Source organism: Dromaius novaehollandiae, chromosome 12 (genome assembly GCF_036370855.1).
Source record: "Dromaius novaehollandiae isolate bDroNov1 chromosome 12, bDroNov1.hap1, whole genome shotgun sequence".
Lineage (NCBI taxonomy): Eukaryota > Metazoa > Chordata > Aves > Casuariiformes > Dromaiidae > Dromaius > Dromaius novaehollandiae.
In genome coordinates, this window is record NC_088109.1 from 499,855 (window position 1) to 637,938 (window position 138,084).

General features: G+C 58.1%; 3 protein-coding genes across 5 annotated transcripts; 1 reads left to right on the forward strand and 2 right to left on the reverse strand.

The window, feature by feature from the left end:
• Positions 1-1,940: 1,940 nt before the first annotated feature.
• Positions 1,941-62,383, forward strand: GNAI2 (G protein subunit alpha i2). The gene is made up of 9 exons (XM_064518572.1): positions 1,941-2,148; positions 39,675-39,717; positions 42,006-42,147; positions 42,942-43,102; positions 56,018-56,146; positions 58,500-58,629; positions 59,261-59,414; positions 60,740-60,954; positions 61,250-62,383. The coding sequence occupies exons 1-8, from the start codon at positions 2,031-2,033 to the stop codon at positions 60,928-60,930; spliced, it is 1,068 nt and encodes a 355-aa protein (XP_064374642.1). The 5' UTR covers positions 1,941-2,030; the 3' UTR covers positions 60,931-60,954; positions 61,250-62,383.
• Positions 62,384-63,167: 784 nt separating this feature from the next.
• On the reverse strand, positions 63,168-67,150 carry GNAT1 (G protein subunit alpha transducin 1). The gene is made up of 8 exons (XM_064518522.1): positions 67,045-67,150; positions 65,338-65,380; positions 64,736-64,877; positions 64,490-64,647; positions 64,222-64,350; positions 63,934-64,063; positions 63,656-63,809; positions 63,168-63,358 (listed from the first exon to the last, which is right to left on the reverse strand). Exons 1-8 carry the CDS (start codon positions 67,148-67,150, stop codon positions 63,168-63,170), a joined length of 1,053 nt encoding a protein of 350 aa, XP_064374592.1.
• Positions 67,151-70,888: 3,738 nt separating this feature from the next.
• On the reverse strand, positions 70,889-110,233 carry LOC112989436 (semaphorin-3F). 3 transcript variants are annotated; one of them, XM_026110593.2, is made up of 19 exons: positions 110,118-110,233; positions 105,146-105,310; positions 83,631-83,791; positions 83,258-83,320; positions 82,343-82,462; positions 80,360-80,449; positions 77,224-77,317; positions 76,665-76,784; positions 75,571-75,710; positions 75,358-75,472; positions 74,975-75,044; positions 74,523-74,667; positions 74,021-74,243; positions 73,340-73,428; positions 72,973-73,014; positions 72,588-72,745; positions 72,420-72,487; positions 71,516-71,649; positions 70,889-71,410 (listed from the first exon to the last, which is right to left on the reverse strand). In XM_026110593.2, the coding sequence occupies exons 2-19, from the start codon at positions 105,255-105,257 to the stop codon at positions 70,964-70,966; spliced, it is 2,391 nt and encodes a 796-aa protein (XP_025966378.1). In that variant the 5' UTR covers positions 105,258-105,310; positions 110,118-110,233; the 3' UTR covers positions 70,889-70,963. The 3 variants fall into 3 exon arrangements, with proteins under 3 accessions (XP_025966378.1, XP_025966377.1, XP_025966380.1); XM_026110592.2 differs by lacking the exon at positions 110,118-110,233 and adding an exon at positions 109,581-109,971; XM_026110595.2 differs by lacking the exons at positions 80,360-80,449; positions 110,118-110,233 and adding an exon at positions 109,581-109,971.
• Positions 110,234-138,084: the final 27,851 nt, after the last annotated feature.

Below are 138,084 nucleotides of genomic sequence, written 5' to 3' on the forward strand. Positions count from 1 at the left end.
GCGCCGTGAGCAGGGTGCTGTTTGCGGGGGTCCCGGGCTCCCAGGCGCCCAGGGTTGCCCAAGCTGCCCTATGTGGCCCAGGGCTGGGAGCCCCGCGCACCCTGTGCCCAGCCCTGGGGCTCTCGCCCACTGCACAAGCCCCCCCAGGTCCCTGTGGCCCCGCTGCCCCTGTGGTCGGGCACCCCGGAGCCGCGCTGTGCCCAGGGGAGCAGGTGTCTGTGCTGGCCGGGGCCGGCTCCTCTCCTGGCCCAGCAACGCCCCAGATCCGGGCAGGCTTCACATTGTCTTTATTGTTATTGCCAACAGTGTCGGTGGCTGGACTCCTCTCCAGCACAGTTCTCATTTGCACGTATAATTTAAAAGTGTGGCCACCCCGGTGCCATGCAGGGCCGGGCCGGGCGCTCGGGCGGGCTCCCCACAGCTGGGGTCGGCTCCCCCACCCGCTGCCTTGGGCAGGTATATACACTATACAGAGCTACCGCGAGCAACGCGACGCGTCCCGAAAGAGCTACTCCTATGTACAGTATTTATAAAAAGCATCCCAGCCTCCACCACCCCGATAAAAAAATACTTCTCTTACTGAGCGCAATTGCCTGTGGAGCTGCCAGCCCCGCTCCCCCCTCTGCAATCTCAGCGCTGCAGAAAAGCCCCCGGGCACTGTCTGCCCTCGCCAGCCCCTTCCCTCCCCCCCCACCCCGTTTCACTGCCGCCCACCCCTGGAGGAGGCAGCAGGCAGCAGGCAGGAAGGCGCGGAGGGAGGGCAGGAGAGCTGCTCTCGGGTTTTGGCATGGCTTGCAGAAGCCCCACGGCAGGACCAGGTGGAAGAGGAGTGCAGGGCCCTGGGTGCTGGCCCTGGGCACAGGCCGGGCAGCAGCGCCCCACCAGCACTGCGTGGAGTGGGTGCGTGCCCGTCACCCTAGCATCTGGGCTCCAGGCACCAGCGGGCATCAAGGAGGGGCGCTCCAAAGCCTCCCCTGTCTGCCTGGGCCGGGAGCTGGCCCCGAGCGTGTGCTACCCCTCGGGGGGGCTCGGGCAGCCAGAATGGTCCTTGGGACCCTGGGAATAGTCCCCGGGACGCGGCTGCTGGCCGACAACTGCCCAGCGACGTCGATAGCAGCATACTGGGCACCGCGGCGGCCCTGGCACCGGCTCCCGTGCGGCCTCGATGGCAGGGCTGCGTTTCCGCGTTCACACAGGGACCAGGGTGCCCCCGAGAGACAGGGCGGGGGGGGGAGGAGCTGAGTGTCCCTGGGGCAGCAGGGGGAGAGGGCAGCGCGGTGCCCCCCGGGAGCCCTGCTGGGGGCCCAGCTCCCCGCCCGGGGAGTGCTGGTCCCCCAGACATGACCCTGCAGACGCTGGTTGTCAGAGCTCTCACTGGCATTTGGGAGGTGCTGCTTGCCCCCCCCCCAGCGCCCCCCATGACATGCGCTTGGCAGTGCCTGCTGCTGGTGGCTGGGTGCTGTGCGCAGGGACGGGGTCCAGCTCACAGAGCCCATAGCTTCCAGCTGCTACAATCCTTTTTCTCGACAAGGCACCTGGAGTCCCAGCCCAGCCCAAAGCCCAGCCGCCAGGGGACATGGCACCCGGGGCCCTGCCTGGACCAGCGCATGTCTTCCTGGGGACACAGCAGGGCTCAGGGCACGGCACCCGTGGGGCACGGCACCCCGGCACCCCGTCCAGCCCGAGGAACAGCACGGCCCAGTGGCGCGTGGCACCCCGCGGCCGGCCCGGCCCCGTGCACCGTTCCCCGGGGCACAGCAGGGCCAAGGCAGCGCCCGCCCGGCCCCCCGCGCCCGCCACAACGCCCGCGCCGAGCGCGCCTCCGCGCCCCGCCCGCCTCCGAGCGCGCCCCCGCGCCGCGCCGCGCGCGCCCCCACCCCCCACGGCCCGCGGCTCTTGGCCCCGCCCCGCGGCGGCGGACCCGCCCAGACCCCGCCCCCGCCCGGGCCCCGCCCCGCCCCGCCCGCGGCGCGCGCGGCGCAGCGCAGAGCCCGCCGGCCGCCCGCGGGGAGGGAGCCGCCGCCGCCGCCATGGGCTGCACCGTGAGCGCCGAGGACAAGGCGGCCGCCGAGCGCTCCCGCATGATCGACAAGAACCTCCGCGAGGACGGCGAGAAGGCGGCGCGCGAGGTCAAGCTCCTGCTGCTCGGTGAGCGCCGCCCCCGCCCCGGCCGAGAGCCGCCGCGCACCGGGCCCGTCCGCGGAGCCGCTCCTCGCCCGCGGGGTCCCGGCGCGGCGCCGGTTGCCGGGGTCCCTCCCCCCGCGGCCCGTCCCCATGGGGGCCGCGCGCACCTCGCAGGCGCTGCCCGCCGGGGTCCCCGTCCGGCCCCCGCGGTGGTCGGCGGGCCCGGCTGGGTGGAGCTCGGGGCCGGCCACCGCCCCGCCGCCGCGGCCTGCGCGCTGCCCCCGGGCGCCCGCCTGCCGTGCCCCGCGGCCCCGCGGCGCGGAGGGTTCGGCGCGGCGGGCGAGCTGCTGCCGCGGCCGCGCCGCTCTGCGCGGCGGATGCGCGATCCGCCCAGCGATAGCGGTTCCTCGCGCTCCCCGAAGCGCCCGGGAGATGCTGATCCGGGGCGTTCCGCGGAGCCGTTCGTTTATTTCCTTTCTTACTAACTCTCCGCTGGGCGCTCGGCTGCTCTCGCGTTTCCCCAGGCGAGCTCGGCTTCCCCGGCTGCTCGAGGCACCGCTCCCACGCGGCGGTGGGGCAGCGACGAGCGGAGGAGAAACCGCCGCTGCTGGCGTGAGGATCGCTGGTAGAACGTGTCTTTCACGCCGTCCTTTTCTGTGGGGGAAACGGAGAGCAGCAGGAAGTAATGGTGAAATCAGGCAGTGCTTTATTTATTCAAATGCTGGCTACCTTGATAAATGCGTAATTACCGCCGTAAAGCGTTCCGTTTAATAGAGCGCTGATTTTTCAGCATGCCCCTTCCCGACAAAGCAGCGACTTCTTGGTTTGCGCTGCATCGGGGACGTGCCAGCGCCGCAATTCCTGGAGGTGGGCCCACCTTTCGGGGCAGAGTTGGGGGCACCGGCAGATCCCATGGCTTTGCTCAGAGAGCAGCGCGGGCCCTTGGGAGCAGGCTCCCATGGTCTCCGCATCCTTAAAAGCGCCGGGAAGGGCAGAGCCACTGCTTCCAGGAGGGATGGCCTGCCGGCCTGAGCGTCGGTGGTGTTTGCAGGGCCGGGGCTTTGCTGGGGATGGCCGCTGACCCCGGTTGTGCAAGCAAGGCTGCGAGGAACTCGTGGGCTCTTGGAGACGGTTGTTTCCGGGGAGGGGAAGAAGCTAGTAGAGCAAAAAACCCACGTTTTTTGCAGACTCTGTTAAGTAAACACGTGGTGCCTTCTGAATATATAACAACAGCGCTGCAGAGTGAGGTGACCATGGTACTTGTAGCTGTTCAAAAAACAACTTATGCTGTGAAATTCTCCTAGATAATTTTTTTTCTTGTCTTGTATGAGTCTTGCATCTCTTGGCCTGTATATTTGGTAAAATGACTGTGCTTGCCTGTGGGTTTACTGCTGCCTAGGTGAGTCTTCTGGATAAATAAGGCAGAAAGCAGTAGTTTCATCCCTAAAGACTAAAAATAATATTCAAAAGGTGTTTGGCGCCTTGCTTCTGTGTTTATACCCGCAATGAATAGAGGCGACTGGCTTTGCGTTTCAGAGACCTGCTCCTACGACCAGCCCAGAGCGCTCGTCTGGCTTTGAGGGGCAGCTGGGCGCAGCAAGCGTGTTTTGGGGCTCGTCCCGCTGTGAATACTAGACAGGTGATGAGATGGCTGGCTGCCTCATCAGCAGTACTATGCCCCTACTTTGTCGCTGCGCGCTTCTTGATGTAGAGGCACTGGATGCCCTTGGTCGGTGGCTCCTGTTTCAGGATGGGACTCCAGTTAGTAAATGAACGTACAACTGGGAAGTGGAGTGGGGGATCACCCAAGCAGACCTAAGCTGGGCTCGTATTGGCAGGCCTGGGCTTGCGGTGAGCATCACTGCTTGGTGATTGCTCCCTGCTCACAATAAAACCAAAGGGCAGAAAACAGCTCGATGATCGGAGAGGATTAATGTGCATGCTCTGCTGGGCCATCTGGCTGGTGCTCATCTTTGGATGTCGAGGGTAGAAGGGGCAATGATATTCCTAGATTGAACCTTTGTGCTGAAGCAGAGCCAAAAAAAGGACACCTGCATTCTGTGGTGGTCAGTATTTACAAAAGGTGTTTCTTATCTTGGTGGGTTTCTAAAGCCAAAATTAGAGTGAAACAGCTCAATCTTTTTTTCTTTTTTTTTTTCCTTTTTCCTTTTTCCTAGCAGCTGTTCAAGTGTAAATAGTGCTGAAGTCTTGAGTCAGTATTGCCTCTTTTTAAGATAAGATGCGCCTGGAAAATACTTCAGCATTTGCTTTGGGTGGGTAAGAGGGAGGTTGTGCAGCTGGCCACGGCGCTGTGACTCCACCAGGCAAACCCCAGTGGTGAGCCCACCTCTTGCACAAGGCCTTTTGCTGAGGAGCTGGTGAGAGTTAGCAAAATTTTTTACGGTGGAAGCTAGGCTGGGATGAGTGGTGAAGGATGTAAGTCCCTACACTGTCCCTACCTTCATAGGTCTGCTGCTCTCCCGAAGCATCACTGTGCTGAAGCTGCCGAGATCCTGAGCAGTGCCCAGCATCTCTCCTGCCTGGATTCCCCCCACCACCACCACCTTCTTCTTTTCCCCAGTCTGAGGAAGCCCTGCTTTGAGGATGGCTCTTGATCTGCCAGCCTTATGTGAGCTGGGGCTTTGTCAGCTCCAGAGCAGGGGCGGTAAGAGGGCCTTCATTGGGACAGTTGTCTGCCTTGGAGCGGGCAGCTGCAGCCCAGGGAGAACCGAGGCCTTGTACGAGCTTGAGTTAATGTTTTTCAGCAAACACCGTGGCTTTTGTGCGCTCAGGCTGTGGGCCGGGCTGAGGTCTCCACTGATGCGCTGGCAAATCAAAGCGCTCCATTCGTGTTGCGGCAGGCTCAGTGAGCTGCGTGCCCGGCGCTGGCAGGCTGCGGAGCCTCGCGGCCCTTCCGCAGGGTCGGATGCAGTCACTCTGCATCTTGCAAGCACCCTGGGGAGGCTCTGAAATAAGGACAAAAATAGCTCTCCCCCCCCGCCAAGGTAGACGAGGCTGCCTGTTGGGCTTGGGTTTCAGTTCGGCAGTTCTCTGACTTGCTGCTCGCTTTCGCTGGGCTTTGTGAGCTGCAGCTCTTGGGATTTCTGTGGCTTAGTCCACCAGACCATAAACTACCAAGCCAACCTCCTGGCAGCTTTTCAGTCAGATGTGCTCTCTTCCAGTAAGTTTCCTCCTCCGAGGGAGAACTTCGCATCTGCCCTCTCCCATCTCCAAAATAGCCTGCCACACAAAGGGAAGAAGCCTTTTCCTAACCGTGGCAGGCATTTGTAGGCCACCCTGAACATCCCGGGAGATCTCTCCTCCCTTCGGAGGAATGTGCGTGCTCCAAAAGCATACAGGCTTTCCCTTCCTGCGCTCGGAGCTGCCGGAGTGGCTTTGAGCCGCTTTGCAAGGTGGGCTGCAAGGGCCTGGGGTGCCTGAAGGTGCCGTGTGCTGGTCTCGCTGCGCAGAGCCAGCTGCGCGCTTCAGGCTCGCAGGCTGCTTTGAACGGCTGCTCTCCCAGAGCCTGTCTCTCCCTTTGACTGTCATGCCGCTTTCCCCGTGGGGACGGGGCCTATTGTCCCGGGGTGTGCGCAGTTTTCATTTGGAGGCGCGCTTGGCTGCGGCAGGGGGAGACAGGGAGGGGACTGGCTCTCCTCGTGGCTCCTTCATCACACTTGAGGAACTTCTCACGGGTCCAGAAGGTCCCGAGGTCCCCGTGGACCGAGGACGCTGTGGAAATGTGGAAGGTTGCTTTCATTTGCTAGAGAAATTAAAGGTAGCTTTTTTTAAGGCCTTGCAATTGAGCATGTATAGAAAGCACGGGTGCAGGATGGTCTGTCTCAGCGCAAGGCTTGCGCGTGGGACCTCATCTCCCAGCCAGCGGTGCATGGGGTGGAGCAGAGCAGCAGAATTAGCACTTCAGAAGTGCAGCAGTAGTTACTCTGCTTGTAATAACAGCAGAGAGAAAAACTGGAGCCGCCAGGGTCCCTGAATTCGGCAGTTCATCAGGGCTCATTTCTGTGGTGGTACACGTGGAACAACATGCCAGATTTTGCTAGGTTTTTTTGTGAGGATAGCATAATTCCTTGGTATGTGTGCCCAGCAGGAAAATAACAATGTTACCGAGAGGGACTTTTAGTGAAGAGCCTTTTAGCAGCCCGGAGAGACCGTCAGCCCAGCTGAACAAGGCAGCGTGTGGGCAGTGAGCATCAATCCCTGGCGTGGTTGCTCTTGAGAGCACATGCTCCTGTTGAGCCGGTGCCGGGGTAGCTGCGCTGGCACCACGTCAGGCAGGAGATGCCCTGCTGAGGGGCCGTCCGCGGGCAGGACGCCAGAGGGACCTTGACACGAATGGAGGGGCCACAGCGAGTCGTGATGGCCAGCAGCTAGCCTTGACGTCTGACAGCTACGGCCACAGGATGAGATGCAGCCCGCCGGTCTGCGGCGGGAGGGCAGGGCTGTGCCGGCTGGCGGCACAGCGCTCTTAGATCAGCTCAGCCCAACTGTGAACCCACACCCGATGTTTCAGAGAGAATATTTTTTTCCATTGCAAAGCTGCCTTGGGTCAGTCACGTGTCTCCGTGTATAGCTGCAAGCCAACTTCCGCATTTCCTCCGCTGTGGCTATTGAGCAGGAGAAGGAAAAAAAACACGACTGTTTTATTGCCCCATATCATGGGGGCAAATAACATCTCCATCAGTTGCTCAGGACCACAGAAGTGGAGTCGCCACATCAGAACAGATTAGTGCAGCGTATCTGTCTCCTACTTGTAAAAAAAATGTCTCTGCCTTCCCTCCGCTGTCGTCTAATGGTAGCAGAGATTATTCTGTGCTGTTTGTTCTGCATTGCTGGCACTAGTTTTGGCAAATAAACTGCGTGCTCGACGGCTTTAACCTCTGCTCCCCCTCCAATGAGGACAGCGCGGTGTTTGCTGCTGCGGGGTGGGTTTCTCCAGGTGCAAGGTGGTGTGGCAGGGGGCAAGGCTGGAGCTGGGAGGGAGGGTGCGCGCCAGGGTGTGAGGGAGGTGGGAATGAGCAGGCCCCCATCGAGCTGATCCCTGACACCTTCCCGCGGCCCTGCCTCCCGGGCTGGCTCTCCTGCCTTTCAGTGGGGTGCTGAAGGCCTCCCGCCCGCACCCGGCTCCCCTTCCCAGTCCCAGTTTCACGTGCCGGCCTGTGCATGGATTTCACACCAATGCATGAAAAATTTTCCAGACCTGGTGTGTCCACTTGATGCAACAACTGCTTTCCAGGGTCTGCAGGCAGCTCCTGGTGCTGCATCCTACTGCTCAGCATTATAGAGGTGAAATCAAGCAGGGCTTGAGCTTTTAGCTGTTTCTGTTCAGCGTCAGGCAGAACTGAAAGTAATGATCCTGCCAAATCCACGTAGCTGCTGAAGGTCATAACTGGTATCCCGGGCTGGTTCTCACGACTCACTGGTGGGGTAAGAAGAGGCTCTCCTTTTTGCAGCAGCTGGGATCCTGCCTGGTGCTGAAGAAATGGCCCACTCCTGTCCAGCTGCTCTGAGCAAGTGGAGCTGGTGTTACAAACCCTGCTTGGGTTTGCTGCTGTTGACAGGCTATTTTCTCCTTTTTGAGGTTTTTTTTTTGGTTTTATTTTTTTTCCTTGGGTATTTTTTAACTTGGTGAAGCAGACTAGACTAGACCCAATGGCTTGTCACTGAGGGTGGGGTTTGCAGACAGCAGAGGAAAAAGTTTGGAGAAGAAGGAGGAAAAAAAGTCTAAATGCATTTGTGAGCCCGCTGTAATTGCCAGGGAAAACATGGTCTCTGGTACTGCTACAACCTACTCTGGGAGATTTTATTGGCAGACAGGTGGTAACCCATGTTTAAAGCCTCTAATTCATCATCTTCCTACTTTGGATTAAAAAAAAGGGGGAGGCGTTCTTGGTTGTCAGCCCCCCATCATCATCCCTGGTTGTAATACAGAGATGGTCTCTGGAAGTGGTGGAGGCTGCTGCAAAGAGCCTCTCTAGATGCTGCCATTAAACCCTCTCCCTTGGGTCCTTGGTGACGCAGCATCGCTCCCCGGTCTCCCCCGGATCATCGTTGCAAATGAATAAAGCTCGGGGCTGTGAACGTGAGGGTGGGCGAGGGGCTCTTGCTGCTCACCTGGGAGATGCTGTCTCCTGGCTGCTGTCTCCAAGGGCCTAAACGTGAAGTACTCTTGAAGGAAAAGAAACCAACAGCTAGATTTGAGGGCAGAAATGAGTTAGCGGGTTAGTTTTGAGCGGCGGTTGGGACTGGGCGTGCTGGTTTTTGGTGCTGTTGGCCTGAAGTTAGGTGCAAACACTTGGGTTGAGGGTGGCTCCAGACAGAGGATCTCTTGCCTGTACCGTCATCGGGTCACCTTACAGCAATGATAGAGACAGAGAGGCGTGCGGAGGGTCTGGATTAGAGATGCTGGGAGTGGGTTGCGTGTTGTGTTTTTGTTCGTAAATCAGGGAGACAGCTGACCTTTCAAAACCCTCCCTCACGCTTCTGCGAGCTGCTTGCTGGAAGGGAAGACGGCTACAGAGGCAGGGCTCGGCAGCTTTTTCTGGTTGCATAAAAATAGAGGAAGGGAGGGACCAGCTGCAACTTTCGGAGGCTTCATTTCCCGAGCGCACTTGATCGAGCTGCTGCTTGCGTGCGTGCAAGCAGCCTGTTCTGTAGCAGTTCGTCTCCTGCTTTTTTTTTTTTTTTTTTTTTCTTCTTCCCTTCTCTGCTCCCCTCCCATGAGCCGTGCTCTGCCTGATCTTTCCACCTCCTGGTGCTCCGAGCCAGCCTTTCCCAATTAAATTGAAGGCACCCAAATCTGTTCCTAATCGGCCTGAAATCTCTCCCGCCTCAACCCCCTGAGTGAAGTGAAGTAGTAGAGCTTCTCGCTGCTCCAGGAGGACCGGTGCGTGCCGAAGGCAGCCCTTCCTCCCTCTGCCGAAACTGGGGTTTGCCTGGGCGGAGGCACTTCTGCGTGAGCTTCGAAGCCGCGTTTCTGGGGGAACCGTCTGGCTTTGCAGGGTGAGCGGGGCTGGTAGCGGCTGGCTTTGGGGCTGAGCTCCTCCCGTGCCTGTGCTCCAGGCCTGGAAGGGAGGTTGTTCCCGTCTTATCCACGTATAAAGCAATAAGGCAGCCACTGAAAGGAGCAAGCGGACTTGAGGCAGTGGTGATCTGGGGTGTTGGACACAGCTAAAGGAGCAATTGCCTTGACTGGTCTATTAACCCAGTGGTGTTTCTTAAAATGGAGCCATGATCAGGGCGTGTTCTGGCTTCAGGATCGAGGTGGATTTGGGAGCAGCGGAAAGGTCCCCCGAGAAAAATTTTAGGCTTGCCAGGTCTGGGAGAAATCCTTCATCTGGAGTAGGTGGTGAAATCACGGGTGCGCGAGTCAGCTCCTGTGCTTATCTCTCCGAATGTGATAGCCTCGCTTAGGCTTGGAGGGGAGGAGGGAGCCGCGGGCTAGTGCAGGATCTTGGATTTGAGCGCTGGCAAATAAAGCAGCAGCCCTTAAATAAAAAGGAGTCGGTTGGTAAACTCAACGTCCACGTTCGTAACAGCCTTAGGTGCAGCCAGGTTTTCTCTGCTCAGAGATAAATGCTCAGGCTTTGCCTTGGAAAGGCAGCAGGCTCACTGTATCTTGCCAAAAACTCAGGTGTGTTTACCGCAGATATATATATTTACTTCACAAAAGAAAGACTCCCGTGAGCCGGAGTCGGCCTGGAGAGTTGTGCTGTCGTAGCGTGTAGCGTGCCATCGCTCCTTCTTCCCATGGCAGCTCAGGGCTGTGTGCCTGGTGCCGCGGGGGTGGCACACGGTCCCGGGGCTTGCAGCCAGGCTGGCCTATGCTCTGGGGAGCAGAGGGGACTGGAGGTGTGCTGCAGGTGTGCTGGAGGGCAGCTGTGGCTCTCCTTCCCTTTCGTCCCCACGTTTGGTGTGGGCCCAGCCATGCTGGGTCACTCCCCTGGGTGGGCTCTGTGTGCCTGGGTGAGCCAGTCTGTGCAGGAGGAGGATGCTTTGGGGACGGTGAAGCCCCCGTCGCCCCGCTCTCGAGGGGCTGGGAAGCAGGCGTGTGCAGCAGCGGCTCTGTCGTAAGCTTTAGGCCAGTGTTTCCTCTGTGTAGCCTCCAGGTTTCCTGCTCCGAGCCTGCCTTGGAGCTCTAGTTTCCGGTCTGGAGGCTGTCTGCATCACCAGACCTAAGTGGAGCTGACTAATCCTCCGCCCCAGCAAGCTGGAGCTGCCTTTTCTGGCTGAAACCCATGTGCGTAAGGCGCGTTTGCAGGGGGAGCACAGGGCACCATGCCGCATCCTGGCGGCGCAAAGCGGAGCCCGCCCTGGTTTTAGCCTCACCCACTTTGAGGCCGAGCACTGCTTGAAGCCCGAGCCACATGGGCGCAGCCCGTCCGGAGGGGTGCCCATGATGGGACAGGCGCGGGCAATCTGCCCTCGTTGTGTAGTGAAGCCTTTTTAAATGGCTTCTGTTTCCTGGGGAAAAATTGTGCCACCCTGAATCCTCAGGGAATGGAGGGGTGGACAAGCCGAAGGATCTGCCCAGGGCTCTGAAGGCTGTTTAGAGGAGAAGCCCTGCCTTGCAGGCCCAGGGAAAGAGCTCCCAAAGCCCTGCTGGGATAGCTGATTGAAGATAATGTGCCATTAGCGCCAAAGGCAGTAGCAAACCCTTTTGAAATGGCAGTCAGGCCCCAGGGATGCTGCGGCACAGAGCAGCCTTCCCTGGAGAGGGTATCCTGCCCTGAGGAGCAGTTTGATGGCATTGCTGCTGCCTCAGGGTCCTCAGGGGCTGCCCCGCTGGCCCCCTCCTCCCTCCTTGCCTGCTAGGGCTCAGCCCAGGAGAAGAGACTCAGCGCAGTGGAAGAAAGGGTGTGTTTCTTCTTGATCCGCAAGGAAGGGACTCCTACCTTGCAAGCAAACCTTGGCATTTGGGCAGGAGGAGGAGAAGGGCTTGCAGCCATCCTCAGCTGTGGCTTAGTGGCACAGCGAAGGGAGATGAAGGTGGCAGAGGTCCAGCGAAGGGGCTCTGCCACGTGGCTCGGCGCCTGCTGAATGCACTGGACTGGGGCTCTCCTATCCACCTCCTGACCAAGTTGTGCTCCTGAGTGTGCAGCCAGTGGCAAAGGACCTTCCTTGGGCTGGTTTCCTTGGCTGCTTCCTGGACTATAGGTCCTTCTTCAGCCATTTCGTGGATGCTCTTGTGTTTTGCCCCGAGTTCCCAAGCAGAGGGCAGGTGCCCTGCAGCCCTGCCTCTGTTCTGACTTCAGCAAGGAGACACTATGCGTGTAGTGTCCCGTCCTCTCGTCAAGAGGAGCCTTGGAAACAGCTGGGAGGTCTCTGGAGGGGGCCACGGGCCCAAGCGTGCCATGAAATCACCGTGCTGGAGTTTGGTGAGACGGTGCTGCTCCTGCGCCCAGGTCTGTGCGGCTTCCCAGGCGCGGACTGGCCCGCGAGAGCCATCACGAAAGCAGGCAGTCAGCCTGCTGCTGGTGTGCTGGTGCTCTGGACCATTCAGGGCCGGAGAGGAGCGGATTTTCCTCCTCCGATGCATGTGACGGGGCGTGTGTGAACCAGCTTTGCTTTTTGTCCAGACCGGCTTCTGTTCGGCAGATGTGCCACAGACGGAGTGGAGCTCGTGCCTTACCATCACGCTACCGACGCGGCTCCGTCAGGCCTGTTTGCAGGCACCCAGCATGCCCTGGAAAGCAGCTCCTTTTCCTCCGTGCTCAGAGAGCCTCTCTCCAGCGGGCAGGCTGGTGGGTCCTGCCTTGAGCGGATGCCTGTGGCTCCAAGCGTCTCTCCTGCTCTTCTCTGTGGCTGCTCACGGGTGCCGTGGAGCAGGCTGGGCTCTGCTCCAGCGCGGCAGGGTTCAAGCCCGCCAGCCTGACTGTGCCTGAGGCGAGCTGCTGCCACGAGGCCCTCATTGGCCAAGTACCTGGGGCAGCCAGCAAGGTGGTGCGCTAAGCCATGCGCTGAGTACCTTGTTCTTGCTTTGATTGAGAGAAACTGGTTTGTCTCAGACAGGATAATGATAAGCTCTCCTAATTTGCTCTTTCTGGCCCCTTTATTAGTGATAAAGTGCCGAGAAGTCTAATAACAGCTGAGGCACCTGCATCCACAAATCCCTGCAGCAGATGGAGTTTTTTATGGCTAACTGTAGAGGAGGATGGGGAGAGATGTGGTGCAGCCCACCAGCAGTTTGGTGACACTGGAGATGCAAATGGTTGGCAGGCTGCTTCTGCATCCTGGTTTCCTCCTTTCCGCAGCTGCTTTGCAATGCCTCCATGGGGCTCGGAGAGGGCTGGGAGCCTCTGCAGCCTCTCGTTTTTGATTTCCCAGGGGCCACAGCCCGGATCCTGGGCTGGAGGTCCTTGCAGGGGGTTGCCTTGCCTTCCCCTCCAACCTGGAGGGGGGACGTGGTGGTTAGCAAATTGCTGAGGACCTTGGTTAACTCTGCAGCTGCATCCCTTAAGCTGAGCCAGGCTCAGCCAGGATTAGCCGGATCACCTGAGTTTGCTTTGCTAGGTGATAGGGAAAGTGTTAGTGGCTGAGCTGGGTGCTGATGCTGTCCATTGCTTGGGAGCCTGAAGGACCTGCACCCCCAAGGGGTGTCTGGGATGGTGCCTACTCTGCAGAGGTCCTGCTGCCACGTGTGTCGTGGGAAGCCACAAGCTGAAAGTGCCCTTCGAATGCCCTCGTGGCCATCTAGGAGCATGGGGCAGTGTGGTGGGTGGGGGTTTTGTAGGTGGCCGTGAGCGCTCTCCACCCGCACTTGCAGCCCATGAGCGTAGTGGGTGCCTTTCCCAGGCAGGGAAGGCCACGTTCCTGGTTGCAGCCCTATGAGCGATGGTGGTGGCTGCCAGCAACGGATGCGTGGGCTGTGTCATCCCTCAGAGAAGGAAGGCTTTCTTCACTGTGCATTTTTGGGGCTGGAGGGAGATTGGCCCTCAAGTACAGCGACAGCTGGCTGGGGAGCTGTGCCGGAGCCAGGCTCAGCTGAGTTGCAGGTACCGAAGGCTGGGCTGCTCCAGGGCAGCTCCTGGTGTTTGTTCGTGGGCTTGGAGCACAGGGAGAACTGCAACGTCCCTGTTCCTGAGGCAGAGGCACGGATGACTTCATTCAGAAACTTCCTTTTTGAATGCCCAAGCCCAGAAATAGATGCTGACGATTCCATGTCTGTCCAGGCAGGCGGGACAGCTCACCGCAGAATGAGTTTGAGTCCAGACTTCTCCAGCTGCAAATCTGTGCTCAAATGCAAACGCAAGGCTCCTCCTGAGTGCACCCGGTGTCCAGTGCTGGGCATGGCCAGGCAGCCTGGCTGCACGTTTCCGGGGGCTTGTGCCCACGCTGCAGCCTCCCTGGCAGCGGGGACTGCTCCTTGGCAGTGTTTGTGCCAGGAGGCAAGGACAGGCACGGAGATGGCCAGCAGGAATGGAGGGTGAAAGCAGAGGGTTACTATTTGTGGTAATAGAGAGGCAGAAGTGAAGCAGAAGTTCCTTGTTTCCTGGAAAAAAAGGCACAAGAATAGCTTTGCCAGCTCGTAAACACCTGTATCTCTTGTCAGCACTGAGTGGGAAAGTGTGTGTGTGTGTGTGTGTGTGTTTGTAGCATTTCTTACACAGATGTGGTCCCCAGCCCAAAACTCTCCTCCCCCTCCTTCCCCCCAAAGGATGCATCTATGCATGTTTCTCTTTTTTCATCTTTTTTCTTTTTCTTTTCTTTTTTAAATGGCACTGCTTTTTGTCAGTTTAAGTCAGAAAGTTGTGGGATGAGCCATGTGTCCATCAGCTGCCTTGGAAGTGGGCAGCATGGTTGGGTATGACACCACTTCAGCTTGGGCCATGGGTGCTGGGGGCTGAGGCTGGGGGGAACTGCGTGCTGTCTTCAAAGCCGGTTGCAAACACAGTAGAGCAGTTCTGCCACACAGGATGTGCTTGGGGAGGTGGTGATGTTTCAAAGTACTGTTTTAACTTGTCCTCCAGTCCCTTATTCCTGGGACTGATTCTGCGCACAAGGGCTGGCCCGTGGGAAATAGGTTCTCCTGCAGTTGTGTGGTTTGGAGCGCTGTGTCCTGCTACAAGGTCAGCAATACTGTCCCCTTTGCCTGCGCTTCTGAAGCTGCTTTTCCCAAGGTGATCTTCCCTGCGTGGAGGCAGATGCACTGGACTGCCACTGCCTCTGGATCTGCAGCAGAGCACACGCAGCATAGGGCAGGGTGCGGCGAGTGTGGGTTTGGTCTTGGCCCAGCCTCTTTGCTCAGGTGGGCAAACCAAAGCAATGATGGTGACTTGCCTTCAACTTGGGTGTCAAAAACACTGATCTCTCTCCCCAGACCGCCTCAGCGCAGGTTTCTGGCACAGGCCTCCTCTCGCTGCCTTCGGGCTGGCCCCACGCACGTGCCGGCAGCAGAGCCCCCCTTGCTGCTCTGCAGGCTGCTGCCAGCCTGGGTGCCTCTTGGCTTCCCGTGGATGATGGGTGCAGAGAGATGAGTGATGCGGCTAGAAAGACCAGCTTGGCTCAGCAACTGCCTGAGCAGCAGCTCTGGCCGTTGAAGGGGTTGGGGTTTTTGCTTTCCTACTGTAGCTGATGGACCTCCTTTGGCGGTGGGGTGGTTTTCCCTTCCCTCTGGTTGCAGAACTGGCTGCTGCCGAGCCCTGTTGCAGGTGAAGGCAATGTTAGCTGGGCCTAGGCAGATGCAGAGGGTCTCTAGATCCTTTGGGCTCTTTTGAGGGCCCAGTACTCAGGAAGGACACCAGGAAGGTTAGGTTGGCTCACGTTCATGCCGGGGATATGGCACATGTGCTGTGCTTGGCAGTGACTCTGGGCTGAAATGAGCTGCTGTGCTCAGCACAGTTATCTAGGCAAAGCTCACCAGCTACCCAGCTCCGTCCTATGCATTGGGCCTGTCGCAGGCAATGAGGCCGAGGGGGCCAGGAATCTCCTCTGCTCTCCTGTATTTTGGGCTGGATCTGTTGTTGTTTGGAGGGAGACTGTTCTCTTCCAGGTGTCATAGCTGCTTTGTCTTGGTCCCGGGTGGAGAACAGCCTGTGCTGTGAACCAGAGCTCCTCCAGCCCACCATCTCGCTCCCTGAAGACCAACCGGACCGAGGTTGAGCTCGGGTGGGCTCAGTGGGGCTGAGGACAAGAAGTGCCCAAGGACTGCTCTTTCTTATTGCTCTAGGGGCTTCTTCCCTCCACTCCGTTGGCCTTGGGCAGGGCGGCTGTGCCTCCAAAACCACTGCTGTGCCAAGGGCCCCTTCCTGTACGCCAGTGTTGCACAACGCCGCGCAGAGGCCAGGCACGTGGGAGGGCTGGAAGGCCACGCGCCACTCGCCCTCCTTCTCCCTGCGACCTGCACGGTGCCCAGCTCCCAGCCTCGCACTCCAGCTCAGCAAATGGGCTGACACAGTGCTGGGAAAACCCTGCCTGCTTCTTCCAGACCTTTTCCGTTTTGGCCAGGAGCCGTCTCACTTGTGCCATCTCCGTAGCAAGCCCCGGGCGGTCTGAAGGAGTCTCGGCTGGAGTCCCAGCTCCAGAAGCAACATGAAACAGCGCTGTAGCTGTGTTCCTGAAAGCCTGCCTGTGTGCACAGAGGCAGCCTGGCTGTGGTCTTTAGTTTGGTGGTAGTCTGAAATCAGGAAACCAAGGTTGCTGTGTTCAGTATAACGCACCAACCGTCTGCAGTGCTAGTCACTCCACTAACAAACCTTGCTTGTGGATGGGAAGGAGCGATGTAGATGCATGTATTTTGGTACCACCTTGTCTTGTATGTGATGCCCAGCTTAAACTGCAGTGGATGTGTTGGAGCAGAGAGCAGGGCCCCGTTGTTTTGTAGTAAACAGACAAATGAGCGGAAAAGAGGTACACTTCTGAGCCGTGAGATCCTGCAGGATGCAAGGTGGTGGGTAAAAGTGAACCCTGGAGGCTGGGATATATTGGGGAATGAAGGAGCCGCCTGGCATTTGGCCCAGTCTGTTGGGGTTTGCTGGGCAGGAGCTTTAAAAGCTGCCCCAACTTGCAGGTCTTCCCGTGTGACATCTGCTCAGCCCTGCAAAGCAGCTCTGGGGTTGGAGCAGGGGGGTTCTCCTGCAGAGTCCTGTCCGGGGATGTCACAGGAGTACGAGGGGCAGAGAGAGAGCACGACAGTGGGTTTATTGCTCTCACTGCTGTAAAAGACGCTGGTATGCTCTTTAAACCACTGTGTTGTGGCTTCAATATCAGCTTCAGCGCTTGAATCCCCCAGGAATGGGGGTGGAGGGCTACGCTAAGGTGGACGGGGAGGCTTGCAAGCACCGCGGCTGCAAGCCAACCCCCTCGCGAGTCCCAGTGCCTGGCAGAGGTTGGCTGCAGGCCGGGGAGGATATGATGCAGCATGTTTTTACATCACCTCTGCTCGGCTTCGAGAGCAAAGAGGCTTCTGGAGGCTGCAGCTGCTGGAAGCAGAAAGGAGAAGCTTTCCGGCCCCGTGCGAGCTCTTTCGCAGACGGTTGCACAAGCCGCTGCTGCGCTCGCTGTCACCAGCTTTGGGCTCCTGTGGAGGAAAGGGGCCTGGTGTCAGCCATGACATCGGCTCCCTTTTGCCACGCGTCGCTTCGGCGTGCCATGCTTGGCAGCTAAAGCCAGCGGGACAATTCACCGTGTGCTCCCTGAGGGGCCACGGCCCCTCTGCCAGCCCCCCCGGGGCCTGCTCCAGAGTCAGTTTTGGGGTGACAGGCCCAGACACTGAGGCAGTCCAGATGCTGTCTCCAAGGAGTGGCGAAAGCTACTGGCACAGCGTTTTGTTTTGTCACTTGGGTGCTGGCTTTGTGCTGGCCCCAGGCTGTCCCATGCCGGGGCCGGGGAGGGGGCCGGGGAGGTGGCGGGGAGCGCAGGGTGCTGCCGGGAGGCAATGGGAACGCTGCCGGCAGTTCATTCATCTCCTTTAATGAATGCAAATTGTTCCCCACCCAGCATGAAAGGATTTGCGGTGGGGTAAGGGAGGGGCAAAAATCCCTTTCCTTTCCCCTGGGGAAGATTCCCTCTGTCTCAGCCGTAAAACTTGCCTTTGGAGGCTGCTATGGCTTGGCCGGGGGAGGGGGGGAGATGCCGGTCAGCGTTGCCTAAGCTACCTCCCTCCAGCAGCTCTCCAAATGCAGGCCTGTGCCCTCTGCGTGCATTACATTGCCCTTACACTGTGGGCCCATGCAGCAAAGCCCCCCGGCCTAGTGAGGCTCCCGAAATCCCGCACCGCTCTCGCAGCCGGGCACCTGCCTGCACCTCTCCGGTCAGGTTCGTTGACCGAGCGTGGCCCTGGGACATGCCGAGAGCCCCCGTCTGTCCCTCGGGCCCAGCCAAACGGCGCCCCGCGCGACGGTGGGCTTCGCGAGCCCTGGCAGAGGCGAGATCGCTGGGGCAGCCCCAGGGGCCTTCCTCCTCCGCAGCACTTCTCCTGGCCTGGCGGAGCTATGTGAGGCATTTGCCTCCCGAGATTCGGCCACGGGGAAAATATGGGCGAGAGGGGAAATAAGCTCTGGCTCCAAATGGTCGGAGCCTTTTGCCACCTGCTGTAGGAAGGCCTCCGGGCAGGGAACGGGACAGGAGACCTTCGCTGGCCTGTGTTGGAGACCAGGCAGCGACCCGCTTCCCCTCGCACAGCCGTTTCGAACAGGATTTCTCCGTGCTTACAGAGAACGACGGAGGAATGAGAAAATAACAAGCCCTTACGCAACGGCCTTGAGTAAACATGAGCCTTGCTGAGCTGCCGGCCGGCCTGCGGTGCTCTTCTGGAGCTGCCCAGCGCTGGCCGCGGGGTGCCGTGGGGCGGCGTAGCCTCCTGCCTCGCCGGAGGGTCATGTCCTGGAGCGAGGATGTGGCTTTTCAAGCTGGGGAGGTGAAGAGGGGCTGCGCCAGGGCGGTTGCAGGGTTCGGTGCACCTGGACGGTGCACGCCGTCCCCAGCGAGGCTGGGCTGGGAGAGGCAGGAACCTCTCTGGGGCTTCATCGGCCTTGCAGGGAGCACAGTAAAACGGCCAGGGATGTCTTAACTTTCCTATTGCGTTTTCGACTTGTTTTTTCTCCCTCCTTTGCTCTACATTTAGTCCAGTGCTAGCACAGAGCTCTCCCCTTGCAGCTCCTGCATGGCCTGCTCAGGGGGAGCTTCCCATGCACGGGGCGATCCTGGGGTGGGAAGGAGGGACACCCACACCCTCCTGGCTCCCTGCAAGGCAGATCCTGCCCCGAGGATGCTTTACGCGGCGGATGCGGGTGTTGCCGCTGCCTCGAATTGTGGAAGCTCCGGGAGTGGGGTCTGAGCCCGACGGCAGCCAGGGCAGAGCTGGGCCTGGCCTGGGGAGGGTGAGAGCAATCGCTCCCTCCTCTGCAGAGCTGCCGTTTGGCCGGGGAGCGATAGGACTCTGCCTGGCTTTATCCAGCGAGTGCTCAAGAAAATGCTTGGTAACTCGTGATTGTGGGGCCGGGCTCCCGGAGGGCTCCATCGCTGCTCTGAAACAGGAGCTGGAGACCTCCTGTTGCCCTGGCTGGCCGGCAAGGGTTGCGGCACCTACTCGCCAGCCCGCGGCTGGGGAGAGCGGGCTGCTAGGCTGGCGACTGACTCGTTTTGGGAAGGCCGGGTCCTCCTGGAAACCTGCCAGCTCAGCACAGCAATCAGATGGCCGCTTGTGAAGGCATCCTGTGTTGCTGTGGCTTTTTTAATGCAATTATTTTTGAGGTAATTTTCCATCTATTTTAGACAGAGAGGAAAATCTAGAGGGGAATCTCTTTCTCGAGTCTTCCCTCCACCCAGTAACTACGCTTAATGCAGAGCTTTGGAAAATTCATTTGGCAGCTGGGACCCCTTCTGCATGGAGGGAAGGGGGCTCCAAAGCCATCCATCTCTGCAGAAACGTGCAGGTTAGCTGGGGCAGGGAAGGCAATTGGTAGCCTTCGGCAGCAAACCCGGTGCGCTGCTTTTCACCCTCAGCCTGCTATCTGATGGTCCCTGGGCTTTTATGGCTGCTTGGGGTTTTCCTGCAGGGCAGGGCAAAGCTGACACGCCACCACCCCAGTTTCTGGGCTCCTATGGATGGAGCTGCATCCGTTCAAGGTTTCCCTAAATACGTGCAGGGTGAAAATGTCAGTAAATCAATACACAAAACAAATAGCTGCAGTTAGCCCGGCCAGCAAACATTATTGGCCAAGCAATTAGGGGAAAGGATGTGCCTGCTACTCAAACCCGGTCCGTTGGCCCGTGGCGCGGAGCTGCTCAGGTGTGAGACCCTCAGCTTCCCCCTTCTCCAACATCTCAACCTTTCTCCATGTAAGAAAGGGCACTTGCTGCTACAGGAATATTGAAGGCCTTCCAGGAGGGCAGGTGCCTGGGAGAGATCTCATCCATTCTTCCATTCAGCTGAAGGGGCTGTGTCCTCTGATGCTGGGTACTGTCTTCAGATCTCTTGTCTTTTCAAGTGTTTTGCATCCCAGCCTTGTGGTTTTTAAGCCACTTCAAAGACTTATTAGGTGTGAACTGTTGTTTAAAAAAAAACTTGTTAAAAAAAATCCTATCAGTACTTTCTTGTGTGATGGAAATCTATCTACCATATGCCTCTGTTACCTGATTTTAAAGGCAACTCTGGTGTGTAAAGGTCTTTTGAGAAAGGGTTGGGGGGGGTTGTTTTTTGGGGGGGTTTTGTCACAGTTGCATTTTCAGCGCAGCAATATCTGGTCCTGATTTGTTAGCAGATTAACTTCCAGTCTACTTCCAGAGTCATTCATATCTTATTCCAAGAGCAAGGACATGCCTCACCCCCCATAGCCTGATGAGACTTTAAAGGCTTCTGGGGAGACTGATCCCCTTTGCTCTGTACAAATCCAGATTCTGGCCTCTATCAACCCGCACGCTGTAACCTGGGCTGAGAGCCAATAAACAAGAAATACATTTCAGCTTTACAGTGCTTCACCTATGCTGGGATTTTCAAGGAGCACGTTGCAGGGAAAAAACGTGGCTGTGCCATGCAGCAGGTGAGAAAATCTGCTTTCCTGGTCTGCCGGCAGCTATCGTCTCCTCCATCAGAGCACCGTCAACCTGTTCTTTGCCCTGGCGTCTGGAGAGATGGGACAGTCCTCCCTCCTTTTGGAGCTCCTGAGGGCATTGCCTTTCCCTTTCGCGGCTTTGCCCCGCTGTCCCCGCGATCCAGGCTTCTTTCTGCAAGACAAAGAGGTGTTTGCAAGAGAAGGACCCTCTGGCCATGTTGGTCACAGGAATTGGAGGTGCAAGTCAATGTCACCTCAGAGGAATGGCCGGTTAGGCGGGTTAGCAGGCTCGTGCAGGTTGTGCGGGGCAATCCCCTGCATGCGAGTGTCTCCCCGAGATACAAGTGTCCTGGGACTTGTGTGGAAGCTCTTTTGGATACCCCGCCCCTGTTTCTTAGCAGATAGGCACGTCCCCGTTTTTTCAGGGACAAACTAGTGACGCACTTAGCTGCTAATTAAGCAGTGAGATAAGGTCTTTGTTTGGAGTAAGTCTTGCCTGAGTCTTGCCTGCCGTTGGAAGTGTGGTCAGCTCTTTAAATACTGCGTTAAATGTCATGGCTGTACAAAAAGAAGCAGTAAAAGCTTAAATCACAGCACCCAAAATATACAGGAATGAAATAATTTGTCTCTGACAAAGTGGTGTTAGATTTTTGGAGTCGGCATTTGCTTGCTTATTTTAAATTTTTAAAAATTGTTTTTGAAAAGGCAAAACAACCCAAGAGAGAGCTTTTTCTCCTATTTTTGAAAGATGTTGATCTGGGAACGAAAACTGTCTTGTCCCAGTGGGTGGGAACGGCCATGATCTTGGGTCAGACCCTGCTCTGGGCAAGGAAAGGGTGCGACTCGGGGAAGTGCCTACAACGAAACGACAGGCTGGGCCAGAACTTTCTCTTTTCCTGGGAGATGTGAGTTTTGTACTAGCTTAAGGTATCCTCAGGCCCAGAGCACCCCAACCACCATGTGTGCCCTGGGAAGGGATGGGAGGGAGGAAGCTGCTCCGCAGGGGAGCAAAGCCTCCCTTTCTGCAGACAGGAGGGGAGGACCCCCGCAGCGTGTCCGGCTGTGCTGGAGAGAGCATCCCGCTGTGGGCGCACGCCTGCCCGCCGCACATGCCCCTCCGCTTCCACCCTCCCTTGGGGCCATCTCTGGACGTAGCTGAAGCACTGGTCCGTGATGCACTCACCTACCAACCGTCCTTTGCCTGGGATTACATGACATGAGTTTGCTTGGTCCTCAGGGCCTGGCAGCAGGTCTCAGCTGGGCTCCCTCCTGCATTCACTTCCAATGGGAGGCTGAGCAATCGCAACCCGGGGCTGCTTGGGTGGGCATAGGGCAGGCTGCAGCCAGGTTAACTGGGCTGCGGGATCAGCTGCTCAAGTGCTTCTGCCTTTTAGCACTCTCTCTTCCCTCAATATTTTTTTGCACGGTTGTCATTAGGGTCTGAAGGGTGATGGAAGAAAAGCCATGTCCGCTTCCACATCAGAAGCTGCCCAGATGCTGCCTGAATAAGAAATCTCACACCTGTGGCTGAGGAAGAATAGACGGGGACAGGAAGGTCCATGGAAGGTGTTTTGTTCAGCGGTTTGCTCTCCTTGCAGGCTTCTGCTTTAGTAGGAAATGCCTTTTTTGCCAGTAGATTGGAAGCCGCCCTGTCTCGGGAAATGCAGGCCCTTCCCGTGCTCTGCTGGCAGTCTGCCAGGAGATTGTTTTGGGGCTGAATGGATGGCAGTGATTATTTTCCGGGGATTGGAGCAGCAGACTGGAAATTTTTCAGGTTTTCTTGGGCTCATCTGGGGAAGAGGAAAGGGAGCAGGAGGTGCCATGGCCGCAGGAGCAGGCGCTTGGGTAGGCTGGAAATGTCTCTTGTGTGGGCTGTGAGGAGAAGGACTCCCTTGGAGAGGCAATAGCCGTCATGCTGGCAGCTCCCACTTCTCACTCTGGGTGTCCAAGCGGTGACTAAAATCATTAATGAAAATTTCCTGCTTCCCTCAGCCACCACCTTCCCCTGCCCCTCGCCTGGCGGTCAAAAGCCAAAGCGTTAGTGCAGGGCAGGAGCTGCCAGCCCCTGTGACAGTCCAGTCTGGGAAGCTGGGGATGACTCAGCTCCCTGGGAATGCTGCACCCTGCCGCCTCCGGGACTTCGAACCAGCCCATTTCCCAGGCCAACGGAGGGCCACGGCCTCTGGGAATGTTTGCAGGGGGCTGGAGCGGATGTGTCGGAGCAAGCGGCTCTTTGCTGGCTCCAGGCTTGGGGCCCCAGGAGTTCCTGGCCGTGTGGGGTGTGCTGCTAGCGGGGTGCAGACGGGGAGCTCGGGAAGGTAGCAGCTTCCTGAAGCCCCATCAGGTGTCATGGTGGGAGCCTGCGGTTGGGCTTTGCATCTGGCTTTGAGCAGGACGTCTCACCTTGGTGCTGGTCCCCATGGGGAAGCAGGTTGGTCTGCTACCGTTTTGGCAGTGGTGCGGGCTGGGGGTCTGAGCTTCTGGGCATAAGGAGCTCTGCAGCGCCCTGAGCCTTGATCTGCTCTGCATGCAGCTGCACATCGACTGTGCGTGTGGCAAAGCCATAGGAGCCTCGGAGAAAAGGGAGAGCTACCACTGGGAGGATGAACGCAGATCTCAAGATAAACATCAGCTCTAAAAGTGCTTGCTCTCCCCCCTGGAACTGGCATGACGTTTGCCCCGTGCCTTCCCGGCTGAGACCTGTGTCTTCCTCATCCACGTCCTCTCGTGTCTTTGCTGTGCCCCAGCCTCCAGCCAGCCCCTCTGCCTGGTGGGATCGGCCGAGCAGCTCTGCCCCTTGCCTCCCTCCTTGGCCGCGATGCTTTTACCAGCTGTGCCCATCGTGCGGGGCAGCTGGCTGCAAAGAGGCAGGCGCCGGAGGTGGCCGGCTGCCCTAAACCTCCCCATGTTTCAGCACGCATGCAACGAAGGCTGCTGCAGTGGGGAGCAGTTTGGCAAGCAGTTGGCTGGGTCCTGGAGCCTGCGCATGACTTGGGCCTTTATCTCCACCGTGCCTTTAGTTAGCAGATAAGCCCGTCTTATCAGCCCATTATGCTCCTGTGCCCTATGGAGGTTAAATACTGATTCCCGTTTCTCCCAGCCATTTCAGGTCTCCAGCTCGCAGGTCCTCTGCCTTAGCTGGAAGAGTGCGGTAGGGATGGGGTCTGCAGACCTACAGGCTCAGCAGCTTTTTTTCGATCCAGCTGTCTGGGCAATAGCCTCCCTAACGCCTCTCTCTAGCTCAGCATGTCATTCCAGCTGCCCTGCAGCATTATCTAGCCCAAGAGACTGGAGCCATGTGAGGTCCATGCTGCCTTTGCTCACAGCCAAGCCTCGGTTTGGGGGAGGAGAGACAGTACTTTGCTCCGGGGGCTAGGTTGGTACTGTGGATTGGTGCATCACCTCCCGCCAGGTGAGTTCTGGGCAGAAAACTAACCACAAATGCTGTCATCAGCTTGGCCCAGTCGCAAAGACAAATGCTCCTCCTTAGCCTACTGCTGGCAGAGCAAGTGTTAAGCAGGAGTTATAACAGCTCAGCTGATGGGTGGCCCCACTTGAAGGCTCCAAAAATAGCCAATTGTCGGTTAACCTTGCCCAAAGGTTATGCCAGAGTCTGCAGCAGCCGGGGATCTGTTGCAGGCTCAACTGGGCACCTGCAGTGGAGTGGTCCTGCCTTGGCCTTGGGCAGGAGGTGCCCATGCTGCAGAGATGTTGCAGCATCCAGCGGCACATCAGGACCCTAATCTCTCAGATGAGGCAGGGATCGAAGCAAGCATGTTAATGTGGGACCGAAGTGCAGTGTTCTGCGCTTCTCTGTGGCTGGAGGGTAGCTGCAAGAGCAACGTGGCAGTCAAGGTGGGTCCGCCATGGGGTGCATTGGAGCCATGGCCTGTAGCAAATGTCCCCATACTCATAGCCTGGCCTGCTGAGGGAAGCACCTGCCCCATAGCCATGTGGCAGAGGGGTGAGTGGCCATGTTGCCCTGATGGATCACATAGCCCTCTGTAGCTGGGTCTTTGGTGAGGCAGGGGCTGAGCCTGGTCCGCTGCCCACTGTCTACGTGGGTGCAGGCCTCGGAGCTAGCACTGGCATGACGTTGCTCAGCATTTCCTCACTGCTAGGTAAACAGCCTCGCATCTGGCTGCTGGGAGCTGGGGATGGATTTGTGGTGGCACTAATCTATTTTGCGTCCTCTGTGCTCTTCTGCAAGATCTTTTCGTCATCCTCTGTGCCACAGTCCCGCTGTCCCTGTCAGCCTGGGGATATCGCTGTAGGAAGAAGAGTACAGCTTTCCAGGCAATTACCAGCAGTCTGCTCATTAGACAAATGAGGTGATTTGAGAGGGAAATCAAAGTGGGAGACTAATTGCAGACTGTGGCACAGCTTTCCTTCTGGGGGTTATCGCACAGGCCCTGATGGTCTGCTGTTGAAAGCAGCATTGCTGGAGCAGGTGAGGAGCTGACAGCAGGGGCCTGGCCCTGCTGAGCTAGTGCAAAAATAACCTCTGTTCCTTGTGGTCCAAATGCTCAGTGTTTAGAGCTGGATAGGAGACAAGGCGGGGAGGGAGAGCGCTGCAGTCTGCTTGAATTTGTCCAGCTTTTTATCTTGCTGTTGTTGTGGCTGCATCAAGGATGTTTGGTGGTGTTCCCCCTCATCCAAGCCTTGCACGTCGGGGTTTCAGCCTGCTTGCAACTGCTGAGGGCAGGCCAGCCCCAAGCTGGCACTGGTCTGGGGCTCTGTAGTGTAGTCCAGGGCTCTGCACTCTTCCCTGGGCTGGGGCTGAGTCCGGACTGGGTCTCCACGCTGTACCTGCTGCCAGTGTCTGGCTGGCCTTCCTCAGAGCTCATTCTGCTGAGCCGAAGCAAAACTTAGTCTCTGGGAAGAGCTTTTGCTATCAAGGAGCACAAAGGAGTGATCTGCGGTCTGCCCCGGGACTCCTCCATCTGCCGGTACTTTGGCCCGCGGCTGTGGTCTTGCAGCTGCCAAGGTGTTAGCTGTAGCCCGTCATGCATCTGGGTGAGGGAAAACCATCACTTGCTTCCCTCTCCTTTGAAGACAGATGCTTAACTTGACTAATCAGGCTGGGATTATGCTGTCAGGATTAATGAGGTACTAAAGTGCTTCTGTTAAATAAGGATTAAAAAAGAAAAAATACCTTGCCTGCAGCCAACATGACTTAATGTGTAGCTTTGAAAGCCGTTTCAAGACAAGGCTGTGAGTCTGCTTTCCCCAAGCAGGCTTTGAACAATATGGGGCGCTCGATGCGGACCGGCTGGACTCGCTGTGTGCATGGCAGGCTCAACATGGTTGTATTTGGGCATGTGGTTCCTCTTGCTGCCAGATGTCCCAGTCTTGTCCTGTCAATGGTCAGTGTTGACGAGAAAGTAGGTTGAAATCTTTGTGCGTGGAGGCACAGCTGTTATTGCATGAGCTATGGGGGAAATGCAAACCTTGGTCCCAGAAGCTCCTACAATTTGGAAACCAGAGTCCAAAGAGACGAATGGAGCCCTGGAGTTGGCTCATTTTGGGAAGAGCTGGCTCAATGTGGAACAAGCTTCTGGGGGGGAATGAGCTGAGTCTGGACTTGGAAGTCCCTTGAGAAATGGGAGAAAAATCCTGTTAAATGGTGAGGACAATCGTAGGGGAGCGATCTTATGGGATGAGAGGTGGGGTGGCCTCAGCTTGTGCTTCCTTTGGAACAGTGGTCTTTGCTCATGGGCCCTGGGGCAGTGAAGGCAATGGGAACGAGTGAGCCCCACGCCTGCCTAGCGGTGAGACTTCTTTAAGCTGTTTTCTCAGCCGGGGTGCCAGTGAGGAGTCCAGAGTTGGGGACCAGTTATGTGTCCTGTTGATTGAGCCCTGTATGGCGATGGGTAGAAGAGGCCAAAGACATGCATTGATGAGAGCAGCCTGATTTTATAGTCACCATCACCATAATTACCGCTGTCCACTGCAATGATAAGCAGATGTTTCTGTTTTTACAACTGCTGGGAGCGATCACCTTGAGCTGTTTGGATATCAGTCCTGTGGAAACAGCCTGCTGCAGGAATATCGAGCGCCTGCTTGGAGCGTTGGAGTCTGATGTACGCTCCTGCCTGGCTGGCGTCTGGCTAGCGAGACCGCTGTGTGTCTGTGAGTGCCTCTCACACAGGAAGCTTTTGGAGGCTGAGAGCATCTTGTCCCTTGCCTGTTGCATGATTTGAGTGCTGGCCTCTAACAAATGAGTGGACATTAAACTGCAGTGTGGTTTTTGCATACAGTGGAATATGGGCGCCTTCCCTTCTCACCTTCAGCCAGGGTTAGGTGCAAGTCCAGAGGCAGGGAGGGGAAAAATGCTGAGGCCGGTTTCTCTGCTTGTGCCCAGCGCGGAGTCCACAGAGCCAGGCAGGGCCATGCCTCAGGAGTATTCAAGACATGAGGTCTGCAGCACCCTGGCTCTTCCCCAGCACGCATGCTCAGAGCCCCTCAACCTCATATACTTCTGTTTCCCCAAGTGTGGATGGTGAAGTTGTGTTGGCCTACTGCTGCATCCAGGTGCGAAGGGCTGGCTCTCCTCTGCTCTCTGGAGGAGCGATGGTCTCCAGCTGGGGCTGGCGCTTGAGCTGCCTCCCCTCCCTCCCCAGCCTGCCTCAGTTTGCCGGTGCCTGAGCTGGCTTGTGGAGCTTGCGGTCCCTGAGAGCCAGCGCCAACGGGGCTTTCTCAAGACCTTTCTGTGTGCAAGGGCTAGTTGCATAGTCTAGGGTTTCTTGGGCTTTTTTGATTTGGGTTGAATGCTCTGTCTATGGTTGAGCTTTGTACTGAGTGCAGCTTGGTTTGTGGCCCTTAGCAGCCAGCTGTATTCCTGAAAGCAGCATACCCTGATTTACGAAGGGTTATTTTTTGCACAGCTCTGGTTCCCTGCAGAAAGCCTTTTCTGAAGGAGACAGCCTTTAAAACCTGGGGGAGGCTGTGAGTGGAAAGAAAGAAATCTGATCTGCATTTCCAAACCAAATGCAATTTTATTTCCTTCGGGTCAAGCCTGTAAGATTCCAGCCAAATAGTATATTTTGGGCAAAATGAAAAACACGTGTCATCCAAGGAGTCCCGTAATAGAAGAAAGATGCTACAGATGTTTACTGGGTCCTGCTGGAGGGCCTGCAGAGCGTTAGCGTACATCATATGGCCTCCTGCCTGGTGCAAGGGGGAGACCAGCAGGCAGATCCGAAGGCACAGCCCTGTAGCTATTCTGAAGGCAAAGGTACTAAACAGAGGTGCTCCAACAATCACGTAGGAACCTGTGTTTGTGTGGCTATGCTTGGAAGAGGTCATGGGAGCAGGGTGGCTCACTGGCAACACGCTGCCTGGTACCGGATGCTGGTGAACGTGGGGATCACAGGGGGGAGTGGGGACTCTGGCGAGGGTGGCCTTGCTAGGTGGATGTGGGGCTGTCTGCAGTGAGTGAAACTGCTGGAATACCTGGGTCAGCACCCGTCTCTGGGACTTGTGGTGGAGGAGAAGGAGAAAGGGCTGGGATGGCTCGGGTTTCATGGCGAGTCTGTAGGCCCAGCGAGACCAAAGGGAGGTTTAAGCACAGAGAAAGTGAAGAACCAACGGGAAGAGTTTATTACATTGAGTTGGAACCAGAGGCAGTCACGAGGGACCGCAGGGAGGAAATAAATCGTTCCCCAGGGTCCTTTCCCCAGCAGAGGTTTTAATGCCTGAAGCTTTGAGCTGTGCCTGGGAAGAAAAGGCTAAAGACCCGGCTGGTAATTTTAAACGAAGCATTTCAGTGGTAGCTTGGGACTGGGCACTCAAGAGCTCCGTTATGCCTAAGCATCTTGTTCAAGGCAGGTAACTTTCCTACTCGGTGAGTTAACAGCAAAGCTTCCTCAGGAACAGCGGGAGGTAGGATTGCTGTCATGTATCGCCCCATGAGTTGGCAGTCGTTTTGCCTACAAGGCAGTACAAACCTGGCTCTCTAATTGCCAGCTTTATAAACCTGGGCTTGCCTTTCTGCTGCAGACAGGGTGGGAATACTGGACCCCTCCAGGGCACGGCTCTGCTCTGGGTGCACAAGGCTCCTTGGCGCTGGGATGTGGGCAGGATGGAGACATGGAGGCAGCCTCTACGCTGGTACTGCATAGATCTGTGCATCTCCCGAAGCATCAGATGCTGTGGGAAGAGCGGCACGTGGGCGATCCTTGCCAGAGCAGAGGGGGATGTTCAGAGGGTTTGAGCTTACCCATAAGAACAGCTGCGTTGAACTCCTGGCGTGACGACTTGCTGCACGGGAATGGGCTGCCTTGTGCCCCAGGTAAATGAGAGCTGTTGCTCAACTCGCAGTATTGAAAGGCTCTGCAAAGGCTGTGTTTCAGTAAGAAAGGCCAAAGAGATCTGGGTGCCACGTCAGGGCATGAGCACCAGGGAGTGAGATAATGTGGGCACCAAAACGGGAGTTGCTGGCTGGGAATGAGAAGCCATCCTGCCAGCTCTTATGAAGGCCAGGGGATGTGACCCTTGCTGCTGGCACAAGTCCTTGGGGGACAGCAGAGTCGTCTCTTGGTCCATGCTTGACAGTGCAGCAAGCTCAGCTCTCCCACAAGCTGCCATTAGACTTGAAAGCTAGGAAGGAAGGAGGCAGAAGAGACTTTGTGTTCAAGGCGTTTGGTCCTGGAAACGGGCTGTAGGGCAAATCTTGATGTCTGTTTTCCAGGGGCAGCAGGAAAGGCAGCAGGATTGTGTCCAAAGGATGAATGCTGAACCACTGAATTTTGCTTTCCGGCCCAAATTGGCCTTGGTGGTTTGTTGAGCTCCTTCCCAGCCAGTATGTGACGTGTGCTGCAGTGCTGAGGATTGCATCTCCAGAGCCAGAAATACACGTCTTCCCTAAGGGGATCTTTCTTTCTGCCCTCTGCCCATTTAATTCAGGTCTGGATTTCTTTCTGGCCCTCCTGGAGAAGGAGGGAAGGTAGGAACAAGTTTCCATGCCCTGGTGTCAGGAAGGTAGAGCTCCTTCCAATGAGTCTGTGGGACCTGGCACAGCTGATGTCTTCTATGAAGATGGGAGCTGACTTTTTCCTTTGCTGGTGCTTGGAGCTGGAAGCATAGTTGTGCCCTTGCAAGAGTGGAGCCGCTGTGGGAAGGGGCAAGCAGCAATGGAGTCTCCCGTGATCGATTGTGCTCTGTGGCCCTTCCAGCATCGTAGCAAATGGGAGAGATGCTAACTTGCGGGAGGGACAGGTCTTTGGCGCTTAAAACTGCTGTGCGGAGGGTTTTTCCTGGAGCACAAAGGGGAAAAAAAACCTGTACGGAGCAACACACGTTCATTTGGCAAACTCAAGCAAATGACTCTCACAGGGGAAGCCACTAAACAGGACAGGACCCTGCAGGGGAAGTTTGCAAGGGAAATGGCCTGTCCCTGCAATTTGCTTAGAGTGCCGCCTTGCAGGTACAGGGCTGGCGGCTGCATCCCTGAGGCTCAGCCCAAGTGGGAAATGTGGAGATGAAAGTCCAGCACAAGTTGTTCCTCTTACAGGCTTCCCTTTTGGAAATGCCATCACGCAGGAGGAAACGCCTTGTGCATCTGTGTGCTTAGGGGAGAAAGATCAGACAGAGCATGAATCTGGGGCCGAGCGCCTGGTGTCCTGTCCTGGAAACAGTCGTAAGAAGGGTTTTAAATTGTCACGTGCCTCAGTTTCCCTGTCAGGGCATACAGCTGCTGCTGGAGTTTGGCTATAGTTAAGGCATACAGTCCCTGAACACTAAGCCCTTGGGAGGGTTGTAAGGAGAGGCTTTACCAGAAACTGTATGGTAATATTTAATGAAAAAACTGAAGGGATAAACTGACTCCTTCCCCCTGCCTTGCCCCAGTCCTGTGTCAGCTCTGAGCAGGAATTGCTGGCATGGACCACAAATGCCGGCCCAGCAATCCTGGATATGCATGCAGCAGGAATCTGTGGCTAATGAGATTCCACCCACCCCAGTGCCGTACAGACATTGGTTTCTGCACTCCTTAATATTTGAATTTGGGCTCATGCTTTGGTAGTGCAAAACTGCTGCTCAGACATTCTTTAGTGATTTTCTCTTTTGTTCCGCTGGCTGATGAATTTGATGGAGAGCTGCCCTGGGCTGCAGCGGCTGGTCACAAGGCAGCTGTGGGAGCAGGGCTCCAAGCTGGGGATTTTAAGGCAGTTCGGGAGAGGTGATGCTGCTCAGCTGTGAGGTTTTGTGGCTCAACCTTGGGGCACCAGGAGGAGGAGAAGAGCAAGCTTGGCCGGGGGGAGCTCTATAGTTTAACTGTTTCCACTCCCCATCAGCTCAGTGAGCTTTCTAGGAGTAATGTAGAACATGCACCAATGCATCCTGGACCAGCTCGGCTTGGTTTTGTGCTTTGATTTCATAAATCCACTCCACACACCTGTTGTAAGGGCTGAATGTGTCAACAGGAGTGATCGGCCACCCGCTTGGGACTGAAGCTTTCAAGGCTGGGCAGTGAGGGTGTGCTGTACCACCTTGGGTCTGCATGGGCATCCCAAAGCATTGCCCCACTGTGTTGCAGGCATCCCAAGGATGCCCACGTGAGGCTGGTTTCTTACAGGTGCTGGAAAGCCTCAGCCGGTCGAGGTGGTCTGTGCTGAGTACTGCCTGGTAGCTCTACCCGCTCTTTGCTCCAGCTTTTCTGCTCTCTAGTTCTGACCTGGGATGCTCTGAAATGTTAGTTGTTGTCGTCTTTGCTTTCTTGGCTCGATAACTGGCTGAGATGCTTGAAATGACCCATCACTGAGATTGGCAATGGCCTAGGCAGGGCGGGAGCCTTGCGTGGTCCTGAATGCCTCTCACTACACAACTGGCTGGCACAATCCTGTCTTCCCGGAGGGACTCTCCTGTTGTGCTGGGAGCCCTGTAGCTCCATGGCCACGCTCCAGACCAGAGCAGAACCTTTTTATTCTAGTCAGATGCTGCCTTTGGTTTCTGGGGAAACTGCCAAAGCTAAACACGAGTTTGGTCTTACACTGAGCAGGGTATTGCCGTGGCTCGGTTTGGGCTTTTTGAGGTGTTTCAGAGCTATGTGACTCCTTGAGAAACCCACCCATGGCTGCTCGATAGGTATTGCCCAGCAAAGAGGCGGTCCTATGATGCAGGGCTTTGCCTGGGGCCCAGTGAGGATGAGGTGCACTCTGAGGGGTGCAGCAGGTCACAGCTGATAGACTCTGCCACTTGCCTGGCCTCTCGTGCAGGAGCTGTGTTGGTTATGGTGGCTGTTGTTGTTAACTCATCTTGGGGTTGAGCAAAGATTCTCTTAGTGGCATATAGTGGAAACTATGCTGTGGCTGGAGCAAAGAAGTCAGCTGTAGTGATAAATGTAGACATATAGAGTCTTTATAGTCTTAATATAGTCCTAACCTCAACAGACTCTAAATACTGGGTTTGACAGAGACTGGCTCCTCTCCCTTTGGTGACAGAAAGAGGTAAAAACAGGAGCTGCGGCTGGGAAGAATTTCCTTGGCGAGCTGAGGCCTCGCGGGGCTCATTGCATCTCTGTGTTGTTTGCTTTGGGTCTAGCTTTGTGGCCAAGGTGGGCCTGGGTCTCTTAAACCCCAACTAACTTACCCAGCTTCAGTATTTCCTATCCTTTGGATGAGCAAATGGTGACTTATTTGGGAACACCAGCAATCTATGGATGGCTGCCCATACAAGAAGCCTAGCTCTTTAAAATATTAGAGGCCAAAGCGAACTGCAGGAGAGGCAACCTGTAATCTGCCAGATTCATCTTGGCTTTGCACCACTCACGAGCTTTTGCTGTCTTTGCAGGCAAGATGTCTCTTCATGCCTCCTTTCCAAAGTAGCTGTAGGCTGAGCGATGCCCTTGGTGGTTTCTATGGGTTGGGAGTCCATAAGAGGCTCACGAGCATTGCTCAGGTCGAGTTTGCGTGCCTGTCCTGCAGGCATCAGCACAAGGCGTTTGCTTGCTCCTTTCCCTGGTCCTCTAACCCCCGTTTCCTGCCATTGCCTTGGTGGCTCTCCGCTGCCTCGTTCCCTGCTGGTGTTTCGCAGCTGAAATGACGGGCTCTGTTTTTGCAGGTTAATTTTAGCATAATCTTCATTTTTGAACTCCTCTGTAATCTCTCTTCCCCCTCTGTGGCCTGAGATGGAGCAGCCCTGCCATTAGCTGCTTGGGGCCCTCTTTAAGGGCAGCTCTGAGCTTGGCTTAAACATGGGGTGTGAACCTGGCAGGGCTAACGCAGCACTGGGGCCTATCATTTGGCGCGGCTTGGGACGCAGCCGTCTGCAGCGCGGTGTGTGGGAGCGGGCAGCGAAGCTGCAGACGGTGGTGCCTCCGGGCTGGCGACACTCGCTTGGCGCGCTCGGCTCCGAGGGGGCCAGGCATGAGCAGTGCCGTCTCCCCGGGGGGCTCGGATGGGCACAGCCAGACCTTTGAGCATCCTCTGCTGGGCTTTGAGTCATCAACACTGCCCACAGAGACCTTACGGGCCCAGGGCTGCATTTGAAGCGTGGCTTCCCAAGCAGACTCCTGCCTGGCTCCAGGCTTTTCACTGCCGCAACGGATCCGTGCCAGCGGATTCTCGTGGCTGGAGCCGCTGAGAACCCAGCCTGACACCAGGGCCTCACCGTGGAGTGCCGCTGCTCTCCTGGGGCCCAGGAGAAGGCTCGCTGCCCTCTCCGTGTCTCTGCAGCTGGGTGAGCTGAGCGTTGCACCCACTTCCTGTGTGACAGTGCTCTCTCCCAAGTGCTGCTGCCAGAGGCTGGAGCAGCCTTGCGAGAGCAGTGAGCACCTGTGCTGCGTGGCATCGCTAAACCCTCGGTCCTGGCTTTTGGGAGGCAAAGGCAGCAGTGGAAGGACCCCTCAGAGTGGGGAAACTGAGTCCTGGGGCAGAAGAGGAGGTGCGCAAACTTCCTTGCAGTTAGGGCTTTGTTCAGGGGGACCTGAGGTTTTGAATCAGGGTGCGAGTCCACCCTTGTTCTGCATTTTAGTGTCCCCCCAAGAAAACCTCCAGCCTCCATTTTGGTGCACTGCAGAACTGCGTGCCAGGGCCTTCTGGGATGCCAGCTGCTCCTCCACTTTGTGCCTTGGTGTCACAAAGGCCTCGGACAAGCTTTGCCCCCAGCCCTTTCTCCCCAGATCCCAATGGCCAGAGCACCTGTGGGACCCAGCAAGGCCACTTCTTCCCTGCACGCAGCAAGCACGGATTCAGCACAACGGCAATGCCAAAGGAGCATGGAGTTGAGGGGCTGGGCTTGGTGCTGTGCCCGTCTCTGCTCTGCTTTCTGCTGAGCATTTGGTCGACAATGGGCTGGCAGAGCTAGACTGGCCTGCGTTGCTGAGGGCTTCGATTCGGGTTTCGGCTCTGGGCTGGGGGTCAAGAGCTCCTGCCCTGATGGGCATTTGGCACTGAGGCAGGAGCCCCGCTGGTCCCCAGGCGAAGATGGCTCATTGCACTGTGGGTCTGGTTGCACCCCACTCATTCCAGGGGCCGTGGGGGTTTGCTCAGCCCAGGGCAGCGACTGTCCCAGTCTATGGGCAGCACAGACAGCAAGCTCAGAGAATCTCCTTGCTTTTGGTCACAGCCCATCCCTGAAGCCTCCATGTTACGGGTGGAGGCCATGCTCGACAGCCCCTCGCACAGGGCTTTCCTCTCTTGTTGCCCCCTTCCTCGGGGCTCACACTGCAATTCTCAAAGCAGAAAGCAAACGAATGAGGTTTTAAGGCAATTATCCGCAGCACTTCTTGCCTGGAGAGGGGACACTCTGTCCCTCCCAGTTCCCCTTTAAGCTTCCCTTTTTTGCAGCCAGGATGGCTTAACCCTTTCTGCTCTTCCAGCTCAGGGAGGGAGAAATCCCCGGGGAGTGAGGGCTGTGTGTTGCCTGGCCCAGGGATGATGTCCAAATGCTTCCTGCAGCCAAGGCTTTCCCTGCTGCAGCCGAGGGAGATCTGTGTGGTGCTGCAGTCCCTATGGGGAAAGGAGTGATGCAGGGTGGTGAACATTTCTTTTGAGAAAGGAAGGCCTTAGTCCAAGTTACTGGGCATGGAGATCTGTCACAACTGTGAAGCTGTGGCATCCCGGATTTGGGCCTGGCAGCTCCTGTTCGAAGATGGCCAGCCCATAAGGAGCCTGTCCTGGAGGAAAGACTATGGGCTTTGGTCTCCTCTTGTGCCCAAGCAGAGAACGTCCCCAGGCCGTGGCAGTCATCTGGGCAGGGGACACATGAGTCCCCCTGCTGCAAAATGCACCACCAGACTTGTGGCTGCCTTTAGTGTCCCCTCTTGAAGTCCTGAGCTCTGGGTCTTGTTTCTTCCCTCTGTCAGCTGAGGGAGTCTTTTGATGCCAAGGTGCTGGCATGGGAAGGGGGCAGAAAGGGCCGGGTGTCAGTGTGGGTCCTGTGTGCCGCATGGGATGCATGGGGCCAGAGCGCTTGCACCGCGATGGGGCTGAGCTGGGGGCAGATGGTCCAGAGCTCCCTGCGGTAGCAGGGCTGCCTGGGAGGCGAAGGCGCGTGGCCAAAGCAGAAGAGCTGTGCTTCCCTCCCCAACGCGCTCCACAGCAGCAGGTGGCTGTGGTTTGACCTGCGGGAGTTATGCCGCTCGTGTTTTGGCATGCAAGGAGCCTGCTCCCGCCTTGCTGGCTTGGGAAGGGCAGTTGGGATGTTTGTGCGGGGAGAGCTCCCTCCTTGCTCCCTCAAGGCAGCGTGCAGTGTCGATGCTGGAGCTGGGGGTCGCCGAGCCCAGATGGATGTGCTGCCGCAGATCTGCTTGGAGCTGCTCAGAAAAGGGCTGGCCAGGGCTGCTGGGACCTCTCTGCAGGGGTAAAAGTTTCAGTCCTCATCTGTTCGGATGCTAACAATACCCACTGCCTTTCCCTGCAGTTGGTACCCTGTGGGGCTGGCAGCCCCCTCTGCAAGCTGTCTTGGTTTCTGGATTGCCCAGACTGGAAGTACTGGGGATCTCTGCTTGCAAATGTGGCTTCTGGGATTTGGGGGTCAGCCAAGCTGGAGAAAGAGCCCAATTCTGTGCCTAGGCACGGCTGCAGGCAGGCCAGGCTCATGAGAGAGAGTCATTAGAGCGACGGCCGCCACAGTGCTGCATCTGCTCTAGCGAAGGGGCGTCTACCCTTGTGGGCTCGAACATTTTTCAAGTGCTTGTCATTTAAAAAGAAAACTGTGGGTGGCTTATACCATAGGGAGCAATTAAAGCCATTTGAAGGAGGTGGCAGTCCTGTTCCTGAATTTCCCAGTACGCTCTGCTTCAGACTCCCTTGTGCTGGTGCGTGCAGTCTCCTGCCTGTGGCTGATGGCGTGAGCACCTCTGCATCCTTGTGGCTGCTAGCTCGAGTGCTGGGCATGGCATGGCGCGGCTTGTGTTTGCTCTCCCTGTGGCATCTGCAGGTGCTTCTCATGCCCCGCAAAGAATTCCTGCTGCAGGTTTGGTCCAGGGAGCCAGATCCTGTGCTGTCGGTGCCAGCTGCAGGGGAGTGTGGGGATCTTGGCGTGCCAGGGGAGAATAAAGGAGTGCCTGTTGCTAAGCCCTAATGAAATAGGATAAGCTGGATTCAAGGGCTTATTTGTCTAGTTGCTGGCTCCAGCTGAGGGAGCTGCAAGCCATGCAAAGGGGGCTGAGCCCTTTCCCCTGTGCGGTGATGCATTTCAGGCAAGCTGTATCCATTATTGCAACACAGGTGGAAGCCCCTGATAGCTGATGCTGCTTCCCCAAATCTCTCTTCCATCACTCATCACTGCTCCTCAAAGCTGCTGTCAGACTCACGTGCCAGTCACTGGGCAGATGGATATGGGCGAGGGCTGGAGGCCTCTCCCCTGGCAGAGGGGCCACAGTGTCTAGAGTAAGAGACTTACGCCATGGCCCTGAGCAGAGCTGCGGTCACAGTGCCATTGTCTCTAGGAATTTGGCCTGGTGGCTGCTGCTGGTAGCAGATGTTTGGGCACTGAGAGGCCAAGTTTAGTCCATATATTGTTTAGAAGCCGGCTCTGCCAATTAAGAGATTGACCTAATTATACATCCTGCTTTATCCATCGCAAATCCAGCTGTCCCAGGCCAACACAGCCAGAATTGAGTCAGCCCCATAGTCGAGCTCTTCTTTTTGGCAAGAAGCAGCTGCCTAACTGCATCTAGCCCCGGAGAGACTGCAGCCCTTGCAGCGGTGATGCAGTGGGTCTGAGTGGTTCTGCTCTTGCTTGTGGGCTCTCTGGCATTGGGGTTGACAGGTTAGAAAGCACTGGAATCGGGTATGTTGTGGCTAAGCTTGGCCTCTGCTTGAGGCCTGAGTTGCTGGTCGATAGACGGGGCTCAGCTCTCCTGTTGCTCCCCAGGCAGGGGCAGTTCTGGCTCCTGCAGCCCTTCGGCCGCTGCGTGTGGGAATGCTAATCCCCAGCAGCCAGTTCAGGCTGAAACCAGGGCTGGGAGTTGTTACAGCTGTAGTACTTTGAGGCCAAGCAGCCCTGGCCGTGGGGAAAACTGTTAGCCATTGACTCATGTCTGCGAGCATGGGGCACAGGCTGGTGGAAGGGCTTTGCTTCCTGGGCCCATAACAGATGCTGTGCACCACACATCCCTCCCGGTCCTGTGCTGCCGCGTTCCCGTAGGGACGGCTCGCCACGCATGCTTTCCTGCTCCCCCTCTCCCAGGGACGTTCTCCATCCAGTGGCGTAGTCCCGCACAACGGTGCAAGGCACGGTGCTGCTTGCCGTGCTGCAGCAAGCCATCAGTGTGGGAAGAGCTGGTTTTAAAGCAGCTCTTCTGTTTTCCAGATGTGAGGATGGGCGCATGGGGAGCACACTCTGCTTCTCTGCCGCTCGCTGACCTGTGCGGCGACATGAGAGCTGTTTCCTTTGATCGCTGGCGGGCTGCGTGCCCCAGTCACCCTCAGTCTGGGCTCGGCTGGCTTGCATTAAAAGGCTGCTCTGCTTTCTCAAAGGAAACTTCCTGGCTTACAGCCCTGCTTGGGATGGAGCAGGTATCCCGTTACCCCTCCTCTCAGGAGCTATTGCAAGATCATCCGAAAGCTTGCTCTTTCCTGTGCATTTCTTTGCTCTAATGTTCCTTGCTGGTCACACAGGAACTTGGAAAGCCTTGTCCTAGCCCTGGCAGGGGAAGGCAGGCTGGCTCTGCTCTGTCCTGCTCAAGCAGAGGCCCAGGGCTGGCGGCAGGGGAGCTGGGAATAGGTTACTGCCGTGCAGGCACCCGTGCTGAGCTGGCGTCAGTCTATAGCATCTGCTCCAGGCTGGCTGGCAGATGCTGAAATGACACCTCTTTTCAGGCAGGAGCAAATGGTTTTGTGTAAAAAATATTGCCACTCTGCTGGTTGAACTGTTCTCAAATGTGTAGCTAGCCCTGATCATCTTGAGATGGCCTTCTTTTGGTCTCTCTCCCCCCGAGTTTTGGCACCAGCTGCGGGCAGGGCCAGTGCCCAGCAGAGATGCTGCTTGTCCAGCCAAGGCATGCACTATTTCAGAGGGCTTCCCCACCCTATTCTCTCACCTGCTGTTTTGGGAAGCCTGTGGGCTTTTGCCTTTCAGACCCAGGCACAGACCAGGATTAAAAACAAAGTTGTTGCTCTGAGCAAGGGAAACCCCTTGTAAAGCAAGCTGTGGCTTTGCCTTGGTGACAACAGAGAGTTTCTGTGCCAGCTGTTGTGCTTGCTGTCTCTGGAGGGTCCCCCAGCCGTCTTGCCATGAGCGATGGTGATGTAGTTGGCTTGAGCTGATGGAGATGCATGCTTCTGGAAATAAAACACTGTGAGCAGCTGGAGAAGAGAGAAGACCTGTCTGGATTTCCTCCCTGTGCTAGGGAAGTAGGAACAGCGAATGGAAATGCATCCCAGCTCCATGCCCTGGGCTCCTGTGGCTTCTCCTATGAGCAGAGCCATGATTGCAAGCAATTTCCATACATCAGAAGAAAGCCCATCATGTGTCAGGCTTTCCAGGAAGAAGCTGGTCCCCAGTGAAACTGTGCCTTGTCTTTGGAGACTAACTTCATTAGTAACTGTTAGGCTTTTCCCCATTTCTCCCCCCGTGCCCAGGCAGAGGGCCAGCGGAGTGCCTGTGAGAGCATCTGCTGACCCTTGTCCTTTGGCAGGAGCTGAGAGCGGGCACCTCACTGGGAGGAGAGACAGTCGCTTGCTGGGAAGGGTCTGGAGCGGTGGGAGCTCACTGCTGGCCCTGGCCAGCTGGCTCGATCTGCCAAGATGACACCACCACCAGAGCAGCATCTGCACAACCCCGTCAACTCATTAAAAATCCATTCGGCCAGCGCCAGGCCTGCTCCTCCATGCTGCTGGGCACCTTGGCTCTCACCGCCTGCAGCCACCTTCTCTGCAGGCACTCCCTGGGGACCCACAGGACACCTTAGTTTGGCTGACACTGGATAATCCCCCTTCCACCTCTTCTGGCTGGATTATGGAGGCAAGGGCTTGCTAGGTATGCATGCATGCATGCCCCAGGTAGATGCTGACCAGAAGGACTTGGCCTCATTTGTTGCAGGTTTCTATAATGAGGGTGCCTGGCTATCTTAGCCTGGAGCTGGCTTGGGTGGTGGCAGCGTGCTGCTCACTATGGCTGGGTGGGAGAGGGTACTCATCCTTGCCCAGGGCTCAGAGGTCACCTTGGCTTTACCCTGAGGCAGCACTTACCGAGCTGGAAGCTCTTGTGCAACGGGTGAAGTTCCCTGTGTCTGATGGGTGTGCAGCCGCTGGGCTCGGGCATGGCTGTTTGTACAAGCTGCAAACGCCTGGGAGCCACGATGGCTCCCCGCGCTCCTGCCAGCCGGTGTTAACTGCAGTGGCTCTGAAAGCTCCATGGTCTAACAAGCCCTTTCCAGCCCTTTTCTGGCACTGAGAGGACGAAGGCCAGGTGGTGACAGGGCATGGAGAGGGTTTGGCCCATTTTTCACGTTGCCTGGCCATGAGGAGAGTTTCCTCTAATAGGAAACAGCAATGTGGTGAATTAGACCCAAGTGTTTCGGGGGTTAGTTGTGAGATAGCTGACAGCGAGCTAGTGAGGCACCGTGTGCTGCCCTCCCCTTTGTGCCTCGAGTTTCGCGGGGTAGCCCGAGGCATTTGCACAGCCTGGCACGAGCCTCTCCAGTCCATCGCTTGGCCGTCACCATCCAGCCCCCACCTTGGGCGCCAGCATAGCACCAGCTTTTGTGGCCAAGCTGAGTAAGATCCTGGGCTCACCCGCAGCCAGGAGTGGTGGCACACACAGCTCTTGGTGCCCTGGGTTTCCTCTCTCCCACTGAAGCCCTGTGGTGCTGGCTGCCCTCTGAGCGGTCCGATGGGCATTTGGACTGGGAGCATTTAGCTCTTGCGTGGCAGCTTGAAGATCATCCTGGCGTTTTCTGTTGCTGCCAAGCAGCGCCCGTCCACCCTGCTGAGATTCAGCAAGGAGGGTGGTGGTGTCTCGGCACTTAACCAGGCAGGGGTGTGTGTGTGTGTCTGTGTGTCTGTGTCTGTGGAGGGTCTGGCTGGGGGCACACGGGGGTAGCCCTGGCTTGAAGCTGCAGCTCACGGCTTGCCTCTCGTTTCTCTGCAGGTGCCGGTGAGTCCGGGAAGAGCACCATTGTCAAACAGATGAAGTAAGTAACCGCAGGCTCTCCTGCCCCTTTGCCCCCCTACAAGTTCTCTGGAAGGACACCCAGGTGTGACAGGAAAGCTGGGCAGGTTGCCATCCTGTAGAGATACGATGGAGAGCGCCCGCAGGAAAAGGCTGGTGCTGCAGGCATGGCTTCGGAAGCATGTCCACAGCAGAGCTGGAGGTGCCACGTGCTTTCCTAATCTCTTTGTTCAGGACCTGGGTGCAGCACAGTGGAGCTAGTGGGCAGGCAGGCAGAGCATTGAGCTGCCGGGGCACCCCACCCCACCCCACCGGCTTGTTCAGCCACATGAGAGGTGGCTGCATCCCCCAAAATCATTCCTGGAGAGGGCTGGCCACCTTGGGGCTGAGCTTGTGGAGGTCAAGGTTGCAGCTACTTGGGTACTGGGGCAGAGGCAGGCTTGCATCGCCCTCCTGGGCTAATGCAGTCTGGCAGCTCTTGGATTTTTGCTAAGCTTCTGCTAGAGATCCCTTGGAGAAGGGGTGAGTATTTCCAAACACTTGGTGGTACATTGCAGTTACCCATGGCCAGACAGTGTCCATGGCAGGGCCATCTTTTGGCAGAGCTGCTGTCATCCCTTCCCAGGGCAGCCACCCCTCAGCAGCTGTTCCAGGTCTCCTTGTGGCCTGCAGAGTCAAATCCCTGGGACAACATTGCCATTAGCAAACGAGGTGGCCGAGCTCTCCCCCTAGAGAGGGTGGAGCACTCCCTTTGGTGTGCTCCACGTCCCATTGACAACGGAGACGCTCTTCCCCTACAGCTTCAGGCAGCAGATGGCCAGAACACCTCTCGGTATGGCCGCTTTGCGAGCAGTGACTCCCTGCGCACGCTGTAGCAGCCTGCCGTGGAGGAGCTGAGGGGACTGTCCCATCTTGGCTGTCTCTGACCGCCGCTGTTTGCGAGCTCCAAACCCCACAGTCAGGGATGAGGAGAGGCTGGAGGTGACCGGAAAACTCCGAATCTGTGTTACTTTTGTGTGAAATGTCCCTAAGTAGCCTCGCTGCCTAATTATAGATGCTGTATTAACACAGGCTGGGAGAAGTATCCAGCCCTCAACTGCTTGGGCAAACAGGCCTTTCCAGGCAGCCTAGGGCAAACTGCTGTTTAATTGCAAGCCAATGAAATATTCAGACGCGGAAGGTGACCTCAGAGGCTCAGATGCCTGTGGTTACGTCAGCCACGGAGAGCTGCTGTGAAAGCAAATACCTAGTGCTCCGAGACGGAGCAGGAGGAACAGGCCAGCTGGGGGCTGGACTTGGCCACCTGGCGTGGGAGCATTGGTCCAGCTTTCCAGGGGCATTTGAACTCCCTGCTCTCAAGGCTAATCTGACCCAGGTCACCTCGATGAACCCTTCAGAGTGTTTTTATGTGTTGCTGACTCCCTGCTCTTACTTGACCCTGGGTTGCCTGGACCCTGCTGTGCCAGCACAGTGAGTGGGGCTGGGACAGCCCGGAGAGGCCCGCATGCCTTCTGCTAGCTCCAAGCCTATAGCTATGCTTTCCAAGCCCTTCAAGTCCCACGTGCCCTTCTGCTCTGGCTTGAGCAGGCCCAGCTGATGGTCACAGACTGGTTTCCATCCATCTGTCCCTGGCACCTCTGGAGCTGCAGGATCACTGCCCTATCCCTCTGGCTACAGCTGAGGAGGTAGCAGCTGAGGATATGCCAATGTCTAGCACAGCATCTTCCTCCTCGCAACAGAGGTGCTGAGCTGCTGGGCAGTGTTACTACTCCTCAGCCTTTTTTGGTCCCTGGCCTGACCCAGGTGCACCTGTATCAAGTTGTTGGAGCAGAGCATGCAGGTACAGGCTGGTTCTTATTGCTGCATATCCCTGGTCAGGAGGTGTGTGCAGACTGGAGGACAGACCAAGATCACCGCCTTTTTCTACCAAGGTTTACAGGATCTTGCTGCTCTGTTATTAACCTTCCCTAAAGCAAATCCCTGTAATGGGAAGGACTCAGAGCCATAGTCTTAGGCAGTGAAGGGCCACACAGGCCCCTGAAATAGTGTCTAGCTCCTGTATTAGTGTGACACTGAGCAGATCTGTGCCCTCCTGGCCACTCCCTGCCATGATGCCCACAGCCAGTGTCACTCCCCGAGCTGGCAGCAGCTGGGTGAGGATGCCCAGCCTTGGGGAAGTTGCTGGCTGCTGCATGCCACCAAGCAGAGCGTGGGCCTCTAGCAACATTGCTGCCAGCAAGGGGAGGAGCTGAAGGGGCCGAAGTGCCCTGCAGACCATTGACCTTGCCTGTGTCTGTCCCCTGCCCCCAGGATTATCCATGAAGACGGCTACTCGGAAGAGGAGTGCCGGCAGTACAAAGCTGTGGTCTACAGCAACACCATTCAGTCCATCATGGCCATCATCAAGGCCATGGGGAACCTGCAAATCGACTTCGGAGACTCCTCCAGAGCGGTGAGTGCCTCTGCACGCTCCACCTCGCTCGCTGGGTCCCAACTCCAGCATTCGGGGCGCTTCCACTGTCACCCAGCACCATCTCAGGCTGTGCCCCTGGCTTGTGGGGGTGGGGGGTGAAAGCAGACGCACGCAAAGCTGGGGCAGGGCGAAGGGCAGCCCTGCCTGAGCAGATGCTGCAAGGCCCCGCACGTTGCTGTGCATGGAGGTTTGCAGCGGCCGGAGGCAGGCGTGCCAGCCCCAGGCAAGGCTCGGAGAGGGGCCGGGTCCCCTCTTTCTCTGCTTGCCTCCAGGCTGTCTGCAGCTGGCTGCCCACCCCATCCCTGTATGCCCAGCTGGGGCCAGGCACGAGGTAAGGAGGGAGGAGAGTGATGGGTCCTGGGTTTTGACAGGTGATCTTTGCCATGCCTGCAATTTCCACTACTGGGAATGGAGCAAATCTCTGGGTTTTGTGCTCCCCTAAAGTACAGTGTGCTTCAGGGCAGGTTTGAAATGCCTTGTTCTGCTTGTGATTCTTCCTGGCATTAGGAGCTGCATGTTGAGACTAGAAGGGAAAGTTATTTGTGAACAGAAAACTCCATGCTCTGTTCAGACAAGGCCGAAGAAAATGGTTTTGGTAGCATGGAGAGGAGCAGGGCTTTGGTTTTGGAAAGCCTTTCCCTATGAGTGTTTGTGACAGGTGACTCCAAAGAGGGTAGAGGAGTTCCTGGATGTACCCCATGGGCATCCTTTGGCTCTTTGAAGGCTGCAGAGAGTGGCGGTGCTGATGCTTGTGCCCTGCTTTTTCCCTGCAGGATGATGCTCGCCAGTTGTTCGCACTCTCCTGCACAGCGGAGGAACAGGGGATCATGCCAGAGGACCTTGCCAATGTGATCCGGAGGCTGTGGGCTGACAACGGAGTCCAGGCCTGCTTTAACCGCTCCCGAGAATACCAGCTGAATGACTCTGCTGCCTAGTGAGTACCTCCCCTCCTCTGTCCTAGCCAGGGCCATGCCAAGCATCAGCGTATTTCCCCACAGTTGTGGAGCTGGATGTTTTCACTCAGGGATCTGCGTGGGGCTGCGAGAGGCAAGTTACGCTCTGGGAGATGGTAGTTGTGTTGCCTTCTTTGTCCTTCCCTGGCCAAATGATGCTGGAGTTGGAAGGATGCAGGCCTGCGACCGTCCCGTCCGAGTGGGAGCCCAGTGGCGTGCCGCACTGTGTGCAAAGGGCTTGCGCTATCTTTGTCACCGCGGGGGAGGCCACAGTTGCCTGCAGGTGCCTGTGGTCTCTGTGCTTTGTCAAACCCATGGACAGACCACCAAAGGCTTCCTGGTGAACTTGCCAGAAAGGAATCTCATTTTTTTTTATGCCTTTGGCTCACTTCTGTGGCTCCATGCTAAAAACAGAGCTCTCCTTGGATTCACTAGTCCTTCACAACACGGCCAGGGAACTGCTATACTGACTAGTAAACCACAGAGCAGTTGCACTTCCCCTAAAGTGCCTGAACTGAGGTGGATCTGTGTCCAGGGCCTGTTTCCTGGGCACAGTACCAACTGTCTTATACCTCTTTGCCCAAGCTGTGCATGCTCATGCCTAGGGTTTGTAGGGAAATCAGGCTGCAGCTCCTTCCCCCACAGCCTTGTGTGCCTGGGGCTTTGGCTCAGAGCAGGCTTTGATGGCCAAAGGGGAAAGGACAAATGGTTTTTGCCTCGTGGTGAGATCTACTGGTTGGAAAAGAGCTGTGGTGTCCAAATAGCTTTTAGTGAACAGTAGCAAAAAATACCCTAACCTATTGCTGCTGCTGTTTTCTGTTCCCATTTCTAGCTGAGCAGAGCCCAATGGGAGCGAGCCCTGTGGCCCTATACATGAGCAGTGTCTTTCCCCTTCCCAAGGCAGGAAGATCACTTCTTTTGGTGAATTTACCTCTCTGAACTGTTCATTGCTTCCTCTCTGGGAGGCTGAAGTAGGGTTAAAGCGGGTGATTGAAAGGGGGTTCCTGCCTGCTGGTGTGAGCTGCGGTTGCCCCTACCGCTTTGATCACAGTCAGCCTGCCCTGCTGCTCCCACAAAGGGCTCTAGCCTGCCTGCAGCTTTCCAGCCTGCATCTGTCCTGGCGCCTCTGGGCACGGTGCCTTTGGCAGTGCTTCCAGCTGACTCTTCTCTTTCCAGTCCCGGCACTGCTTTGCCTTCCCACAGAGAGGATCTCTCCAGTGCGCATGGGACCAACTGAAAAAGCCCCATTCTTCCTCCTTTTGCAGTCCTGCTCTCTTGGCAGCAAAGCCAGCTCCCGAGCCTGCTCTGGGACAGAGCTTGCAGACTGATCTGGTTAGGAGCCTTAGCCAAACCATGCTGACTGATCCTGTGCTTTCTGCCCCAGCGCAGAGGCGAAGGAAACTGTTTCGGGTGTGCCCCGGTTGGTGCTGGCTGACCCCCCAGGGTGGCACCTTCTCCAGTGTGCCCGTTGGATGATGTGAACGTGCCCCAGCCTGTATCTGAGATTCAGGCCGTTTTGGCCACCCTCCCGCAGATTCCCTGTCTCTGGGGCAGTGTGTTACCGTGGAGCAGGGCATTTTAGACCGGCTTTTCCCAGGGCTTTCTGCCCCAGTGGCTGCTCTCAGTGCTGCTGCCTTCCCTGCAGGCTGCTGGTGACCAGCTGCAAGGACAGGCAGAAAGTGCAGCAGCAGGGACGTGCGTCAGTGCCTTGAGCCTCCCTTTCTCACCCGCAGCTCATTTGTTGAATGAGTTTAGGACAGGCTTGTTGGCAAGGTAACCCAGAGAGAGGTAAACACCCTGCGTGCTTGCCTTTGTATAAATCTCTCCTGACCTGCTTCCTTCCCCTCCCGCTTCCGTTGAGTGGGAAGGGAGGAGATGGGACATTGTTCACGAGCTGCTCTTGGGCCCTGCCACCTTCCTGCATAGAGCCTCGCTCCAGGGGGACGCAGTCCCGGAGCACCGCAGTCCTGTGGCAGGCTGGAGGAGGGGGCCGGGGTCTCTGTCCTGTCCCCACCGCTCCGCGTGCTCTTGTGCAGAATGGTGTGGCATCCCGGACACCGGTCGGGGAGTGGTGGCATCCGGGTTGGATTTGGTTTGTTTTTGGTTTGGGGAAATGACCTTGCCTGGGTTGGACAGCAGAATGGGGCGTGGGGGAGAGGTGCACGGCGGTGACGCATGCGAGGCCAGCGCGAGCCAAGCGGGTGCTGCGACTTCCCTTTCGTTGCTTGGGCTGAGCCAGAACAGAACTGGGAAGGCGGATGTTTCAAAAGCTGTTTCCTCTTCCCGTGGGGTGCTGTGGCCCAGAGGACGGCACCGGCGGACGGGATTGGGGGATCGCAAGCCTGCTGCAGCTCCGTGCACTCTGCCCTTTCCCAGGGCAACTCTTCCCAGGCCCCATGCAGCTGGGGCTGAGTCTTACGGACCCTTGGGACCCTGATTGCTGCCCCTGTGTGAGAGGACCCAAAGGTCCTGCCTGTCCCCGTTTTCATACTCATGCTTCATGCTTAGGCCACTGGTTGTTGCTGCAAATGATGCAGCTGCTGCCAGATGTGCATAGGGGTGGCCAGCCCATTCAGCTGCTCTGGGATGCAGCATGGTTTAGAAAGCAAAGCAGCCCCTCGGCAAAGCCATGCAGCAAGAGTGTCTTCCAGAACCGGCAAGCGGCCACGTCCTCGCCTTTCTAGGGAAAACATCCTGCAGCGCTTTCCTTTGGGACCTTAATTCTCTTCTTCTGTTTCCTCCCTTATCCACTGCAACTCAGCCCTGCCTCAAAAGGATTTTGATGTAAAGAGGGAATGAAAATGGGAGGGGACTTTGTCTCTGAAGTCCCAATAAATGTTTTTAGATGAACCTGAATTTGGGGTTAGCAAGGGCCATTAAAAGTCAGAGCTGCCATTACCTTTGTGCAGGAAGGAGACGCTGCGCTTTGAGAGATCCTGCTGCTCCAGCCGCGTCTTTGAGTGTGAAACAAGATCCCGGCCGCAGGGGAGTGTTTCAGTGTGCTTTGTAGTGAACCCAAGGGTGCCCTGTAGGATCCAGCTTGTGGGGACAAGTTCTGCGCATGGCTTGTGTGCAGCAGCTCCTTCGTTTGCACAGCAGGTTTTGGTTTTCATGCAGTGAAAGTAAGAGGGGAACAGCAGGTAGCTTCAGCTCCTCGTAGAGCAGAGCCACGGTTATGTAGATGCCTGCTGCAGCTGTTGTGGTGGCTTTGGGAAAGAGAAGACTGGGGGGGGGGGGGGGGGGGGCATCAGAGCCTCCTGAGCCACCCTTGCTTATCCATGGGAGCCAGGCAAATGATTGGTGGTGACTTGCTAAGTTACCGCCCATCAGTGGAGCTTCAGTAGCTGAACATACTTTTACCTTTCTCTCCTCACACTCAGCCTGTGACCGCCACAGCCTTCCTCTCCTGGTACGACCTGCAAGGTTTGGGGCTTGGGCTGGCGTGTGCCAAGGACTAGTCATGCCCCATTGCCTGAGTCATGGTAAATTATCAAATGTGGCAGAAGAGTTGCGTTTGCACATCTGAGCTTCTTGCTGTGTGCCAGAAGACAGCGTTCCCCTTCATTGCTGAAAGGTTGAGGAAAGGAGTTTTATTTTTAAGTTAACATCTGTGATCTCCATCTGCAACTAAAGGAACCTTGGGGCACTGAGGAGGTTTTGGGGAGGCAGCTGGATGCCAGTCCCTATGGATTTATGCGCCTCATTCCCCCAGAGCTCTGTTGTGCTGTGGGCCTGGTGGAGGAAGTGTAGGTGCTGGGGAAGCGTCCCCATCTTAGAGGGACTGAGGTGCTTTCAACACAGCTTGGGCTTTCATACATCAGCTTGTGCAAACACAAGCTCGCCCTTGCGGCTGTGTTCTGCTACAGCCATGCCTAACGTGCTGGTGCTGCCTAGATTTGGGCTTCCTGGTGTGTTCAATATATCAGCAGGCAAACATCAGCAAGTATATTTGGCAGGTTGTTTCTGGTTCCTGCCTGTAGCTGGGATTTGAGGGGAGGTGTGTGTGGGGGGGGGAGGAATGCAATTTTTGTCCTGCCTTCTCAAAGTCAGCTTTTTTTCTGATGCTGGGTACCCCCTGCCCTGGGGTTGGGTCTCTGCTTGCCAGCAAGTAGCCCCAAACCAGGCTCTCACCCCAGCAGGCAGCATCTACCACTCCTAGGTCTTCTCTCAATGGCCCTCCATCCCTCTGGGAGAGGGGTCAGGGCTTTACTCGACCTGCCGTGTGGCCCACAGTCACCTGTATCGCTAACAATGCTGTCCTAAGCCTCCCTGCATGCCAGGATGCTCTCTTGCCTGGGAGCTCCACGGTCAGCTGCTCTCCCTGGCAGGTGCTCGTGAGCCCCTGAATTGCTCCAGCATCTCAGCTCCCCAAGTGAGGATCGTCCTTGCTGCAAAGATCAGTTCCCTGCTCTCTCTCTGTGCCGGGTGCAGTTTTTCTTCATGCAGCTGGTATTTCCACGCATTGTCTGGTCTGTGCTAGTGGAGCCTTGAAAGGAGGCAGTTAAAGCTGAAGCTCTTCCCGGTTGAGACTGCTTGTGTTTTTTTTTTTTTTTTCCTCATGATGGTTATTTAAATGAAAAGGCGTTTGCCCATCATAAGGTGTGGTTTGGCCACATAGTGGACAGCTGTGCACAGGGGAAGTCCTGACTGCTGAGGATGGGGATCTCCAGCCTTGCCGTGGCCATTGCAGCACTTGCAGTAGCTGTGCTGCTGTGCCCAGCTGGAGCTGTCAGCCTCAAGCTTTTGCACTGAGAGGTATGATGGGAGGCAGACATGGGCATTGCTTTTGGCTAGCCGGCCCCAGGTTTCTGCTCAGGTGTGTGTCATCGCCCCGGCTCAGCTGTGTGCGGACACTGGGGCAGCCCGTCTCCTCTCTGGGGACACGGCAGGGCTGTATTATAGCCTGTGCTGCTGCCCCTCAGCCTGCTCGCTTGCTGACCCCAGCTTCCTGAACCAGCAAGGTTTCTCGCGTGAGCCCAATTGCAGCGGGCACGTTCGAAGGGAAGGAGTAGCTCGATTTTTGCCAGGGACCGCCAGGAAGGGTAGAGGCAGCTTTTGCTGTGCTTGTGCCCTGCCATTCATGTTGGTCAAGATCTCTAGTCATCCAGAGAGCCCTGTCCAAGAGGACATAGCCATTCCAGCCATCTCTTGCATCCTCAGAAAGGAGGATAATGGTTGGACCTGCTTGTGTGGGCCTTTCCCCCATGCTTTCCTGGCCCCCTCAGGGTCTGATCCACCAGTGACTCCCCAGGAAGAGACACAAGCAGGAGGCTTTTAATAGCTGGTCCCTGTGTGAGATCGTGCTGCAAAACACAGCTGTTGGGAGCCGAGGTTGGAAAAGGCAGCTGGGTCAGGGAGAAAAGAAGATAAACTCCCGGAGGAGCATGTTCCAGCCAGCGCACAAATACCTCAAGGCATTAGAGATGCAGAGCAGGCTGCTGGGCCATGAATGAGGCTTTGTGCCTCGAGGCTGATGTTTACAGCAGGACAACTTTCTTCTTCACCCTGTTGGTGGTGTGAAAGCAGGTTTGCCAACCCTCACCACAGCCACGTGCTTCGTGGGATGCTGCAGCCTTGCTGAACGGGGCCGGTGGTGCAGTGCGGCCCCAGCGCAGGCAGGTGTGGGCTGCTCCCAGCAGCAACCTCTGCTTCACCCCTACAAATGCTCTGGGCTCAGGGGAAGGGTTTTGGAAGCCAATGATAAAACCTAATGTGAATCTAGTCTCGTTTTGAGTCCTCAGGTTGATTTCTTAGCTGTCAGAATGTTCACTTGAGGTTAAATTGTGGGTCTCCGTTCCCTGGGGCACTAGGGCACTTCTTTTCCAGTACCTAGGTAAAAACTTAACTGAAAATAAGCGGCCAGTGTGGGGAGATGGTGTGGTCAGGAGGGACTATTCTTCACTGTTTCTCAAACTCATGAACCCACTGAACTGATCAAGTTGTGGGTTTAAGCCAGAGGGCAATGCTTTTTCACATGATAATCTGGAGAACTCACTGCTGGAGGAGGCCAGATGCGCACTCAGCACAGTATTATGGGGATTCAGGGCAGAGGGTCAGCTCTGGCTGCGGGATTGGAAGGTCTCGGGGTGTTTTTCAGCTTGGATGTTTTACAGAAGAGTGCTGGGAGAGGGTCTCTCTGACCCTATTCTGCCTGAGGTATTCACTCGCCTCTGCCTCAGTTTCCCTGTCTGTAAGAGGGAGGAGAACCTGACCTCCACCACAGGATGCCCTGAAATTGCACAGTGAAAACCTCCAAATGGGACCTGGGGATCCTTATTCCCGAGTCAGACACACAAGTGTTTTTAAAAAAATCACAGAATCACAGAATGGTTGAAGTTGGAAGGGACCTCTGGAGATCATCCAGTCCAACCCCCCTGCTCAAGCAGGGTCACCTACAGCACATTGCCCCGGATTGTGTCCAGATGGCTTTTAAATATCTCCGAGGATGGAGACTCCACAACCTCTCTGGGAAACCTGTGCCAGTGCTCAGTCACCCTCACAGTAAAGAAGTTTTTTCTCATGTTCAGACAGAACTTCCTGTGTTTCAGTTTGTGCCCATTGCCTTTCGTCCTATCACTGGGCACCACTGAGAAGAGTCTGGCCCCATCCTCCTTACACCGTCCACTCAGGTTTTTATACACATTGATAAGATCCCCCCTCAGGCTTCTCTTCCCGAGGCTGAACAGTCCCAGCTGGCTCAGCCTTTGCTTAGATGAAAGATTCTCCAGTCCCTTAATCATCTTTGTAGCCCTTCCCTGGACTCATTCCGGTAGCTCCATGTCTCTCTTGTACTGGGAGCACAGAGTTGCACACAGTACTACAGATGCGGCCTCACCGAGGCTGAGTAGAGGCGGAGGGAACGCCCCTCGACCTGCTGGCAATGTTCCTCCTAACGCAACCCAGGACACCATTGGCCGCCTTGGCCACAAGGGCACATTGGTGGCTCATTGTCAACTTCTTGTCCACCAGGACTCCCAGGTCCTTCTCCACAGAGCTGCTTTCCAGCAGGTCGGCGTCCAGCCTGTACTGGTGCATGGGTTTATTCCTTCTTAGGTGCAGGACTCTGCATTTCCCTTTATTGAACTTCATGAGGTTCCCCTCTGCCCACCTCTCCATCCTGTCGAGGTCCCTCTGAATGGCATCACAGCCCTCTGGTGTATCAGCCACTCCTTCCAGTTCTGTATCATCAGCAAACTTGCTGCGGGTGCACTCTGTCCCTTCGTGCAGGTCATTGATGAAGAAGTTGAACAATACTGGACCCAGTATTGATCCCTGGGGACACTGCTAACTACAGTCCTCCAACTAGACCTTGCGCCACTGATCACAACCCTCTGAGCTCTGCCATTCAGCCAGTTTTCAACCCACTTCCCTGCCTGCTCATCTAGCCCACACTTCCTGAACTTGTCTATGAGGATGTTATGGGAGACAGTGTGAAAAGCCTTACTGAGGTCAAGGCAGACAACATCCACTGCTCTCGCCTCATCTACCCAGCCGGTCATTCCATCATAGGAAGCTATCAGGTTGGTTGAGCATGATTTCCCCTTCATGAGTCCATGCTGAGTACTCCTAATCACCTTATCTTTCACATGCTCAGAGATGATGTCCAGGATGAACTGCTCCATCACCTTTCCAGAAATCGAAATGAGACTGACTGGCCTGTAGTTCTCTGGATCCTCCTTGTGGCCCTGTTTGAAAACCAGAGTGACATTTGCTTTCTTCCAGTCCTCAGGCACCTCTTCTGATCTCCATGACCTTTCGAAGTTGATTGAGAGTGGCCTTGCAATAATGTCCGCCAGCTCCGTCAGCACTCATGGGTGTATTCCATCAGGGCGCATGGATTTGTGAATGTCACATTTGCCTAAATGATCCCTAACACAATCCTCTTCCACCAAGGCAGTGTCTTCCTTTCTCCAGACTTTCTCCCTGTCTGCAGGGCCTGGGATTCCTGAGGGCCGGTCTTAGCAGTAAAGCCTGAAGCGAAGAAGGCATTCAGTATCTCTGCTTTCTCTGTATCCTTTGTCACCAGGGCCCCTGAGTTTCTATGGAAGAAATGAGCATTGCATTTTCATATTAGCAGGCAAACTAGTGTTTAGATACATAAATTGATTGCATCTGGTTTGGTTTATCCCTGAAGAGATTTAATAAATAAGTTAATCTGCCTAAAGTATTATTCCTGGACAGCATCACACAGCTGAAGCTGAGCTCTGGCTCACCATGGTCTGAAGAGCTGGTGCTCTCTCGCTGTCTGTTCCCAAGCCAGCAGCCCCTGTCAGTAAAAAACGTGTTGTCAGGGAAGAGGTGCCAAGCCAAAGGGCATGGGGAGCACGCGTGATGGGCCAGGCAATTGGCCATGCTTGGCCAATTCTGTCCATCCGCAAGCCATTGCAGCCTCCCTCAGTACTGCTGGCACTCCCCTTTGGCACTCGCAGGTCTCTCTTCAGTACTGAGATCATTGAGAAAAGTGTTGCATAAAACTTCACTGCAAGAACTGCTCCTTAAGAAACCCCCACGACCGATTTCTTCTGGCCTTGTGCTTCCTTGTTCAACACCGGCTGCTTTCAGTTCCTCCCCAGGCAGCTCCTTGCCTCCTTTCCCTGGCTTTATGTCCTGGTCAGCCCGATCTTTCCCAGCAGTTGCCGTCATGATTTCTCTGTGAAGCCCACGCTTTGCCCATGCTTCATCCACACTCCATCCACAAGCTGTGCTGTGCTTCCTCGGCTGAGCCGAGGAGCTGTTGTGGGGACATGCCAGTCTGGTCAATTGGTCTTTCTCCAGCACTCTGCAAACCTCCTCATCTTTGCTCTGCTCTCCCCAGCCTGTTGCAAAGCTGTGGTCTTATAGGGCTGCCCCAAATGTGAGGCCCCAAAGCCATTGCTGCTTGACCTGCGGTACCAGTGCCTGTGTGTGCTCTTCGAGACTGTAATCCGCATTTACGTGCTTCGGCACTGAGGTTTTTCCTCTCTTGCTCTGGTCCTGTTAGCCATCCTGCAGCTGCTGTCCTAGGAAATGGTGTGAAGCATTTGCTCAGTTTTCCTCCTCCCCATCTTTGTGAGCACTTAGCCACTTCCCCATCCCTCCCTGTGGCTTGATCCAGTCAGACGGTGCTTGTGTATGAAGGGGAAACTGCTGGGAGTTATCCCCTGCAGCTGCACCAGCCAAATGGCCTCTGAGGTTTCTCCCTACTTTTAGGGGCTTTATTTGAAGTTTCGCTTGTCCTCAGCTGCTGTGTTAGAGCTGTGGGGTAGCTGCCGTGCCCATGGGGATAGCTAACATCCGCAGCAGGCATTGCATGCATCCTGGGGGCTCCTCTTCCACCTACCTGCGCCACCCTGGAGCCAGCAGCTCCCGGTGCTTGTGGGCCACATGTGGTCCGGAGGCGTGAGCAACCGTAGCCTCCCAACAGGTATGGCGATGGTTCCTTGCTGAGCGTTTCCCTCCCCATCTCCAACCTAAGGAGGACGCAGACCACTCGGGCACGTCTGTGAGGTCCCAGAGCATGGGGCAGACAGCAATTGCCTTGGGACAGACAATCCTCACGCAGGCAGGTTTGTGCCGGAAACCTCATGCAAAGCTGTCTCGGGATATCCGGATAAGTTGCTTGCAAAGGAGGAGATCGGGGCCTGGATGAGCTCAGAAAGGCAACTGTGAATAGCTCTTATTTTATTTGCCTTCAAAACTCGTAGTACCTAATCAAATGTAGAATTTCGGAGCTTAACTCCACTTCCAGCTATGACGAGTGAATGCGATGGAGTGACGTAAGATGTAAGCACTTACTTGAGCCGGATAACCATTGTTTAGTAGGAGCTCTAAAAACCTTATCTTTCAGTTTCTCCAGGCATCATGCCTTTGCTGCCTCTTGGCAATATCTAGTTGTGTGCAGAGGTGAGATCTCATAACTTTAGGGAAGAAATACTTTGTGTCAGAAAAAATTTGCTGACTTTTCCTTCCTTGTCTGTTCTTTACAAGATGCAGGTGTAGGAGAGCAATTTGGGGAGGCAAGGGGGCATGTGTGTGTAAATCAGTGTCTGATTCTAGGTTTGGCTGTTGCGGCTGCGTCTCCCCTTCTGTGAAATGAGGCTGAAAGTGCCTTACCAGCTTTTGTGAAGAGCTTTCAAATTCCTGGATGCAGAATATTGTGTAAGCTCTAATTATTAGATACTTATTATTCTAGAGACACAAGAGATCTTTCAAATGTCTGGCAGGTCAGACACACAATTTGAGCAAATGTATCTTCAGTCAAAGTGTCTGCAAATTGAGTATCATCATAATAGCATTTATGGAGCATTCAGTATGTTAGGAGTGTTGGACAAGTATTAATTAACAGGCCTCTCTGACTCATACTAATGAGCTATTGCTCCAACCCTTTATCCAAATCCACCGTTGCACACTGCCCTCTGTCCCTGGTGAACAATAGCCAGCTGCCGCCAAATGTGGGACTGCCGGCATTCGCAGGGTTTCTGGGGTCGGAAAAATCTGTCGTCTCTGTGCAAGGTGCCCAAGGGGGGATGATAAAGAGATAGTTATGGTGTGGGTTAGCTCCAGGTGGACCCAGCCAGTCTGCTTTACTGCTCTTTACCCCTTGTGCACATCTGCCCAGAGCCTGAGCTGTTTCAAGGCCTGGCTGAATGTGTTCCTTGCACTTGGTAGAGAGGGGAGATACCCCCAGCCTGAATGAAGGGAGGGAGCCTATCGGGGTTCAGAGTGGATGGGAGACCTGCGCTGGTGACCGTGTGCTGTCGAATGAGGAAGATATCGTTGTTGTCTCCACATGCGGGGAAGGTGCTGCAGTTGTGGTGCTCTCTGCAGTGCATGCATCAGCCTGTGCTGGGTATCAGTCAACTGTCCTGTACTTTTGCCTATGAGAGAGTAAACAAGTCACCCTTGTCTGTGAGTTCAGAGGCTCTTCCACCACTGCTCTGGAGCGAAGTCCAAGAGTTAGTGAGGTCTGAAGCCAGGTTGCAGCTGAGCCTGGGCCGGCTGCTCATGGCCAGGGCATCCCGGAGCAAAGGGCGCTCTAGGGAACGGGTACCCTTTGCATTGCCCTGCACAGAGCCCAGCTCTGGCCAGCCCTGTTGCAGCTGCTCCCCGGGGCCTCTCACTGTGTTTCCCACCCTTTGCAGCAAGCCAGGGCATTTGTGCAGAGACTCCTCCACGGAGCAGCTCAGGGTGCAAAAAGTTTGGGATGCGAGAGGTGGGAGGGCTGCTGTTTGTAAGCCTTCCTCACCTCGGGGCTAAACCCTCCGCTGCACTGTGCCACGCTGCGGGAGGCACCTTGGGAAAGGTCCCTCGCACCAGGGAGGACCTGGGGCTGGTGCTGGCCCACTGTGGCCAACGTGCCCGGGGACTGCTGGCTGGGGCGCCCCGCAGGGTGCTGTGGCATGCTGGGTGTGAGGTCCGAGCGATGCCGGCACCGTGCACAGCCCCTGCCTTGCCTCTTGAGCATTTGTTTCCTGTTTTTTTGTCATCTGGAGGCTGAGTACATTTCCGGTTGTTTTTGAGCTCACTGGGGAGGTGCAGTCAGGCTGCGCCGGAGGAGAGCACGCGCTCCCTCCGCGGCGCGCCGGCTGCCTAGGCTCCGTGCTCCGTCACCCGCCAAGGATCCCAGCCAGGCACCCGTGCTGCACGGCAGGGTGCTGCAGTGCATGGCGACCTGGCTTGGGCGCGATGGGCAGGGTGACCCGTGGAGCTTGTTGCCTGCGAGGACAGAGAGCTCTGCACCCCGTTTTGCACGGCCCGTTGCTCCTGGGGGAGATACAGGAGCCGACTGGAGGGTTTCCCTGTAGCTGTGGCTGTGCTGCCATCAGAGCCGGTTATCACCTGCCATCCCCTTGGCCTTGCAGCAGAGAGATCTGTCATCTCAGAGCTTAGCACAGCTTTCACCAGATTACAGGGCTGCAAAAGCCCCGATTAGCACAGGCCTAATTGTCTTAAAGGAGCCAGTTTATAGTAACCCAATTAAAGCAACCTGAGCTGGAGAAATTCAAACTTGCATTGACCTTCCAGGCAGTGCCAGCACCCCGGGATCCCACGGCTGCATTTAGCCAGTCCCTGGTGCCGCTGCTTTGGGAGCAAACTTTGCCTGGGCTTCAGGAGGCTCTTCCTAAGCCCTGGCCAAGCACCAGGATTTGGCATGGCTGGAGTGCTGAGCAGAGCAGAGGGCACTCACTGCCAGACTGCTGCTGTCACCATGGCGGGGGGGGGGGGGGGGGGAGGGTCGGCTGAGCCCCACGCCACCCCAGCCATGCTGGCAGAGGGGAGCGTGGGGGCACTCAGCAGCCTCTGGCCAGTGGTCTCGCCCTGGCACAGTACCCCGCCACCCGCCCTGCTCCCCTTCCCTCTCTGCACGCGCCTCCCACTTCCTCCCGGGACGAAGGGCTTTGTCTTTTTTGACTATAAATGGCACGATGCCATAAATTGTTTCCGCTCGCGCTGCGGTTTGTTGCCATAGCAATGAATACTTTCCTCTTTCTATTTCCCCCATGATCTGGGGTGCATTAATGCGACACAAAAGGCCTGGACAGCCAGGAGGAGGCCCCCAGCCCCAGACACGGCCCCTGACGCAGCCCTGGGCTGGCCCTAGCTCTCAGCATCCTGCCCCCAGCATCACTTGGTGCTGGCTCTCTGCTCCCAGAGCCCCTGTGTCTGCCCCAAGCCCTTGTTTCCAGGTGTCCCTTCGCTACCCTGGCAGCTTGCTTGACACATGCACCGTCTCCTGGGCCGTGTAGTTCCCCTGCGTCCAATGCCCACCTGAGCTCTGCAGTCCTGTCCTGCCTTCCCATGTGCAGTCTCTCTGTCTGGGCCCCAGACCTGCAGGGTGACGCTGGGGCACAGGCAGGATTAGCCCCCTCAGCTGCAGCCAGCCCAGCTCATGTAGTGTCCTTCTGCTCCCTGGCCAGCTACCTAAACGACCTGGAGAGGATAGCCCGAGCCGACTACATCCCCACGCAGCAGGATGTGCTGCGAACCAGGGTGAAGACCACCGGCATTGTAGAGACTCACTTCACCTTCAAGGACCTGCATTTCAAGTAAGTTCAACCCCTTCCCAGCTCCCCCTGGGCAAAAGTCAGCCTCCTCTCTCTTCCCCTCGTGGGGCCAGATCCTGTTTGCACGTGGGGGCTGGCACAGTAGCCCCCAGCCTCTTGACATGCAGGACCAGTGCTGAGCCCAGGCACCAGGGCAGCATCAGACCTGCTGCTCTGCCTTGCATGGGAGGCTGAAGCATGATGCTCCAGGCCAGGTAAAGCCCCCTATTGCCCTGTGATGTCCCACTCTTTGGCGGGGCTCCCAAGCTAAATCAGTGCCAGACCAGGCCCCGATGCGTGGCTGCAGCCTGCTTCCCGCTGCCAGACCTGTCCGGGCTGCGTGTGGTGTTTGGCCAGTAGTCATCAACCCCCTTCACACCAACCCAGCTGTCCGTGGCCCAGGAGGTGGGAGATGGAGCGGGGGCAAAGCAAGCGGGACATGCTACTGCCCTGGGGTTAACCACAGCAGCGGCACGGGATAGCCCGGCCAGGGTGCTCAGTGCTACGGACGCTGCTGTCACAGGCTTGCAATTGCAGAGCACCCTTGGATTTACTGCCTGGGCTGATGTGTGCAGGCAGGATGGGTTTGGCCGCTGGATGGGAGGCCAGGTGGTGAGGAGGTGCCTGCTGATGAGCTCTTCATCACCTCTGTCGCTCACAGGAGCTGCTCCCAGATGTCCTCAGGGATAGGAATTGGCTGTGACCAGAGGGTGGGAACCCTTCAAAATAGCAAGCGCTCTCAAAAACAGCTTCAGAGCTCCTATGGTTCAACCTTGTGGGAGGAATCAGCCTGTTGCAAGCTTGGAGAGGAGAGGTGGGATAGAGATGGACTGATTTGGAGTAGGAGCGTTTGGCAGGCATCCCCGGAAAAATGAGCTGGAACAGACGGGTGCCATGACATCACTTCCGCAATGGGAATCCGTAGCAGAAGGGTTCAGTATGTGAGCCAGAACGCCACAGGAATGGGCTGGATTCGTGTTTGAAGAGTCTCCCGACAGAAATGCTCCTCGCTCAAGCAGGGCCCAGGACTGATACCGCATGGTTGACGCAACCGGTCACCACCACTTGTATCGAGTTGCCTGATAGCAACCCACATACCAAGGTCGTTTTACACCGAAAACGTGCAGTAAATAATTGCAGCTCAGGCACAGGCCGTTTCCAAGGCAAAACCCCATCATGTGTCCTGGTGGGAATTAGTCACTTGGCAACCAGGCTGTGGGCAGAAACCTTCACCACAGCCCTCCCCAAGCTAGTCAGGCACAACCAAGTCTATCCTACAGCTACTCCAGACCAGTCCAGAGTCAGTCATGAAAGCAGCAGGGTCCAAGGGATCATCGCAGGCCCTTCACCACACTGCTGGTGTCCCAAGACAGAGCTGGCTGTCTGGGATCGATGACCATGCTTGCTTGCCCGCTGAGTTCTGAGCATGTGCCCAGCTTCTGGTCCTGAAGTGGTGTCTGGCTCTGTTGCATGTATTCTTGTTGCAGGTACTGCACTGCGTGTTGGCACAGCTGTGCCTTGCACACCTGCTGGCTACATGCTTCCCAGCAGCTTCTTTGGAGATAGTAGTGGGGGCAGACAAGTTGCTCTGGGGGGAATTGCTGTGTTCCTGTGGGGATACAGCCTCTCCACCTTGCCAAACACAAGCCCCACAGCCCCACGGCTCCGTGTGCCTCCGCCCTCTGGGCTGCAGCCCCAGGTTGGTTGCTGGAGATGATCTGGGCAGCCAGCCTAGTCCTGCCCACCCCAGCTGCAGGCCCTGCGTTAGCATAGGCAGGGTGCAGAGACTGCTCTGGGGTGTGCAAGATGCTCCTGCATGGGAAGCTCCTGGTCTCAGCAGCACAGGGCTCTGGCAGGGCAGCATGCACTGCTCCTGAAGGGGCCTTGCCCTGCGTTGCAGTTGAACTGCACACGAAGCCTCCCTTGGCTCTGCAGGGATGGAGGATTGGAAAGGTCCTGTGCTCTGGAGGACACAGTGCTGCTATCAGGCTCTTCTCCATGGAGTAAGGGCATCCTCTGCTGCCCAGACTGCGAGGTGCACAAGCGGCGACCTGTGCCGCGTCAGCATGCTTTCAAAGCCACGGGATGTCAATCCTCCTAGCCCCTTGCGCCACGTTGTGCAGCAGCCCTCTAATCCTGTTTAGCAACACAGTGACTTGTACAAGCATATCTGGCTCCCCAGCTGAGGGTCGCTGGCTGAATGCGTGCCCGGCTGTTGGAGGCCTCTGGCAAAACCCAACAGTATCCACCCCAGAGCAGGTATTGGAGGGTGTCTTCCAGCTGCTCCCTACTCCAGGCCTGGGGCTGCACAGCCCACTGCTGCGTGGGCCTGCAGTGACGCTGCTCCGTCCCGCAGGATGTTCGACGTGGGCGGCCAGCGGTCAGAGCGGAAGAAGTGGATCCACTGCTTCGAGGGAGTTACGGCCATTATTTTCTGCGTGGCCCTGAGTGCCTACGACCTGGTGCTGGCTGAAGATGAGGAGATGGTGAGTGGAGGGGAAGGCAGGCTTGCTTCAGAGGCCGCCATGTCCTGCGGGCAGTGCTGTGGAGGAACTGGCACTGTGACAGTGCTGTGTGACTGCCTGGTCCAGTGCTGGCACTCACATGGGCTGCCATGGCCTGTCCACACCCCAGGATGCTGGGCTGAAGGAGTAGGGGGACACGCTGCCTTCAGCTTTCCCAACAGGCTGGTGGCTGTTTTTTTATCAGAGCCAGGCCAGCGCTGCCAGAAGCGCCCACTGGACCTTCCTGCTGGGCAGGCATTGCGGTTGGAATGGCTGTTCCCCCCCACACACCCCTCTTTAGGGTACCCTCTCCAGCACCCTGTACTCTTGAGTGCCCATGTCTGGGGTGCTAGAGACCCTCACCCCTTGCTGGCAGTGGAGCGGCCTGCTTTGCAGGCGAGCTGGCCAGAGTTCCCAGTGGCTCCTGTTCGCCTGAGGGCACTGGCCAGCCTGTTCTGCAGGGCCCTAAGTGTCTCTCCCGCAGTCAGACGGGACCGCTGGGAGTGCAGGTGGGAGGTTAGGGGCTGGTGGCTCATAGGGCTGGCCCCAGGGTAGCCGCACTGTGCACGTCCGTCTGTGGCTCACACCATGTCTCTGCCTTCTCTCCTGCCAGAACCGGATGCATGAGAGCATGAAGCTCTTTGACAGCATCTGCAACAACAAGTGGTTCACAGACACATCCATCATCCTCTTCCTCAACAAGAAAGACCTCTTTGAGGAGAAAATCGTACACAGCCCCCTGACCATCTGCTTCCCGGAGTACACAGGTACTGTGGTGGCTCCTCCATCACCAGGCCCAGGCAGCCTGTGAGGGGAAGAGAGAGTCGCTGGGACCCAGTACTTTGCCCGGGGGGCATTATCAGTGGCAGAGATTTACTTACTGCTGGATCTGTTTTGTCTGGTGCATAGCTGGGAGATGCCGGTGATGGAAACGATGAGGCAGTGGCTCTCCTACGCTCGGGCTGTGTGAGGGGAAGTGGGGGAGGAACGCTAGGTCAGGAGTGCAGGAAGCGGGTAGCCACGTGGCCTCCCTGGCCAAGCAGTCCTTGGGACTCAGGGCAGCAAATCCTCTGGCTTTTTCCAGATTGGGGCTGACGGGGTGGCTCCGGAGCAGGGGGAGCACAGCCACCCCAGTTTGGAGCTGGTGCAGTGTTGGGGCATGGCCAGAGCAACACTGTGTGAGCAGCAAGGTGGCCCACAGTGGTTCACAGGGTTCAGAGGTGCTTGGGGTGCCTCGAATCAGGCGTTGGCTCAGGGGAAGGCGAAGGTTGATTTGGGCAGGAGGGACATGGAGCGGAAAGGGGCAGAGGTGCCAGGTTTGGAGCAACCCTGGAGGGCTTTTATCTGAGGTTTGTCAGGTGGGAAGGCTGCAGCTGGAGGTCTGTGTTCATGCTCAGAAGCAATGTATAGATAAACTGGAGGGAACCCAGAGGAAAGCAATAAAAATGCTGAGAGGCTTACAAAACGTAGCTTTGAAGGGCAGATTGAAGGAGCGAGACCTGCAGGTAGGAGACCCCGGGGAACAGCTTGGACGCTGGGGTGCTGTGTGAATGGGAGCCTGGCTCCACACCAGAACTTGCAGGAACTGCAGGATCAGCGGGGACTGGGCGGTGCAGAGGCCAGCTGCCCCCATGCCCCCTGCAACTGCTGTCCTGGCCTGTTGGGGCCAGCTGTGGCCTGCTGCCTGCCTGCCCCCACGGTGCTTCCTAAGCTGGCTGGAGCCTGCACGCTGGCGTATTGGAGACCAAGTTCCCGGCTTTGCCATGTGATGACAGGTTCACGTGGACTCCTTGGGAGATTAGAAAGACAGATACGAATTAATGAAGGCAATGAGTTTGTTAAATGTTATTGAATTGCCTTGGGGCTGCTCATCCAGATCTAAAGCACCTTTAATTCAGTTTTGAAGTTGCTGCCGCAGCTGGGGAACCTGAGCTGAAGCGCAGCCACTTTAGCTGGTGTGGGCCAGTGCAAAGGCTCTCGTGCTTCTGCCTGCCCCATATTGGCAAGGGGCAGGAGTCTCTGGGTTACTTTGGGTTAATTTGGGTAGCCCCTTGCCAGTGCTGCTGGTGGCTCAGCATCTCCTCTTCCGCAGGGGCCAACAAGTACGATGAGGCAGCCAGCTACATCCAGAGCAAGTTTGAGGACCTGAACAAGCGGAAGGACACGAAGGAGATCTACACGCACTTCACCTGTGCCACCGACACCAAGAACGTGCAGTTCGTCTTTGATGCCGTCACCGACGTCATCATCAAAAACAACCTGAAAGACTGCGGGCTCTTCTGAGGGCAAGCGGCGCCGGGCGGCAAGGTGGGAGAGGGTGCCCGTGGATGCCGCAGCCTGGTGGTGCCCTCCGCTAGCAGTGGCCCATGGGAGGGAGCAGCCCCCATGACCGCGGTGAAGGGCCCTGTGTGGTGCGGATGCCCCTGGCACCAACGGGACCTGCTTGGTCTGGGCACCTGGCTGGGCAGCATCGGAGCTGCCTGCCTTCCCCATCCTAGCACCCACGGCGCCCGCTGGCTGCAGGCGCCCAGCCCCGTAACCATGGCCTGTCATTGCGCCCCATCCCTGGACTGTGTCCCGCTCACGGGCCTCTCTCTCCTAGGGTGACCGGACGTGCCCGTCCCGGCAGGAGAGCCGCAGCCGATGAAGGAAGGACCGCACCATGTAACGACTTCTGCTTCTCTTCTTTTGTTTTGTCCCCCCCACCCCGTAAAGAGACGTTGTTTGCAGTCGCGGCGGCGGGGGCAGGGTCATGCTCGCCGCTGCTCCCTGGCTGCATTACAGTCCAACCTGCGCCATCGCTGTCCGCCCCGTTCCTCCCCCCGCAGGCGTCCTTGCAGCCGCAAGCCCGTGGCTGCAGGTTGTACCGTTGTGGTCCTTTCTTGCTTCCCCTCTCAACTCCAGAGGCTTGGGAAAATGAGGTTTTAATCTTTGGTTTTAACTGGTTGAGATTGCTCCAAACCCTCCTTTTTATCCGCTTACAAGAAATCACTTTCTCACTGTTTACATTCAAACTGTTGCTCTCGCGGGGGGATACGGAGGTCCTGGCTTTCCTGGCATTTCACAGACCAGCAAGGAAAACCCACCACCCAGAAAACACAACCAACAACATTCCTTTTAGAAAAACAGAGAAAAAAAACCACACACACAAAAAAAGAGCTTGGTTTACATTGCTTTTTAAAGAAACCTTTTTAAGAAACTATTTAAAAGCGTCAAGTGCTAAGTGGTCGCGTTGTCTTCATGCATTCTTCTTCTGCAGTTAAAAACCACCACCAAAATCGTGTGCCTTGCAGGGGCGTCTCGGACGGTCGCCCCCCCTCCCTGGCTCTCTCGCACGTGAGTCGGGGGCTTGGGGCTGTGGGCTGAAAGCTACCGCCCACCTCTGGCACTCTGCCGGGAGGGGGGAGACGTGTCCCAGGCCTCCCCGCAGCGTGGCCCGGCAAAAGGGCTGGCGTGCGGGGCTGCCCGCCAGGTTGCTGTACCGCCGCCTCTCTCTTTCTAAGCCTAGTTTTTGTAGGTCTAACTGTTGCGTTGGTCGAGGAAACCCTGCTGTACAAAGTGGCTCCCTTCTCCCCTCCCCAGCCTCCCCCCCAGCTCGGCCCCTGGCTGGAGCACGGGGCTCCTAGTGAACCGGTGGCCGCGGCCTCGCTTTTACCACATGATGTTTTACCAAATTGTTCACATGGTTTGAAATAATAAAATGTAGAAAGAAAAAAAAAAGACAAAGCAAAGCTGACGTGGGGATTGGCATGGCTGCTTGCCTCTGCAGGAGGGCTGGGTGGCAGGAGGGGGGTCTGGCAGGCGCTGAGGGACACGTGGGGTACCAGGGCTGAAGGTATGCTCACCCGTGAGTCCCCCAGTGCGGGGACTCTGCTTCAAGCAGAGAAGTGGGGACTCTGCTTCAAGCAGAGACACGGGCAGGCCCAGCACCCATCGGCTGGTGTATGGGGCTGGAACCAGTGATGGGAGCCTCACGGAGAGGGGCAGAGTCCCCTGGTCTGGGGTGGGGTGGGCCGAGTGTCCGCCCGGGGGCCTTCTGGCACTGCTGGCCCATGCCCAGCGCTCAGCCCAGCAGCCTGGGATGCTGCCAGTGGGGCCACGATGCTTCCCTGGCTCCACAGCCCTCGGGGTGGGGGAGGGCTCAGGGGCACCCAGGGACCCTCCGCACCCCATGGCACCCGGCACTCAGGGTCCCCTAGGGACATCCATCACCCAGAAACGCCCAGCACCCTGCAGCACCTGTGGCACCCAAGGTCGCCCAGAGATACTCAACTTCGAGCACGCAGGGTCACCCAGTGCCCCACCGCACGCAGCACCCAGGGGCATCCGGCAGCTGGGGGCACCCACTGACAGCACCCAAGGGCACCCAGTGAATGGATCTGGGGCTGAGCCCAGGGGTGGCTCTGAGGCTGAGCAGGGCTCCTTGCTGGGGCTTGTGGGCAAGTGGAGGCAGTTGGGAGCGGGGGAACCCAAGGGAGGAGGCAGACCCGGGCCAGGGAGCGGAGCACTGGGGCTGGGGCTCAGAAGAGCCCACAGTCCTTGAGGTTCTCCTTGATGATGATGTCGGTGACAGCATCGAAGACAAACTTAACGTTCTCAGTATCAGTGGCGCAGGTCATGTGGGAGTAGATCTCCTTCACGTCCCGCCGCATGTTCAGCTCCAGGAACTGCAGCTTGATGTAGTTGCCCGCGTCATCATAGGTGTTGGGGCCTGGCGGGAGAATGGTGAGCGGGACCCTATGCCCCCCCTCAATCACCGTGTGGCCCCACGGCCCCCTCCCACCAGGCAGGACCCCTGCTGCGGTGCTGGGCTCAGCCCCCACCAGTGGGTGTTGGCCTAGCCAGGCCCCCATTGCCCAGTGCTGGCATCAAACAGTGCAAGCACTGTCAACACTGACGTGGGCTGCTGAGGACACCTGCCGGGTGTCTGATGGAGGGTGCTGGCACCCCAAATCCTTCCCCTTCCCTGCCAGACTGCACCCGGTGGTTGAGTCCGTGCAGCCCTCACCATCGTAGTCAGGGAAGCAGATGCTGAGATGGGCCTTCTTGATTTTCTCCAGGAAGACGTCCTTCTTGTTGAGGAAGAGAACAATAGAGGTCGTGGCAAAGTAGCGGTGGTTGCAGATGCTGTTGAAGAGGTGCAGGCTCTCGTGCATGCGGTTCTGGGAAGGGACACAGCCCCATGAGCCTCACTACAGCCCTAGTGTCGGGACAGGGATGAGGGGGGGCCTATGCATCCCCCCCACTTCCCCAGCACTGCCACTCTGCCCTGCGTCTCCCCCTCACCACTTCATCATCCTCCACCAGGACCATGTCGTAGGCGCTGAGGGCCGCAATGAAGATGATGCAGGTTACCCCCTCAAAGCAGTGGATCCACTTCTTCCGCTCTGAGCGCTGGCCACCCACATCGAACATCCTGGACAGGACAGGCAGGCATCAACATCCCCCATCCCTGTGTGTGGTCCCCAGTGGAGGATGACTCGGAACCCACCCAGCCGTGGCAGAGCCCTGTCCCTGTCCTGTGGCCAGCCTCTGCGAAGGGGCTGCCAGGCCACACCAGGGCTCAGCCCCTACCTGAAGTTGAGGTCTTTGAAGGAGAACTGGGTCTCGATAATACCCGTTGTTTTGACACGGGAGCGCAGCACGTCCTGCTCCGTGGGGACATAGCCAGGGGTCACCAGGCGCTCCAGGTCCGACAGGTAGCTGGCCAGGCACACAGCAGGCATGAGGCATGCACCGCTGGTGTCTACACTCCCCCACCCCCAGCACCCAGCAGTGCCCCCAGCCCACCTGGCCTGGCCCAGCCTCCCCCCACCCATCCCCTGCCCCTGCTGGCACGTACTAGCCAGCTGAGTCGTTGAGCTGGTACTCAGAGGCGCGATCAAAGCAGGCTTGGATGCCTGTGTCCTTCCAGAGCCTCCCAATGATATCCGACATCTCCTTGGGCATGGTGCCCTCCTCAATGGTGTCTGAGAGGTGCAGCAGCTTGCGGGCATCGTCCTGCAAGGGAGCAGGGCTCAGTGGGGCTGGGCAGCCCGGGGGCCAGGGGCCGCAGGGAGCCCCGTGCTCATCATCGGGCAACTCTCACCTGGCGGGCCGTGTCACCATACTGTATGTTGAGTGTGGACATGGCCCGCACGATAGACAGCATGGACTGGAGTGTGTTGCTGTAGATGATGGCGATGAACTCCAGGCACTCCTCCAGCGAGTAACCATCCTGATGGATAATTCTGGCCGAAAAGGAGGGCATGGGACTGAGCTGGACACCACAGGGTGGGGGGTACCCATAGAGTGGACATGTCTGTGTTTGCTGGATGGGGCTGAGCTGGGCACCATGGGGCTGAGCCAGACACCGCAGGGCTGAGCTAGGCACCGTGGGATGGGGACACCGCGGTGCGGGAGCACCCATTGCTGTGGGATGGGACTGAGCTGGGCACTGTGGGGTAGATCACCACATGACATCATGAGGGGACCGAGCCAGGAACCATGGGGTGAGGGCATTCATGGCTGTAGCATGGGGCAGGCCCATGTGGGGCACAGCCAAGCTGCACCCCTGACCACCCAGGCCCTGTGCTGGGGTGGGCATATGCCCCTCTGGAGAAGGGTGGCAGGATGGGGTGTCCCGAGGGGTGCCCTAAGCTCATCTGAGGGGCCATGGGACAGCATGGGCCCAGGACGAGGGGCACTTACTTCATCTGCTTGACGATGGTGCTCTTCCCCGACTCCCCTGCTCCTGCAAGGGACAAAGTATGGGTCATGGTGGTGCCTGCAGCACAGGCATCCGCTGCCTGCTGGACATCCCTGGCTGTGCCCTAGACTGGCTCCCTGGGGTCCCACAGTGGCTGGTATGGTTGGGACAGAGCTTCAGGGGCTGTGGGGGTGTGCAGGTCCCCAGGGCACATGGTTGGGCACAGTGCCCCAGCACTGAAGGGTCAAGGGACCACCCTACAGCTGTGGCGGAGGTCGCAGGAGGCCAGGGCATGTGCCTGGCTTGAGGCAGGGGCTGGCAGAGTGGATTATGGCCTCATCTGGGCAGGCATTAGGGTTGGGCTGAGCTGCTGCAGCCCTTGGGTAGGGATAATGGGATAAGCCGGGGCTGTGCTTGGCGGTCCTGGAAAGGAGATGGGGCCATGGTGGAACTGCTGAGCCCAGCAGCCTGCAGCCAGGTGCCCCAACTCCATTGCAGTGCCAGTGGGGCATGCCGTGGGCCACGGCCTGAGGGCAGCAATGAGACCTGTGCCTTGGCCACATCAAAGGCAGCACCAAGCACTGGCACCCTGCACCCCCAGGCACCCCCAGGACAGAGATGCAGCTCTGTGGAGCTGAGAGACCCTCACAGCAGTGGCAGGGAAGGGGGACAGACTCCAGGGTGGGTCAGCGGGTTGGCTGGGCATAAGGGCGGTGGGGTGGGCTGCTGGTGTGGGCTGCAGGTGGGCTCGCTGGATCTGGGGATGCCTGGGAGAGGGAGGTGTAAGGGACTGGGTGCGGTGGCATGCTGGCAGGATAGGCTGCAGGGAAGATCATTGGGTCTGGGGATGCTTGGGAGCATGGGAGGATGCTGGGGTGGGCTTTTGGGTTGGGCTATTTGGGTTGGTAGTGCCTAAGAGTGGAGAAATGTTCAGTGGTCTGCTAGGATGGGCTGCTGAAGTAGGCTGGCCATGTTTGGGGGTGCCTTGGAGTGAGGGGCAAATGAGATGGGCTGGTTGGGCTTGGGGGTGCCTGGGAGCGGGAAGTGTCAGGGGCACTGTTGAGTGGGGTGAGATGCTGGTAGGATGGGGTGCAGGTGGGAAGGTTGGGTTTGGGAGTGCCTTGCAATGGAGGGATGGTGGGTGGGCAGCTGGGGTGTGTGGTCGGGGCAGACTGATTGGGTTTGGAAGAGCTTAGAAACAAAGGGCTAGCGAGGTGGTCTGGTTGGGTGGGATGTCAAGGTGGGCTGTTGAGGTAGCTTGGTTGAATTTGGGGTGCCTGGGAGTGGGGGGGGGGATGTTGTGGTGGGCTCTTGAGAAGGGATGGTCGGGTTTTGGGGGGGGGCTCAGTGGGGATTGGCTGGCTGTGTTTGGGGGTGCTTGGGGTGGGGGTCTGCTGAGGTGAGCTCCTGTGGTGAGCTGTTTGGGGGTTTTTTGGAAGGACTTGGAGGGGTGTTGTAGTGGGCTGTTGAGAAGGGATTGTTGGGTTTGGGGGGTGTTGAGAGGGCTGTTGGTTTGGGGGGATGCCTGGAAGCAGGGGGCTGTTGAGGTAGGCTGTTGGGCGTGTGCTGGTTGGCTTTGGGGGTGGGTGAGCTGATGAGTGGGCTGTTGGATGGGATGGGGGGGGCAGTTTGGGGATGGGGAACAGGAAGGATGAATGGGTCCAGAGACCCTGGACGGGCTGTCTTTACCCCCCCGGCCCCGGCCATACCCAGCAGCAGCAGCTTGACGGTCCTCGCATCCTTCTCAGCGTCTTCCTTGAGCTTCTTCTCGAGCTCACGGGAGTGCTTCTCCTCGGCACTGGCCCCAGCCCCCATCCCTGGCCTGGCAGCCCGGCGGCTTACCCGCTCCTTGGAGGTCAGCACCAGGATGGGCAGCGTGCTCCAGCCCCCTGCCGCCTCCAGCGCTCGGGCTTGCTGCACCCGCCCGTGCTGCCAGCACCCCGCCACCGGACTGCCCCGCCGCCGAGGGATTGCGCCTGCCTGTGGCAGGTGGGTGCTGCCGCCCGCCCAATGTGGGCCAAGGACGGGGCCAAGGTCCCAGGAGCTGCCGGGGAGAGGTGCTGCGCTCAGCGCCCACCACTTAAGCCAGGCCCCAGATAAACCCCTTTAAATCGCTGGTGGGCTGAGCTCAGCACATCCCCACGGCTCCCGCGTCAGCACTTCAGTGAGCAGGGTGGTGTTGGGGGGGGGTGGTGGCTATGCTGGCCTGTCCTGGAGCTGCGCTGACCTGTAAGGGTGGGGGTCCCTGCTCTGCCTCCGCAGTTATTTGGGGGGGGGGGGGCATTTGACCTGGGGTTGGGAGGGGTGTGGGAAAGAGCAGGGGCTGGGGCTGGAAGTATGCACAGGGACCACTGTCCCCGGGCCCCTGCCACCTCAGGAACCCCCAGCCGATGTCCCTAGGGGCAACCCAGTACCGCCACTATGACCTGTTGCAAACTTCAGTCACACCACCCCGTGTTCCCAGCCCCTCCCCCTCCCCCCAGTAACCTTTGCACTATGCTCCCAGGTGCACCCAAGTATCCTCCCCAGTGTCTCCAACTCCCCCAGTAACCCTCCCCCGTGTCCCCAGGCATTCCCAGGAACCACCCCCCAAAGTTCACAGGGGCACCGCAGTACCTTCCCAATGCTCCCAGATCCCCCTGACCCCCCTTCCAGTGGTGCCAACCCCTCCCCGAACCCTGGCCCCATGTCCCCAAGGGCATGCTAGCACCCTCCCCATGTCTTCAAGCCACCTCAGTACCTCCTTGTTGTCACCAGAACCCTCCAGCACCCCCTTCCAGGATCCCCAGGCCCCCCAGGACCTCCCGCCCCATGTCCCCAAGGGCACCCCAGCACCCTCCCAGTGTCTGCAAGCCCCCACCCACCCATAACCCACCCCATTGTCCGCAGTGCACCTTCAGTGTGCACAAGAAATTCCAGTATGCCCACTCCCCCGTGTCCTCTGGTCCCCCAAGTACTCTCCCTAGTATCCCCAGCCACCACCAGTACCCTCCCAGTGTGCCCAGACCAGGCCACTCACCCCCCACCCCCACCCTGGGCACCTTAGGTACACCCCCACAACATCCCTGAAGCCCTCCAGTACTTTCCCTGACCAGTAACTCTCCACATGTCCCAGGGGCACCCAGGTGCACCTCCACTGTCCCCAGGAAACCCCAGTACACCTTCCCCCAGGATTTCATTCCCCCTCCCGCCCCAGATAACCCCTCCAAATGTCCCAGGGCACCCCAATCCCCCCCCGCCATGTTCCCATGCCAACCCCCATGACCTCCACCAAATGTCTGAGGGCCCCGTAACCCTCCCCAGTGTCCTTTTGCCCCCCAGTACGCCCCGTGTCCTGGGGGGGGGGGGAGGGTCCCAAGTACGCACCCAGTGTACCCAGTCCCCCAGTGTTGCCATGGCCCCCTAATGCCCCCCAGTTTCCACAGGGGCTCACCAGTAGTCTCCCAAGTGCTGCCCCCCATTAAGCCCCCCCCAGCAGCTACACAGTTTCCCCAGGAACGCCCCAGTAACCTCTGCCCGGTGCCCCCCGCCCGGTGTCCCTAGGACATAGGGCGATGGCTGCAGTGCCAAAACTGGCCACAAGGGGGAGCTAGGACTCCAGTACCGCCCCGTGTCCCCAGTATATCCCATTGCTTCAAGTACCGCCCTGTTGCCTGTACATCCCAGTACCGCCAGTACAGCTCACTGCCTCCAGTAGTGCCCAGTGCTTCCAGTACATCCCAGTGCCTCCAGTACATCCTAGTGCCCTGCAATATCATCCAGCATCCCCAGTACTTCCCAGTGTCAGCCCCCTGTTCCCCCAGTACCACCCAGTGCCACCCCCCAATGGCCCCAGTACTGCCCAGAAGTGCCCCCAGGATTGCCCAGTGCCCCTAGTGCAGCCCCCCCAGTACGTCCTACTGTCCACAGTATGGCCCAGTGCCACCTCCTCAGTGCCCCCAGGACAACAAGTGCCCGCAGCACGGTCCTGTGCCACCCCCATTCACTCCCAGTGTCCCCAGTGCAGCCTCCAAGTGCCCCCAGTACCACCCAGTTCAGCCCTCTGGTGCCCCCAGTACTGCCCAGTACTGCCCCAAGTAATGCCCAGTGTCCCCTGCATGCCCCTCCCTGTGCATCCCCCCTCCCCCGCCCCAATGACCATCTCCTGGTGCCCATCCCCACCCCTTGCCTGGCATCTTTAATCCTGCTCGGGGGGGGGGGGGGGGGGGGGGTGGCGAGTTCAGCCCTGCCCTTGCCTCCTCCCTGCACAGCTCGGGGCAACGGGCTGGAGGGGCAGAGTTAAGGGGATTGTGGGAGGTGGCTGAGGGCTCGGCAGGGCACAGGGGACAATGGCCCCAAGCAGGGCAGTTGGCAGCAAGGCCCCCAGCTGTCTTCTCCTTTAGGCCCTCCATGCTGTCCCCATCCCGCACAGAGCACACGCAGGCGCCCGTGGCTGTCCCAAAGCCAGTGTTTATTTCGGCACACTCCTGGTCACAGTGGGGGCATGTGCTCAGTGCGGCACGGGCCCCGGGCACCCCTATGCTTCCCGTGTACAGCTATTTACAATGCAGTGTACCTACATCCCTGCCTGAGAGCCCCAAGGCAGCAGGCAATGGGCAAGGCACCCATGGATCTGGCACCCATGGGCACCACTGTCCAATCTGCCAGGCCGGGATGGCACCAAAGGGGCTCCTGGCATCGTGCAGGCAGCCAACCCAGGGGTTGGCCCCAGCGCAGCCCCTTCTCCTTCCCTCCACAACTCAGAGCACAGCCCTGGCTAAACCTCTACTGCTGCCTGGACACCTGGATCCTGCCTCCCTGAGCTGCACCTTGGAGATCAGACTCGCTCTGCCTATGTGCCTCTCCCCAGCTGCAGCCACATTTCAGCAGGCATGTAGCCCAAGCTGCAGCCTGGTGGGACGCAGTGCCTTGCATGCTGCTTGTCTGGAGTCCCCCTCTCCGTGCCCCCCCCCCCCCCCAACCAAAGGCTCGTATGGCTGGTTTGCAGGGTTTGCAGTTTCCCTGGGGAAAGAGCTTGGTCTTAAACAACCAGGTGGGGAAACTGAGGCTCAAAGAGACAGCAGACAGGAGCAGGGCAGTGGGGCAGACCACCTCCAGCTCCTTCTCTCCCCTTCCTCGTGGCTGAGTCAGTGGAGGCTGTCCAGGCCAGATGGACATCTGCCCCAGGCCCCCGCAAGAACCACTGCCTCTGCCCCAACGCCGCTCCAAGCTGCTGACATCATCCCCAGACTTGGCCTGCCCACCGCTAGGCACATACAGCTCGGAGTGCAGGGCTGTGCCCTTCCCACCAGCAGCTTGTCGACCCCAGCCTGGCCCCACACACCAGTGTTTCACAGTACCACAAAGTCTGGGGAGGGAAGAAGGAAATGCTGGGTATGATCTCTGGGGTCCTCCGCTCTTCCCTGGGGCAGGAAGGCAATGGTCATGTTGTGCAAGTGACTATGTACAACCCACAAATAAATACTGTCTTCCAAGGGAGGTGGGGAGTGTGTATGTTTTTGTGTGTGTGTGTGTGTGTGTGTGTGTGTGTGTGTGTAGATATATATATATATATGTATTTATAGATATTTTTAATATTAAAAGGGGGAAAAATAGACCACTGTGCTATCAAAGTCCCTGCCGATGGTTTCATGTATGCCCGTAGGTCTCTGGCTGGTGATTCCGGCGGTTTCGAGGCTTCTTCTGGTCCTGCTGCTCCTTGGCTTTGAGGCCAGCCAGCGGTTCCTGGGGGCTGGCGGCCACGTGCCGCCAGTAACCCTGGCAGTACTGGTCAAGGAGTCCCATTTCGGGCTGGGTGAGCAGCTGCAGCAGGTCCTGGTAGCGGGGGGTGGCAGCGCTGGGCAGCCTGGCAGCTGCAGAACCAGCAGCAGCGGGCGGGAGCCCGGGGGGGACCTCAGCCTGGAAGAGCACCGTGTGGACGGTGCGGCTGCTGAGGACGCGGAGCTGCACCTTGGTCACTGTGTGCTTGAAGTTGTTCTCGGTGGCAGTGCAGGAGTAGAGGCCGCTGTCGGAGAGCTGCAGGGAGCGCAGCAGCAAGCCCTGCTCTGTCCGCAGCACCCGGCCCTCGACGCGGAGCTGTTGGGAGAGCGAGTGTAGGCTCAGGTGGCTGGCGCAGGATGCCCACAGGGACTCTCAGCCTCTAGCACCCGGGGCAGGGCATCGCCCAGCACCCCGTCCTACCTCTTTCCGCCGGTCACTGTTGTCCTTCTGGAGCAGCCACTTTACGCTGGCCTGGGGGGAGCGGGGCTGGCACTCCAGGAAGGCCGTGCTGCCCTCCACCCCATACTGCACAGCCTCCACCGCATTCTTATTGGCTGTAGGGGCAGGCACAGGTGGCCAGGTCAGCGCGTGTGCACTCCTGACCCCAGCCAGCCCCCCCGAGGGAGAGTGACATGCTCTAGGACCCCAGGATCCCCTCCCACCTTACCCACCTTCTCTCCAAGTCTTTCTCTTCCCCCATTCAAACCCAATGCACTGGCTCTCGATCCACCCAGCAACTGTGTTCTTCCTACCCCAGTGTATCTGTCCTTCCAATAAGGGCATACAGCCAGCCAGCCATCCAACTGTGCTCATCCTCCACAAATGTATCCATCCAGCCATCCATGTTCATACTTCTCTGATGTATCCATCCATCCATCCAAACGTGCCCAGACTCCTCCCTAATGTATCCATCCTTCCATCAATCCATCCATCCACCCATTCATATTCATCCTCCTCTGATGTATCCATCCATCCACCAAGCATATCCATCCAACTGTGCTCACCCTTCTTCATATATCCAACCAACCATCCAACTGTGCTCAGCATCCTCCCCAATGGTTCCATCCATCCATCCATCCATCAATGTTTACCCTCCTCCAGTGTATCCATCCAAATATGCTCAGCCTCCTCCCCAGCGCATGCATCCACAAAGTGTGTCTGCCCATCCATTGCCCCATCCAGCTGTTGTCCAGGTTCTCCTGCCCCCTGCCCTCAGTATAACTGCACCATGCCTCCTTCCCGGGACCCCCATGGCCTGCCCCCTCACCCCAGTTCCCTCAACTGCCCTCTCTGCCTTCACCTCAGCCTCATGGCACCCGCTCACCATTGGAGTTGTAGCCTCGGCACTGGCGGATGGGGTTGCCGTGACGGACGTCTTGCCGCCTGCTCCGCCTGTGGGGAGGCAGGAGATGATCTGGGGAACCTCCATGGTGTTGCCCATAGCCCAGGGGACCCTCCCTGCTGCCTGTCACCTGCTCCTGGCCCCCCATACCTCTTGGAGGAAGCTGAGTAGCGGGTGCAAGCCTTGCCATCCCAGGCGCAGTAGGGGTCCCGGGCCAGGCAGCAGTCAGCACAGGCTTCCCCATAAACATCACACCGGTGCAGGGCCAAGTGGGTCACCCCTACAGCTGAGGATACGTAAAGCTGTTGCTGTTGGGGTGACAGAGAGGACAGTGTGAGACACTACTCAGGCACACAGCCTTGTCCCAACCCCGTAAGGATCACTCGAACAAGCTGTGGTCTCCTGGCACCCCCATCCATGGCTCACTCCCCTTGCACAGAGTTGGTGCCTGGGCAGACCTCAGCTAGGAGCTGGCACCACTTCCCCTGGGGCCGCTTAGTCCTCCCCTGCCACTCAGCCACATGCTGTGACTCACCCTCTTGGAAGAGATGCTCATTGTCTTGATGGGTGCCGGCACCTAGAAGAGAGCACAGGTGAAGGATATTGAGGGGCTGGCAAGCCACTCGGCCCAATGTTGCAGCCCCAGGGTGCACACCCAGGCCCACCCAGGGCAGCTGGGGAGGGCAGGGGCAACTGCGAGGGTGCAAGGGCAGAGTAGGCAGGAGGGGCAACACTTCGCATCTGGGGTGGGATCCCTCCAGGGCCAGCCAAGGGGATGATAGGTGTCCTGTCAGGTGTCCAGGCCAGTGCTGGGCAGCATGGGGTAGGCTGGGGCAGTGGGACAAGGCCAGGCTATGGGTATTCAGAGCTCTGAGGAAGGTGCAGGAGAGACTGGCCCTTACCTTGAACACCTCAATTTCCTCCAGCATCAACTCCTCAGTCTCCATGTCATCCCGAGGTAGCACTATGACTTTCTGCACAGTGCCTCGATCTGCAAGACACCATGGTACGTGGCCATTCAGTGCCATAGGCTGGGCACCTGCATCCCCCATTGTCCTGGGAAGGGAGTGCTTGCTGGGGTGACAGTCAGAAGGGCCCCCAACTCCAACCCCACCCCCATAGTGCTGCAGTAGGCAGCTGTGCTTGCCCCTCACTAGAGACTGCTGCAGCCCAGGACAGGGGGAATCCAGCAGCCAGTGCATCAGCCTCTGCTGCCTGCTTGGAAGCAAGGAACCCAGCCAAGTGTGCACCAGTAACTCACTGGGGAATAGCCTCCAGGCTGAGACTTGCTGCAGGATGCAGAATGGCCCACTTCCTCATGGGAAGTGGGGCTAAAAGCCAGGCTGGATCGTGGGGCCCTAGGATGGGCACTGGGGCAGGGGAAGAACCAGGGTGAATCATGGAGCCCTGGGATGGGCATTGGGGCAGGGGAAGGACCAGGATGGATTGCAGGACCCATGGCACAGGGGTGTCAGCCCCTCGCCCTGCTCCAACGTGAGATCTGGAAGGAGCGGAGGGCACCATGATCTCGCCCGGGCGGCGCTGGTGCATGCTGCGTTCTCTGCGGTGCGCGGCGTGGGTACCTGTGCCCAGGAAAAGCACCTCATAGCGCCCATCTGCCGCATCCACCTGGTCAACTGCGATGGTGGTGAAGCGATAGTTGACGTTGCTGCGCACAACCAGTGGCTGGCGGTGGGTTGGGTATACGGCATGGTACATCAGCGGGTGCGTGCGCATGAAGTTGATCACCTCATCGGGATAATCTTTGGTCGACTTCATGGATGGTGTAAACGTCCCCCCAGGGCACTGCAACACAGGGCAGATGGATGAAACATCACTCACACTCAGGGGCCCCCAGGCTGGGTGCTCGCTCTGGCCCAGCCAATAGATTTGCCCAGCCTCTCCTTGCTGGGCCTGTGCCTAGGCCATAAGCCAGAATCAGTTCCCTGTCACGGCCAGGGCCTGAGCTGCCCCGGGCACAGGGAGGGCATTGGCTCCATGGTATGGCTGGGCACACGCAGGTCCTCTTCCCCACGCCACCCGCCGTTGTGCTGGCTGGAGACCTTGTGCCTGGAGGGTACTTACGGTGCCTGGCCGGGGATACGGCATTTTGCCTGTGTAGGGCATCCACTGGTAGTTGGGGCCCTCCTTGTGTGCAAAGGGCCCATTGAACACCATGCGGATGTCGGCCATGGAGTAGACACACACAGCGGAGCCTTTGAACACAGATCTGGAAGGAGGGGAGTCAGCACAGCCTTAGGGATTTGGTGTTGCCCTCAAGCTGGCGCTGCCAGGTCCCCTGGCAGAGCAACCCACCCTGCTTGTGCTGTGCTGCTCCAGCATTGCCAGGCCCCCAGTCGGGCACTGCATGGCAGCTGGGGGGTGCCGACCTCGGCCAACCCTCTAGACTGCTTCGTGGCGTGGGCGGCTCTGGCCTTGGTGGGCACCCATGGGCAGTGGCCCCTGGAGCCCACAAGCTAGCCTTGGGACCCCATGTGGGCACGCGGTATGGCTGCCATACGAGTGACGGCACTCACCCTGAAGCAGAGAACACAGCATAGATGACGGGATTCTTGGTGTCCTGTGTCTGCTGGATGAAGACGTCCTCTTGGGACAGAAGGAAGAGCATGTCACCAGCAGGAAGATGGGCAGGGACCACCTCGCCACAGGCACCAGGGCAGCAAAAGGGGGCACCAGGGTCAATGTAGCTCCTGGCTCCTCCGGCCTCTCTCAGTGAGAGGGCACGGTTGGTAAGAGTTGGGGGCAGCAATAGACTCCTGGCCTTCCCCAGGAGACAGAGTGACAGGGAGATGGTGAGTGGAGGGAGTGGGGGGAGTGGGTGCAGAAGGACTCTAGCATGGGGAGATATCAAAACAATCCCGACCCTTCTCCATCCCCATGGACCCCTGCCCACACTCACGGAGCTCATCAAAGTGTGTTTCGATCCCATCGGGTCCCGGCACAGAGCAGACAAGCCGGGCCTTCAGGAACGTGCTCCACTTGTTCACCAGGCAGCAGTGGCCCCCGTCATCATTCTGTGGCAGAAGGACCCCCAAGATGAGCCCCAGGCATGTCACCACCCCATACCCATGCCCACACAGTCCCTTGCACGGCCACAGGCTGGCACACGTACCAGGCAGATGCGCCCGATGCGGGAGTAGACACCTGGGCTCTGCGGGGCATCAGCCGATTTTTCCCGGAAGAAGAAGTAGAGTTTGTCATCATTCCTCTCGCTACTGTCGGGGATGAGCTGGGCATGGACGAATGCTGGGTCTGGAATGGCATGGCTTAGTCAGCCCAACAGCACTTCCACCTGGCCCAGGTGATGCCAGCGCCCCCTGAACCCACCACAGCAGGATGCTGAGCCCCCCAACATGGACCCACCCTGAAAACCACTGTGGCAGTCACAGGGGTAACCAACTCTCAGCCATGTCTGAGGAACCAGGGGCTCCAGGATTGCCCCTGAGATGGGTCTCTTCCATGGTCATCAGTGCTCCAACGTCTGCAGGGGATCAGAGCATCCTTAGCCCCAGGGTCCAGGGCTCCAGCAGCTCCAAAAGCAGGGCTATGGGAACCAGTCTCCCCCCTCAGGGGGATCCACACAGTTCGGCAGGAAGCATTTCCCTGCCATCCATCAGCTCGTCCCCAGACCATGCTGACAGCTCCCCCTCTTCGGGTTACTGCCCCGACAGCTCCCAGGCCCAGCAGGATCATCTGATATGTTTACTCAGCTGCCTCAGCCGCCCCGTGGCTGGAGGGGCTCCAAGGGGGGGCAGGATGAGTGCTCGGGGTCACTGATTGCAGGCGACATGGTTGACATCTCACCCCTGCATAAACCCAGGCATGGGTCCCAACAGAGCCAGACTATTGCCCACCAGCTGGCCAGCCCCACTGCCCAGCAGTGGCACCATTGGCTGTCTGTCACCATGCTCCACACAGCCATCCCTCCATCTGTCTGTCCTAGGAGATTCCCACCATCCATCCATCTGTCCATCCAGCCATCCATCAATCTGTCCTCAAAGAGACCTCTTTGGTTCCCTCTTCCAGCCCAGATTCCTCCATTCATCCATCATCCATCCATCCATCCATCCATTCATCTGTCCATCCATCCCACACCACTTGTCCACCTTCCCATGCTGCCTACTGTCTCTCTAGCCTATGAGAAGGATGCAGCATGGTGGGGTTGCTGGGAAACAGTAAGCTGAGCCAAAGACCCCCCAAACTCACCATTGAGCCAGCGTGAATTGTACTGGTCTGTCCTCATGGCCGTCTGCTTGCCCATGGTGCGGAAGATGGCCGCATCAGTGCCCATGAAGTCGATGTAGACACCAGCATAGAGCTCCTCATCTGCAGATGGGAGAACAGAGATCAGCTAGCCCCATGGGGCCCCCCAACTCACCTGCCTGTGCACCCCCAACTCCTTTCTTTCCCACCCTCAGTGGTCCTTCTCCCACTGGCTCCAGGATCTGTCCAGCCCTGGTCCTGGCTGTTAGCCCTGAGGCAACATGTGGCCCAAGAGACACTGCCCATGGCTATGCTGAAGAGGGAGGCTGTTACTGGCCTGTAAGGAAAGCCGCTGTCTGTGGGATCAGGACTTGCCAGATGCCCAGGGACACCTTGACCAGCTGCAGCTGGAGCAGGCAGGGGGAAGGGGCAGGAGCTCAATTTCTTGGGGATATTTTGGCAATGCAGAGTGGGATGACTGGAGCAGCTCTCCTGCCTCATCTGTACGTCCCCCCCTACCTATCCCCAGGCAACATTGGCCTTCCAAACATACAGGACTCACTTATTAATGCAGAGACGGTGTCTACTTTGGGGTCATAAGAGCACTTCCCCTTGCCTGACTCCAGCTTGTCTGGTTCCAGGTAGAAGATGTAATCCTGGAGAGGGAAGCAAAGCAAGAGTGTATCACAACTTTCCCTTCCATCCCTGGGGCACTTTCCAACGCAGAGGCCAGCTATGCCTGCTGGAAATGCAGCTTCTTCTGGAGGTGGAGCACAGCAGCTAAAAAACACTGCCTGCTGCCAGAAGGACCAAGGACACGCAGTGCCCAGCATGGATGTGGGTAGACCACTTCAGAGGTCTGTAGGACTCCCAGGAGGGCTGAGGCCCCAGTGAGCTGCTTCTCTGATGTTGCTGGATGCAGGTCCGTCCCCTCCACAGCACTGATCCATTGCTGCTTGGAGACCCACCAGAGCCACCAGGCTGAAAATGGGGCACCCCCCACATCTCCTTCTTGGCAAACACAGCCACCCTCCAGCACTGCTGCTTCCCAGCTGCCTCCTTGGTCCAGGGGTACACGGGCCTGACTGTGCTGTATGTTTCAGAGGCTGCTTTTTTACTGTTCCAGGAGCCCCCAACAGCAGCTGCTTTGACAGGCAATATTCAACCGTGGGCACATCTCTGCTGCCAGACCCAACGTGTTCCAGTGAGGAGCAGTTTGCCGCCTGTGAGTGGTCACCGCTGGGATGGCATCGCCACAAGGTGCTGAGCCTGGTCCTGCTGGAATTTGGAGCCAGCTGCCCTGCTCTGTTAGGAGAGACTCTCCCTGCTGTTGCCTCTGCTTTCTCCAGGCAAGTGACACATGGAAAACCCAGCACCACCGCACACCCCCACGCTAGGCACTAAACCCAGTCTGCCTCATAGAGACACACACGAAATTGGCTGTTACAACAGTTTGGGGCATACAGGGCTCCCAGGCATGCAGAAACCCAAGGAAGCAGCACCAAGACAGCCCGTCCATGCACAGCACCTGCCAGGAGCCCACGTGGCAGCCTGGGCCACGCAACAGCCCTCAGTGTGCCTGGGCACTCACCACAGCCAACACAATGACGCTGGGCCAGCAGAGCTGCCCACTCATCCCACATCCTGGCTTTGAAACAGGAGTCAAAGACATTGTAACAACTGCTCCCCCGAGGCCTCTTGAAAGGATGAGCAGAGTCTTCGCAGGATATCCAGGATCCAGGAATACAGTACAGGACAGAGAGCTGATGGTTGGGAAGTGCAGAGCACTCTTCTTCCCTCCACATGTCTTCCACCAGAGGATTTGCTCATGAAAGCTCTTCTTGGTCCTGTGGCCTGAGCCCAGGTGAGCAGCCAGGGCACACTAGCCAAGCCTGGCAGCCCAGACCCCAGGGATTGGCTTGGACCAGGCACAGAGACAGCCCCAGCCCTGGTGCCATGTGGGGCTGGCCCCTTGGCACAGCCATCCCCACAAACTCCTCTGCCAGGGTACACACTGGTGCCTCACCAGCCCCTGCTCCCCTGAGGTGGGCAAATGCTTTAGTGGGATAACTCAGCTCTCAAACACACCCCTGGCTCCGACTGCAAAACTTGACCTGTCCAACCAGGCTAGACCAGCTAGGCAAAAAGAAACCTGCAAGCCCATCCCAGTGCCAGACCTGCCCGTTACACAGAATGGCTTGGTGGATGCTGGGACAGCCTTTAGACTCTCATTGCTCAAAATGCATTGATCTTCCTGGAAAGCAGGTGCCGACAACCCCCGTAAAGCTGTCCCAGGCATGGCGAGCTATATTTGTGCAGGAGCAGGGGGTTATGGAGGGAGGAAAGGTAGTGGGTGCCAGGCAGTAGCTGGAGGAAATCAAACCAAAGCCCTGCCTAGCATCAAATTTCCCTAAAATGAGAGGCTGGGAGTCCTGCTCATTCACCTCCCAGGGCCAGAGACTGGAGATGTGCTGAGTGCTCAGGAGAGAGGGTGGCATTCACTCTGGCTGCGACCAGAGCCAGTCCAAGGTGAGGGCCTGTTGAGATGGAATAGAGGGTAAAAGGAGGCAGTTGGAGACCAAACATGCAGTGGCTAGGGTGAGACGAGTTATGGAGGTCTTAGACCAGTTCTCAGCCCAGGTCCAGGGCAGGCCATGAGTAGGGGCAGCCTGCATGGGAAACACTCCTGCATTTTTCCTTCAGCTGGTGGGCACTGCAGCCCTGTCCCTGGGTCAAGCCCATCAAGGAGAGGAACAGGAAGACCTTTTGGGGCCCCTAAAGGATTGCCCTTGGCAACAGCGTTTCATCAGTTGGTCACGGGAGAGCAATGGAACCGTCTCAGATCAGTGTGGCCAGCCTCTAACAGCAGCATGAGGCAAGAGTGCCCCCAGCCACCAAGATGCTCATGGCTGATAGCAGCAAACTTTCTATCAGCCAACCTTCCTCCGAAGGGGAACGGGATGTGTGTGTTTGGGTTGCAGGGGAGAGTGAAGTGTAGGGGAGATACAGGTCTGGCAGATGATACACAGGACCGCGCAGACCCCATGCCCATGCACTGATCCATATTAGTCTGGAGGAGAGAGATTCAAGGGGGAGACACTGTCAGGACAGGCTGGGTGCTGGGAGCCCCCTTGAGAAGCTGGTGACACTGTTGCCTCTCTGATCCTGCTTGCCTGCTCTAATGAAACCACTTCTGCTCGAGGAAGGTGAAGCAGATAGCTTCACCCCCTGCCCGTGGGCACCAGCAAGGCAGCTGTTCAGTGCCGTTTTGGTAGGCCCTACCTACCTACATCTTCTGTACATGGGTTTTGCATTGTCCCTCATGAGCGGTGCCATCTCCCATGGCTCTGTCAATGCTTGGCTCTGCTTGAAGGGGCACAGAGGCCCTGGGCACAGTAAAAGCAGGCTGGGGAGGGACTGCCATCCCTGACAGTGTCCCCCACAGGGATCCCTGCTAGGCATGTGAGAAGGAACGAGTTAGTGAGAAGAGAGAGAGGACACCAGCCTTGCTGCTGTAGGAAGCTTTGTAGAAAGGGGAAAGGAGACTTTGCCAGGCACCCCCTGGCAGGGGGCACCCCTGACCCTGGGGGGCTGCAGGGTTGGGAACATGCCAGTGGGAGGGAGAAAGAACCCTAAACTCAGGTGTGCCCACAGGACAGGTGGGCATGGCTCTGGCGGGCTCCGAGACCGGTTCCCACCTTGCTTTCCGCTGGTCTCGGGCTGAGGGGGCCGTCGGCTGATCTGCTTTCCCGGCCTCCCGGCTGGACGGGCTGGCTCAGCGGAAATCCCTGGGGAAAAGGAGCACGGCAGAGAGTTAGCACTGCGGGGGGGAGGAGGGGGGGGCAGGGCCACCGCAGGGTGTGTGTGTGTGTGAGAGAGCACCAAGAGCAGGGGCGAAGGGAGCATGCTGAGCAGCAGAGAGCCACTTTCCCATTCAGATCCCTCCCAGAAAGCTCCCCTCTGGGCAGTGCTGGCCAAGGTGACCCACATGTCCCAGCCCACACCTGAGAGGGGGGCTGGGACGGGGCAGGAGCACTGACAGTCCTCACTGAGTGGGCAGGGAGCGAGAAGATGGGCTTTGCCCCCTCCAAGAGGTGCAGCTCTTTCCCAAGACGAGTCCAGGTCTCGTAGGAGTGGTTCCCTGAAGCCAAGGCCAGCCTGGCATGCGGCAAGAGAGATTGGCAAAGCTGGCTCTGCCATTGCCCATCCAGCTGGCCAGAGAGGGCTCATGCCCCAGAACACAACAGTGGGACCAGCCACTCAACTGGAAACTCCCTTATGGAAGAGTGAGGCCCTGACTCAGTGGTTGGGAGAGACGGCGAGACAAGGAAAGCTATCGGCACTGTGGGGTGAAGCAGCGACATGAGGAAAGCTATCGGCACTGTGGGGCTCACTGGCCCCAGGGCTCGGGATCCTCTTTCTCCACTGCATCACACTCTCTGGGACTGAGACTGGAGCACTGCCTCTGCATGCAGTTGGAGGGGAGACATGACAGCCTTTTTTCCGGGGGAGCGCATTGCTACTCAATGCAACAGGGGTGCCATGGACCCCTCGATCCTCATCAAATGCTGCAGGGCCCATGAAGTGCTGCCCAAAAGCCCAATCCAGGAGTGGCGCTGATCCGTATCAATCTCTCTCTACACCTGTGCCTCTGTTGGGCAGGCCCCTTCCTCCATGTACAGCACCATGCACCAGACTCAGAGCATGGCTTATTATGACCAGGCTATGCCACATTAGAGGGCATAACCCAGGATCTGCAACACTAGCACTGAGGGGACAGACACCTTGCGGAGGAGTGCGGACTACCAGTTCAGCAAGCAAAGTCCCCCAACTGTCCTTACCGCAGGCCACGGCAGTCACTCAGGGCACCCTTTGCCCCTTTGCCAGCACTTGGAGAGACCAGCTCCCTCCTGGGACCCTCCTGTCACCATGAGGCCACCCAATACTGTACAGCTTCACAGCTGCCCTCTCAGCTTACACCACGGTTGTCAGTATGAGGATCTGGCCAGTGTCATCCTTTCTCACCAGCACCTGGGAATGCCACAGTGCAGGGCACAGACGCAGCACCGCCACACATTCTCATGCACCAGCACAGCCCGTGGCAGCAGTGCCCCCTCCCTATGCCAGCCGCAACACCACAGCGTGCCCACCGCATCCTGGTGGCCTATCCATGCCGTTTCTCCCTGAGAAATGCCAGCGCTGGTGCAGTGCCAGGCGCTTTCCATCCCCTTGGAGAGGCCGCTCCATCCCACGGGCGTTCATGATCCACCAGCGGGTGGAAAGCCGCACACAGGCATATCCCACACTCTGTTCAAGAGATGCCGGCGGATGCTGTTCAAGAGGAGCCCGTGGGGCAGGAGGGTCGAAGCTGGTGCTGGTGTCCGGCTGGGGCAGCCCAAGTCCGGTGTGAAGAATGATCCTCAGGCCTTGCTCTGCAGAGATGGCTCAGCCACACTCAACAGCACGGTAATATTAGCTACAGAGTCCTTGGTGCACCCAAGCCAAGGCCAGCAAGTCTCTGCTCCCACCATCCACTCCCCCCCTTGAAATCCTTCTGACACTAGCCCAGGGCACAGACCCAGCCATGCCCAATGCCCTCCTACATCCAGCTGCAGTCCTGAGATGGCAATGCAGACACAGCCAGGCCCAGGCTCAGCCCCCTCAAACCTCCCACCCCTCACCTGTGCTTTGCGCCCACGGTTGACAAAGGCACAGATGGGATTGTAGGCGCCAGTGCCACACACGTAGAGATGGGTCCGGTTCCACGGCTGGATCAGGCGGATGAAGTTGCCGCACTCCCCCTGGGAAGCAGAGGGAGGCGGTGGCAACCACAGCAAGGACATGGAGGGGCCCAGCTCCCCTTGCAGCTCACACACCCAACAGGGAGGGCCTGGGCTCACTGGGCACAGACCCTTCCCTCCAAACCTCATCCTCTGCACTGGGGCAGGCACTGCGGGGTACAGTTGCCTAGGCATGGAAACATCTGCCCCAGGAGGAAGAGCCAGAGAGCAGGAGGAGGCAGGCCAAGGAGATGGGAGGCTGGGAGGCTGCTGGAAGGCTGGTATGGATCTTGGGCAGGCACAGGTCATGCATTGGCAAGGGGCACAGGCTGGCATGGGTCATGGGTTGGCATGGGACATGGGTCATGGGTTGGCACAAGCCTGGCATGGCTGAGGACACAGTTCTGGTATGTGGGAGGAAGCAATGTGGAGACCTTTGCCTCTGCAAGGAGACCCTTGCCTTCTTCCTAGCACTTGCCCAAGAAGGCCTGCCAGAGCCTGCGTGGCCAGGCAGAGGGGCTGGCAGGACATGGTGGGACATCTTGGAGTGCCACTCTGTCCTGACATGGTTGCAGATGCTGCCCGGACAGGCCGAGCTGCAGTGGCCCTCTGGGGATGGGATTTCAAGGGGAGGACATGAGGACATGAGGCCATGAATTGTAGCCCTGTGCTGGCCACCAACCTCCCTGAGGCTTCCTAAAGTGGATTAGTGGTGGCCATCAAAACCCCTGGGGTGTCCGTGGCCATGGCCTGTGGCTCAGGGCTCTAGAGAGCTGGCACGGCACAGGCATGTCCACCTGTCACCAGCACACTCACGTTGCTGTTCTTGCCTGACAGGATGCACTCCTCAATCCTCTGCTGGGAAGCGGGCCAATGGATCTGCAAAAACACAAGCAAAGGGGAGATCTGCACTCACAGCCTGGCTTGGCCCTGGCCTTGAACTCTTTCCCGACCCCTCTGCCATCATGGAGCAGAGACGGATCCTCCTCTGCATGAACTCTCAGCCAGTGACCCACATATAGTGCTGTGCTACGCTCAGACCACAGCCTCCAAAATGTCTGCCTGGCTTCGGATCCCTTCAGCCCACAGCCCCGTGACTGGGGCGCTTGGCTCTCCCCGTGCCACCCTCTCCTCTGGTAGCCACCCCGGGCCCAGCCCTCTGCTTCTGTTGGTGACAGCACGCGCTTACGATGAGGGGCTCGCGGTTGATGTCGTGCAGGTCCAGCGAGAGGACGTAGTCCTTGCTGCCCACGTACATGCGATCGTGGTCCTCGTCCTTAAGCAGGATGCGGTAGTCACTGGAGTTGAGCAGGAAGTTGAAGAAGTGCGCGGTGCCTGTGGCCTTCAGCTCTGCGGGGCAAAGGGGCCCACATCAGTGTGCCAGTGTCCTGTGCCCATCGTCCTCCTCCAGTGCCACGCCTGCCTCACCATTTGGGCACCGGTCTCCAGCTCTACACAGCACCAATCCCTGCCCATTCCCAGTTGGGGGCCCCCTTGCTGGTCCAGGACCCATAGGAGAAAGATGGGCACCTTCCGAACCCGTTGTGCCCATCTGCACCTGCTGCAGTGCCCCGTTCCCCCCTCCACGAGCCGGACAGACAGCCCAGCAGTGAGCACCACGATGCAGCCACCTCTGGGGCAGGGCACATACCACAGTGTGCGATGCTGGACAAGCACAGGAGATGTTCACTTCCAGCTGGGACAGCCAAGGGTAGCTTGGACACAGGCAGGGGGACCTGGGCTCACCTGTCAGTACCCAATGCCCCTGCTAGCAGAGCCCTCCACTGCAACATGGCCCACTGAGTGACTCTGCTGTTGTGGGCATTGCCAGGGATGTTGGCACTGATGGGCGGGCAGGGCAGGGGGCACCCACCCTCTTGCATCCCAGGCAGCCAGAGGGCATGAAGCAGGCCACCAGCGTTGGCCCTCACAGGCTATTTTAGGAGGTGGCTCTCTAGCAGCCCGGCTGGTGGAGGGGTGAGAGCAGAGTGGAGACCCTGGCAAGGGTCCCAGAGGTGCTTCCCGCTAAGCTTCTCTGGGCTACAGCAATCCTGGTGACAGCTGGCTGGGTGCAAGGGCTCAGTGCTGGTGCTCGAGGGTGGGGGCCACGGTGTCGTGTGGGTGGCAGTGCCAAATGACAGTCCCTGTGCCAGGCGGGCAAGGAGATCACCAGGGTCTGCAGGAAGGCGCTGCCCACCCTACTCAGCTTGGCCAGCTCCAGCACAGCACCAGGATGCACTGCTGGGCTGGGGAGTCACCTGGCATTCCCCACCCTGCCCTGCAAGCCCCCGCTAGCTCACCTGGGTCCCTTGCTAGCTGAGACCATGGGCACATGCCGGATGGAAGGCAGCCCCAGCCAAGAGCTGAGGAAGGGAGCAGATTTCCCTGGCACCCTGGACAAGCAGCTGTGGCTCCCGAAAGCTCTGCTGTCAGCCCTCTGGCCAGCTGACCCTGTCCCCTCCTGTCCCAGTTGCCTCACAGATGTGTCCCTGTGCCCCAGACTGGCCACCAGCCCCTCAGACAGGGGAGCTGAGACCCAAATTATCTACCTTCCAGGGAGGGGAAGGAGAACTTACCCCCCCATCCCGCATGCCCCATCCTCCCCCCCACTTTGGGAAGTTATTTTTAGCCTGAGTGTGGGAGAAATGAGTGAAAGGGGATAATGAGGGTCATGAATATTCACAAGCGCAATGAGGCAGCCAGATGGAAGGCAGAAGTGCTGCAGATGATATGGGTCGGTGCCAGAGACCACGTGGCAGGGGCCAGGGCACAAACAAGACAGAGGAGAGCAGGTGATACCTGCCCTGTGCACACTGCCTGGGCGCCTGGCTTTCCATCCTATCTCCAGGCAGCTCTCCCTGGGCCCACTGCCTTCCTCCATCCATCTCCAGTGCCCAGGGAACCCACAACTCCTGCAGCAGTGCATGGGCATGACAGCAAAGGTGGATGCCACCCCATCTTGGTTGCCATCCCTGTCAGCTGCCACCCCGATTAGAGGCCATCTTGGTCAGACACCATCCCCATCTACAAGATGTCACCTCAATTGGATGCCACCCCGATTGGATGCCACCCCCATCAGATGCCATGCCACAGCCCCTTCTTGCATGGGGAGAGTTTTTCTCTCCACGCAAGGGCCTGTTCTTTGCACCCACCCCAAAGACAGCTGCTGTGGACAGCTGTACAGGATTGGAGCTGGAAGCAGTCCCCATGGATCCCATCTCTCCACTGCATGAGTAGAGCACGGCCCCCTGTAATGCCTGAGGGACATGCAGAACACGGTCTCCACCAAGAAGGAGCAAGTTGGTTTCCAGGCATGGCTGGGCACAGATCCAGCATTCAGCCGCTGTTCCCAGCTGGGATGCCAAAAGCCTGAGATCTCTCTGACCTTGTGCTTCCAAAACCCATGGGGACATCCCAGAGGTGCTGCCAGGGTGCATGCACCGCCCTGGGCACAGAGTCCCCCAGCCCCTGCCCACTCCCACCATGGGGCAGAGCTCACCCCCAGTTCTTTTCAGCCCCATTGGGACTTAGGGGTCTGTCCCCCTTGGGGAGCGAAGCAAGGGGAGAGACGGAGGCAGGCGACAAGGCTGAGTTCTGCAGCTTGGCATCCCGGTGTTGGCAGAGGGCTGCCCCAGGCTGGGGCCAGGGTGGACACGCACTGCACTGAGAGCAGGTCTCCTCCCAGCTCATTGTGTGCCCACATCTGAGGGCCTCATCCTGCACAGCAATGGGACCTGCCGGGGGGGTTCTAGTGGAGAGGCAAGCACCTCCAGAGCAGGCTGTGCAACCACCCTTCTGCCCAGCCATGGGCCTGTGGGTCCCGGGGGAGCTGGCACCAAGAGCAGCACAGGGGTGTGTGGGTGCTGACAGAGCTATGGCCTGGGGGATGTGGGTGAGTCTGGCAGCTGGGACACAGACATGGTGCCAGGCTCCTCAGCATGAGGGCTGCTGCCCACACATGCCCAGGTGCCCCACAGGGACCCAGCACTGCTGCAGCCCAACACAGCATGAGGACCCGGTGCAGCTACTGTCCCTTGGTGGGCCACGGGCACAGAGCCCAGAGCAGGCACACCCAGGGTATGATTCAGCCACGGCTCTCACAGCGGGTTTCCTCCCTGGCCTCGCTGGGCACACTTCACTCCGGGAAACGGCGTCACGGGATGTGACATCAATCTCTCCGTTCCTCCTCCCCACAGCCCCGTACTGACCTTGAGGGTCTGCCGGCCCTGCCGCCACCAGCGGGGCTTTCTCAAGGGCAGACATGGCGCTAATTTGCAAAAAGCCTTGCCCTGACCTCCTGCCAGTGGGGCAGGCTGGCCAGGAAGGCAGCTAACGAGGGGTAGGCTAACGAAGCACAGCTTGCAGGCTCTGCTTGGGGCTGGGACGGACAGGGTATGCGTGCATCATGCAAGCGTGCGGAGGGGTCCGGCTGCTTATGGCTCTGGTGTCTGGTTTCAATAAGACCATGCATGAGTGTTTTTGTTGGAGGCGGGGGTATGGACACAGTTTTGGAGCTGATGGGGCAGGGGAAAACAAGGGGCCTGGACTGTGGGGGGCCAGCACATGACCAGCTGGGAACCCAGCCTGCCTTGCACCCTGAAAGCACATGGCTGGGGAGGTGTGGGGCATGGGCACCCCTTGCCTGTGGGGCAGGCACATGGTGAAGCCTGGGGAGTGGGGGTCTGGGGGTCTGCCCATGTGTCCCTGCCTCAGCGCACTTCTCCTCCCTTGCCTCCCATCTGTGCTCCAGATGCTCTCCACGACCAGCCATGACTCTCCCACCACCCACGAGGCACTGGAACTGGCCCCCCCACCTGTCCCATGTGGCACTGAGACTGGCCCCACAGGATGCTGGGACCGGCCCCACAGCTGCCCCATGGAGTGCCAGGACCAGCCCCCTCCCTGCACCACTGCATGCTGGGACTAGCTCCACAGGGCACTGGGACCAGACCCTGCCTGCCCCATGGCATACTGGGATGACTTGTCCCACAGGGTGCTGCCCCACTGCCATCCTGCCCTGCCTGCCCATACAGTGTGTATGTGTGTGTGCATACACCAGAGAGTGTGCATGCATCTCCTGCAGTGCGCGTGTGCACACATGCCTTGCTGTGTGTGCATGTGTGTGCACGTCCCACAGTGCGTGTGCATGTGTGTCAGTGCTCTCCCTGCTCCCCATCCAGCCCTGCAGGCTGTCCCCAGCCCCCAGCACAGACGTCCATGTCCCTGGCGCTGTGTCCACCCAGCCCTGTGCAGACTTTCTCCCATCTGCTTCCTGACAGATCGGGGGTCTCTCACCTTGCACCTGCTGCACCCAGGGCTCCTTGCTCCTGGACCCAAGGCTTTGCCTTGCCAGTGCAGCTGCAGGCAGGGGCAGGCAGGGCCAGGCAAGGGCCAAGGGGCAGGGCCAGGGGACTGGCAGAGGCAGGCAGGAGCAGGCAGGAGCAGGTGGTGGGCAAAGCCAGGCATGGCTGGGCAGACGCAGGCAGGGCCATGGACAGGTAGTGGCAGGAAGTGACATGGGGCAGGCAGGGACATAGGACAGGCAGATACAGGGAAGGCAGCAGCAGGCAGGGACACAGGATGGGCAGAAGCAGGGAGGGACATGGGACAGGCAGTTGCAGGCAGTGGCAGACAAGGACATGGGGCAGGCAGGGGCAGGCAGCAGCAGGCAGGGACGTGGGACAGGCAGCAGCAGGCAGTGTGGCAAGTAAGGACATGCAGCAGCAGGAAGGACATGGGACAGGCCGGGGCAGGCAGGGACATGGGGCAGGCTGGGGCAGGCAGCAGCAGGCAGGGACATGGGGCAGGCAGTGGCAGGTAGCGGCAGGTAGCGGCAGGCAAGGGCATGGGTCACACAGCAGCAGAGAGTGGGAGGCAGGGATATGGGGAAGGCACGGACAGGCAGCGGGAGGCATGGGCACAGAACAGGCAGGGGCAGGCAGCAGCAGGCAGGAACATGGGGCAGGCAGGGGCAGGCAGCAGCAGGCATGACTAGGCCGCAGCATGAGCCAGGGTCCTGAACCCCAGTGGGGCAGCTGCATGTGGGGCCAGGATGCCTGGGCAGCAAAGTCCTGCAGCTCCCTGTCCCCGGCCTCCTGGGGCTTGACAGTCAGTTTACCACAGTGCACCATGAAAGCATTCCCAGGGAGCCAAGTGAGGGACAGTTGTCTACAGCACTGCACAGTCCAGGCCCCCACTGCATGTGGATGTGATGGTCTGGAAGGGAAGTCATTAAAGTCAAGCTAATGAAGGCTGTTTCAGGACCAGGAAGGCACTGGTTGGCACTGGGCAAGTCTGTGTGTGAGCTGCCCACCAGCGAGGCAGGCGATCGATCACCCTGGCCATGATGGGAAGCTGGTGAAGAAAACAGGGGGACTGCCCAGGACATAGGGATGCAACCCCAGGACACACAGATATTGCCCTGGGACACGGGGGTATCACCCTGGAATACACAGATACTGCTCCAGGACAGGGGCATACTGCCTCAAGACACGGATACCACCCCAGGACATGTGGATAATGCAGTGGTACATGTGGGTACCACCTATGGACATATAGATACTGCCAGGGGACATGGGGATAAAACCCCAGGGCACAGGATTAGGCCTCTGCAACTCCCCGCTGCCAGGAAAGCCAAGCACCAGGAACAGACCCCCACCCCACAGAAAGCACAGGAACTGGCTTCCCGCCACTAGCTGTAAATTATGGAAAAAAATGCAGGAACTCTCCTGTCTAAATCACCAAGAGCCACTCAACACTGAATTCACCGGGCCACCCTGCGGTGCTGCAGCCTGCGGGAGATAGATGAGACCCCAAAGGGAAGTTCGCAGTGCCTAGAGTGGAGACACAGCTTAGGGGCCAAGGAAGGCCCCAGGCAGCTCCAAAAAGACAGGGGCACCGGAAACACCATTTGCAGTGATCTTCCAAAACACAGTTGCGAGAAGCGCACCAGCCGGGCAGTGCATACCGGCCAGGCTGATGTGCCGAATCCTCCTGCCGTCACTTCCCACAGAGGGGATGGGCAGGCGTCCGAGCCAGCATGCACCTCTCTCGGCGTAGCACCCACAGCACAGGGCAGCGGCCAGGCTGGCCCAGAAGCACTGTGACACAGGCAAAGGAGAGGCAGGAGCCAACCCTGACACTCAAGCATGAGAGGTCATCTCCAGCCTGCAAACTGCCATGTGGTGGAAGAGACAGGGCCTCTTTATGCACTTCTAGAGACTCCTTAAACTGCTACAAAATGGGAATCTCACACCAACACTAAAACCACACACCGATCCATCAAATGGAGGATAAAAATAACCAAGGTGCAAGCAGAGACCTGTGAGCCGGAGAAGCTAATTAAACAGGGCAGGCACCACAGCACGTTGCTTCATCTCAGCCCAGGCTGTCTCGGGTCACCTCACATCTGCCTGGCAGCCCAGGGACACCATGTCCAACCTCCCTGGAGGATGCGTCCCTATCACCATCCTCCCCTCCCACCCAGGACGTGCCGGGAGATCCGTGGGGCTGAGCCAGCCACCGCTGACTCCCGTAGCTCCCCAGCCCTGCAGCACCTCTCTCTCGCACATTGCATGGTGCCAAATGCTGGCAGAGGAGAGTCTACTTCTGATGATGGTCCAAAATATCTCCTGCTGATGGGGGCCCATTTAGCCCCGGGCCTCAGCCGGGGTTGCTCCAGTGCCTGGGAACTGCTCCCAGGCCTCCCTCCCTGGAGCAGCTGCCTCCCAGGGCTTTTCGTCGGGGCTTTGCATGGAAAGGGGCCATCACAAAGGGTTGCAGACCCCGCCAGCAGACCCCATTCAGCCCCCTATGCCCCAGTGATCAGAGGGCGCAGAAACACCCACGCACTTCAGGCACCCACAAAGCTGGGGCCGCCCTGGCAGAGGCCCTGATGGATGCGCGCCACTCCCCCTGCCCGCGCGCCCACTGCCCCGTGACGCTGAGGGCATCCCTAAGCTGATTTCTCTAAAGGTGATGGACAGGCAGGCGAGCCCACGCTCTGACCTCTGACCCCCTCCCCCGTAATCCCCTGAGCCCCTGCCCGGGGCAGCTTGGGGAGAGGGGCCCTCCCTGCTTAATCCCTGCTTGCTCTGCCTTCAAGCCTGTCCCACAGGACCCTCCCTCTCGCTGCAGGGAGCTGGACAGGGTAGGAGGATCTTGCACCAAATCAAAGGCCAGAGCAGGGTTGGGAAAACAGCCATGACCTCCCAAACACACGTGTGCTAGGCTGCAGGGGCCATGGCACGGATGCATGCCTGTCTGCAGCAAGACCCCATGCATGGCCTTGAGGGAGCAGTGAGAGCGGAGGGGGCTGGTGTGAGTGGCAGGCCTCCACCCGGATGCCCGGACTCAGACCTAATCACAGCGGGTGTAAATCAGGATAGCTCTATCCGCACACAGGGAGAGGGATGCATGTGAGAGGCAAAACAGAAGGGGCAGATCCAACACGATCAGTCCAGCCTCGCGCCTCCAGGCATCACACGTGGAGCCAAGGCAGAGCAGCCCAAGCACAAACGCAGCACAAGGAGGGGGCCTCGTCCACCAGCACCAGTCCTGCTTGCTCCCTCAAACAGCCTTGTTCCCCCAGGGCACAGGGCCAAGCAGCCATGTATCCCCTGGGCTGGAGGAAAAAGCTCATTAGTGGATCCGCCTGCCAAACGCATTCCCCCTCGCATCCCAAAGGCCAACCTCTGCACCAGCAGAGACCAACAAAGCCCCAGTTCCCTGGCTGGACAAGAGCCTAATCCCCTTTTAATTGCCTGCCATAGGAGCTGGAAGTCTCCAGCCCCCGTGCACAGGGAGCTGCCTGGCACAGTGGCTCGGGCCATGCTCCTACTCAGGGTCAGGACGAGCATCCCCCAAATGCTTTGCCCCCACGCGGGGTGGCCAATATGGAGACTGAGGGCTGCACTTGCCATGGGCCAGATGATGGAGGCAGGGGAAAGAGCACATGGCATTGAAGGCAGGGTCCCATGGATCTGGGATTTCTCCCTCCATTTTGAGCCAATGCTGAAACCATTCCCTTTACGAAGCACAGCCCTGGCACCGGTCTCAAACTGGGGCTGCTTGGCTACAAATCCTCATGTATTGGGACCCATCATTTCCACAGCACCCACCTCATGCCCTGTGGTAGGGGTGCTGGCCTGGGATCCCTCTCGCAGGCGGACAGAAAATTGGGCTCCAGCTGGTAACAGCCAAGCCCCGGCTCTCGGCACCTTGTGATATCACAAGAATGGGCTGCTTCTTGCCCTGACAACTCGTCCAGACTGCCTGTCTCAGCCTGTGCAGCCCTTGCTCTTGCAAAGCCACCTGCTCCCGGCCAGGCTGGATGCGGACACCTGAGGAATCCCCTTTCCATGATCATTTCATGGTCTTGAGCGTGAGATTTAATTACACTCCACTCTCAAGCAGCTACAAACGATGTTGGAGGCCAGGAAACTAGCCAGACCTTTCAACAGCAACAAAATGCAACCCTCTTCTCTCCCCTCTTGGCTTCAGCTCACTGCTGCACATCGGCTGTGAACAGCACAGCCCGATTATACGCTCCATAAAGCTAAATTCCCCTCTTATTTGTTCTAAATTTACAGCTCTTCATTTCACTGAGCAGCTTCCCAGCGATGGCGCAGTAGCAGCTGCCCATGCCTCTGCCCTCACCATCTCGGCAGGCCGGGCAACCTGCGGCATGGCCTCAGAGGAACCATGATCAGCTGCTGTAGCTGAGAGTCCAACGCTGCGCCGTGGGATGCTGCCACAGGGCCCTCTCCTGCTGCATGCTGCCCCTCATCCCCAGCGAGCAGGGGGAGATGAGAGTGGTCCCAAATTCAGAAGTGATCGAATCAGCTGTTGGTGCAGAGACCAGCCGGAGCCCTTCACCAGCGTGTCTCCAAACTATGCCTCATCTCCAAACAGAGGATGCGATTTCGGATCCCTCCAAAAAGCAGAACCAGATGCATCCCAGAGATCCATTCACCCCACTCAAATGCCTCCAGGGTCCCATCCGCTTGGGCAACTCTTGTGCAGGAGCTGGCGTGGCGGGTGCAGAGGGGTTAATCCCCTTTGGGACTGGGAAGGCCATCTCCCCAGGTGCACCATTAGCCCATCCACTGTGCCAGCGAAACCAATTACACGCGCTCTCACCTAATTAGTTTCTAATTATGGGCTTGTAGTGCATTCAACATAATTAACATGTAAATTACACACCATGTTTATATTCAATAACCACTCTCCTCGTTCCTGGCAGCAGAGATGACACTGCCTTTCGGGAGCCTTTTTCTTTATTTTAATCTGGGTGAATGAATTTAATTTAAATGCCAATGGAGTAGCCCTGACTGTATTTCACCAGTGATACAGTGCTGGTCCCCAAAGAGCTCCAGGAGGAGCAGGCCAGGCCTGGCAGAGCTGGTGCTGGGATTCCCGCTCAGCCACGGGTCCCCGGGGGAGGTGGGGTTGTGCCGAGCAGGACAGCAAGGAGGGCAGCTGGCCCAGGAGGGAGCAGCTCCTGTCCCAACGTTATGGCTGCTTCCAAGCAAGCCTTGAATATCTTTTTCCTCCCCAGGTAAGCCGTTCACCCAGAGCAGAGACAAGCTGGGATTAGGGTGGTCAAATCAGCTCCAGTCGGGGCCACCAATTTGGGGGCTGGAGCAGGCAGCAACTGTGAGCATCTTTCTCTCCCTCCTACAAGATAATGCTTTTGCTGCATGGGGGCCTGGTTGCTCAGGGACCTGCCTGTGTCCCTGCAATCACCTCGCAGATTACAAGGCTCCAGCCGAGGCAGAGAAGTGGAGATTTGCAAGAAAAACAGGATAGGAAGAGGCCACCGGAGAGTGATATGAGGGGAGCAGAGCCAGGCAAACCCAGCTGGCCCTGAGCTGCTGCCAGGCAAAGGGGGCCTGGCTGCACCTCTGAGCCGGAGCATGGGCCTGGACCACCCAAAGTGGATCACGGCTAAAGCCTTCGAATCTTCTGTGAAGGAACCCAACCCCTGAAGAGAGGAAATCTGCCCCAGCAAGAAAAGGGGCAGTGGGGATAGAAGAGCCCCCAGTGCCTGGAGTGCACCCCCATGCCACCCACCTGCAAACCCCAAAGGCTGGTGGGTACCTGCCTGCACCCCAGCCCTGTGGGAGTGGGCACGAAGCAGTGCAGTCCCCTGCACGCTTGGATTTAGGTGCAGTAACCGATTTGAGGCTGACAGCTGACGGCCTGGCCTGCAAAGCCTCGTTCCCACAGCTCCCTGCCCAGTGCACGCTGTTCCCACGGCCCTCACGCACCCGCCGCGGCTGGAGAAGGAACCTGCCATGGGGCAAGGGAGCCCTGACTCTGTCCCAGACCCTCTGGGACTGCAGGAGAGATCAGCGCACCAGGAAGGTCCAGGTCATAGGCACATGCTCCCTTCTCTCTTACAGGGCTCAGCCCCACATCTCAGGAGCCGGATGGCAGGGATGAGTCTCAGCACTTCTAGCTGCCTGGGTCAGAGAAGTCCAGGCCATTTGCCGGTGGCCTTTTTTGCCTCTGTGGCGGTTGATCCCCCTGCTCCTCACGCCAGCACGGGTGCAGGGCCCGCCCACGAGAGGGATCCTGCAGCCGTCGCACAACAGATGGAGAAAAGGCAGGTGAGCAGAGCCTGGAGCTCCCCGCAGGGATGGACGCCAGCTCAGCCCTCGCTGGCGGGACTGTCACTTAACACCATGTTTCTCAGCAAAGCCAGGAAATGGGCTGGAGCAAGCCCGGTGAGGCAGTGTCACCTCCCAACTCACCCGCCCAGGCTTCCCGGAGCAGAGCCCAGTGGGGAAGGAGGCATGGTGGAAAGGACCACATGCCACGTCTCATCCACGCTGGAAAACCTCTGCCTTGCTTCCCCGTGGGTCTGCCCCTGCCTGAGTCTCTGGTGGCTGCTGGCTGCTGCGTTTCCCTTCTGCCTGGGAGCATCGGGCCACTCCACGCGGGAAGCGGTGTTCCTGTCCATGCCAGCCGCGGCAGTGACCTGGGGGGACCCGACCGACTCACTGCTCTGGAAAGGAGGGAGATGCCGATGCCAGGGAAGGGGGTGGGAGGGAGTCAGAATAACGCTCACACATTTCCTTTCTTTGACCTTAGACCAAAGGGTTCATTAAGCACTGGTGGAAGGTTTATAAAAGACAACTATGAGCCAAAAGACACAACTAGACATTTCACCAGCGTTTCCAAAATACTTCAGCAGGCAGGCTATCATGCCAGCAGAGGTTAAAGGAAGAGATCTTTCTAGGTTTCCTCCCTTCTGCACCTTGTAATGTTTTAAAATGCTCCGGAGAGCCAGGCCCCCTATCCAGGAAGATGAGCTCGCCTGGAGCAGGTCAACAGTGGGCTGCTGCAATCCCGTGGCTGCAGATGAGATTTCTTGGTCCATGGCAAAGCACTGCCGGGCTGCTGGATCCACACCACAGAGCCAGACCCCCTCCCATCTCCCTGAGCCCTGCAGCAGCCATACCCTGGGGCAACAGCTGCCACCCAGGGCATCTTTCATTCTGGAAACTGCAGGGATTTAAAATAAACCCCATCACTCATTTTGGAAGTGGTTTCCCCCCTTCCTGGCCTGAAGTTTTGCACGTTCCCTTTTGGTCGCTCTCCTAATGAGGGGGGAAAAGGCAGGTTAGGCAACAAACTTGGACAGAGGGGCTGAGCTGGTGCAGGATAGAGACTGGTGGTGGCAGATTTGTCCCCGCTTGCATTTAAATCATTTGTTGTTATTGGGGCTGATCAAAGAGCTGGGTGGGTTGCATTATGAAAGCAGGATTGCTTATTTGTTTGAGCATCACTTTGCTACCCCTTGATGGGTTATTTATGATGTAATTAAGCTAATTACATGTAATAAGAGAGTTTCCGTGGCCCTGAGCCAAGCTCTTTTCTCATTTAACCAATTCACAGGTGGTAGGAAACTGAAGAAGTCTGATGAGGACTTGGAGATGAAATGGCTCTAGCTTCTGCACTGCTCCACTGAGCATTTCAGCTACTTGTGCTAGTTTGCTTTGATTGCAAACCATTTCCAGCTCCCACGGGGAGCATCTCCATGTGCCATCACCTAGCACCTGCTTGGAAATTCTCCTCACGCAGCGAAGGAAGAACCGTGGCTAGAAACGTGTGCACAAAGAGGGGGAAAGCGAATGCGGAGTGGGGGCCTGCAGCATGCCGAGGTGGGCTGCCAATGCAACCCATGTGCTGCAGGCCCCCAGAGCTGTCCCACAACTCCTCCTGCGTCATGGGTGAAGCCCCCATGCCCACCCCCACCCCCCCCCGCCAGCACAACCCCTTCCCCACAAAAAGAGTAAAGCAGAAAGAAAGGGCAACAGGGTCTTGCTCTGCAGAAGCCAGGGCTGGGCTGCTCTCCCCCTGCTCAGGCTAAGTCTCCTTTGCTTTGGGGCATGGGTGGCAGCATCAGAAGAGCTCCCTGGGGGACACAGGGCTCAGCCTGCCCCACGGTCTCCAGGGCGGTGGCGGCTCTCAGCAGCTGTCCCGCAGCGCTGCCGAGAGCCCCAGGGAAGGGAGAGCTCCAGGCGGGGGCAAAGTGAGAGCCCCGGCACGCAGTGCAGCAGGGATGGGGCGGGCTGCTGGGGCATGCCTGGGGCCCCTCGGCCCCCAAGCCTGGCCATGCAGCAAGCACCTCACGGAGGCTTGCACCCAACTCCAAAGCAGGACAATTTGGGAGTGGGCCAAAAAAACACATTTTTCCACTAAAAATGCTGATTAATCCCCCACCCGCATCATAGGAAGAGGCGGGCAGGAAAGAACAGGGTTTCAGCAAAGCTGTGCTAAAAATTACCCTAAGTCTTTGAATAGGGAGAAGTTCTTGAAGCAGAACATTTTCCTAAACGCAAGTCTCGCCTTTTGCATCAAAGCGGTGTCCCCCCTTGAGACAGTCTCTCATCTGTACTCAGAAATGGCAGGGGAAAAACTGAAAATAAAGACACGACATGAAACATTTTGTTCAATCAGAGAGTGACCCTGTCTGCAAAATGTCCCCTGGATGCCGGCAAGGACGAATCTAAAACGCAGGGCCCTGAAATTCTCGCAGGGCAGGAAAAGCGTCTCCCCGCTTGGCTGGCCCCGACACCGACCTCGAAGGCTCCTCTGCGCCAGCAGGACGCCAGGGCCTCCCCCCCAGCCCGCCGAGCTGGGGACACGAGGATGTGCCACAGTGAGGAAGTGTCACTCAGCAGCGGCGAGGTGGCCGACACCATGTCCCCCCAGTCCCTTCCCACCATTAGGGAATGGCTCTGGGGAGCTGGTCCCTGGGATTGGTCCAGCCTCATTAGCAGCAGGAAAAACCCCTGCTGCCTCCTCAGGAAGGAACCCTTGTTTGGAGAAACCCTTTCATTCCTCCGAAAGGAAACAACCTCTCCACGGCTAATTTCCAGCTATAAATCACCCCGTGCTTTGCACCCTCTCCCCCAGCCCCAGACCTCTTCTCCCTGAGAGCAGCTCCTCAGTGAAGCCCTTTTCCCGCAGATGCAGCATCCTCTGGGCAGCTCCGGGGCTGCCTGGCCTCTTGTATCCCAGTCAAAACCAGGCCACTGAGAGCATCTGTGACAGCCAGCAGGACTGGAAACCTCCTGGCTGGTCTGGGAGCCAATTTACGAGATTTAGGAGATGCTAAGCTCCTCAACATGGCTTTGGCTGGGCAGCCAAGTTACAAGGACCTATCTCCCTCCACCAGCCAGGGAGAATTTCCTGCTCTCCAGTTCAAAAGCACTCCTCTCAGTCTGACCACAAGCATGGCACTGTGGACAACAGCCTCACAGGGACCAAAATGACCTCTCCCGCTCTCCCCTTTGTCACCGAACGCGTTTCACACTTGGGTTAGGGGATGCAGGAAAGGCTCGTCACCGAGTCTCCGCTGATCCAGGGCTCTGATGCCCTGGACAAGGGTGCCCACGGACCAGGGGACACACAGAAAGGGATCAATCACACGATGACTCCAAGCAACAGCCTCCTTAAACACATCCTCCCCAGCCACATTAAAGCACCAACCCTGTCTCTTGCCCCAGGGTGACAGAGGGGCAATAACACCACAAAACGGGTTGGGACGGCTGCTGCCACACCAAGCTGTGGCAGCGAGGTCTAGGGAAGAATCCCAGGGTTTGCAATGGTTTTTCCAAAGCCTGTAATTTGGGAACATACAACACGTTTTAGCAACCCGCAGTCTCTCTGCCAAGCGTTGCTGAGCCACAGCTCTGGCCCAGCTAACAGCGGGTGCTGCGCGAACAAGAAGCCATGGCTCGCTCTCACGGAAACCCACCGAACAACAGCCACCACCGCATGCCATGATCTGCGCTTGGTTTGGTTTTTTTGTTTTAATCTTCTTTTTATTTCCTAACCCCTAAAATCCCGCATTTGTCTCTGACAAGCAGCCAGCGCCTGCAAAGAGCACACACTCTGCAAGGGAACAAGGTTCATTTTTACAGGCAATTTGCTAACCGCCGAAGAGGCAGCAGGGAATGAAATAGCTCAAATTGCTCCAGGTAGGGGGCCTGGAGAATATTTTGCCACATTTTCAGGCTGGTTGGGTCTTTCCTCCCTCAAGCATCAGACAGCACTCAAGGAGCTCAATTCTGGATCTTTTGTCGCTGGCAATTTCTGAGACCTCCTGGGCAAAAAAAATAAATGAAGACACCAGAGGAATGGGAAAAGTTAAGGGAAGCAGCAGAGGAGAGGACAGGGCACTGAAGGGACCCCTGGAACACAGTAAAGCCTTGCAGGGGCGGGGGGCACAAGGACACCAGAAGGAAGGGGCCAGGCCAGGCCAAGAAGAGCCCCACCACCCATCACTAATTGATTTCTTTTGAGGGCTAACGAGCTTAGTGGATAACGGCTGGGGGGGATAAAATCTCACAACTTTAGCTCGGGAGGAGGGGGCTCATAAGGAGCTTACAGAGGGTCTCAGCCGGAGCCCAGCAGGTCCAGTCAAACTCAGGTCAGCCCCCGGCAGCAGCTGGTCCCAGCGGGGCCCGGGCAGCCCCCACAGGATGGATGCAGGCTCACCCCGCTTGCTGCCTCCAGACACTGCAGCCAGCCCAGGAAGCAGCTTTATGCCCTCAAATTGTCCCGTGCTACCAGCCCAAGGAAAGTGCTGCCCGCCAATCCACAGGCCAGGAGGGACCGGGTACGCTGTGAAGCCATGTCAGGAAGCGGTTGCAGGCTGCAAGCACACCCCCTTTTGCAGACCCCCCCCTTTTCAGCCACCTTCCTAGCGTAGCCCAACGCCTAGCGGTGCTAGGCACAGTGGGGCAGAGCCAGGCCCGCCCTGCGTTGGCATAGGCATCAGCAGCTCTCCCGGCCAGGCCTGGCTGTCCTTGACGCCACAGTCTCCGGAGCCCTTGGCCGGTGACACCCTCCCTCGCACGTTCTCCCATCTGGCTGTGTTTATTTGAGTCCACTGTCATTAAGCGATTCCTACTCGGGTACAGCTGCAGCAGCTTAGGAGGGCGCCTCCCTGGCACAGGGAGCCATGGCCCACTCTCCAGCCATCTGCCACCAGCCCCCCCACCCCAGATCAAGTGTGCCGATGCCCTAGAGATGGGGGTAAAAAGTCCCTGGGGCAGAGCTGGCTGCAAGCACCCGTGCTTGCACACCACACACCACCCCAGGGGTTGCATAGCCACAGACCCCACTGAAATGACAGAAGGGCAGGATGCACAAGAGGGAACTGAGGCACAAGGAGCCAAGGGGACAGGAGCGAGGTTGCAAAGTGGGCAGGTAGCAAAGCTGATAGGGGACTCCATAAAGTGATTTTTGTCACTAAAAGGGGAAAATAGGTGGAAAGGAGCAGAAAAGGCCGGATGGTGGGACCGCAGGAGCTCGTCCTCCTTCCCCTCACCCCAAATCCCCTCCGCATGCACACTGCCACCCACCTGCTGCTCCCCCCCCGCCGCCAGGAGCAGGGGCAACCCTGGGCGGCAGGGTGCCCATGGATGGGCAACAAAGACCCAAGAGCACCCTGAGGACTGCAATCAGGGTCTCCCCACCACACGGGCAAGAGGAGGCGAGGCCCCGGCCAGGCCCACAGCTGGCACTGCGGGGTGGACAGGCTGGGCAAGAGCTGCTCCATGCCCAGCTGCACCGCAGCCAGGGCTCTCCTTCGGGAAGGGTAGCCAGCACACAGGCTGGAGCTCTGCCGGGATTTTTATGAGAGGTGGCGACTGCAAACATGATCCATTCCCGTTGTTGCAGGCGAAAGGAGCTCCCTTTTTGAAGCCTGCTGAGGGCCCCGGCCCCAACAGCTTCCTGCCGCAAAGCACTCCCCGGTTGGTGCGCGAGAAAACCCTTCCTTCCGGCATGCGGAGGGCCCCAGCACCCGCCCCACCACCACAGCTTTCCCACGCCCGGCCAGAGAAGGCACAGAGAGATGAATCACCAGGTCCCGCATCCTCGGCTAAAAAGTGCGGGGAGCTGACGTGGCCAGTGCTCGAGCCCCATCTTCCTCCAAACGCAGGAGGAAATGGGAGAGAGGCAGCAGGATGCTCAGAGAAGAGGGGGAAATGGTTAGCAAGATGATTAAAAATATCCACTATTTCTGGCCAGCACTGAGTGGAGATCTGGGAAGAGCTGTTGGCAAAACAGAGCCACTCCCCAGCCTCTCCCTCTTCCAGGGTAGTGGGGATCGTGGTGTTCTTTCCATGCTGGCCATCTTCCTTTCCCGGCCACCACAGCCCGCAAGAGATGCCTGGACAGGAAAGCCTTGAGAGGGAGGACGGCTGGACAGGGCCTTGGACCTGGCTCCACGCTCCCAAGCACAAATAAGCGGGAGCGCTGGGGTCCTGAGGAGCCAGAGGGGAGGACGGGAGCAGAGCAGGGCCTGCAGCCCTGGAGACGGCTGCCAAGCTGGGGGCACAGCACTCCGGAGGGAGCTCCTCGCTACAGCGGCCCTTTGAACAAGCCCCAAGAAGAGGAAGCCACGGGGAGACAGGGTTCAAGCTGAGGCCAGGCCAGCCTTTGCCTGCCTTCCCCATCACCTGCTGCCCCAAATCCCCGAGGACCTCGGGAAAGTGATCCGCCTTGGCTCCGATGCCTCGGCGTGGGCAGGCAACAGTGGCAAAGTGCCCAGCGCTGCCCTGGGGCTCCCTGCCCTCTCTGGCTGCTCTCGGGAGCAGAGCTCCCACCCCTCGCCACCACCCTCGTCCCACAGGGCACCCTGCCTCTCCCACCACCACGGGCCAGCACCAGCGCAAAGGCGATGGGATCTGGCCCCTCATGTGCCTCTTGATGCAGCAGCCTTCACGCTGTTTTGCTTTTTTTTTTTTCCTTAAACCACTGCAAACGCGATCCGATTTTGTAGACGATGACGCAGGCCCCAGGGAGCTGCGACAAACTCTGCTTCCTCCTCAAGTAAGCGATAACAAGCCAGGCGAACAAGCCGAGAGACGCTCCCGAGGCTGGCTGGGCTCCAGGCACCACGTCCAAGCTGGGCTGAGGCGTCTGGGGGAGTCAGCCGCTCAGTGCGGCTCCTTTGCCGGCATCCCCGCCAGGAGTGAGCGGGGCCAGGAAGGAGCTGTCAATGGCCCGGTGGCCATCTCCTGACCAGGAGCCAGGGAGAGCACCCACAGGAAGTGCTCAGTGGTATCTGCACCTCCCCAAGCACCATGCAGGACCAGGTCCAGCCCAGGCAATGAAGAACTGGCTCAATCTTACATGGCAATGCCTTGGCCAGAGGCTACTTCTGCCAGAGCAATGCCGATGATGGGGATGTGCACCCAAACCCTCTGGCTTGCCCCAGCAGGATCCCTCCTGCCATGCCAACATCACTGTCTATGTGCCCATCCTGGGGCTGGGCCCTGCTCTACTTCTGTCCCGGCCACTACATGTTCTGTGGCCACCAAGTCCCCCATGCCATCACATACTCATCCCTGCTGCCTTACCACTCTGTGGGCAACTCCTCCTGGTGAGCAGAGCCTAGCCCAACTCATGACACAAGCGTCCCAGAGCCCAGCTTGACCCTGTTGCAGCTGCCTGCACCATGCCATCCCCTGGCCCCCCAGAACTATGCAGCCCACCCCAACATTCCCACCACCTCCCTCTACCACTGCTATGTGCCATAGTCCGGCCCTGCCCTGGGGGATTTGGGACAGGGGGAATCTTTCTCCAATGCCAGTCAAAGTTATTGGGCTAGGCTGGCTGGGAGAAGTGCCTTTGCAGCCTGTACCGATGAACTTTTCCTTGACATGTTTCTCAGCCCTGTCGCTTCAAGACAGACACATGTAGATTATTGACTCGTAAAAGCTGCTTACAGACAGCTCAGTTTGCTGCTCCTGGGTCCCAGCTGGCCCTTAGGGAAGACCCAAGGCTAATTCCCATTGACTGGAGCCACTGCAAAAGCACAGCCAGAGAAGGAGCAAGCAAGATCTCTCTTCCCAGACACATTAGACACCAAGTGCTTCTGTGCAACAAGCCACAGACATTTCTCCCGGACATGGAAGTACAAACCACACCTTCTTCCACTATGAAATCCAGCCTCTTGGCAGGAAGATCGGGAGGAGCCCCTAGGCATGGAGATGGGCACCTGTCCCAAGAAATCCCAGGGAGCACTGAGCACAGCTGCCAGCAGTCAGGATGGGAAAGGGCAGAAGAAGGGAGCACAAGGAGAGGTTGGAGATCCCAACAAACGCAGGCTCCAAGTCACTTGTGTGACACTCCTACGTGCCTTTGGCACAGCCAGGGATCTCTGCTTTCACCCAACAACCCAGTTCTGCCTTCTCTTCCTGCAGCCCAGCTCCACGGCTCCCTGCCAGCAAGAGATGAACCAAACACAAGATGCAGAGAGAGTAACACTCCTCTGAGCTGGGGCTGAACGTGCGCAAACAATTCTGCAGCATACCAGGCCTAACCATCCTTAACCGGAATTAATTCTGCTGCCCCGGGCACGCTTGGTGGCTCCAGGACGGCGACATGCATTAACACATGCGTCCCCAGCATGGCAGAAGCCAGTTCCACCCGAGGGATTACCACGGCATGAGAGACCAGCAGTCAGTGCGGAGCCCCTCCTCGCCCCGCACGGCCCCACACCGCATGCCACAGCAGAGTACAGCACTCCAGCATGCACATGCTGACACTTTGATCTCAAGGTGGAAGTTTCCCCACTGTGTGCATGAGTGTGCACACTACGGGTGTGACCCATATCGCAGAGTCATAGACCCAGGCTCTTCTCCACAACCCACTCCCACCACACATCTGCCTCTCCAGGGAGGTGTCCCTCCTCTCTTGTCCGCACGGAGCAGAGCTAACTGAAGCCGGGCTGGTTTATGCCTTGCATGGATTTGGTCCCCTGCCTCAAACTGCACAATGCCTCTCTCTGCCAGGTAAGGACCTGAGGCTTGATGCTGACTTACACAGCCAGGGCTATGGGCCACGAAGGGCAGTAACAGCCAGCCGCATCCCTGAAAACCTCAGCTCAGAGGAGACATTCACAGCCTGTGGGTATTCTGCCCCCAGCCTAACCACTGATGCAGTCCTTCTAACAGCAGGCCACGAGACATTTCAAATGCCCATTGCACCAATGCACCATCTTCACATGAGGTAGGACAACAGCACCCATGTACTGATAAGGGGGAAACAATGCTGGGGAACATGCGCTTGAACAGCCTCCCAGATCCTTTTCTGCCCCTGTGTTTGCACAAGGGACACATCCAGGCGCAGAAAACAGCAGCAGTAACTTCTGCAGGGCTGAACACCCTGGACTTGCTTCAGCAGCACCCAAAAACCATTCCAGTTTACCTGTCAAAGCAGAAACCAACTACTGCAACACTTGGATAGCTGGCCTTGAAGAGCACACTGGAAAGCGTGCCATCCCAAAGTAGACAAGGCGCTCCAGGACCCCATTTGCTGGTGTGCCTGCATCAGCCAGCCCACCCCCTCCTCCAGCGGGCAGAAACCACTCACTCGTTTCCAGCCTGAACTTGCCCCAGCCTCTTCATACCATTGATTTTTGTACAGAGATCAGCTTTTAACTCTAGCAGCTCTCCCTTCCCCCCTTGTCCTTGCTGAATTTGCAGTCAGCATCCAGGTCCCTTTCTGCTGAGCTCTGCCAGACTGAAGACGCCAAGCTGAACTCCACTTGTGCGATCACCTCTCCCATCAGCTCCTGCATGAATTCACATCCCTGAGCCACCAGTGCCAAATCTAGTATGAAATCTGGAGGGCAAAGTCCTGGCAAGATCTTGTGGCAGGGCGCAACTGGCAATAAGACAGCAGGTGCACAACCGGCACAGCACCTTCCCCAACTCTCACAGTAGGCTGGCAGTCAGCAAGGGAACAGACACAACCCTCCTCAAAGCCTCCCACTGCCCCTGCTCCAAAACCTTTGTGCCTCTGCCTCTGCTCTACGACACCTCCTGAAAGCGCCCACCAGATCATACAACCCTGCTTCAGCCTGCGGACACAGAGGCAAAGGCAGGCCAGATTTGCACCCAAGCCCAAACCCTGGTTCTCAGCACTTCACACCCAGATCTCACCCACTGGCTGGAATGTGAGAAGCCACTTTTGGGAGGCCCCTGCAGCCCCACCAGGTGCTGGGCCAGGGTACAGGGAGAGTCACAGTCTAAATAGAGAAAGAGGGTGGGGACAAACTGTGCCCCACACAGGAGAGGGATTTGACTCAAGATCTCCTCAGAAGAGCTGGGATCAGGGAGGAGAGCCCTGGTGTCCTGGCTGCTAACACCTCCCCGCGCAGCACTTGGTGCTCCCGCTGCAGCATGCCTCTCACACCATCCCAACAGCAGGCAAAAGGCACACACAAAGCCAGCACGAACCTTCACGTGCCTGCCACCCTTTTCACAAGTGGCCCCGGCCTGGGAGACATCCAAACGCATGGGCCAGCAGCAGGCAGCCAGCTCCAAGGCCTGGTGGCAAGCGTGGCAGGCCCCAGGGAGACGACGGGATCTGAATACACTAGCAGACCCTGCCGCTGACAGTGCCAGCGGGCGCAGCTTCTGTTCTGCTCTTCCAGTTTTGCAACCGAACCCCCCCACGATGGCCCCTCTACCCCCACTCCCGCCACTCTTCGGGGCCAGGAACAGCTCTGATATGTCAGTCTCCGATAGTTTGATCTGCCCACTGCCAGATACCCCTCAATCCACGTGTACCCCATGGCTCCCATGGCCAGATCACCCCATTACATCCTTCTCCATGGGTCTGCAAGCATCTGAATGCCCTGGTACCAAAGGGTTAACTCCCTTCCCCCAACAACACATCCTCCCCTCCTCTTCCCGGCTCCCCGCCAGCTCCCAGGCGTTAATACCAGCTCGGGGGTCGGGTGCTGCGTCAAGCTGCTGTCTGGACCGTCAGCCGCCACGCTTAACTCCGGCACTCGCAGGAAAGCTCCCTGCAACTTGACGCGGAGTATCTCCAGATGGAGAGAGCCACGGAGCCACCCACCCACTAGGGGAAGCATATTGGATGGGCTGGGCAGGCTCCCAGTCCCCTGGATGGGGAGGGAGAACGGACTGGGAGCTCATCTGGGTGGGCACCCAGATCTACACGGAGATTTCCTCCCTGCTGTCCAGAGCGGGGGCAGAGGAAGCAGCCTGCTAATGCGCCCAGGGGAAAGGAGGAAAGACCAGCCTGGACTGAGGCACCCCTGGAAGGGGCTGTGGGTGCAGGAATCTCCCCCCACCCCGTTAAGGGGGCCCAACGCTTGCTCTGCTCCCCGAATCCTGCTCCGAGGAGCAGACGGGATCTTACCTTTGAAGGACAGCTGCACCCTCGGGGTGGCAAAGACGTAGTCCTTGGCATGAGTGGCCCGCCAGCCCAGAGTCAGCAGGGTGGCCCAGAGGAGAACGCCAACCACGGGCATGGTGGGCACGTGGCTAAGTCCCGAGTCCAAAGGGAGTCCGGGAGGGGCCAAGCCTGTCAGGGGGGCACAAGAGGGAGAGATATCAGTTTGGGTAGGGATGCCCCAGGATGGAACTGTGCCAGGTAGACAGACCCAGCACGCAGGATGCCTCCATCCTGCACAGACCCCCTCCCCAAAACTGCCCCTAACAGAACTACAAGCCTGGAAAAGGAATCTGCAGACCTGCTGACCCCCCTTCAACCCTGCCCTGACTGCAGGCCAAAATTGCTGCACCCACTCCCTGGAGAATGAGGGGTTACCTGTGACCCTCCCCAACGAAGGGGGTGCAAGCCCTACACCTCCCCACCGAGCTCCTTGATCTAGGCCTGGGGCTCATCTGTCAGCACACACCTTTCTCCAAGAAGGGCTACGAGCCAGACTGGAGTGCGGGGGTCCCCACAAAACCCCACTCCATGGGCTGGGGGCGAGGGACAGACGTTGGGGGCTGGCGGACATGAGCTGCCTGTGGAGGGTCCAGCCTCACCTCCAGCTGTGGGCACCAGGCCAAGCCCACGCAGCGCGGCAGACAGCAGTGCTGTGCCATGCTCTTTTGCTGATCCAACTGAGCTTTGCCCAGGTGAGAAGGATCTGTCCTCTGCCCACCCCATGGCAGCCCACCCTATTTGCAGCATCACTACTAGGCTGGCTCCCCCTGCCTAAATATCCAGATGAGGCTCAACGGCTCATCCCCCACCCCTCCTACCCCACATCTCCTCCCATCCCTGAGTAGAGACACAGCAAGCAGAGCCGGGACCAAATCTTTCCAGCATGAAGGAAATCTGGACTTCATTATTCTAAGAATGAGAAAAAAAAAAGTTTTTTTTTTTTTTTTAATAAATAAAGGAGTAAGAAAAAACCCTGCGTGTGTGCCAGGCAGCTGGACTCCCTGGGGCTCCGGCATCGAGCAGAGCCCGCCAAGCTGCCTCCAGCAAGCCACACACACACCCTGGCTCAGCATGTTGGGCGCAATGCCCCAGTCTGCCCCTCCATGCAGACCCTGGAGAGGGACCAGTCCCTTCTGGCCCTCCTCCCCTCCTGAAGCAGGCCTAGCCTCTGAAGCATCATCTTCTGGGGCTCCAGAGCTTGGGTTCAGGGCAGGATTTTGAAGGAGATGCGTGGTGGGGAGTCCCTCCTGTCCCCTAAGCTCTGGCGGAGCATGTGGCCTTCAAACTGCCTGCTCGAGGTGGAGATGCACTGCAGGAGGGCTACATGATACCATGCAGGGCTTGATCATCTGGGGAGAGCTTGGCAAGCTGAGCCAAAGGGGCTGTCGTGGCGGGGACAGATGTTGCCTGCCACCATGCTGCGTCAGAGGGGTCCCCATGTTTACAGCCCCATGGGGACGTGCCCTTTGCAGCTGTGGCTGTCCCAACCACCACTGCACAGACCTGCCCAGGGCCCAAGAGACACAAAGGTGCCTGCCGTACCGGGAGCAGGGAGGCCCTGAAAATGCCACGGCAGGCCCCGCAGAGCCCTTCGAGCCCAGCCTTCCACAGCGCAAGAGGCACCCCGCGAAACGGGCTGCGAGCTGCCCTGTGCTGACTGCCACCGTGAGGAGGGGCACACAAAGAGGTGACTTCACACCCTGCACATCCAGGCTCTCCCCATATCCCACCTGGCCTCGGCTCTTCCCGTCGTGGCGGCACCACCACAGCAGCCACCGGCTCAGTCCCTCCCTGGGCGCAGACGGCACCCACCTCTCTGACTTTTACCCCGAGCAGGGCACGGCCATGGGGCAAGGCGAGCCGGGAGGGACAGCTAAGCGGCTGCTGGCAGGAGGGAACGCAGCCCCGTGAGCCACGCGCTTCCCCGAGCAGCGGGGCAAGACAGAGAGCACTGAGGAACTGCTGTTCCCCAGGGCTCCATATTTTTCTCGCTATCGCCTTTGGAGTCAGTAAATATTTAGATTTGCTCTTCTCCCCGTGTGCACACCCAGATCTGCTCTATTGTACTGGCATTCGCTCCTCTTCCAAGCACACACACACACACCCCCCCCCCGCCATTCCCAGGCTCTGCCCTTCGCATTAACGCTGTGCCTCCTGGAGCCGGGAGAGCCCGAGACCCAAATTACCCCACCATCCCAAACTACAGTTCGTTGCAGTTAAATAACCCCCCCAGCAGCCTTGGGAAATAATTCTGGCAAATCCCACTATTGCATTTGGATGGAGCCGCGTACGCGTCAGAGACAGGGAGCGAGATGGCAAACAAAGGAAAAGAGGGAGAGGAGGGGAAAGAAGAGAACGCACGGAAAGGAAGGGAGGAAAGGGACCGCAAGAAAACAGAGCAGAAGGAAAGAAGAAAGCGGGGAGCATCCAAGGCTGGGCGAGAAGCGGCAAATTCCACGGCAGCAAAGGGGAAATAGCCCATTCAAATACACCTTGGCCAGGAAATCTTTATCTCCAGTATCATTTGCACTCTGGGGAAACTGGAAACTCCAGTGCTCCAGGGAGGTTGTTTCTCACAGTGTATCAGGCCACATTCCTCCCTTGGAGCAGAGGGGAACCATTTGATATTTAAAACAACAAAAAATAAAGTTTGGCCATTTCTTTCATTGTTGGTGCCTATTCAAAAAGGTAAGCAAGGATCAAAATAACAGTCAGCCTTATCCCCCCACCCTGGACTGGACAATAAAGATTAGGTAAAATTTCTCCGAGCTGAAGCAATTAGGGGAAGTGGGCTTTCTCCGCTGTAATAAAAACTCCTTTCTGCGACTGAGACCCCCTCATGGGGAGGGGGGGGTGCGTTGTGTGCGCCTTGGCCATTTGTAGGTAGGGCTGTATGTGTGCGCGCGTTGCCTAAGCTGCCTAAAGAACGAGCTTAGAGAACAGGAAATGTTTAGGGAGAAAAAGCAAGCCACAGGATCAGGAATAAGAGGGGAGCTATTCCCCACTTCGTGACTAAAGGCATCCACACACACAATGACATCAGCGAAAAAAATCACTGCAGCCCCTCGGACCCAACAAATAACTTCACACAACTTTGCGCCGCCTTTAACCCTTATGCTGGCCCTCTGAGCACGTCTGGCCTCCTCCCAGAGGAACTGGTCCCGGTGCTCCCCCAGCCCAAGGCATTCCTCACTCTTTTAATCCTCCCAGCTTGAGCTGAGCCTCCAGCCGTGCCGGCGCTGGGGCTTGGGGCAGGGTTTCCCATCAGCTGCCCAGCTCCGAGCAGGGATTTGGCCACCCCGTGCTGGCTGCTCCCAGGCCACGGGGTCTCCAGCAGCCAGCAGCCCACCGTGCACTCCGGGCACCCACCACCTGGCATGCCGGGCACCCACCTGTGCTGGCAACCACTGCCCTCCTGCAGCCCCCCACCGTGGGCACGGGGGGCTGGCCAAGCAAGCAGGTCATGATCCTCCCTCCAAGCTCTACGTGCCAGCTTCCCTCCCGAGTGCCCCATGCCCACACCATGCCCCAGTGATCCCTCGCCAGGGAGGGTTCTGCAGCCTCCTCCCCGGGTGCCAGGAGAAACCCCAAAGGACCGAGCGAGGCCAGGGCGCGCTCGCCCAACGCCAGGCGTCTGGGCAGGGGGTGCCAGCAGGGCCCCCACCCAGACCGCCCCTCTCGGAGGCCAAGCCCAGAGTCTGGCAAGCGCTTTGCAGCTCTGCTGGGTCCAGGTGGGGATAGCCCCCACCCAACCCTACATCGGGCCAGCACAGCAGCAGGACCGGACCGGCAGCAAGGTCCATGGAGGCACAGCACTACTCCGGACCAGAGGCGCCAGCCCCACGGCAATCAGCCTGGACCCCGCGTGCCGGCCCCCCAGCCCAGCCACCTCGGAGCTGGCACGGAGGGGGCAGACAGAGTACTGGTGGGCAAGACAGGGCATAAGGTACTGGGGACACTGGTGAGCAGTGGGAGGGGGCACTGGGCAACAGTGGTGGGCAGCAGAACAGGGCACAGGGCAACAGGGCACTAGGGGACACCGGTGGGCAGCGGGACAAGGCGTTCGGGACAGCAGCGGGCAGAGGGACGGGACACGGGTGGGTGGCGGGACAGGGCGCCGGGGCACGCTGGGGACGCAGCCGCCCAGAGCCCGGCGCGGGTGGCGGGGAGCCCGGCGCGGGGCCGACTCCGGGCCACCCATGGCACCGCGGGGTCGGGTCCCGGCCGGGGGGAAGGGGTCCGGACCGACCGGGGAAGCTTCGGTGGCAGCAGACGAGTTCAAAAAGGCAGAAAGTTTACTCCGGGCGACCCTCCGGCCAGGGACCCGCTGCGCCGGCGACAGTCGCGATAATCACGGTTGCAGCGCCCCTTGCAGCCGCCCTCCCCCGCCGGCACTTACCTTTGCGGGGCCACAGGTCGCCCGGCTCGGGAATCCCAGCGGCGACAGCGAGGGCAGAGGCGGGGACGGGCGGCAGCCGAGCCCCGGAGCTCGGCTCGGCTCGGCAGGACTTAGCGCCGCGCCTCCCCGCCGCGGCCCCCCGCCATGCCGCTGCCGCGACTACCGCCGCGCCCCCCGGCCCATGGACCCGCGCCGGGACGCCGCACCGCCCGCCGAAGAAAGCGCCCCCCGGGGCCGCGGCGCTCGGCTCGGCGGGGCCGGGGCGGGGCGGGGCGCGGCGGGGCGGGGCGCGGCGGCAGAACGGGGCTGCGGCGGAGCGCGAGCGGCGGCGGCGGCGGCGGCGGCAGCAGCGGCTCCCGGCTCCAACTGCGCGCCGCAGCCCGTGCGCTCGCCATGGGGCTCCGCGGCGCGATTTGCATAGCCCCGCCCCCGAGACGCCCCGCCCCGCCCCGCCGCCCGTGGCGCCACGAGTTCGAGGCCCCCTCCCGCTCCGCCGCGCCTGCCGCGCCCCCCCCACATCTCCCCCCCGCTGTTCACCTCCTCCTCCTCCTCCTGCCTTTTGTTGCTCCGTCTTGATGACTCCCCTCCGCACGGGGCTGGGGGGGCGCGACGAGTTTAGTCACCCCTAGCGGTCACCTTATTCCTGGGAAACACATAAATAAAGGAATAAAAGAATAAGGTGCCGCTCTGTCTGCCGAGTGGGGCGGCTGGGGGGTGAATCGGGGCTCCCCGGGGTGGCGGGGAGGCAGGGGGGAGAGGAGGAGAGCTGCGACTGGCTGAGGGGGGCGTGCGCTAGGCTTTGTGAGATTCCCAGCTCCGGCAAGAAACCGCCTCCGACAAAGAGGAACTCCGAGGGCAGGGACTCGGACTCCTTATCTCGGCCCCACCTCGTTCCTCCTGCAGCCCTCACTAGGGCTAGCCCTCCCTGGCATTCTCCTGCCCCGGCGGGCAGCCCAGCAGAGAGGAGTTACCCCTCTCTAGGACCACTCCCCCCGCATCCCTTTGGCCCCAGGACCTGCTGGCCCCCAGATTACCCCTCCCCAAGACCGTTCCCCCTCCATCTCTCTACCCCATCACCTGCGGGTTAACCCTTCCTGGGACCATTCCCCCGGCACACCATGCCATGCTTCCCTCCTAGCCGGCAACCATCAAGTGCCCTGCAGCTGAGCCCCATGGCTCTGCCATGCCGCTTCCTGCCCAGAGCCAGGAGCCTGGGGGCCCTTTGGATGCCGGATGTGTGCCTCAGTTTCCCTGCTCTGCTCCCGCCAGGCTGGGGTTCTTCACAAGGCTGTCGCAAAGGCAAGAGCTGCTCTCGGCCTTGGCAGCTTCTGAGGACTCCCACCACCCTGAGTCCTGTGCCAGGATGTAGCTCCAGGTCCTGGGCAGGTACCTGGGTGGCTGCACGCAGCCCCCAGCCCAGGTGCAAGCCCCCTGCCAGCACCAAGCATCTCAGATCCACGCTCCCGACCCTTCTCCCTTGCTCCCAGAGGTTCCTTCCAAAGATCTGGCTCCTCTCCTCCTGTCGCACTACTCCCGTGCAGTGTAATGAAGAGTCCATGAGGCTGGGAAGGCCTGCGAAGGGCCCAGCAGTGGGGTGCTGGAGGGGAAGGTGCCCTGACCTCAGGGTGCATGCATTGAGGCTGACTCCAGAGCAGCATCTCAGGGCGAAGGAGCACAGTGTGGGGGGCAGGTCCCACAGGGTCCTGCAGGGTCCCACAGGCTGGATCTCCAGGCTGGAGCCCATCAGGGTGGTCCTGTTGAGGGAGATGCCACAACGGCAGCACTCAGGTACCGAAGGAAGTCATGTGAAACCCCTCCTGTGATGGCTCCATCCCTGGGGCCATGGGATGGAGGGCAGTGGGTACCCACCCCGTGCATGAGGAGACATTGCTGCTGGAGCAGTTAGTCCAAGAGCCTTTCTCCGAAACAAGGATGTGGTGAAGCATCAAGCTGCCAGGACCCGTGCGTGTGCACAGCCCCAAGCACACTGGGTCATGCCTGCGGAGTCCCAGAGGCGTGGAGGGCTGAGAGGGTCCAATTTGCCCCCATGCTCATGAGCCCCTGTGCCCTCCCCCACAACACAGCCCTGGCACTCTGCTCCCTCCTTCTCCATCTGCGATGCCCGGGGGAGGAGAGGCTGAAACCGCCGTGTGTGTGACTCATGGAGCCCCGCAGACCTCTCTGACCACGCCGATACGGCCAGGTCCCAAGCATGACTCATTTGCAGGGCACCAGCCCTGCCCTGCTGCTCAGCCAGCAAACCTGCCCCCTCGCCTGCTGCTCACGGGGCGACGGTGCTCCCTGCAAAACCTCCTCTGAGCACAGGCCGCCCGCTCTCCCATCCCCAACAGGACGCTGGTTACACTGTAATGGGTCTGAGTGATTTGCAGAGCAGGGTTTCCAGAGAGCCCAGCTCAGCCTCTGAACCCAGGGCCACCTTGCCACCCAGGGCATCCTCCAGGGTGGAGGGGGACAGGCTGGGCATTCAAGCCCCCCAGCACTGCACCTCGCTTTATTCTGTGCCCCACTATCCCCTTCTTTCCCGGGAATCTCTCCTCCGAGGTAAGCAGGCTCCATCCTTCCCTCTTGCTCTTTTTCTTTCGCTTTCTCTTAAAAATGGAGAGTTTATCGCCAGCTTTTCTACACCGTCCGATTTGTGTTCAAGTGTGTCTGCATGTTTGTGTGCAAGTGCGTGCTGTAACGGCCCTAATCGGCAGTGCAAATAAACGGCACGAAATATGATACGCAGGAGCTTCCTGAGATAAAAGAATTTCTATAAAGAGGTTTTTTTTCCCTTTGAGCCCCAGTCCCTGACGGCCTGCTCTAAACACAAAGGCTGTCCTGATTTTCCTGTCTCACTTTCTCCCCTTGCAGCTGGCGAGTCTGGCGAAGTTTAGGCGATGCAATGCAGGGCACTGTTTTCCTCGGCCACGGCTCCCACGGCCGCAGCCTTGTCTGGCAGCCAGGGCCCGGCCCGGCCTCCCCGGGGCTCCGAGCACCCCCAGGCCACGGTGGCTGGTGCAGAGTGGTGGGAAGGAGCTGCCATGGCCCCTGTGCAGCCTCCCGGCCCCCAGCCACGATTCTGGGGGTGGTGACACACATTCAGCAGCAAATTAAACTGGGGCAGTCTGAGCCGGAGGCTGCTCTCAGCCTCCCCCCATCTCCCCGGTGCCAGGGAGGGCTCCCCGGCACTTCTTCTAGCCACCGTGATTTGCAGTGGGCTGGAGAGTGGGTGTCCAGCCTGGCCAGGGTCCTTCTCCTGGGACCTGACCCCAGGAATGGGTGCTGGCAACCTGGAGACCTGCAAAGCCCCAGCACTTTGATCCTTCAACTGTCCTCAGCTATTTGATCGTTTGAAGGAGCCAGGGCCATTCATCTGCAACCCTGCCACCCTGTCCATCTGCACCCCTGCCCCATGAATGCCGGCTTGCTGGCATGGGAAGGACTTTTGACACCAAGGTCCTCCCTGCTTCAGTGTATTATTAACCCGGAACTGAGCTGTTAACAGGCACGAGTGTCTCCCAAGGTCACATCATTATAAACCTCTGTAACTTCCATCTCCCCAGCTACACTTTAAGCCGCTGGCTTCCAGTCCTAATTGGTCCCCCAACACCTTTCTAACAGGTCTTTCTAACACCTGCGAGCCTTCCTGATGGGAAGGTTATGGCAACTCCCTCCTTAGGCGGTTGATATTCTGGGCCCATCATGCTGCCGTGGGCTCTTACCTGAGCCCCGGGCTGGGAGGGGAGGCAGGAAGCCCCAGTGTGGACCTTCTTGCTCCACTGCCCCAGGCAGCCACTCACCCGTTCCAGGTCCAGCCCCATGGCCTAGGATAGGTACTTGCTGTGCTGTGCTGTGGGCTCATTTTTCCCTCCTCGACCCAGAGGCCTGAGGTGGGCGCTGGTTACAGCAGGGGAAATGAGGCATGAGGCTGGTTGGGTTTGTGGCAGATTCATGTCTCAGGATCTCCCATCACAGCTTCAGCACCAGCTCCTAAAGCCTCTTGCTGCATGATGCCTGCCTATCCCCACCCCAGTCTCCATTCCCACCACCATGCCCATCCCAATCCTTGTCTCCACTCCCCTCCCCATCCTCATTCCCATTCCCATCTGTATCTCTGTCCCTGTCCCTGTCCCTGTCTCAGTCCCTATCTCCATTTCCATTCCCATTCTTGTTCCCATCCCCACACCAGTCCCACCCCTTTCCCCCATCCCTGTCCCCATTCCTATCCCTATCCCCATCCCTGTCCTGATCTCCATCTCTATCCCTGTACCCATGTCTGTGACTGTCCTGTCCCCGTCCTGGTCCCTGTCACCGTCCCTGTCGCCATCCTCTCTCTTCCTCCCCGGCCCTGCCAAGCAGCAGTGACAGAGCGGCCAGGCTGCTCCCGGCTGCCTCAGCACCGCCCGCCTCAGCCACGTGCTCAAGCCATCTGTCCCCGGCCCGCCTGTCGTCTCGCGCCTCGCGCTCGGGGCGAGGTGTCCCCGTATCTGCTGCCTTGCCGGCCGGCTGCCCTGTGCCTTCACTGCAAGCCCCCGCTCCCCCGCAGGCAGTGCAGGGCTGGGGGGATGTCGGGAGCCCATCCTAGGCAGCAGGGCTGAGCCCCCAGGGACAGCTCTGGCACTGGCCGGCAGCCCCGAGGAAACTGGGGTGCTGGATGTGCTGCTGGCCCTGACCCTCTTCATTCAGCACTTGCTGATGTGCTTTGTCAGGGAAGGCGATCCTGCAGGACGTGCTCTACAGAGGCAAGGTAGGGCTGTCCACCCTCTAGGTCTGTCTGGGGTGGGTATTTCTGACCGGGCAGGCTTGTCTTGCCCACAAAGCTGAGCAGTGGGAAGGTGCACGGTGCAGGGCATGGAGCCTGGGTCGCAATGTCCAGGCTGAGCCCTGCCTCTCTCCTACAAGAAGCCACCTGTCCCAGCACAGATTTCATCTCTCACGGCTGGGAAATGCGGGCCATGAACTGTCAGTGGCCATGTTAGACCCGTCTTCTAGCAAAGGCCCTTTTCCAATGAGGTCTGGGCAGCCTGCTCTGCTGGAGCAAGTCGAGGGCGTGCAGGCACAACTAGGCAGCAAGCCAAGGTGGAGGAGATGCCTCTTTCTCCCCTGATGCCCTTGATATCTCTGGAGGGAAGCAAAAGTAATCCCTTTTGGGGTCCTCCCTTACAGGTGCACCTACAGCAACCCCTGGGACCCTCCATGGGTGCCCAGCCATGGTGAGGGCAGCCCTTATCCCTGGCAGAGACTGTGCCTAGAAGTGTTGCTCCTGAGCTCTGCTGGATTCACCCCTCTGGCCATGGGGTCAGCTGGAGCCAAGGGATGGCAAGCAGGATGAGGCCTGGCACCTGTGGGGGAGGTGGCCAGTGCCTACGATTTGTTCTGCCAGCCTTGTCAGGTCTCAGCTGGCCACCTGGTCCTGTCACCCGGTGCAGGAGGATGGAGGGGATATCACTGGACTTGTGGGCCCAGCTGCCCTGAGTGGGGGCTTAGCAAACTGGGAGGGATGTTGAAGCTGCAGGCCGGAGGGAAGGATGCTGGAGGGGGTCAGCCCTGACACCTCCCACCATGCCGTTTGAAGGGTAGGAGCCCCCAGCCAGTTCCACTCTGCGGGGGGCTGGTGCTGGAGCCTGGCTTGATGGGCTGCTCAGACAGGCGAGTGGCATCAACTCCATAGTGCTCACTGCCAGGGCACCCGCAGGCCCAATTCTGCTCTGAGAGGGGGGTCCTGCCCTGGGCCATGGGGCTGGGGCAGAGAGGCTTACACAGATGTGCCCAACAAGGATGAGGCAGGGAAAGCTGGACGTCCCCAGCAAGGACAAGGCAGCTATTGAGCTGGGCTATTGAAGCTGGACAATGCTGGCACCCGAGCAGGTGGGAGAATCTGGCCCAGGCTGGGTTTTGGCTGGGAAATGAGGAAAACTCATGCCACTGAGCTGTGAGGAGCCGGGTGACCTCTCTGCACCAGCCCAGGGATGAGTGTGCTACCACGCACCAGGCTCACGAGGCCCGCAAGGGCCCCATGGCCCACTTGGTCCGTCTGCCCAGGGCATCAGAGCCCCAGTCCCGTGCATCTGTGCAGCTCCCTGGCTCGGCCGGGGGAGTCCCTGCACCCCGGCAGCTCCAGGGTGCTGCCTGCACCCTGGTACCCAGAGAAGGTGGCTCAGGGCTGGGAGCCCTCCAAGCCTGCCCCTGGGTCCTGGTGCTAGCGGGATGAAAAATTCTGCTGTCCATGCTGGCTGGCAGGAATTTCCTTTGGTGTCACACTGTTATGGGAAGCATTCCTGCTTTTTATAACCCCGCTGATGCTTCCCAGCCCCCAGCCCTGTGCCAGCGAGCCTGCCCTGCGCTGCCCAGCCCTGTGACTCCAGCCCTGTCCGGCTGCAGTGAGGCAGCCCGGGGGGCGGGGGGGGGCATGCCCCCATGCTGAGGGCTACAGGCAGGCTGGGGCGCTGCCAGCACCCGGGATGGGCACAGCACAATCGGGGATGCAGCCGGGCTGTATAGGGGCAATGCTTTTCCGTGGTGGGAGCTGGGGCTGAAGCGGGTGCAAGGGGGCTTGGGGGGGCCAGGGGTTGGGGTGCTGAAGGGCCTGTCCAACCTGCACAGCTGCATAGCTTGTCTCAGGCTATTAAACAAACTTGCTTCATCTCTCCCCCCTCCTCTTTGCCCCCTTCCTGCCTGCCAGACGGCTATTTAACCCTCTGCTGCCCTGCTCCTGGCCACCAGCTTTCACCCCTCGGAAATTAGCATCCATCCATTGCTGCGTCCCAACAGCTGCGGGATGTGGGAGCTTTGCCTCTTGGGGACCTGTCCTCACAGTGCCAGCCCCCTGCCGCGTATGCAAGTTGGGCAGTTGGGGCTGCCCCACTGGGCCCTCTGGGTGCCCACAGCCTGGCACCGAGCCATGGTAAAGAGGGAGCAGGAGCAGCAATGGGCAGTGGTGATGGAGACGAAGCTGCACATCAAATCACCCGGCACCCAGCTGACCCACACATGGCTTTGCTGTGGCCATGCTGGGCAGCACTGGGCACCTGCAGTGCGGGCAAGGGCTGCCCAAGGCTGGGGACTTGGGGGCTGGAGGCTGGGCAGGGCACAGGACCCAGAGATTGGGCAGAGGATGCAGGGACAGGGGGATACAGGGACTGGGGGATGCAGGGAAAGGGGGTTTCAGGGCAGGGGATGCAGGGTAGGGGATGCAGGAACTGGGAAATGCAGGGACAGGGGGATGTAGGGGCTGGAGGCTGGGCAGATGGGTATGAGGTCAGAGGCTGGGCCTCCCCTGGCCCATAGCAATCAACTTATCCCATCCTACTACAGAAGAGATGGTGACGGGTGCCCCAGGCTGCAGGAGATCAGCAGCTGCTGCTGAGGGATGGCTCATTCTCTTCCTGATGCTGCTGAGAACTGCCTGTGTCGATGCTCAGAGTGGGCAGTGCCGTCGGCTCATGCTTCCAGCCCTGCTCCCTCAGCAGCCTAACGAACTGGCAGGAGCAACCTCCCTCCACCCCAGCCCTGGCGAGCTCTCTGCTCTTCAGTCTTTGGAGATACCAACCCGTTTAATGTTTAACCCAAGGCTGCTCACAGCCCAGGAAACCATGTAGGGGGGCAGGGGGGAAAGAGGCAGGATTTCCCCCTCCAGCTACAGGGCAGGACCCAGGGCCGATTTCTTGATGGTCCTGCCCTTGCAGAGAGCCATGCAGAGCTGTAGGGCTGTGCTGGGCAGCTGGGCTCTGTTGTAGACGTGCAATGGGCAGAGGTCAGCCTAGGCATGACATCCAGAGCTTCCTCTAGACTGAATCAAGATATCTTGAAAGGCTGACCTGAAGAGGCCATGCTTCGATGTGTCCCCAGCACAGTCCTGGACCACTGTGGAGTGGAGGGACTGTGTCCAGAACCCCTCCCCCCCCCCAACAATCATCTGCACTCTTGAGCCACAGCTGGGTACTGTGTGGCCCACAGGACCTTCCCGTTCACCCTCTGCCTCCCACACTCCCCCCTGCAGATGTTTGGAATATCTGGGGCATTGCCTCTCTGGCCACAGTGACAAATGCTTTCTTAATCGGGGTTTATTATTGTAAGAGCCTAGAGGCAGTTCTAGCCAACTTTCCGCTCGGGGCCAGGCCAGCAGCTGTCGGGCACTGCTTGGCACAGCCTCCCTGGGACCAAGGCAGAGCTGTCCCCTCGCAGCGCTGCTTGCCGTGGAGATTGGGGATCCAAGTGCCCTGGTGTTGCGCTTGGGGCCCAGCACCCTGCAGCAGCCAACAGGTGGGAGCCAGGACTGCAGGGTGAAAGAGAAGTGGGGGACAAATCCTTGATCCTAAGTGGGGAAAGAGGCTGAACGTGTGGTCCTTCAGACCGCAGAGCCTAAGAGATTTGCCAGGAGTCTTCCTGAGCTCCCTGCCACCTGGATGGGGGAGGATCCCATGGGAAACCTTGCCTCTACTCTGTGGGAAGCTGCTCTGTCCCCTGGCGAGGGTGCAGTGGGCTGGAGCGCCACAGGCTTGGTGATGGATGGCTGAGCCGTGGGCTCGCCAAGGCCTGCATGTTTGGACGGCTCCATGTTTTTCTTGGCAGGAGCAGGGATGTCATCTCCTCTGCCTCGCACCGTGATGAGCCGGGAAAGCCACGGGGGGCTGAGCCAGAGCTGATGTCGGAACGGGTCCCCTGGCAGCAGCGGAGGCGTCTGTCCCAGGCAGAGAGCAATGTCCTGGCAAGCCAAGAGAGACAGCAGAAGGACTCAGGATGCAGTGTGGGCAATATGAGGATGGGGTACTAGCTTCTGGAGCCAGGCCAAGCTTGCTGTCCCCTCCGCAGAGCAAGTTTGGTGGCCTGAATGTGTCTGGCATGCAGAGATCCCATTACAAAGAGCTGCCCAAGGCATAGCCCCTCCACCCTGGCCAAGTCTGTGCTCCTGGGCAGAGGGTATCTGGGTAATCAAGCCCTACTCATCCCACTTTGCAGGTGGGGAAACTGAGGCATTACAGGGAACCTCATCTCCCACACAGGCTCACTGCTGGATGCAGTCTCTATCACGGGCATGGCTTCATGGCTCTGCTCCATCACAGTTTTGTTCATGCCCAGTGGCCTTCAGCCTGAGCTGCAGCACTGAGTCTTGGGCATAGGGGGTTTTCCTTTGCTCTCTGAGGGTGTCACAGCACATTGTTTGTCATGGCCCATCTCTGTCAGCTGGAGCCATGGGCTGGGCTGGGCTGGGGGACAGGACACCAGCTGGCAGGGGCTCCCAAAACTCTTGGGTCAGTCTTACCCAGACTTCTTGCAGGATGCTTTGGCATCAGCTCAGGGCTCACCATGGTGGTGGCCATGGAGAAGCCTTGGGCAGGACCTTGCTCGAAAAGCCTCCCTGCACAGCTTTTACCTTCACACCATCTCACACCAGAAGACTAAAAGGTGGTACCTTGCAGATGGGTAGAAACCTGCAGAACTCCCTGCCACAGGAGGCTGAGGCAGCATAGGTTTAAATTGAGATGATGGGTCATCTGCTCAGAACAATTATAGCAAGGATAAAACCTACTCAAGGGCTTTGGGAAGGCACATGTACTCCATCAGGGCCTCAGGCAAACCATTTCCCAAGGATCATAAATGTCCTGCACAAGAACTTGGGAAAGCAGCCATTTGCCCCCAGGATGGAGATGGGCTACTGAATTAGTTGGCATGAGCATACATGAACAAGGCAGAGGGTTCCAGGTGCTAGGGCAGCCCAAGATGCTCTGTAGCAGAAGCGTATCCACCTAGCTGCCTCCCAGACACCATGGGGCTGGAGGTTGTGGGGCACGAGGCAAGGACAGTACCAGGAAAAGCAGAGATCCCCTTTGGCATCTTCTGTGATTGCACTGCCAAAGGCCGCTAACTCATTCTTGTGGCTGCAGAGCTAAAAGCAATGCTGCAGGGGTCTCTTGCCACGCTGTTGATGTAGGTGGTAGGAGATGTCCTGGGGAGCCCCTGCTTCTGCCATCATGGCTACAGGAATGGCAAGCTGGCCCTGTTTTTCCAGGAATCAGATGCCATTAGAATATGAAAGGCAGCAATTCTGCATCCCAACCAGCCTGCCCCCAGCAGATCGATGCGGAGCCGAGCTTGGAAGCTGACTTATGTGAAGAGCTGCTCTGCTGATAACAGAGAGGCTCTTGGCAGATGAATAGCCTCCTTCAAAGGTGAGGGAAGATCATGACAAGGCAGGCACCAAACATCATGGCTCATCTGTGCCAGGAGCTGCCCCGAGGCAGAGGGGGAGGCTTCCTGGATGAGGCCATCCCCTGTACCTGTCTCCCCTCCACCTCTCAGCCAGGGTCATCTGCAAGCGTAGCCAGGGGTTGCAGCCTCAGATACTGCTTGCATCCTTGGTGTGTTGCTTAGGCTTGCCACCCTTCACAGGCTGGACGTGGAGCTATTGGGTCCTCCAATCCCCATCGCTGTGCTGTGCAAACCACTGGTTGGCATGTACCAGCACAGATCAACCTTCCAGCTCTGCCTTTGCCACTGCCCTTCAGGAAACACCTCTGCTGTGGAGATGGGCCTGTGAGGGTTTTCTTAGCAGAAGGAAAGCTTTCACAGCTCCAGGAATGGATGATAGTTGTCCCAGGAGCATCCCTGACACTGGCAGGAGATCTTTACCCATGTAATGCCTCCAGCATGACATTCTCATGGGCACTATGCTGGGGAGCAGTTGAGCCCTGTGGAAGAGGGAACTGCCTGAGTTAGAGCTGCCCCCGTGACTTGGTGATAGTGTGCTGCTGTTTGCAGAGCATGGGACATTTCACTCCATGATCACACTCCAGTTCTCCCAGGAGGCCCCTGCGGCTCGGTACGACAGGGCTGACACGTAAGCCCTGCCTGGGGCAGTGGGCAGGGGAAGTCCGGTGCTGCCTGTGCCAAGCCAGGCCATGGGGACCTGCAACCAAAAGGCTCCGCTCTGTCCTTTTGCCAGTTTCCGGGCCAGGGGCATGAGTGGGATGTCCAGCTGTGGCTGCGGTTTGGGTGGCAGCACCGAGGTTGTCCGCCCTTCCAGCTCCCTGTGCTCCCTGCCCTGGAGAAAGGAGCCAACAGCCATGCTCACTTGCCTGGATGTGCTCCCTGGCTTTGGGGCATCCCAACAGCGCGAGGCATCACTGCCTTGCCAGGATCCCCTGGTTTCTGCTTCTTCTTCATTCCTTCTTTTTTGGAAAGACAGTCTGTCCCTTCCTCCTGTCTTGTCTTTGATGCCCCATACAAACCCACAGCCCGCCCCCCGCCCCCCGCACTCTCTGTTGCAGCAGGAGCTTCGTAGTGCACTTGGCCGTGGCCACGCGTCCCCAGCGCCCTCCAGCCTGCATTCACACACGCTGGGGACCGAGGCTGCGCAGCTCCACGTGTTGCCATGGGAACGAGCAGGAGTTGTGCTAATGGAAACCAGACCTGGGATTATGGGCCCCGTCCAGCAGTGAGCTGAGCCTGAGTGCTCTGCTTCCCCAGCTGGCACGGTCACACAAGCCAGTGAGCAGTGGGAGTGAGGGCAGGCGCAGAGGTCGGTACTGCCCCATCCTCTTTGCCACGGGGTCGCACGTGGTGCCCCAGGCATCCTGTGTACCTCACGGTGCCAGCAGGCCAGGCCATGAGTGATGCTGGGGTGCAGAGACATGCATGGAGCGGCAGGGACAGAGAAGAGCCAAGGACACTGTGAGAGCACCGCTGTGCCAAGGGACTTACCTGTGTCCCCTCAACCATGTCCCCCATGTATGCAAAATTTAGGAATGGCAGTGATTTCAGAGTAATACAGAATCCTTTCCCTGCTCCCACCTGCACCACAGCAGGATCTTGACCCTTGGCCATGCTACACAGGGCATGTGGGAGGCCTGTGGCGGCACAAGGACGGCCACAGGTTGGGTCAACACACCAGGACCTGAGCCACAGGGCCAGCAGAGCCACCATCTTCACTGCAACAGGCAGCATCAGGCTCCTTCCTGTCTGTCTTGCACAGTCTTGCCCCCCCACCCCTTCCCTGCTGACTAGACTCTGTTTCTAGCCCCCACAAATGCAGGGAAAAGGCTTGAAATTCTGCGTATAGACATCTGTACTCCCAGCCAGCAAGAGGGGTAAATATACCCATGGGAGGACAGAGAGAGAATCAGATAGCTCAAGATTTTTAAGCTAATCTCATGATTTTCTGGGGCTACTGAGGGCTTTCAAAAGCCTGGGAAGGCAACGTGGGCAATCTGGCGGCAGAAGATGGGAACCAGCAGCTCTGGGACGTGGTCCTGACACACTGATGTACCATGTAAGTGGGTTAGTGGCACAGCTGTGGGCATTGGCGGGTACTGAGGAGCAGCAGTGGACATGGAAATGGCAGTGGGGATGGCCCAAGGGCTGGAAGAAACTGGGACACCTCCGTGCATGTGGGTCTTCAAAGAGAAGTTTGACCAGGAGGTGGATCAGAGTGCAGGGAGAAAATAGCAGCACTAAGTGGTGACTTGGCCTATTGCAGAGAGACTCAGCAAGAGCGGAGTGTGGGAGGCTGAGACTGGAGCAGGGAGAAGGCAACAGGGCCTCGTGGCTGGAGCAACCAAGCCGGCATCCAGACTTTCCAGAAAATGTGGCAGGGCATAGGGAATGCTGCTAGCTTTGAGAGGCCATTGCTGGAGCGGAGATACTTTCAGGGACCATCACCAGCCCCACAGCCCCATTGAGGGATTTGATTTTGTCCTGGAGCTCCTGGGCACTCAGAGGCAGTGTCATGGGCACATTGTCCTCTGCTAGCTGCTGCTGGTGGAAGATCCTTTCATGCCTGTCTTCAAGGTGTTTCTGACACCTGAGGCTCCTTGACCTGGAGTTTCTACTGCAGGATGACACCCGTCCCTTGGGGAGCTGAGTGATTGCCCCTTTGTTCAGCTCCATGACTGCTCTCAGGCATGTGTCCAGTGATGGCTGGTACCATCCCAGCAAGAGCAAAAGGATGATCAAAAGGATGCTGATGGCAACCCAATGCCCAACACAGCCCAGACACCCTCCTCATCCATCCTACGTGGAGGAAAGAAGTCCATGTTTAAATTAGAGCCTTCCCTCACAAAGTACTTCCTTCCCCTCAGCCTCTGGGGTCACACATCCACATCTAATTCCCAGTTCGCCTTGCCATGCACTGCCTCGAGCTCACCCCAAGCTTTCCAGACGGCTCTGAGCCCCTCTGCCATGAGCTGAGAAGGTCCAGGCTCTCGCTGCAGCATGGAGCAGCCCCTCATAAGGCATTTTTCATCGACTTCAGCTCTGCCTTGGAGCTTGGCCCCAGCTCTCATGGCTGACAGCCTTCCATTTTGGCATTATCCATGTTCTCCTAGCCATGGTGGAGCCCAGGGAGGGGACGGTGGATCTGGAGGAGATGGCTGCAGCCCTGCAGCAGCAGGCATCAGCTGCCCATCGGCCTGCCAAGCTCCCCGCTGGCCCTGGCTTCCCACAAGCCTCCTCACTGGCGGCCCCTCTCAGTGGCCTCTCCTGAGTCGGCAGGGGACGCGGCAGACAAAACGTGGCGGAGATACCAGAGCCACGCATAGGCAAAGGGTGAGCAGTTGGCAAGGGGGCTTGGGGCTCCCAGTCCTCTGCCTGGAGACTTCTGGCACTGGCATTTGCCCCTCTATCCCCGTGTGAATCCAGAGCGCAAACTGGATCCATGGGGGGAGTGTTCCGCAGGGACCCTGGGAGACCGGGGGAACCAGGAGAGCTCTCTCCTGATCCCTGCGGGTTGGGGAAGCTGAGATGGGTTGTGCTGGTCCCTGTTCCCCCCCACCCCAAACACCATTGGTGCCCTCCCCTCTCCCTGAATCACAGCCTGCATCTCACCTTCCCTTTCCCAACTGGCAAAAATCTGTCAAAAGGATGCTCCTGTTCCCAACGGAGGCGGGTCGCCGTGGCAACTGGCAGGCATGATGGGGGGGAGCAGGATCCGACCCCCAGCACCTCACTATTCCCATCTCTCCCCCCACCACAGACCTCTTCCCAACACTGCAGCATCCCATAACCCAAACCCAGCTCGCACCCAAGGGCTAGGATTAAGCATCTGCCCAACCCCATCCAGCTCTGCTCATGGCTGTAGGGTCAGCAGGGGATGGCTGCAGAGCAGGGACAGCCCGAGGGCTTCCCATCCCCGTGGCCAGTCTCCATCCAGGCACTGTGCAAGGACTAGCCAGCTGATGCCACGCATCGGTACACTGTGTTTGTCCCTTCCCTACGTAGCCCATCTGGAAGCTTCCTCCCCACCATGCCCTTGACAACTGTCCCTCTTCAGCTGCTGCCTGAACTTCAAAGCCTACGAAGAACACACAACCTGGAGCTTTTCTTCTCTGAATTGCTTCCAGGCCAGAGAAGATGCTTTGAAAGCCCCCGGCCCTTCTCCCCTCCTCTGCAGAGTAATTTCCATTTCCAAAACATACAAAAAAGGAGTCTTTTTCCTCTTTGTTTCTCTTCTTCGTCTCTCTTTTTTTCCCCTCTGTCTTTGCCAGCTAAAAATATGCAACCCACCAGGGAGGGCAGGCTGGGAGAGCTGCTGTGCTGAAGGTTACTGAAGATCCTGGCTGCCGTGGGTGAGTGCCAGGCAGGAAGAGCTGCTGGAAGGGGACAGGGCCTTTTCCCCAGGCTTTCAAGGGGGTCCTGATCCAGGATATCCCTTTCCCCAGAGCTGGCATTTGAGACTTTAGATCTGTCATGGCAAGGACGTGTCTGGGGAAATGTTGGGTGCTGAGGGCCAGATTTCAAGTTGGTGACCTCAGCGTTGCCTGCTTGAGACATGAAGCCAATAAGTGATGTGAAACCACTGCTGCTCTACCGGGGCCAGCGTAAATGCATCACACCATGAAAGCCAAAGGGGTCAGATCTGACTGGAGGAAAGCCAGTCTGTCCTTAGAGTGAGTGGTGTAAGTTGGCCCCTCCATTTGGAGCCAGATGTGCTGGGACTGGGAGCACACAGACCAAGCTGGGGGCCAGGCATACCCCAACCTGATGTCCTGGTGTGTAGCAAAGAAATGCCCACCACAAGCATCTTCACTGTAGCAATGAGCTGCAAAAGCCAAACTGGCCAATTTTTTCTCCTGGCAAAGGAGACTCAAGCCTGTACTACAGGGATCAGAGAGACTCGGGAGGAGATGTGGGGCTGGGGGCAGGCAGGCAAACAGCAAGCAGTCCCAGGAATGCTAGCCAGGTGTGGGAGGGATGTAGGTGACTGAGGCAGAGGAAGGACGTGATTTACCTAATATCATGCTCCACCACAGAAGCGGATGGAGAAGAAAAACAACCCGGGGCTAGTTGTTCTGTGGAGACACTGTCAGGAGCTGAGAGACACCGAGTGGTGCCAAAGCAAGCGGGGAAATTAAATTGTGATGAATCACCCGGAGCAGGCAGAGTTCACCTGAGCTGCAGCAGCGAGGAGCTGCACTGCTAATGCAAACATGCCATGTATCACACGAGGCAGAGCTGGCCCCAAGAGCAGCAGGAATGCGAGCACACCCCTCTAGAAAAAATAACTGCTGCAGGTAATCCCAGCCCTGTCACTCCACTGAGCTCACGTTTGTGAGCGTGAGCACCCCGTTGTGCCAAGCGCCGACACCAGCTGTGGGGTGCGGGAGATGGGCTCTGTCCTTTGCAACCTGTCAAGCAAACTCAGAAAAATATGTTTTTAGGCTCACAGGGTCTTAACTTTAGGTCTCAACCAGGTCTGCATAAAAGGCCATGGGCCTCAAAGCTGACTTTTTTGTTGTTGTTGTTACCAAGGATGTGAACTTTGCAGAGAGACTCAAGGCTGGGTTTGCAGGAAATTTTGTCAGCACGTGGTTAATAACCATCCATGGGTCTTGCCCTGCAGATGGTGACCCCATGCCAAGGAACACCTTTGCCACACAAGATGTGTGGGAAGCTTTGCGTCACCCGTGGAGTCAGGGGCCCCCTCCTGGGCCAAGTTCTCCTGGAGTGCAGGGGTGCAGGGGGCCAGGACACCAGGGTAGGAGCAATTTTGCCAGGGGAGTGCTAGACAGCTTCACATAACAGGACACATCTTTTTGGTAGTCAGCCCATGGGGACAAAGGTTTTCTTGCCATTTCCAAAAGAGCTGAGAGCAGATTGTGGGGAACAGGATCTGGCACACTCAGCGGGGTGCCAGGAGATGCACAGCCCAAAGAGAGGAAGATGGCCTGGGATACAGCAATGACTCTTGCCAAGGCTGCCTGCAATGCCCCTTGGATGTAAGAAGAGCAGGGGAAGCCTGTTGTGGATTAAAAGCTGCTTATGAGGCAGGAAGCAAACAGTAGGAAAAAATTCCCTGTGCAAGATGAGGTTAATAGCAGGTGGCCCCAGAGCAGAACCAGGCCTGTTGTTGGTCAGGATCTTTATTGGAGCCCTGGGAGGGAGGTGGCGAGGAACTGAGAGGTGGCGAGGAACTGAGAGGTGGCAGGTTTTGGTGATGACACACAGCTATTTCACTCCTTCTGGGCCTGAAAAACATGGACCCAGTCAGGGAGACCCTGGTGCAGAAGGTACCAAGTTTGGATTGGGGGGTGGTCAGCAACATCCCCAAGGCAGGGTGGCCTCCAAGCCGAAGGTCAGGTCCATGGATGTCCCAGCCACGCAGGCAGACCCAGGGGCTGTGGCCACATCACTGAGCCTCTGTCCCTTCAGCAGTGTGATGGGGGCTGAGTGCTCCCACGCCAGGAGCCCAGCACCAGACAGCAAAGGAGGCTGCCTCTGGCCAGATGCTGACTGCCTCCAGCTCTCTGGGGCAGCTCTGAGCTCAGGCAGTGATTTATGGAGAGATGGATTAGTCAGGGATAGGAGGAGGAGGAGGTGCAGGGGCAGGCGTGGCAGGTGCTGACAGAAGGAAAAGGGCTATCAGAGCAGGATGGGGGGGTGCATCCCATGCAGCCAGGCTAGAAAAGCTGCAGGCTTCCCTGGAGCTCGAATTTACTCCTGCAGGGATGGAGACAGTCTCACCAGGCAGAGGGTTTCAGGCACATCTGCAGCCTGGGAAAGCATGTCTGCACATCAAGCCTGTTCTTGGAAATGGCCCTGGGCATCCTTCTGCTTGGACAGAGGGAGACGGCCAGCCCCGCTCTGTGGAGAATGGACACATACCTCCTGGATGGAGGGGCTGGCCTGACAGACGGACACTGGCCAGCTGGCACCACGCGTGCTGGTTCAGTGGATGGACAGACATATGCTGGGAGGGGTGAAGCTGGATATATGAGGGACAGTGAGCGGATACCATGGCCAGCCAGGCTGGTTGCGTGGCTGTTGGCAGGACAGCATGCCATGGGTGAGCCTGTGGAGGGGGCATACTTTGTACGGACAGACAGATGGACAGATGGATGGATGGAGGCCAAGTGTGGAGGGAGATATGTCACCATGGCGTAGGCGGGTAGCTGGGGCAGTGCAGCTGGGACAGACAGATGGACACCCGCCCTCCATGCAGCTGAGTGGTGCCTCCCAGGCCAGGGTCCTGGGAAGAAGTGCTGGAGGCTGCTATGCCCTGAGGGCTGGCTGTAGAGCAGGGTGGGAGGCAGAGCCCATGTGGAGGGGAACATCACTGGGCAAATCACACTGCTCCCTCCAGGCGCACTCAGCCCCACACCTTTACTTTCCCATAACTCCTGCGACAATGAAAAGCCTTTTAATGCTTATTGCTCTGTATCAGCTCTCCCCAGTAACAGCACCAGATGCCAAATAGGGATCCCATGAGAGCACTCATGAGATGCTTGCTCCAGATCCTGCTCCAGGCACCCTGCATGGGATGCCCCAGACGCAGACATGCCCCAGCTCGGAGTCCGGTGGGCTCAACCATGCACTCCCAGCAACCTGCAAGCAGGACCTTGGGGCAGATTCCACTCCGGGCACTGCTGCAGGCCATGGGCACACAAGGGCAAGGCTGTGCCAGATGACATTGGGCTGGGTTTCTTGGGCAGATGGGGGATGAAACGATACTAAGAAGAGTTGAGGCACCTCTATGGGGCACAGTGTGAAGTGTGCTGTGCCAAGAAGAGGAGGAGGCAGTGGATGTCACATGTGCTCTCAAGGAGCCAGGGGACATGCCAAGCCTGGGCAGGGGTAAAACTGTGGCTGCATGTATCCTGGCAAAGCTTTGGCTGTGGCACAGCCAGCCCACTTTGATTTCCTGTCCTGTTCTGGGCTGGGTGCAGATGTCAGAGCTGGGAGCAGAGGCAGGACTGCAGGGCATCCACAGGCAAGGGTTCTCCTTCACAGCTTCCCCAGACAGGGAGGGAAGTGAGTTTGGCTCCAAAATGCCTTCAGAGCCACCACCAAAAGCTAATAACCCTGACAGAAAGCTGAGCTGCGAGGAGGTAGCAAGAAAGACCCCCACACCATGTCTTAGAAAGCAGCAGGCCCAAGGAAGGCAGGATTTTGAAGAGATCACAAATTGAGAGGGGCACCTTCCTCTCACTCCTCTGGCCCCATCCCCTAGCCATTCATCTCTCCTTCACCAGGAAAACTCCTGTTCGAAGAATCGCATTGCACAGGGTAAACTGAGGCACAGTGAGAGCAGCACCAGGACCAGGGTTTGTCTCCCTGAGTTGTGTATGGGCTGATTCTCCTTGGGAATGTGGAGACCCAGGCTCATAGGTGGGTTTAACCCAACATCAGGACTCAGCAGCTCTGGGTTTTGCAGCGACAGTTTTGCAAGGGAAGCTCTCCCAGGGACCCAAAGGAGGAGGGCTTGTGGGACTATGGGTCTCCTTCACTGCCTGATGGAAAGGGAGCTCCTGGCATGGCATTGCCCAAGCTCAGCTTTCGGAGAGCCAGCACCTCCTCTGCCACATGGGGATCTGCACAGCGGCTAACCCAATAGCCCGCAGGATCAAGGACGCCCCAGCTCCTGGCAGCTCCCAGCCTGTCTGAGTGCCCGGGGCAGGTGGCATCGGATGGCTGAAGCTGTGACACATCCTTTCATCTCCTTCCAGGCAGGGTCTCACTTTCAGGTCACCTGCTGCCCTCTGGGATGGAGGCCAAGAGAGACACAGGCAGGTTTGATGTGCGAGACGTGGCCGCTCTGCCCTCACGTCCTCTGGCTGGATGGGGGCAGCGAGACTCCTGAGACAGCAGTCACTGCAGAAGCAACGTCCTGCCGCACTCACCCGATTCCCAGCTTCTCCATCTGGGGCCCGCAGAAGTGTCCCCAGCTCAGGGGGGGCTTAGCTAGTTTGGAGTCCAGCAAACATACCAGGAGTAAGGCAGGTTCCAGAGACTGTGGCCTCGCTCATATTTTCTGGTGATAAAATGGCTAATTCAGCTAGTGTAGCAAAAGGTACAGTGACCACAGGTGCCTCTTGGGCTTGATATCTCTTTGTCTTCCACCTAGCTCCCCTGCATTACTTGCTTGCCAGCTGAGAAAAGCCACGGTCGCCCCATTGCAGGAGTAGCTGGTCTTCCTCATCAGTGATATTGCAGACCTTTCCATTACCATCACTAGGTTCCAGAGTTAACACCCATAGTGCCCTAGGGGGATATGCCTGACTCTCTGGGCCATGGCTGTCATATCTCCGCAGCTGCAAGCAGAAGGTGTGACCCTCATTTTCAAGCTTCCCTTTGGGCACATAAAGGCCCAAAGCTGAGGACCAATGGTCACCCACATGGGATGGACTTGTCCATGCACATGTGCATGAAGGAGTTTCTGGGCACGTGTGCTTGCGTGCTCAAGAGTGTGTTGGGCAGCATGTGCATGTGTGGGTGCTTGTGCAAAGATGTGGAGGGGGGGTACTGGTTTCTGTGACATTTATGTGTGTGCATGTGAGGACATATCAGCATGTGTCAGAAGTGTGTGTGTGTGTGTGTGTGTGCACTTGAGAGCCAGGATGGGCTGTACATGCCACTGAGACTGCAGCCTCTCTTTGCTGCGGTGTTCCTCAGCATGTTCAGCCTAACGAGCCAGCACAGCAGAGTTAATTGAGGAGAGAGGCAAGCACAACTCGTCATTAAGGAAAGTGCTGCAGCAGGTATTGGTGGTGGCTGGAAAGAAGCTGCTTGTCCCCCTGGGCTGACAGCAGCCCCCGCAGGGGACACGGACAGCCTGAATCCCTGGGGAAGATGGCTGAAGAGAGGTGTCCTGTATGCACCGCTAACGAGGCCACAGCCCTGACCAAGGGCCGTCTCTGTTAGTAAAGGCAGCCAGGGAGGGGAATCGCTGCTGTCTGCGTAGAGGAATAAACCTGAGTGCTGAGAAAGGGGCAGTGCAGCCCAGCCAACACCTGGCCTCAAGCACAGCAGCAAGACCTGGGCATGGTACGGACAGGAGAGAGCACACTCCGTACCCCATCCCTGCTGCCTTGCATGGGGTTCCCACCCCACACCGGGTAGTGTGACAGGTTGCCCCACTACTGTGCCAGCCCTGGCTCCAGCCGAGCTGCGGGGAGTCTGTCTGCAGTCGGCCTGCTCCAGAGAACAGCTGGAAATGTAACTCTCTAGGCTAGTGAGCATGGTGGGAGCATCTGGCCAGCGCCGGGTTTGGTGTCAGGGCTGCGTGCCAGAGGGCTGGGGAACAAAGGCACCTCGAGCAGGATTTGAGGAGTAAATAATATGGCCTTGTTCTCTGGGGCCGGGGCTGACGGGAGGGTGCTGAGCCCTGGGACTGGCAGCATGCCTGCAGCCCTTCCCCCAGCCCTGTCTGCACCCCGGCCTGCATCCCTGCCCACAGCCTCTGCCTTGCACCCCTGCATCCAACCCTTGCATGCATCCCTGCCTACTGTCCTTCCCATAGCCCTGCCTGTGTCCCTGCCCACATCCTTACCTGCATCTCTGCCTGCAAACCTGCCTGCAGCCCCTGCCCGTGTGTCTGCCTGCACCCCTGCCTGCACCCTTGTCTGCACCCTTGCCGAGCAAGCCTGCCTACAGCCTGGGGTCCGGCAGCCTGCCTGCACCCCTGCCCCACAGCCCTGCCTGCAGCCCTGTCCCGCAGCCCTGCCTGCCTGGCTTTGTTTACTCAGATGCTCATGCCCGTTTCTTGCAACATGAGCCAGGGCCCACAGGAATGTGGCGGGGAGGGAGGCCGAGGGCTGGGGGTGAGGGCAGGGAAGGTGGGGGGGCCGGAGGCAGGCTCAGCACATGGTAAAGTGTGCCCTGCTCTGCCACTCACCAGTGGAAGTGGAGATTTTCCTGCTGTGCATGAGACCTTGCCCTGCCTTTGCCTCAGGGCCGGCCCCAGGCAGCAGCCCGTCAGCACATAGCTGTGCCCTCTCCTAACAGGGCACAAGGGCCCCAGCTCCCCAGACAGGAGCTGGGACCAGCCTCCCTTTGGGCACCCTCTGGTCAGAGTTCCCATCCCTGAGCTCTTCACCCCAAGCTGTAAATACAGTCCTGGTAGAAGACTTGGCTGGGATAAAGCATCTGCTGAGGTCTCCTGGAGGCATGGACCCCAACGCTCACCTGGCCTGGGGAGCCCACAGCATCTCCTCACACCGCACGGAGGCCCTGCCCTGGTGTCCTCCTACGTGGGAAACATCAGCGGGGATGGGTGCATGGCTGCGTTCCGTGACACCTGCCTCAGGGATATCAGGTGGGATGGGGGCATTGGGAGAATGGGTGCAGGGTGATCCAGAGAAGCAGAGCATGCTGGAAACAGGGGCGCCCCTTGGCAGGGCACCCAGCACCCATCCCTCCAGCTCATGGGGCTTGCTTGGATACCTCAGGAGTCACACCCTATGACCCCAGGCCCCTGCAGCCACCCACCTCAGGGAACTATGGGTTGCCAGGAGAAGTCATTTGGCTGCTTGTGGAAGGGAGTACACCCATGGCCCGATACCCCAGGGAGGGGCTGAAAGGCACCGCAGGGCTAAGATCCAGCCAGGGCGAAGTCTGGGGCATTGCAGGGGGAGGCTGTGGCTTATACAGGAAGTGATGCAAATGCCGGTGATGAAAAGCAGAGGGCTGGGCAGGCAGCAACAGCTCCAGGCTCTGAGCTCATCCCTGTGGGGCAGATCTGCTCCTGGGGAGAACAGGAGTACGTGGCTCAAGTTCCACCTTCACGTTGCAGCCTGGACCCGTGGGTGGATTAGGCCATTCTCCTGAGCTGTTCAGGACCTGGCTGAGTTACCAGGGACAGAGTTGAAGTTGGGGCTCGCTGAGTACTTCTCTCTGCAGACAAAGCTGCGAGGAGTGACAGTGCCAGGCATGGGAGGGAGGGGAATTGGGGCTCGGAAAAGGCATAATCTCATGGCAGCCCCTGCACTTGGATCGCAGGACCACTTGCCAGCAACCCATTGAGGATGGAGCTTCACGTGAGGAGCTTCCAAGACACTCAGACGTTAGATGCTTCCAAGCAGCACCTGGGAGACACTGCTGTGATGAATGGATGCAATCCCTGCAGCCCCAGCTATTCTCCTGCTGCTTGCCTGAAGGATATTTCCCTCTGGTCAGGTGTGCAAGGACCCTGAAGTTGTTTGCCAAGGCCTGTCCTGTAGCTCAGAGGAGACAGGCAGCATGACATATCTCTGGGACCCTAGGGATTGGGACCCCTTGTCAGACACTACTCCGATGCTCAGGTGGGTGTCATTCAGGGCCCCTTTCAAGTGCTGCTCTGAGGAGAATGTAATTAACAGTGATTACACTGTCCTCCCCAAACAGCCACGTCTGATGTCACGTAAATTCTTCCCTAACATGTCCCAGGCCCCAGAAAGGAATTAAAAGACATTTGGGTTTGCTGCAGAAGATGGCAGTAACGTCTTTGCACAGCACATGGGATGGCCAGGGTCAAGGCCAGCAAGTGCTTTTTTATTTAAGCTGCTTATTACCAAAGAGGCCCTGGATTGAGCTAAATCCCCCCACGCTGGCCCAGCCTGATTTGCTGCCTGGGAATGAATTTGTCTCCTTGGCCGCCGGACTGGTGGCAGTTGAGCCCCAGCTGAGACCTGCCCCTCACACAGACCTGGCACAAGAAATCAAATTTGAGTGCTTGGCCAAGCAGCTTTGAGCATTCCTGGCATGTCCCCATCTCTCTCTCTGGGCCCTCTGTCCCATGCGACCACACATGTCGTGGTCTAATGGGCTTGGGGATCCTCCGGAGTCCCTGTTCCAAGGGTGCAAGCACCTACCCTTCCCTTGTTGGACCTCCCCAAACCAAGGAAAGGAGAGACCCCCATCTCTTCTTCCCTGTTCTCATCTCTGGTTTCTCACGAGACTCTGGAAAGCTCACTCCGTCCCTGCCTCAGTTTCCCCTTTTGTGGTTGACTCATTTACCAAGTAGGTAAGTTTGTGGTTTGATTTTCCTGCAGATCCAACTACTCCAAGAGGGTAAATAGACTTTTTCTTCCCAACTGCTAGAGCCACTCTGCCTTCTCTCTTATTCATCACTGCCCTGAGTAAAATGGGCTCCATACTGCCCATATAACTGCACTGTTTGGGGATAGGTAACCCTTTGCTGGGCATAAATGGTCCCCATACAATGACCAGGCAAGACGAAGCTGCCAAAGCTGCCCTGTCAGCCCCTTCTCTGCCATTAGGTTCCAGAGTGAACACTGAGCAGAGGGGACAGAACAGCCATCTCCCAGCAGTGCTGTAAGCCTCTGCCTGCAGCCAGGCAGGCTGGCCTGCAAGGATGAGAAGCAGCCTGCCTTGCTTGAGGCTGTCGTGCTCTCATTGGGAAGGACCACAGAGCTGGAAAGGAGTGACTGCGCTACAAAGCCTGCATGTCCATGAGCTCCACGCTCTGCCTTGCTCCTCTACCCTCTTCCAGCCACGCCTCTCTCTCTGGGGCCATGTCCAAACATGAAAAGTGCCAACAGACCTCTCAAGGAATTGGCTATTGCAATGGGCACATTCAGCTTGAGGGTCAGGGATGAAGGGTGCAATTGCTGTGTCCCGTCCAGTAAGTGTTCACTCTGAAACCTAATGGTGGGGCAAGGCCATGTCTTGTGAGGAAGAAGCTATCTTTCTGGCACATAGTTTTATGTCCTTCCCCGTCTGCCCCTCTGCCTCATCCCTCCCAAGACCCCAGCTTGTCCAGGCCTGTATCCCTGCCCCACAGGGCCTCCCCCTAACTCCATGCATGTATCTCTCCTGGGACCCAGCCACCCCGATTTCATTCTTCAGCTGGCTTTCTCTTCCTCCCCAGAATTTTCCCCGTCTCTGCCTTGTCTGTCTCACTGGCTCTTTCCCAGTTGGCTCTAGTGGCTGTGCTGCAGCCGTATGCAGAATGAAACACTCTGGGAACACGTGTCCCCCACTGGATTCAAACTGATGTTGCGGGAGACGAAGGGCTAATTTATTAGCTCCTAGCTCCCACTGCGGGGACTGGAGTGTTTATGAGTTGATAACCTTATCACAGACACATTTTTAATTAAGCTCATTAGTTCTTTAAAATAAACAACATATGGGCTGAGCCTAGGTGGCTCAGCAGGGACACATGTTCCCCAGCAACCGTGGCCCTGGAGCAGTGGCACTGGTGAGCCCAGGAGCCAGGGCAGGAGGGATACCACACACTTGACATGGGTCAGAGTCCAGTGCTCATCCCGTGTACTGATCCAGACCTGGGATGAGCATTTGGAGATGGGATGGGAAGCGTCAAACCCTTCGACCTGTCAGGAGAGGCCAGAGAACCTCTGCACATCTGGGCTTGCTTCAGTCTCAGTGTGCTGCTTTCCCCTCTGCACATCTGTCCTGCACACTTGACCCTCCCTGTTGCTCATCTGTCCTGTGCATCTAGCCCTTCCTGCTGCACATCTGTCCCACATGCCTGACCCTTCCCACTGTACATCTGTCCTGCCCTACACCATTCCCAAAGCCCTGGACCTTAACTCCAGACTGGAAAAATGTTTTGTGGCCTCCCTAGCAGCCTTAGGGTGGTCCAGACGCAGAACAGGCAGCCCTGTGTTTGTACCTGGCTCTCCCTCCCCTTCTGAAAAGGCCTGGACTTTTAACCGCATGGTTTTCCTGACCCCAGTGGGACCCCAGCCTTCCAAACACTAACATTAGTCTTGGGTTTCTCCTCTTGACTGAAGTGGGGGGGAACCTGGATTTCATAAGGCTGTCAACACTCACTGGGTGCTACAAGAGCCCCCCCTGCCCTGCCCAGGGCTGTCCCCTTCCCCATACACCCTTCAGGGGCCTGTCCTGCTGTTTGGCCCTGTGGGGGAGTTGCAGCAGGTTTACTTGTCTCACCCTCCCTGGGAGCAGGGGCTTGGCCCCTGCAGGGCTGCCCAAGGCCCTCTAGACACCTCTGGACACCTCAGGCTGCAGCCTGGGGATGTCTATTCTGCTGACAGCTTGCAGAGCTGTATGAGATCCCCTTCGCACCATGGCATGGCATTGCAGAGGAATCGGGTGGCCAGTGAGCAGGTAGGACCCAGGACCTCATCTGGGTTGGACTGGACAGCACAGCCTGAGGGAAAGCCACTACTATTCATCTCCTACTCCACATGGGTGCCGGCTCAGGGCTTTGTGGTTTGGGACAGCACAAGAGGGGCTCACTAATCATCTCCTGGGTCACCTGGCAGCCTGGGGGAGATGAAGAGATGGTGCAGTACAGCAGCTGTGTAATCTCCATGGGGAGAAACAGGGGAACAGCAACACAAGAGCAGGTCTGGAGGCTGAAGGGCAAAGCATTCAGGCACCTAAACCACAGGAGTTAGTCAGCCAAAGGGCGCAGTGGGGCTGCTCCCAAAGAGAGGGAAGTAGGTTCATGTGAGGGTCCTTTTGCTTCCCAGTCTGCAGCATATAGCTGCTGTGGAGTGGGTCACCCTTGAATGGAGGGCTTGCTGTCCACCACAGGCTGGCCCCTCTCTCCATCATCTGCCTGTCAGGTGGGGTCAGACCTGAGGGCTTCCATCCACCCACCCATCCACCCATGCATGCATGCATACATGCATCCACCCACACATCCATCCATCCGCCCACGCATCCATCCATCCGCCCACGCATCCTTCCCCCTTTTTGCCCCATCCATCCACCCACCCATCCACCTTTGTGTCCATCCATCCCTCTGCCCCAGCCAGCCGGCCCATGCTGCCATCTCCAGCCCAGGCACTGCAGACTTGTCAGCACACGTATCTGCCTCCCATCCGAGGCACACATGCCACCAGGACCACAAGCCACCCTGCAGCACATAGCGAGCTCAGGGTGTTTGTAGTCCATCCCCAGCTGAGGCTCTTTAGGTACCAGCCTGTCTCCCTGACAAGGCCTGCTAACAGGGTGCCCTGGGAGGGCCCTTGCCTTCTTCTCCTCCTCTCAGCCCACGCCAGCCCCTCGCTCAGCTGCTGCTGACATTCGTTATCTCTAAAATCCCGCCTTGCTGGTGGAGGAGTAAAGCAGGACATCTCATCCCTGGGGAATGGCAAGCCAAGCGATAACAAAATCGCAGCAGCGAGGAGAAATTACCTTGCCTGAATTTTAAAAACTTCTCCCCAGGGTTGCCGTGGTAACTGAAAGGTGCATCACGTTGCTGTGACAACCCCGAAACATCCAGGTTTTGCCTTGCGGGCTCCAAAGCGTCAGGTCTCTGGGAGACAGCAGAGAGAGCAGGAGCCCAGCTCCCCAGGCTGAGGAGAAGCAAGTCCAGCCACTAGCCTGCACGGCTGGGGTGCCCAGCCCCGAGTCCCCCCACACAGAGCAGAGATGGAGACGGCCCCTCTCCCCACAGCCGGCGATTGCACCGTGCACCCCCACACCATCCCTTCCACCTTCTCCCCTTCCGTTTCTCTCCAGCTAGGGGGGAGCACTGGAGGAAGGGGCCCAGGAGCGCTGGGGGGGGCTCCAAATCCAGACCTTTCAGTTGTCTAAGGAGGCTGCAGGGAGGTGGGATGGGCTCCAGGTCCTACTGGCCTACCTTGATTTGGCCACCCCAGCACTGTGTAGGAGCCACCATGTCCCACCAACAAAGGGAGCCCCAGCAGGCAGCCCAGGGAGCCTCCTCAAGCCCCACTTGGAGGGGATTTGGGGCACCCAGCAGTGCCTTTGGCTCAAAACCCACAGCTGACCATCAGTGGCATTGTCTGAGCACACGAAAATCGCTTTGCCACAGAAATAGCCCCATCTGAAGAGGAAAATAGCAGGTGACTCACTCAGAGCAAAGGGTCCAAAATAGCCCCTCCAGAGCACTCCTAAAATTAGTTTCTTTCCCAGGAGGTCCTGGTTGCTGTGTCCTTCGCAGGGCACAGCCGTGGCTGTAGTCCTGAGGCCAGCTAGCTGCTGAAATCGTAACTGGTTCCCCCCAGCCCCTCCGCTCTGGACCCAACAGCTCTCCCTGGCAAGGCACAACCCCGACACTGGAGCTTGAGGGCCAGCCTAGCCCTCTCAGCACTCCCACCCATCCCGCATCTCCCTGTCCCATCCCCAGGCGCCTTTGATCCATGGATGTCCGTTATTGAGTTGGGCTCAGGAAAAGGTCCCCATAAAGACCTGCGCGGCTTCTGCAACTGCAGACTGCCGCCCCCATGGCTTGTGGCCCCAAGATGTCTCATTCGGCGGTCTTAGACCTGGGCCAGGATGGAGTGCCACATGAGCAGAGTCCAGAAACCAGCAAGCTAATGGGGTGCCAAGCACTTGCCACCCCATCTGGCCCCCTCGGACAGGTTTCAGCCTCCCCCCAGCAGCCGCCGTGTGGGACAATCCTGCCCTGCTCACCAGGGGAAAACCCTCTACCCTGACTGCAACAGAGAGGAGACCAAAATGGGGGCATGGAGCAGGGATTATTTTCCTGCTGGGGGCTGCAGGCAGATCAGGTGTTTTCCAGAGATACCAAGTCCGCAGGGAATCCGGGCTTTCCGATAACAGCTCGCCGATAAGCCTCCACATTGCTGTTTCCCGGCACAGCAAATAGCGGGGCAGCAAAATCCAGGCGGCTCCCATCAGGTGCTGGCACTTGTCCGGGCTGAGAGATTCGCGTCCCTTATAGGGGTTTCGGGGCGAGGAGGTTACCCCAGGAGCAGAGCGCGCTCCGTGCGTGTGGCTGAGAGCGCTCCCCTTGCCAGGCCAGCGCTCCCATGCGGGTTAGCGGTACCCAGTTAATTAGAGGAAGGAATGAATAATTCCTTTTTATAATGCAGCCTCGTGCGGCAGATGCCGTCTGCCTTGTCTCCGCGCGCTGCACGCGGGAGCCCGTGTTATTATGCTCTCAGCAGAGTTATTTATACACTGGGACATTTTTCAAAGCGCCGCTTTGATGGTCTTCCACCAGCTCGGAAAAAAAAGTAGTCCATCCCAAAATAACCAGAGTGAAAGTCACAGCTCTTCATTACGCACATCTTCAACCAGAGGGCTCAGAGCGAGGCAGAGAACAAAAACCCGTCACATTCCTCCCATCAAATCCACCCTTTTCAAGTGCATTTCAAATCAGTCTGAACCGCGGCGCTGGCTAGACGAGTGCTAATGATACCGAACGCACGTGCCACCCTGACTCCTGCGCTCAGGGGAGCCGGTGCGTTAGCTCCCGGTGTGCTGCGGAGGGGGGGACAGAGCTGTCCCCAGCATGCGCAGCAGCTTTTAAGCCACCTCCAGAAACCACAGCTATCTGGGGGGGGCTAGGGCAGGGCTGGACCCC

Coding starts and splice junctions, on each gene's coding strand:
- GNAI2 (XM_064518572.1), top strand. CDS start 2,031: ATGGGCTGCACCGTGAGCGCCGAGGACAAGGCGGCCGCCGAGCGCTCC. Junction 2,149..39,674: donor GGTCAAGCTCCTGCTGCTCG/GTGAGCGCCGCC, acceptor GTTTCTCTGCAG/GTGCCGGTGAGTCCGGGAAG. Junction 58,630..59,260: donor TGGCTGAAGATGAGGAGATG/GTGAGTGGAGGG, acceptor CTCTCCTGCCAG/AACCGGATGCATGAGAGCAT.
- GNAT1 (XM_064518522.1), bottom strand. CDS start 67,150: ATGGGGGCTGGGGCCAGTGCCGAGGAGAAGCACTCCCGTGAGCTCGAG. Junction 65,381..67,044: donor CGTCAAGCTGCTGCTGCTGG/GTATGGCCGGGG, acceptor TGTCCCTTGCAG/GAGCAGGGGAGTCGGGGAAG. Junction 64,878..65,337: donor ACCATCGTCAAGCAGATGAA/GTAAGTGCCCCT, acceptor CTTTTCGGCCAG/AATTATCCATCAGGATGGTT.
- LOC112989436 (XM_026110593.2), bottom strand. CDS start 105,257: ATGCCCGTGGTTGGCGTTCTCCTCTGGGCCACCCTGCTGACTCTGGGC. Junction 76,785..77,223: donor CACCGTCTCTGCATTAATAA/GTGAGTCCTGTA, acceptor TCCCATCTGCAG/ATGAGGAGCTCTATGCTGGT. Junction 75,045..75,357: donor AACACACTTTGATGAGCTCC/GTGAGTGTGGGC, acceptor TTCTGTCCCAAG/AGGACGTCTTCATCCAGCAG.